We start from the raw sequence: 124,875 nt of genomic DNA, 5'->3' as shown, positions 1-124,875 counted from the left end.
TGGCAAACCTCATTAAGAAAATGCTCACCAATAGTAATAGTACACTTAACTTCAGATTCTGACATCTTTAATGAGAATATGACACTGCATATGCACTTAAACTGACTTCACTTCTATTCTGGCAGACTTACTCCCAGGCTAAAATTCAGGAATATAATAAGTACAATTTATCTGCAAAACAAACCTAGTGTTATAGCCTTACACTACATCTGCGAGCAGAAATATAATCTTGTAACCTGATGATCATGTGCTGCAGCTGTATGCCCTCAACTTATGCTAACAGCCTAACACAACCATAAAACCACCCTGTTTCTACTAATGAAAATTTCAGATAAACTTTTTTTAGAGTTCCGCGACCGCTTCGAAGGTACGTACCAAAAAGGGGTCCGCCAAGACAAAAAGATTGAGAACCAGGCTTGCCAGGTCGACTTATGGAAAAAATGCCAAACAACTGGTCAAAAAATGCCAAATGACCTAAAAAAATGCCAAATAGGCAAAACGCTGCAAAATTGAAGGTTTCTTTATTAATAAGTAATGGATTTGGTAAAAAATGGATGAAATTGCAACAAAGCTCTGCCTACACTTGCTGCAATTGCATAACCTAGCTATCTTTATTCTTGAGAGTATTCTTCAGAAAAAAGAATTTAAAAAAATACCAAACAGGATTTTTTCATGCCAAACAACATAAAAAATGCCAAATTTGTGAAATTTGGCGTTAAAAATGCCAACCTGGCATCCCTGATGCCAACAACAATAAAAACGCCAAAAATTTGCCAAACTATGACGTTATGCCAAACAGCATTTTTCAATGCCAAACCACTTTAAATAAGGCTAAATTTATGGAATTTGGCATAAAATATGCCAACCTGGCAACTCTGTTGAAAACCAATGCTTTAGAGAGATTAATTTCCTAAAAATGCCACATTGGCAACTCTGGATCATTCTTGTATTTGTCCGCCATTTTTAGTTTAATCAATTTTGCTTTAATCTGCATTCCGGATTTCCTTTTACGACAAATCAATATTTATTGGTGATGGAACAACCTTCTACTCTAATCAAACTCCGGCTATTTTGTTCAGTTCCGATTCTGGCCCGAAAATTGCATAACATAGAAGTTTATCTCACAAACTTGGTTTAATATTACCTACAGAAAAGCAAAAATGGCTCAAATAAAGTGTTATCGTACAATTTTGTTGCAGATTTCATGATTAATCGATAATCGTTATAATTTAGCTCCGTAGCCTATCACGATCGTATTTTGTCGTTTCTATCTTTTTCTAAACATCTACTGTACTATGTTTGGCATAGGCTATACTATTTTTTGTTGTGATGGTCAGAAACAAAAACCAATCAATCAATCAATCAATCAATGTTTTATTTGTCAGTAACAGGAACATAGGTACATGTTTGAAATATGCAATATACACAGTACAAAAGTTACACAAGTTCCCATACCGACAGGGAGACAACTGACAACGAGACGACCATACGGTCTACTAGTCAATTGCCACCCTACGGAAATTACGATTTTGCCATTTAAAATAAGTTTACAAGAGAAAAATAATAATTGAAACGTTCCCGCGCTTCAACAACAACATACGCATAAAAAAAAACATAGCCTATTGATGATAACGTAGGCCAAAACACAAAATTCCATGAAGCAAGCTTAAAACCAGGTGTAGGCTCAGGGGCGCCAGAAGCAGGGGGGCAGGGGGGACAAATGCCCCTGCCCTCAATTTTTCTGTGGATGGGGGGCAGAAGGGGCAATGGTGCTCTTTTAAGGTCACGTTAGCTCCTGCACAATTTGATTTATAACAACTTCTGCTATTCGCTTTTAGCCTAATTATAATCTTTTATTTTTACCTTAAAATAGTAGCCTATTCACCACACAAAATTCTGTAGCCTATTCAGGCCCGGATTTAGGGGGGGGAAGAGGGGCAGGTGCCCCGGGCCCCCCGACTTTTGAAGGCCCCCCCTACGTGGAAAAAATGTGATTTTGTGTTATTTTTTCTTCCTTTCAGCCTTTGAAGTTTCTGCAAAATGCTGTGCAGTGCTAGATTGATGCTACTGTAGACGCAGAGGTGGATTTTCGCGCCGTAGGCGCGAAAAAATTTTTTGCACTGGCCCCCCGATCTAAAAGTGCCCCGGGGCCCCCCATCAGCTAAATCCGGCCCTGAGCCTATTACAGTAGGTTGCATCATTGTAACATACGGCATGATGTCCTTCCGTACCATTGTTCTTTTTATATCTGATTATATCTGACACTTGTATCATTACTCGATAATGAGCTGATAGCCTGAGCATTATCGCTTTATTTTATGTTAAAACTTTAAAAAATTGGCCATTCAGCAACAAAAGTGTCTTATTTTATAATTTTGCCCCCCCCCCCCCCCAGAAGTCAAAACACCCATTCGTACCAGCCGCTCAACTTCTGATCAACGAAGCATGATGGACAAAACATCTCTGCGGCTAACTGGGTGGACCATAAATGGAACTCTCAATGGAAAACAAACACCACCAGACTTCATTCGTTCATTCCCGATACCGACACCCGTCCCGCCGGCCTGACACTATAAAGACAGGCATGGGTGCGTCTCAACCGTTTCCGTACGAGTGTCGGGCTTTTATGCTCAACCAGGCGCGAATCTAAGAGTTTTTTTCGGGGGGGGGGGGGGCCAGAAAATTTGAAAATCAATTAAAAAGAAAGAAAAGGCTAAACAGATATGAACAATAATACTACGACATATACGATATGCTAGAAAATAGACATTAAAACAACCATGTTCATCAATTGTGTTGCCGAGGGACTAATATCAGCTGTTTAGAAGCATATCAAACCATTTGATGAGGAAACATACAATTTTTCACAAAATTTCGGGGGGGCCCGGGCCCCCTGGGCCCCCCCCATAAATCCGCGCCTGTGCTCAACCATCCACCAATAGAGAATGGCTTCCTCTACGTGTGAATGTGGTGCTGAGGAACAGACCGCAGACCACATCATCAACGATTGCACCATTTTCAAGCCACCTAATCAGTGGAGTAGCCAAGGGGAACAAAGGGAGGTAATTTTCCCTGTGTAAAAATCCCCCTCTTTTTCTCCCCTGTAAAAATAAACTTCACTCTGCTAATCTCGGTAACCGGGCCTGTGTCAAAAGCCTAAGTATGCGAAACTACCAAGAATAACCTATCAAAGCTTTGTCAGTCCGAGGATAGGCTAAACATTCAAAACCAAACCAACCAAACCACCATGATCTTCGGAAAGATTTGATTTTTGCCATGTATGAGTGAGCTCGTGAGATTCCCTCTGGGAAAAGTATGAAAATCAGCTGCATCGTAGCTGCAGAGAGTAAGTTGCAATTTTGTTGTAGGAGTTGTTTTGCAAAATTATGCTCTTCCGGGCAATCGTTCTACCCATCCTTCTCTATATGCTTGTGAAACCTGGACATGAAACGTCTTGAAAATTTCCAGCAGAAGAAACTGAGGCAAATCCTAGGCACTCGTTTGGAAGATTATCTTACCAACGATGCAACCCTTGATCGTGCTAGGTTGCCCAGCTTAGAAGCCATATTGCAACACCACTTTCGCTGGACAGGACATGTAGGCCTAGTGCGAATGGACCCAACGAGGCTTTCTTGAATAATAGGGTGGAGTGAAAAAAAAAATTTTTTTTCAAATCAAAAAATCAGATTAACCAAAAGTGGCGTATGGACCTAAAACCAACTTCTGAGAAGGTTTTGGGTTTGTGCCACCTACACCCAGGTGGCCCATAATTTTTAAAGGTCATCCGAGGGTCAAATTTCATGAAAATCCCATAACTTGGAAACCGGTTAAGCTAGAATGTTGGTTTTTGGCTTAAAATTTCCAGAAGGTCCATGTTTCTATATGCTCTAATGCAACTTTTGTCTCTATTTCAACTACATAAGCTGATAATAATAAAAAAACGACATTTTAGTTTGAAAGCTATAGGCTATAACGTGAAGAAGTGAAAATGCTATATTTGAACTATTTGCACCCATACTTATGTGTTAAGGCATAATAGGCACAAACTGACTAAATACTGCTCAAAATACTTTCTAAGTAGTTAGTGCAAAGCATATGCAAGCAACTATCATGAATATGTGACAAAAAAAAAAAAAACTCAATGACAAAAATAATGTAGCAAAGATTCATATGCAATAATGTTACAATGTTATTTGACATTAAGTTTCAAAATTTACATCTTTGGTTTCCATGAAATTTATAAGAAACTACTTACAATCAGGGTCGCATTATAAAAATTATCATGTGGTGAAAAAATAGTGAAAACCTTCAACCTGAAAACATCAGGACCATCAAAGTAAGAAAAAATATATTTCGACTCTGATCCATTGCAAATTCGGGCAAGGCTGACTGGGCTTTGGTAAAGACCCTTGCCAACCTTAATCCACCACTGTTTGCAATGAGTGTGACAGAAACCATGACATCAACTCATTTATAATTACACGTATCCAATAGCAATACACAGCCAGGGACTCCGAGAGGGGGGGAGTCGGGCAACTTTTCCTCCTAGCATAACATTGTAAAGGAAAACCGAGTAGTTTTTCGTTTTTCACGTTTGAGGGGGGCCCATTTTTGCCACTAAAGTGATAGTGTACCAACTTAAAAAAAACAAATTTTTGAATGAAATAGGCAGTTCCAAGTATTTTTCCATCATAGTATATGTAACTTCAAATGTATCTCATCAAGAACGAATCATTCACTGAACGAGTGAATATTGTTTAGAATTGTAATCCACAAAATGCAGAGAAGCATGGATTTGAAACTGCTCAAGTAGGCTTCTTGAATGAGGTAGCTCTATTTTGAATTTCCTATCTGGCCTGGTTACACTTGAAAACGACACAAGGTAAAGTAGATCAATTACTCCAAAAATGATATGACCCCGAGAGTCAAACCAGCGCCGCGTGATGTTGAGCCGGGCGCATAACCAATGAGCTAACAGGGCGGAGTTACACCTGGCCAACGCAGTTTTTGAAGTCAAGGTTCCGTTGGTCAAGCAAAAATAGTAGGCTACACGCGTAGCCAAACACAGCAGCACTAGTTTTCAAGTTAAAACAATGGAAAATTGATGATGTAGAAATCAGTAGGCTTAACAGCATCAAATATTACATTTTGAAGCAGTTTATTGCCTACCTTAATACGAGAATGATTCGTTCTTGATGAGATGCATTTGAAGTTACATATACTGTGACTGAAAAATACTTGGAACTGCCTATTTCATTAAAAAAAAATTTTTTAAGTTGGTACACTATCATTTTAGTGGAAAAAATGAGCCCCCCTCAAACGTGAAAAAAGAAAAACTACTCGTTTTTCCTTTACAATGTTATGCTAGGGTTGAAAGTTGTCCGACTTCCCTCCCCCTCTCGGAGCCCCTGGCTGTGTATTGCTATTGGATACGTATAATTATAAATGAGTTGATGTCATGGTTTCTGTAACACTCATTGCAAACAGTGGTGGATTAAGGTTGGCAAGGATCTTTACCAAAGCCCAGTCAGCCTTTTCCGAATTTGCAATGGATCAGAAGCGAAATATATTTTTTCTGACTTTGATAGTCCTGATGTTTTCAGGTTGAAGGTTTTCAATATTTTTTCATCACATGATAATTTTTATAATGCGACCCTAATTGTAAGTAGTTTCTTATAAATTTCATGGAAACCAAAGATGTGAATTTTGAAACTTAATGTCAAATAACATTGTAACATTATTGCATATGAGTCTTTGCTACATTATTTTTGTCATTGAGTTTTTTTTTTTTTGTCACATATCCATGATAGTTGCTTGCATATGCTTTGTACTAACTACTTAGAAAGTATTTTAAGCAGTATTTAGTCAGTTTGTACCTATATATGCCTTAACACATAAGTATGGGTGCAAATAGTTCAAATATAGCATTTTCACTTCTTCACGTTATATAGCTTTCAAACTAAAATGTCATTTTTTATTATTATCAGCTTATGTAGTTAAAATAGAGACAAAAGTTGCAGTAGAGCATATAGAAACATGGACCTTCTAGAAATTTTAAGCCAAAAACCAATATTCTAGCTTAACCGGTTTCCAAGTTATGGGATATTCATGAAATTTGACCCTCGGATGACCTTTAAAAATTATGGGCCACCTGGGTGTAGGTGGCACAAACCCAACCCCTTCTCAGAAGTTGGTTTTAGGTCCATACGTCACTTTTGGTTAATCTGACTTTTTGATTTGAAAAAAAAAAAATTTTTCACTCCACCCTATTGAATAATGCTTTATGGTGAACTAGAGACAGGGAAAAGACCCCATGAAAGACCAAAAATAAGATACAAAGATCTGCAGAAAGTCTCCCCCAGCCATGCAAACATTGATCTAGACTATGGGAACAACTTGCTTATGACAGATCACTCTGGAGAAAAAGAACTAGAAAAGGCACAGAAATTTTTGAAAAAACACAAAAAGATAGCTTATATACTACAAAGCCCAAGAAAAAGGAAAAGCTAAAACTACCACGTTCCCTACCCTCCATTTAATGTGACTTTTGCCCACGTCTTTTCCACCATAGACTGGGTCTCCAAAGCCATATACGACATCACCATCCAAAGCCAAATTCGATTTTAAGACGAAACCGATGCTTGGACACAAGCTCGAGCCGACGATGTTTGCACCACGGTCACTTTGTATGGTGAATAGTTGAAATTTCAGTTAGTCAGTAGTTAGGCTACTACATTTACAGTAGGCCTACATTGTATCAGAATGGAGGGTTTTAGGCAAAAAGCAAACGAACTACAGCTAAATAGATAGAATCAAAAGTATGACTTATGTTATTATGACAGAAATAATCATATAGCCTACTGCCGTCCCAAGGTAAAGCGACGTAGGGTGTCCTAATTTTTGCTAATTAAGATAATTAGTGTAGTTACGTCGCTTTACCTTTGTAAACCTGATTGTGTTTCTGACCGTGCTGCAAAGGTAAACCGGCGTATCTGACGCAATATATTGAATTTACACACAAAATATGTAATATGGTTCAAATACAATGCAGTATTTTTAGTCAACATCAAGTAAGTCAAGTGAGTTGTCATTGGTGGGTAGCTGTTCCCAAAATTGTAGTCGATTTGCCGGCATAAGCGGGCATAGCTTGGTTAGTATGTCCATTGTCCAGTGTTGTACGCGTCAATGAAATAAATTGACGGCGTCAGCGTCAGCGCGAATTGCATAAAAACTTTACGGCGTAAAGTACTGCGTCAGCTCTTAAAGAAATTGACGGCGTCAGCGGTATTTTAGTCAGGGTCTCCCAAAACGGAACTATTGCAACCAAGTTTAGGCGAACAATGGCTATAAATAAAGAGCAGGTTTTATGTTTTGAGACTGTATTGTAGCCTAATTAGCTGCTTAGGCTAGCTTAGCTTATTAGTTAGTTTGTTTGTTTTTGTTTGTTTATCTTTATCCTGCATTGCGGGAAAGCGGACTTGAGTGCTATGCATCAGGTGTATGCTTTCCGACATACACCTGACCCACGCTGCAGCCGACTGCAATGTCTGTTTCCGGTTGTCTACTCTGCTTATGACTATTTGTACTACCCATTAGGCCTACTCGAAATCGATCACTGGGTAGAGGCAATTATCGTAAAGTTTCTTGCCCAGAGAAACAACAGCAAGTGCAGGTGGCTGGAGTCGAACATGCAGGCTCTCGACTGCGAGCCCAATGCGCTAACCACTCGGCCACTGCTGCCGGACTTGTAGAAACACAAGCATTTCAAAACGTTTGTCTGACAATCTGCTGCGTTTGGGACACATAGTGTCCTTTCAAAGTGAAAATATGCGTTCCACAGCAGTGCTGAATGGTATTGGTGTGTTGTATTTTAAAAACAAGTCTTGAAAACGTTTACTCGGAAAGGGATCACTGTTCCAACCGTGCTGTGATGGTTTAGCATAATATATAAATCTTTTAACGAGGTCCACTGCACCAACATTGCTGTTTTCAAGGGTAGCCTATAGAGCTCTTGAAATAATGTATCTTCAACTTCCGCGATGACATTCATTGATTTTCCTCTTTCTCTCTCGGATCCCTCGTTCTCGATACTGCTCACGATATGAGTGATCACTATTTTGCGAACTTCTTCCGCTTGTATTCCAGGTAGCCATTCCAACCAACGCGAAAGCGGGTAATGTGGATGAGTCGCGTTGGCCAGAATACATCGTGAAACTCTGATTGTGAAACGAAATTTTCCATGAAAACAAAAAATGACGCATAGCGCTTGACGCTTAAAATCAGCAAAATAGCTGACGGCGCTATCACTTCCGTAAACTAAAAAATAAACTGACGGCGTCAATTGACGGCGTCAACGTACAACACTGAGTATGTCTCCATGTAGTCTCTGTCATTAGCGTTATCGTCCTCAGAATCATTCATGAGCGTTTTCACAACTTCATGCAAGTCGATTTTTTGCCATTATTTGTGTTTATCTTGTAGCTGTGTTTAAGCTAACTGCTGATTCTATTCACTAAATGGATGCTACAAGACGCTTTATGAAGAGTGTTTGAGCACAGAAGCTGCAGAGTCAACACGCAACAAGTCATTAACCTCATTTTGTAAATAAAATGTTTTCACTTCAGAAGCTAATAAGAATTTTATCTACAAAATGAGGTTAATATTTTGTTGCGTGTTGACTCTGCAGCTTCTGTACTAGTCTTTTCACTTCAGAAGCTAATAAGAATTTTATCTACAGTACAAAATGAGGTTATTCTTTTGCTACGTAATTGTCTTTGCAACACGAGCGAAACAGCTGGCGTTGTTTGGCAGAAGCTGACATCCCATTGAGAATTTGAGATGGACTCTAAATTCTATTGTAAATCGACGTAACTGGGATTAGTTGCTCTGGATTCTATGGTAAAACGACGTAGGCTAACTGGCAGTTACGTCGTTTTGGCTTTGCATAGATGATCTTTATAATGATGTAGTTACGTCGTTTTGACCAACAAATATCTCGCAAACTACTGCAGTTACGCTGTGGGGTCTTTGCTGGAAGAAAAATATAGTCTTTGCGAAGCGTTGAACAATAAAAAGTGGGAAAATCCAAAATCTGTAGTTACGTCACTTTACCTTGGGAGATCAGTGATAGCCAATGATAGCCAATGATCAGTGATCAGCCAATGATAATCACGGAACTTTCCGATGGTCCAACGTTGGACCAACAACACGTTGTTGTGCAGGATTATGACAGAAATAATCATATGACAGACAAAAAAGGCTTAGTAATCTCGATGTCATTAACATCGAAAAGGAAAGGTCAACTGATTTCGATCTAAACGATTCGTTGATATATTTGCAAATAGCCATAACAAGAGGAAGATCGGTTTGGTGTAAGTGGTGCGGTTGTTTTTCTTTGCCAAAATACCACAAAAAGCTCAAAACTTAACTAACTTAAATGTTATCCGCAATCTCTTTATTGTAGTTTGTTCATACTGCAGTGAACCAAAGACATTTGCAAAACTTTCTTGCAACCGTTTTTTTAGCGATTATTATTGAAAGCAGCAAATTGTTTTCTGTCTCTTTCACAATTGATACTGTGAATTTTTTTATATGATCACGAAACAGTAGGCTACATCATCTTGATTCACCATGATCGTTATTTACAAACTGTCATTTGTGTCACTTTTCCTTCAATTATAACCGAACCAGAATCAGCAATGCTATACAAAACAACCTGTCCAAAACAGAAAGTTAATCTTTTATCGACAATTAGAATTTAACGTTAACATCAATTTTAAACAATTTATATTGCCTTCACTTATGATGTCACGAAAAATGTTGACCCACCTGGAAAATATCTTGTGCCTTTATTGCCCCTCTTGTAAAATGGATCTGGCTACGTCACTGCACCTAATGGAGTGGAAGGTCTGCGTGTCTTGGATGATGAAACCAAAAACTGATTGCTCTCTAGTAGCCTTCCAGCTTAGTCTGGAAACATTGTGAGTCTGGGGTAGTAAAAAGATAGACCCTCGGCCCCAGAGGCTCACACGAAAACGACGAGTGCAATCATAAGCTAATTTTCCCAAGGCGATAACACCTCGAAAGGATTTTAGGTTTTATAGCTTCGTGAAAATTATGAAAAGCACAGACAATGTTGCTTGTCATCTGCAGACGTACGGCAGGCCCATATCAAAATAACTTCTTTCTCAAAGTTATGCGTTTTGGGGATTATAAAATGTACGTTTCAAACAAAAAGTCACCATTTGTCCGGAAAATACACAAAAAAAAAACGACCAAAACAAGCCTAAAACTTATTGATATTCTGAGGACTTCTGACAAATTATATACATATTTTACCAAGAAAAAAAAGTGTTTGCTTGGTTTTTAGGGGTAGGCTATACTTGATCAAGAGCTTCGCCGTATAGTGATTACCACTGCCTGAAGAATTGATTTTTATTTCTACACTGACAGAATAACATCATGTGCTTCTCGGCAGTCGAGTGCAGCATAAAATCAGCGATGGACACTCGTTTCACCCATGAGGCTGGGCTGTTTTTCTTTTTTCCGCGCAACGCTCAGAGTTCAAAATGGATACCACTACATCTTACAGATTTACAATTTTCCGTATGAAATGGATTTGTTCCCTGTCTCATCATTAGTGCGTTCGCTCCGGGAGCCGTCCACACACCCAAACACTCAGCAGGCACACCATACTTTCATGAAAGATAGGCTACCTACCAGAGAGGCGAGGGACTTACTTCTACCGAAGGGACCCACCGCGGTAGATAGTAATCTGAGGATGTAAGAATTTGGTTATTGGCTGCATCAAGCTGATCTTCCTGTCTCGACTTTCCTCTTGTTGATATTGTAGCAAACTAGGAGATGGCGGGTCAAGCTCGAGAACTAGCGCGTTTTGGAAGGGAGTTGACTTTTGCCACATAGTTTTCACCACTGCTTTTGTCAGTCAATTGAATTCTTACCTTTGTAGAAAGAAAACAACTAAACTAATTGTCGCCAACAAGCAGTGTTGTACGTTTGACGGCGTCAATTTTTTGTTGACGCTGAGGCTAGCGCCGTCATTTTTTTTTTTTTTTTTAATTGACGGAAGTGATAGCGCCGTCAACTACTTTGCTGATTTTAAGCGTCAAGCGCTATGCGTCATTTTTTGTTATCTCGTTTCACAATGAGAGTTTCACAATGTATTTTGGCCATCGCAACTCAACAAAATTACCTGCTTTCGCGTTGGTTGGAATGGCTACGTGGAATACAAGCGGAAAAAGTGCGCCAAATGGTGATTATTCATATCGTGAGCACTGAGCAGTATCGAGAACGAGGGATCAGAGAGAGAAAGCGAAAAGTCAAGGAATGTCGGAGGTTGAAGAATGAAGATACTTTATTTCAAGAGCTCTATGCCCCTGAAAAGAGCGATTTTGTTGCATTGGACCTCGTTAAAAGATTTATATATGCTACACCATCACAGCACGCTTGGAACAGTGATACATTTCCGAGTGAACGTTTTCAAGGCTTGTTTTTGAAATACAACACACCAATACCATTCAGCGCTGCTGTGGAACACATGTTTTTGCTTGGAAAGGACATTATGCGTCCCAAACGCAGCAGATTGTCAGACAAACGTTTTGAAATGCTTGTGTTTCTACAAGGAAATAACTAATAGGCTAAGCAGTTAATTACAACATAGTCTCAAAACATAGCCTACTACCTGCTCTTTATTCATAGCTATTGTTAGGCTAAACTTGGTTGGAATACTTCCATTTTGTGAGACCCTGGCTAAAATAGCGCTAGAAATTAGCGCTGACGCTGACTGCTCTCCATTCAGCGGTATCTTATGGATGGAATAATTCCCCGGCAACAAGACTTCAACAATCGGAAACTTCACTCTGTCAATCTCGGTGACCGGGTCTGCGTCAGTGATTCAAAACCTCTCTACAAGTACGGTATGCGAAACTGCAAGGATTAAGCTTTTCAAGAAGCTTTCCCAGTCCGAGGATAAAGAGTCAACCAATCAATCAATATGCTTAGGCCAGTGGTTTTCAACTAAGGTTTCGAGTTCCGCCAGTAAGTCTAGGGGTTCCGCAAGTTTACATTCAAATCCGAGAGTATATTTTATTATTATATGCATATTTTTTAAATATAATCAAATATTGATTAGGTTTGCTACTATTAATAAATTTGCTACACTTTCACACCTTCGCTGCGATCCCGATTTTTCGTTGTTTTCTTGTGTATTTTTATTACGGTATATATAAATAAATCTGAACATGAGTATTTTAAATTAATAATATTAATCAAACGATGTTTTTTTGCATAAAGCAATTAAATTATTGAGCAGGGGTTTCTGGAGCTTTTGGAACGTTTCATTGGGTTCCGTTCCACCAAAAAGGTTGAAAACCACTGGCTTAGGCATACACACTTCACACGTTGGAGTGCGTTTTCTGTTAAACAGCGCTTTGTGTTAAATCGAATGAGCTTCACAATTAAACTGTGGCAACTTTTCAGGTAGAAGTCCTATAATTTTTGTGTTCAAATTATTTTTAATTAATAAATAAACACAAACAATAACAAATTGATTAAGTCAATTAAGAAAAAGTGTATCCCACATAATATAGCCTGCTGGGTTATTTGGAAAAAATGTAAGTTTAATTGGCCTGGGCCATGCAACTGTCACCCTCTTGTTTTCATTTCGTATATTAAATTTGTTATAATATAATTGCCCAACAATTATTGACTTTATTCATATTGGAGGGCACTAGATGAGCCCTTACTAGCATCTACGCACAAAGCACTTTGAATTAACTTTTGATTTAAAAAACAAAACAGAATTAAACTCAATTGGTATGCTATGTTATTTGAAGATTGATTGACTGTAAATTTGAATGAGTTTTTTAATGGTCATTTGATGAGAATTCTTCAGTTAGGACGTCAAATTTAAAAACAGTGAGATTTTGTTTTGCATTGCCAAGACTCAAAACTGCTCCTTCCGCAACGGGGCTTGAGCCAACCCACTCAGTTTCTTTGTTGCGATGTAGGCTACACACATTTTGCAATACAGAAACAATGCAACAATGAGGAAAGAGGTAACGCTTTGTATGGGTTGATCATTTTACTCAGGTCTGATGATATATCCAAAGATGAAACAATCTGGATTGTAGTTTGAAATTTTCCACGTCAGTTTTATGTTTCCGCATGATTAGTCTACGTAAAAATGTTTAAACAGAATCAGTCAGCATTTCTAACCTGACGAACATTTAAAACACTTCCTATACTGTCACGAGTTGGATGCACACCGCTTACAAATCATTGCAGATTAACCGGGGGCGCTGGTGTAACAACGCATTTAAAAGATAACTATAGACACAGGAAGTAATTGCGTAAGTTGCTGTTGCCAGCTTACAACTGTTTCAATACTTGGTAAGAAAATAAAGAAAGACTGCAGTTAGAGTAGGCCTTAATAGACAACAAGGCAGAGTTTGGCCACTATTCAAAGCCGTTCTGATCAAAAAAACAAAATTTAAATTCTAAGATTCTAATCCGTCGGGTAGGCCTATAGTTTGAAGAAATTGAGTTTTAGACTTTGAGTTGACCCATGAGTGCGAAATAGGACGGAAGGAGGAGTTATCATCATTAATTTATGTTGAAGAACGTTGGACTTGAAAAATACGATACCGGTATTAGAATAAAGGCATAAAATTTCATCAGTTTTGCAAATTTAGGCTATTGCACTAATTTTTGGTATTTGTTGTTTTTGAAATATACAAGACAATTACAGTCAGATCTAGTCATAATTAAAATATGTAGGCTGTAGGCTAACTAGCCAGCAAATCAATCTTTTTTGTATTTATTCAAAATCTACATAGGCTACCTTGAATCAATGTAAAAAGACTGATTGACTGTGTTCAGGGGAGTCTTAGAACAAAAATTTTGCTCACACCAAAAGTTGTTCAACTGTTTTATTCGCATCAACAACGCACGAGTACAAAAGATTGACACGGGAGAATAGCACAACAAACATAGCCAGGTCGAAGACTTTAAGAAGCCGGCCTGCCTTACCTCGGGCGGCGTGATTTAGGGGTGGCGATGCACCCTGAGAGTAGATCCACCAGCTTAGGTCGCGGGGGCCAGGCTGGTGAGTCGAGGTACTTGTGAAGGGAGAGTGTGGATCGAAAACACTACATAACCCGTATGCAAAAACTTACGTGATAAGATGCAACCAAACAAAGATATAGAAATTTGGAAAAATGTTTTTTCTTATCATGTTAGTTTCCATTATCCTGAAGCTATCCAGTATAAAAATATTTTAAAAACTTCTTCTAAGTGCTTCAACAAAAACTTTCTTCAACGCAATAACATTTAGATTCCGATTAAAGTTGTTTCCACCTCAAAGCAATCTCTTCATAGGCCTATAAGATGTTTTGGAACAAAGTTGAAACTCACAAGCAACCCAGAACCGGTAAAGCATCCTAAAATTCAAAGTAGGCTAGGCTAGTAGGCTATATAGTAAATCACATGACCTATAGCCTGCTCTTTGAGGTTGTTTTCAAAGTGAATTAGTTTTGTTGAGGAACAGACCGCAGACCACATCAACAATGACTGCTCCATATTCAAGCCACCCAAGGGAGTGGAAGGTCTGCGTGTCATGGATGATGAAACAAAAGACTGGCTGCTCTCTAATAGCCTTCCAGTGTAGTCCGGGAACATCGTGAATCTGGGGTGGTAAAAGGATAGACCCTCGGCCCCAGAGGCTCACACGACGACGACGACAATCGTAATATTTATTTTCTTTAGTTTTGTTGCAAATAAAGCGTTTGATTGAAGTTCATTTTTGGCAAGTAAATCTATTTCAACCTCTCCTCTCTAGCCTACAAGAACGGTTTATTTTTTATCAGCTTCAGAAAACCTCCGTTAGCTTATTCATCTGTGCCAAAGTTTCATATATTGTTCCGAAAATGTCGCTAACTATTAACTTCTGATGATAATAATGCCAAAGAAACTTTTTGATGGAATCAGAAAATAATTCAAACTCCTCCCATACGGAATCTCTGGTTGCATCCAGGTTGAAAAGTATTCAAAATTCATCTCTTATCAAGCTTCCTCCAAGTCCTGATTCAATTAAAAAAAGGAGATCGCCTATATTTAAATTTGAGAAAGTTTTGACTCCGAAAGCAAGGTTATCCGGATCTGAGACGTCAGTTTCGTCGGCTGTGTCAACCTTTTCTTTCCCGACGCCAAATCAAAGCGATGATGACTTTCCAGTTTACCCGGCCTCTTGCACACACACTGCTAGTTATCCCAGGACTATTGAAAACCCAGATATTGTCAAATCCATCTCAGTTCAAGATTTACCAAGCATTTCAAAATCAAGCGGGAAATACGGGACGTTAAAAAAACGCAGTTCGAACAAAAGTACACAAGGATCCCAAAAAAGATTTTGGACTTTGTGAGTTGTTAAAACTTGGCCATTTATTTAAAGTTCTCCAGTATTACTTCATCTGCACTTAGCCTACTTGCATTTAAACTAGGTTAACCGACGACTGGTTGTTGTACAAATTAAATTTGTTTAAATAGCCTATTTAAACTGTCATTTTCCAAGTCCATTCAGTGTTTGTTTTATTGTTTTCAGACATTGGCTGATTACAGCACAATATAAGGCTAAAGTAGGCCTATTTAAAAAAGCTAAAACTACGAATACTCATCTCATTGCGATGGTTAAACTCTTTAAAATAAACTTCTAATTGACTGCAACAGGGGTGGGCAATCTTTTGATAACCATAGGCCATTCAGGGCTTTCAAGCATTTAGTGTGTGGTCAGCGGCTGAGGTTGAGAAGCAGCTGAACTCAAAGATGTAGCCCTCGAAGCGTTTCACAGAATCTTGAGCCGAAGGGGCCATCGGGATGTGTGGATCACGTAGATGGTGCGGGACAGCGGGAGCGGTATTTTCCTCCTGCTGGGAGACCTGCGAGCATGTCATGTTTTGAAAAATAATTAATAGGCCAGTAACCATTACAATATCAACAAATTAAATTTCTTTGCAATATTAACATGTTAGCCTTCTAGTAATGGGTCATGCATGATTCGGTGGTCATGACAATGAAAGAGCCATCCGTTTTCACTAAAATAAAACTAACTCTCAGCTGCGATTTCTGACAATGATGATCGAAACACAACAATTATCACATCTTCAAAACAATAGCTTTTAATAGTTTGTTGTCCAACCTGATCAACACCAGCAGTTATTTGGGAAAACACTTCATCTGAAATGTCAATGATTTGTTTCTCTTGTTTTTTCAACAATGTACTGTAGGCCTGGGCAACCTGCAATTTCAAGAGAGCCCAAACAGCAGGATAAACAATCGACCCACGTCACCCACGCACAGTGACGTAGCTAGGGGGGTAGACCGCCCCGGGCGGCACGTTTGGGGGCGGCACTTTTAGACTACAATTTTTGATTTTAATCATAATCTGATAAAAAAACGCATTTTATTTTCACATGCTTTTTCTTGAAGGGGCGGCAAAATCTGAATCCACCCCGGGCGGCACATTCCGGCACATTCCCTAACTACGCCACTGCCCACGCAACTTCTTAGCCGTGACTGCAGACCTTGCAATCGTTTCATACATAGAGTAATCTTTGTTTACTTAAAAAATTGTCTTTCTAGTTAATACAAAACAGTGTTGCACAACACTAGCCTAATTTCTTTTATTAAATAATAACTAACTGTAGTTTAGCGTTAAACAATAAAAGCCCAGTTGTCCATGAACAAAGATTTTCATTGTTTTGTTGATTTTGCGTTGTATAAAATTCAAAAAGTGTGCCTAAACGAAATGTAATTGATAATACTTACCAACAAATTTATGAAACTTGTATTGTACATTTTTTTTATATATATATAGGAGACGAGTGCATTCAAGCAAACAAACTTCGGCCGATTGTTCCACCCCTGAGCTATGCGACACTCTTTCTATCGACAGCCACAGCATATCTGAATATGACGTAGCTAGCCTCACTGAGTCCGTGGAAAGTTATTACAAATCATATGAAGATATAGCAATTGGAGAATCGGCTGACAACGGCTTGAGTAACTCGTTCCAGCCCAATGATAGCTGCACTCACTCTTTATCTTCTTACGGCGATGACCTTTGGCAAGAGGTTGGAGATGCAGGTGGAGTTCTACAGCTTCATGGATGTGACATATCACTGCATATTTCCGCGCGCAGTAAACCCAGCATTGAAATCTGCGAGTCGTGCGCAACAATGAATAAACCAGAACAAGCAAGACAACGAAAATACAGCACTCCTGTTCTTCAAACACAACGCAGACTAGACGTCAGACAGCCGATGTCGAGAAAGAGGTTTGCCAGTTCTAAGCCACTAAATTCCAAAGCCCCTGCAATCAAATTAACAGATTATGATTGTCCAGCAGTGAGCACAGCTTTTATTGATGGACGACTAATTCTTGGGCTAGAAGATTCTCCTGATTCTATGTTGCTTAGTAACAACATGGAAAATTCCGAAGGTAATCCGCACAAACTTGCACAAACCTTTGTCATTGCTGGACCAACTGTTCGACTGGACCTGAAGGACTCACGTGTGATTGAAGCAAGAACTACTCTTCAAGTCAACATCAACGTTGCGTTGAAAGATGAAAGCAAGGTGATTAACGCTTTTATTGTTAGCCTACCAATAGCCTACATCTGTCGTTTAAGTACATTTAAAAAAAAATCACAAATATCTGATAAGTAAAAATATTTTCACTTGAACTGTCAGTTAAGATTTGTTACAGGCCTTGCGTGTTTATTGAACAAGAATATTTTTTTTTTTTAGTTTATTGTCAGTACTCGCCACATTTAATTCGGCCTCTAAGCCACAGTTTCTTTTCAGGAAAGTGATACAGAAATGAAACATGAAAATTCTTGTGTCTTTACTTGTTTACAAAGTACATCCCATTATGGACCTTACCGAGAGTTGAAATCCTGCCACCAGTTTGGAGATAGTTTACAGGTGGCTCTTGACAAATCGCAACTTAAAGATTCTACTACCCAAGGTTTGTTGCATGTAAAGGATAAGATACAGTCAGGGCTTCCCAAACTGGGGGTCGCGTAACGAACTTCAGGGGTCGCAGAAAGTATACCAATTTGCACAAGGTATTGCATATTAACACTTCTGTGTGAGATGCTGTGACGGTTATAAACTTTATTAAGAGTCACACACTCAATAGCCTGCCCGTATTTTTAAAAATTTATGAGGTGAAACGGAATCGGAGTTAAATACTCTTTTACTGCATTGTGAAGTGAGGTGGCTTTCAAAAATCAAAGCTTTAAAATGGCTAAAATTAACGTTGAAAACTGAAATCGTGATTTTTCCAACAGACTAAAATTCAATCTTGGTCCACTATTTTCGCATCTAACATTTGGATTAACATTAGGCTATGCCAAATGCCAGATTTGCTCCAAAAACTGAATGAATTTAATTTATCCCTACGAGGAGAAAACATCAATATTTTGCATTGAAATGTAAAATTGGTGCGTTCATCAAAAAATTGAACATCTGGAAACCAAAATTTCAAAATGATTTATCTGAAATGTTCTCACACTACGCCTACCGTTCCAACCTAAGCAACATTAAAACCGTCTTGAGACCAGCTTTAGCTAACATTGAGCCACGACTGGACTTGCTTTGTAGCAGATGGCAGTCACACCCATCACACTGAATAAATGTGTTTACTTTTTTGTTTTGTTTCCAGTAGGCTACCCATAGGCTTCGTAGGCTAATGATGGTCAGAAATAAAAAATAAAAAAAAACTGAACTGAGTGCCGGTAAATTGTTTTTTACATTAATTAGTCGACCTCTGTCAAGAGAAGAACAATAAAAAAATCGCGTTATTACGAAATGGCTCGAACTAAGCAGACCGCTCGCAAGTCAACTGGTGGCAAAGCGCCCCGAAAGCAGCTGGCAACGAAGGCCGCTCGCAAGAGCACCCCAGCCACCGAGGGCGTCAAGAAGCCTCATCGTTATCGACCGGGAACCGTCGCCTTGCGTAAAATCAGACGTTACCAGAAGTCAACTGAACTGCTCATTCGCAAGCTTCCCTTCCAGTGACTGGTTCGCGAGATCGCCCAAGACTTCAAGACCGACCTTCGTTTCCAGAGCAGCGCCGTCATGGCTCTGCAAGAAGCCAGCGAGGCGTACCTTGTCGGCCTGTTCTAAGACACCAACCTGTGCGCGATCCACGCCAAGCGGGTCACCATCATGCCCAAGGACATCCAGCTAGCCCATCGCATCCGCGGAGAACGCGCTTAAGCGTCGTTCTTGACTAATTAATGTAGTGCTAGTTTTATAACGTCTCTAGTAGCTAAAACAGTAGCCTAACTGCTAGTATCTAAATCACATTAGCAACATCACTACGGAACAGCAATTGCATTAAAACGCGAGAGGTCCAAGCTTGCTTTACCTCGATTTCGGCACATAGTCTCAACAATAATTGACTTTCAATTAACAAGATTATTTTATTTTGTTGACGTCTGGTTGCAGTTGGTACGATCATCCAGAGCACGTCTCTTCTGTGTATTTTTGCTTGTCACTGACTGACATTCCGAAATTGGATGGAAGTAGATTTGAAGACTATCGTATTCTTTGTTGGGTTGCATTTACTCTGCGTGTATGTAGCACTGTGTATGTTGTCACAACACAAGCAGAATAAAGTTATTATCACAGTAATAACTTTATGAATATTTGTCGTGTAAAAGTTCCAAAAAAAAAACTACCTCCACCGACTAAGTACGGTAGGCTAAAACTATCTGTCTGTTGATTTTTTTTTCAGAGACCGGTAATTCATGCCACGTCTATGTGGTACCTGTTCTTAAACAAAAAAATCATCGTTATTCTCTGACCTCCTTATGGGAATGTATTTCTCATAAATCCTTTCATATCGGAATATACGGACCAAGACGCACCTACGGCAGAAGCACTTGGTGCGTATCAATATCAAGCTCAGGGTTTAACCCGACCTTACTCAAGGTTCAAAATGACAAACTTACGTAAGTAAAGACATGTTATGTTTGCAATATCTTTTTAATACTTATAGGTTACCTACTTCTATACTATTACTGTTACCGTTATCTATACTATATTAGCCTATTGCTTAATATTTGCCAAAATTGTTTAAAAAAATTAAATTAATTCGTTCTCTTACCCTAAAACGCTTTGTTGAAAGAGATATATTAAGTTTTCTTATGCATTTTCAGACGATTGACATTGCGACTTCTCAGTTCCTTTCATTTTGTTGTGCACACCATTCAAGGTTACAAGTTATCTGTACGCCCGTCATCTTCGTCTTTGTTAGTCCTGGAAACAGATCTTACTAATGCCTTGTTTACGGAAGATGAGATGCGTACAGAATCACGAATAAACAGACTATTTGTCCTGAACCACGCTTTACCAACTTCAGCTTATGACCGAGGATCTCGAGGAGCAAGCAGTTCAAACCGAAAGTTTATTGTCGAGTTGAAGGGATTGTCAAATAATCGAACCTTTAAAATGAATTGCAAAACTCCCAAACTAAAAGTAGCTGACTATCCCTCCACTTTGCCTCAAGCAGTCGTTGAAAGATTGGCACAAAACGAAGAATCTTCAGTTGCAGCAGTTGTTGAATCGAAGCTGCATGACATTTCATTTCAGTGGTCCATGGCACTGCAGGATGCAAAGCTTAACTTCCATAAAACAACATCTTTTCCTGGATTAAACAGACTCATTTGTGGAAGTCGTCTTGCTCTAAGTTCAAAAGCAAACATCACCAAACACAGGTGATTGAGATAATTGTGTGAAGAAACAAAGCATTTTAGAGAGAAGTAATAGATTTAACAGCTTTGCCAAATTTTTAAGGTTTTTTAAGATAATATGATTTCCATCCGACAAACTAGCCTCAACTCAGACTTTTTGACAAAAAATTGAGCTTGATTGACTTTGTTAAACCACTATGAAATCTAGGCTAGTTACTTTTGTAAAAATATCCAATAATTTCTAGTTCTGTTTTATTGGTTTAACATAGGCGTAGCCTAATTGTCAATCAACTGTCGGCTATTTAAGATATTCTTTGTTGATTTGTATAGGCTACTCACCAATTCCGCATATCAAATTTAGTCCCAGCAGCTCAAAAAGTTTGCCCACCTCTGGTTTAGCCAGTGCTGTGTTAAGCCCTTTGTGCCCCAGGGCCAAAATAATTTGGGGCCCCCTACAGGCAAGGAAATCTATAATATAATGTGTATTTCACTGCTACGATATGGAAAGGTGATTCACTTTAATAACTTTCTGACCAGTTCGAAAAACAAAGCAAATGTAGGCTAGGCTAAGTGATAGCAAACACAGGTCTATAATGTCATAGCTACACGTCCTTTGTTCGGAATGAAAGTCAAAAGCATTAAACATTTTTAGTCATAAATACTTCATTCAATCCAGAACTTATATCACACAGTAGAAGCTAGCATGAAAATTTGGCATGCTCATTAAATTGACTGATTTTATTTTTAAATCGGACAAAAATTGACTAATTAACTCTACCAATACCAGGTGTGAAAAATACAGGGTATTTCCATCACATAAACAGTTGTATTTTTTATATTCAGGAACAATCGAGTTCAAGCTTCTTATATTTTGAAATATCAGCAAGAGGAATATATGCCTCTTTTGAGCAGGCACACAGTTTGGACAAGCGAAAGTGGAAAATCAAAACAAGAATGGTGGATTTGTTATTGTAGGCATCATGTGGGTCAGTTGTAGACTAGATTCACTATTTTAAATAGGCTAATGCAATGGCGGTACGCTCAGGGGCGCCGGAACGATTTTTGACTGGGGGGCAAGATTACGAAAAAAGGGCACTTTTGTTTACTAAAAGGCCAATTTTTTTTCAAGTTTTAAGATAAGACATAGCGATAATGCTAATCTATCAGCTCACTATGTATTGAGTAATGATAGCCTACAAGTGTCCGGTATACAAAGAAGGGCATCATGCTATTTTATAATGATGTAACCTACTGTCAAGCCTTAAAGCAGCCTGCGGCCATGGCCGCTAAGTAGTGCTTGAATGAACCGCCGGTGCTACCTCCTCAATCGGCCAAGTTTGGCCGCCGGTCTCTCCTAGCCAATTATTTAATTTCGCAATACAATGATCGTGGATTAACTGTCGAAAACATGCAGTATCAAAGAGTGACGCAAAGTTAGGTCAGCGCGTCATAATCGCCACTGTTGCATTGTGTGGGGAATATTTGTTATTGATGGAATATCCATCTGCGATCGCCAGCGCTGTAAGTCTTGTTTGTAATTCCCGACGTTTATTTTAACAAAGTCTTAATCCGAATTGCTAATTTACATCATCTGGCAATATTGTCGTTTTTATGTCGATTCGATGTTGTCGGACATTGAACCGTTGTTAAAAAGGAGAACAAAGTTAGTTCACATCAATGGGGAAAACATTTTTTGATCATATTTTGCAAAAATTATGCTTCTTTTAGTAATGTCTTTTAGTAATGTACATCATTGAAATAGCTAAAACCTCAATTGCTAAGGCAACAGGATCAGATGTCAGTAGATGTAACAGAAAAAATATTTCGCACTTGCTAGTGCATAGTCAGTTCTGATAAAGGGCAGTTAAAGCCTACAAGTAATGTTTTAATCATTGAAATACTTATTTTATTACCTTGTCGTCATCGTCAACACATGTCGAACGTTGTTTTTGGTTGCTAAAAAGAATTCTAGGGGAGTAGCGAACTTTTATAAAATCAGCCACATTGGAGACACTCGTGCGAGTGTCGTTTGAATAGTACGTACTGGATTACAATCCCGATAAAGCAGTTTGCGTGGTGCAGCGATTCTATTGTAGGACGTCGCCCAGGCCCAGACTTCAATAACGCCAAGTGATCATTTTAGCATTGTTGCAAGTTTAATTCTATTTACTTGTGCTATCGTTATTTTTATTTTGTATTTTGGCCTCCAAGCACGCAGATTTGGCCGCCGAGAAGGAGCTCCCGGTAGGCCACGATGGCTGTCGAAAAAAAAACGAGTTTTAAGGCCTGTACTGTGTTGCAAAATTTTGTGCCGTAAATATTATTTTGAGGCAAAAATGAAAGATTATAATTAGGCTAAAATCGAATAGCAGAAATTGTTATATTGCAAAATGTGCAGTAGCTTACATGACTTTAAAAGGGCACCATTGTCCCCCTGCCCCTCCATCTGCAGAAAATTTGAGGGCAGGGGGGGCATTCGCCCCCCCTGCCCCCCCGCTTCCGGCGCCCCTGGGTACGCTATTTATGTTATGTTCAATTGTGCAACGGTTCCAACGAACAAGTTAGACAAAGTTTTGTCTGCAATAAAATTAAAATCCAGCAGCCCATTTGCCAACTGCCCTATATTTTTTTTTCACAAGCTTTCCGCAGACAGCAAAAAAATCTGCAAGAAAGAGTACTCGGTCATGAAATCATAAGGAAAACAGTCACGCCTGCATTTGCGTGCTGTAGGCTGCAGGTTTATAGTTACACAGACTTTGTCACTGATGTTGTAACATTGGTAACAAATTTTCCACAACTAATAGCGTATCTAACGCAGTGCAAGGGAGAGAACATATGTTCTCAGGTGCTGCATCACTACCTGGTGTTAATTACCTGGATTTAATTGCAACAAAACTTTTAAATTTCCAAAAATGCATAAGTTTTTATGGCTAGCGCTGTCTCATCGAGTGAAGCAAATAGTGTCATTGTCCTCAGGCGCTGGAAATCTGAGTTAAGCTCCTGTCCAAAGTCCACAAGGTGGTAGGTCCAGTTAGATAACCATCTGACTTTATGAATAAATGAAGGGTAAAACCAAGCAACGCTGGTTAAAATCTCAGTGAGTGGGCAAGAACACATTTTAAAGACAGGTTTTTATTTAGCGGCATCCAGTAGATGAAATAGTTCATAGACAACAACACTTTCATCAAGAGGGTTTTGTTGTGTCGTTTCACGGTGATATTTGAGTGGTTTCATTGAGTTTTTGTTAAATTGTTTGGTTGCATTTTAGTTTCTGTATCTCTACTGTATAATCGTATGTATAGTCGTATTTTTGATACTGCTATTTTGCATTCATCAAATGCTGGCATTTGCACAACAATCTAACCTCTTAGTGTTATTTATTAAGTAAGAATCGATTTCGCTATAGTAATAGCATCTTCAGCTACACATTTTTAAAAGAAAATTTGAAAAATACGTAGCACGCAGCACCAACAAACCTGCAGGCTAATAAAGTTTTTTTGTATATTGACGTTAGATTTTTTGAAAATTGGTAGAAAGGGTTTCAATTAGGCTGCGTTTAGTTAGAAAAACTTAAGCTGCGGTACTTCCTTACTGGCTAATTTGCAATTGTATAATTTGAACAGGTCTTGTTCGAATGGATACTGTGCAAGTGATGGACTTCAAAGATCTCACTGACTGGAGCAAAACCCGAATTACTGTCAGTAAACTTGTAGAAGCTTTGCTGAAACCAAGTAAGTTAAGTGATTTTTCTTGAAAGCTAGTCTGCTTGAAGCGGAAGTTAGCAACTTGTTCTTAGCAAAATAGGAGTTTATCCTAAAGACCTATTTTTTTATATAATCCAGTCTGACTAGTAACAATATTGGTTGCTCACCTCAGATTAGAGTAAGGTTACAAATTGCTATTATTGCTTTTGTTTTCAGTTCAGCACCTCAAATCCGATGAGGAAGATATTTTTAAGAAATTGTGTGCAAAGGTGTGTGACTGGCCTCGTTTCGGTGCTGCTCTTGACTTTGCATCACCTTTTCTGTCTGGTTTGACGTCATCTAACGCTCTCAATCGGGGAGAAAAGATTTCTTTTTACATCAGAAACTACATCGTGAGTCTCTTCCATTTCTTAGCAAATAATGCAGAGGTGTTTAATTTTCTGCATATTCCACTCCATAAAACCAGTTGAATTTTTCACTGGAATATATTGTGATTCCGGCACATTAATGGTGGCTAAACTACGCTGGACAGCCAAGGCTACCTAAATTCTATCGTCTCTTCATATGGCGATGATTTTAAAAACTTCATTGTCTTTAAGTTAATTACTGCTATATAGTGTATAGGTATAGGCTATAGGCTATAGGTCTACGCATTCAGCAGGCAGTTGTGTGTTGCAATTGGACTAATTTGTTTTTATTTGGCAGTTTTGTTGGTTGCTGGCTACCGGTGTTTTACTAACAATGGTGACAGGGGTGTGCGGTGTGCACTGTCCCAGACAACAAAATACCTCAATTTTACATTAATTCAACGTCTGCACATATTGAATCAATGAAGGTCTACTTTGACAAAGCAGAGATTTGCGCTTCATAAAATTCAGCAAAACTAATGTACAACCAAGAACTAACACCGAGCCTCGGCAGACCACAAAATAGGCTCCTGTCGCGATTCTTTCTATCTCTTACTGGGAAAGAGACTTGAGAAAGATTAATGACGTAGTTTATTGGGATATCAATGTAAAGCAGTCAAATAAATGGTCGAAAAGTTCTACTAAATAGTGAGATGATAAATGAAAATTCTTGAAGGATTTTAACGAATGGCTCAGCACTTTTAACAAATAATCAAAGTTATCTGTGAATAGCAATAGATTCCAACACATGTAGGCCTAACTCTTACAATCGACTTTAACGTACTGCACTCACAGCTTCTCACACAACTGCAATCTCGATCACAACTTCTAATAGCACCAACTCTCATCTACTCGTATTCAGTGACTTCAACTTCAATTCAACTCATCTCAATAATAATTTTCATCTCTGTATCGATTATATTAATTACGCAAATTACACCATTATTTATAGCAGGTTTGTTTTGATCACTAACTTCCAGAAGGTACGACAATGTTACGTCATAATAACTCATTGTTCTGGTCAAGTTGTACCACTCGTAAACATCTTCGTAACGTCAACAACCTATACTACCTGACAAATTGTTCAATCAAGTTGGTGAACCTTCTAGTCTTGCACGTATGCAGAATCTTCTAGAAATACATTACATAACAAAGATGTCGCAGTCAAAGGTCACTTTTGGACAGTAACCGATAATAACATCTCTTAAGAATTATACAGTTAAAACAGTACGCCCAAAAAAAAAATTCTTCCTTCTCTCTCTCTATGCTTGGTCAAGACACGTAATATAGCTTGTGTGAGGCTTTGCGTATTGATTGTGACAGCTAAAAAAAGTCAAATCTTCATCCAATTTTACATATTTAACAGAAATACTGCTCTGCCAGTGCAGCTAACAAGCAATTTCATCGTGAGATCCTGAAAGCTCTTCTTTATTCTGAACACTACAATTTGGCGACGGAGTTGATTGCTGATTTTTGTATCTTAACTGTGTCTGCTGAAATTGCAACCCAATGGGAAGAACTAGCTGAGGTTCTGATTGGAAATGTGAAAAATTACACTCATGATGTGTCAGATTCAGACGATGAAGTAAGCAATTTTTCTCAGTAATTTTAACCAAAACCGAGTGAGGCCTGCTCAAAAAATTTCTCTAGTCTAATGATTCTGCTTTAAACAGAAATGTTTTAAGACTAACCAAAGCATTAGGTCTCTGAATTTTCACAAGATTAATATTAAAAAGGAAGCATCTAAAAACGTGAATTTATTGCCTGAGATGTTATAATGTTAGAAATAGTGCAATGGATGGAAAGTTAGTTTATTCATAGAATCATCGTTCGCCCGTTAGCTCAGTGGTTTTAAGCTCCCGACTTTGTTTTCAAAATAACCTCACGATCAAGCGACGCTGGTTCGACTCTCGGGGTGCGCTTGAGCAACGCATTTTGAGGACTGCTCTCCATTCAACGGCATCTAGTGGATGGAATAATTTACAGACTACAACACTTCAAGGCAAAGTATCCGTATATATATCGGACTGTTTGCTATATCAACTATATCTTAAAATCAGCCTACTATACACAATATTTCAGGTTTTTTGGAAGCCTGCTCACAATTTTTTGTGTTTCTGGAAAGAAAGGTTTGGAGATAACTACAAGGGAGTAATTTTTGGTCTACATCAAGCACTGCAGAGTCTATTGGATTCTTCTAATGTAACTTTACAACTTCTTATTGAATGTGTCGCTGTTGTCAGAAGTTTCGATGCTTTATGCCAATATGATACTAGATTATAGTTCTAAACTTTTTTGCTAGGCCTATAACTTGTTAAAAGTTTGTATTGATCGTGAAAGCATTTTTTTTTTTTCTTTAACTGAGTTACAAATGCAGCTTAGCCGATGAGCTGAAATCTAATAGAATATAGGCTAACTTAAGCTAGGCTTTCTACGCTTAAATTGTATACCGTATAGGCTAAGCCTAAATTGTATACCGTATTTATCATAGGCTATAGACTGCTTGTGTTATATTATTTGTGTTTGGTTGCACTTGTTTGCCACAACGTGGCAGATCCCTGTTGGTTGGCTCCACAACCACACTTCTGCAGCCTATTGCTTACGCAGTACGCGTCGCACAATCTAAAAAAGAACTGTTTTTAAAGCGCAGCTTACTAGATGTAGACTTCAGCCTGTTTTGGCGATTAGTGCACAAAAAACATAGCTAGCCCCAATGGGATACGCAGGATTTTAGTAACGGTGGTGGTGCATTCGATTCGATTTGACATTTTTTGACAAAGTTTAGCACTTTAATGTTTTATAGCCTTTTTTTTTAAAGTGTTGTTAGATTTCCCTGTGTGCGCCACTGGCAATTAACTTATTAGGCTATGCAACTTATTAGGCTATGTGCAAATAATGTATTTGTTTATTTGTTTGAGTGAACCATTCGTGCTATATCTAGGCTTCAAAGTGAATTTGTCAACCTATGTGCAAAAAATTCTTTTATACTGAGCTTATATCTTAACTTCTTGACTCTACAGTACAATAGAGTGAGGTCAAACCTGGTAGCCTAGGCCTACTCAGGGCCTCTGAGAAAAATTTTCACTAGGGGTACGAAGAGTCATTCCGGGCCCCCCTTTCACTCCGGGCCCCCTTTGTCTTGGGAAAAACGCGTGATGTTTGCTTAGGCGTATTGAACACCATACAAAATGGTGTGTTGAAGTCATTAATAAAGGAAGACCTGTTCCACATTTAAAACTCGTTTACATCAGACGACTGGATAAAAAAATAACTCGCAACTTTCAAAGAGATTGATATTCAGAAAAGGAGTGGCTGTGCTTTAAAAAATCGTCTATTCTGTTTTCCCCGTCTCTTGTTTTCAACACCCAGTGATAATGTTTGGACTAAAGAAGAGATTTCTACCACAAAGTCACAGATGTTTTTGTCCTAAACGGTAGGCGCATGGATTTTAGTTTTAAATAAATGTGAAAGCATGCTGCTAATTTTTTTTTGATTGGTACGGTACCGTTTTTGTTGTTGTTAAAGAAAAATTATTGTAAACGTGACTTTAAAAAATTGGTGCCTCACCATCAAGGAACCTCACTGCACGCCACTGGTGTTATAGGCTATGTATCTGAAACAACAAGTCAAGCTCTCTACCAAGGCCCAAACATAACATCTTGTTAAAACATAATCAAATTAATCATCTGACCAATAACCTTTCTTCATTAAGTTTTGCATTCACCAAATGTCCAGCAGAAGGGAACGAAGTAACTTTTTTTACTTCGGCTGCGCTCCTACTCCAAAAGTATTCACTCAGGCTTCTGCTCCGAAATTCATTTTAAAATAAAATGAGCGTGAAACTACCTTTTTCAAATAGTTTTTTTTATATAAAAAGCCCGGGTTTTTCTCAAACCTGCTTTTGCTACACTTTGCCCCCCCCCCCCATGGACAGAAAAATAACCAACTTTTATGATTTAATTTAGGATGCTTTTAACAAAACATTTTTGCACGTAAAGCATTAAATCACCACTTTGGGCCCCTAATTTGCGCGCAATGCATTCAATTACCTTTTCGGGCCCTTTTTCTACATTACGGGCCCTCTCCAGGACTAAATAATAACAACTTTTATGCTTGAATTTAGTCGTTTAGGAAGGTTTTAACCAAACATTTTTGTGCGTGAACTAAAAAATCACAATTTCGGACCCCCCCCCCAACATCCACAGTCCTGGGCCCTCAAGGATACGCCGTACCCTTCGCACCTCCCTCTCATAGGCCTTGGACCTACTTATTAGGTAGGAAAGGTATGCTAAACTTCTAAAAAAATCTATTTTTAATTTGATGATATTGGTGAAATACAAGGTGTGCATCTTGATAAACAAAAATCATTATTGGGCTTCAAAATACACAGAAAGCGGCTAAAACAACGTTAGATTAGTCAAAATAGGAGCCTACTTCTCAGACCTCATGCTCAACTAATTTCTTTTTCCGATCTTGACTTTTACATTGTCTATTTTATTTTAAAGTAGCCATTAAATCGCTATAAAAAAAAAACTAGACCGATAATTAGGCTAGATGTCAAATTTTTGTTTTTCCTATTGCCGGTCCTCAAGGCTACTGTATTTTCATTTTAAAACCGGTCCGTGAGAGAAAAAGGATCAGGAACCGCGGAAAATCTCTGATTTCTAACATCTAACTCATGTTTTGAAGTTCATTTTAACATCTTCTGTGGGTTTTCTAGGCAAAAGAGCTGGAAAGGTACCGAACTGTAAAAAAAATGATTTCTGCTCTAGTTCGGACTCTCTAGCGCATTGGCGGCTCGTGCGGAAGGGATGCAGGGCTGCAGCTCCCCCTGGGTTGTGAAAAAAAAGTTTTGTGTTGAACTTCTTTCTATTTCCAAATCCTAAATTCTAATTAAAAAAAAAACTTGTCCTAACTTTAAAAACATTTAAATTTTAGCTACTGTGTCGTAATAATTATAACCATCCTTACTTTCTTGTTGTTTTCTTGACTCCAGTTTCCTTTCTTGACTGATTTTCCTTATTGTTATTGAGTTTTCATTGGAAACTTTCTGTGGAGGGCTGCAGTACAACCATAGATGACTATCTATGGTACAACTCTGAATGTTACTGTTTTATGACGACGTAGGCTATCGGAAATCCCCAGCTACTGTATACTTCTATAGCTTTCTGTTAAACTCAGGGCCGTTGACAGGATTTCTCAGGCCCGGTCCCAATTTATTTTCGGGCCCCATTCATCGACAATGCTATGAATATAAAGGTAGTGTACAAATTTTTATTGATGTCGTTTGAGCATGGTCATTTAACAAATCCTGCGCAATCTTAAAATTTCTTAAACCACAAAACTTACTATCTCTATCTAGCCGTTGCTTTTTTGAACTTTTATTTGTCACATGGCGCTAGAGTATTACTTCTCGATTCCATTGATGTTTCCCTGGTCATTCTAGGCTCACCAGAAGAGAATTTGCAGCAAAGGTAGTGCAGACAGTCAGAAAGTTTTCAATTTGATTTGGGAAAGGTGTTTGGGCCTCAGTCAAACATTTGTTGATTGCTGCAATCTGAAAAGCGGTTTTGGTCTAATTTTTAGTGCAGAAATAGGGATAGCAATCTTCTTACCGGTGCCATTTCAGTTTTTGAGTTTGAACAAATATTAGCCTGTTTATTTTGAAATTCGGGTTTCAGGTAATATTAGTGGTTAGGGAAATCACTATACTAGACTAAACTAAGTTCTTATTTTACTGTTTGGTGGGCTGGTGGCTGAAGTGGCTATTTCATCACCAGAAAGCTGAAGTGGGCCCGGTATTTTACCATCTGACGGCTGAAATGGCTGTTTTAACTTCTGATGGCAATTTCTTTAGATTTGATCAATCAATCAATCATTTTATTTTTCGTCATTAACGCGTCCGGGACGAAAAAGATACCAACTACAAAAATCGATATAAACCTACCAGCACGTTAACGAACGGGAAAGGTGGCAAAACCTTAAAAGGTTTAAAACGTGCCTGAATGAAAAATTATGTAGTAGGCTATATATCAGTAGTTAGCACGGCCACAAAACCCAAAAAAACAAATAGCAAAAAATAAAACAAAAACAGAGAAGCACACATGTAGTAATGAATGACAGCCTAATGAAAAGTGTTGTGGATTGAATTTGCCAGTTCCAATATTGATGTGGATGAGCAGTCATAATAATAATAATAGGATGGAGAAAAAAAAACGGACATAAAAGAAACCCATCCTCAGGCAAAAGCCCATTTCATTGTGGCCCAGGAGAGCAGGTGTTGAGCTCTTTCTATGGTTAGACTGCACATCACACAGTAGCCTAAAACGATTGAGGTTTGATATCCAGTTTAAGGTATTGTTTCTTGTCCTGGTGGGTGATGGAATGGATGAGCTGGTAGATGATGATGTCCTGATGGTGTTGTTGATGAAGCTCTCATCCCCTTTTGCAACGTGTCGTGTTGATTATGGAGTATTGCGTTTGCTGTTAATATCTACAAACATAAAAGTACAACACAAGCAATCGATATTATTGTTAGGTAGGGGAAGGTGGGGTTAGTTGAGTCATGTTTCAGATTTTTCCTTATATTTTTTTACCTATTGTAGATACACCTATCAAAGTCTAAGTGAAACAAAGGTAATGAATTATGCTTGCTACTACCCATTTATTAAAATGCTATCTCACGTTTAATTGTCATTTTTATTACCTTGAACACAGAGCACCGTTTGACTCAACCAACCCCGCATGCAGGGTTAGTTGAGTCAGTGGGTGGGGTTAGTTGAGGCGCAATGGCATTCATGAGATGCATAATTTTTTGGGGCTATTGGGCACCGTCCCCATCTGGCAGACTGGCACCTCTGATCTATGCCATCAATGAACGTTTATTGTATCCAGAAGTGGGAAATAACCTATACTTTGTACTATGGGCCACAAGAAATATTAAAAATACCAGGCGGGCCACATGGCTCCTCCAAATTCGCCCGTTTCCACAAACTTTTCATAAAAAAAGAGTTTTCACAGCAACCAGTCACAAATTTTCTTCGAATTTGCCCGACTTCATGCCATTTCTCTAAAAAAAATTTAAAAAAAGGTCTTCACCGCAACCAGGCCCAAATTTCTCTCGATTTCGCCCGACTTTATGCCATTTCTCTAAAAAAAAGGTCTTCATATCGCCCAGACCCAAATTTCACACGTATTATCGAAAGTAACATGAAATCTAATACTTTTCATGCTCCCACAGGCCACATTATATTGCTTTGCGAACCACATTTGGCCCACCGGCATTAAGTTCCCTACCCCTAAATTAATCACAAGTGGACATGTAAAAACAGCACTGTTGTCGGTGCACGCCAAATGTGCCCAACTGTTGCATTGGAAACATGTAGAACTACTACTTCCACCATAGGACAGCACGAGTTGCATCAAGTGCAGCAATAACGAATCGAGCAATTCCAAGAGTATTGATGGTGCCGATCATAGTCACCAAATCTCCTCTATCCCTAAAAACAATAGACCCAACTTGTTTCCTGCCTTGTTTGTGGTTTGAGCATCCCATCTTTACTTTAGAAGCATCAGCTCCAGTTTCATTTATCTTCTTCAAACATCTACTAAACGTTTCTTTGTCCACACCAACTCTTTCTGCTGCCTTTCTTAACGACATACCATCTTGCACTAACTTCAAACCAGCTTCAAAAGTCTCCATAAGCCATTGTCCACGACCAGTTTTTTTTATAATTTTTAAGACTTAATTTGACAATATTTTAAAGCTAAACAGAAAAGTAATAATCAAATAATAGCTCATTTTGTCCAAGTAACTGAATTAATAATGCGCGTTTAGCAATAAAATTCAGAAGTAAGATTTCAGCAGCCTGCAACATGAGGTAGGGTTAGTTGATTCACTGCCTCAACTAGTCTTGCAGCTATTGACTCAACCAACCCCAATCCTTCCTCGTGACAATTATTGAAAGTATTATCTATACGTAAAGCTTTATCAGTTTTACACAAATGCACTGTGCATAAGATAGCTATAAACTATATGAAACTTCGACGCTATCTTCGCTTACGCCTATCATAGCTTCAGCATCCTAATCAACTTTGAGCTGAAAATATTTACTTTTTAGTCCAAAAAATGGCATTTTGCTGACTGTATAACCTGTATAACTTACACAGCTGCTAAAACAAGATGGACGCAGTTACCCATAATGCTTATTATTTCAAGCAATTAATCTTCACGAAGTCATGCTTGGTTAGTCAGAAAACAATGGTGACTCAACCAACCCACTGACTCAACTAACCCCACCTTCCCCTAAGCCTAATCTTTTGTAAATAATTTCGGTAATATTAAGATCTTGATAGGCTAATGTTTGAAGTCGCGGGGAATTTTTTAAATCTGGTGTTCCAGACAATTGTTCACCAAATCAAACGTCATATAAAAACCGTTCAGGTCTACTGAATCTTAGCGTATTACGTCATGGAATTTTTCCTAAAAAATGAGCGAATATTGCACCATCGTTCGTAAGACCTGATGAAACATTGCATCATCACCTTTGAACACCTGTTTGAATTGCTTGACAATGTTTCACTATTACGTCACAGTAACTGTTTACGTGAGTTTGAGATATTGAAATTTATTCTCTCATTCTTAAAATTGTTACTTGGAAGTTGGTCGCATATTTAACTGTTTTGCTTATTGCTTGAATAAACTGGACAAAATTTCCGTCTTTTATCTAAGTAGTTTGTATTGTAGTGACAAGTTTTTAGTGGCGTACTGTGTTGCGTCCCAATTTCGACAGCATTGAGGCTATTTTTACAAAAATACAATTCTTGAAAAGACGTTTCGGAAGAGTGTTTCTTTTCGGTCATTGCATACAGACGAACGGATCTGGGAATCTTATGTTACAATTTTCCCACAAAGAGATTATGGTTTACCGCTGCGACCATCTGAGTCCCTTAAATATTCTAGGCCCGGGCCCAAAATTACCACCTAGACCCCCTGTCAACGCCCCTGGTTAAACTTGCTAAGTCACTGGGCTTGCAGTCCATTTTGCTGTTTTACATCTTTGCTTGTCCAGGTTGTGACTGACTCAGAAAGTGACTCGGCTGAATTCGGATGTGTCATTATGCCGGTTTATTTTTAGGCTAACGAAAAATAGGTAGGCTAGCGATGTCTTGCTGAGCGTTAAAAAAAGAAAAACTGGATGGTTTTATAGTAAGATAAAGTTATGTGCTAGAGTGTATTTAACTTGTGTTAATTAAGAGGTGGTGTAGTTATACAGTGATTTGTAGACTTTTAATACAATGGGTGTATAGTGTTTACTTATAGAGCTACAGACAATAGGGTATTGTTATTGGTCTATCAACATCGCAGTCCCTCTACTACAAATTACCACGAGCTGCCACTGCTGTAGCCGTAGCGTATCTCGTTTCGTTTTTTAAAACGTGCCGTAAGCTAACGTCAGACGTTTACAGCATTTTCCGCTGCAAAACAAATTATTTTATTTATTTTTTCAACAAGTTTGCTCTTTTAATTTCATTGTCAATAAACTGATATTTTTTGCTTAATAAATCCATCTTCATCTTGGACTTTACTTTTGCCGCCGAAAATGAATTCTAGTGTCGGCTGTATAACCAAGTGGAGAGAGCATGGGTACGACACTCGAAAGGACAGTTCGACACTGCTCAAGAACATATGCGGTTGCGTCTTTGCCTTGAAGACATGCCATAGCCTAATCCAAACAAACAACAATTCGAATAAATAAAGTCGTGACAGTCATACAAAAAATGATTTTACTAGTGCATCTTATTCAAATAGAATACAAAATTATAATTAGCAAATGGTCAAGAAATATTTAACATAATAATCATACCGGTACTCAATTTATGATTAAGAAATGACTTTAAACAGCTCACTTTACTAATGCAGTTAATGTACTTTGATAAGCATATAAACGTTTTCTGCGCTGAACTATAACGCTGATGTAGCAAGCACAAAGAAATCGTGTTATTTAAAGAACATGGTCAAAAAATAACTTCAAATGGTATGCTTAAGTTGAAACATGCTAGCGCATAACATAACCATGCACTAACGTTGATATTGGATCTTTTAAGATGCCGCAAAAGCTTCGACAAGTTACTACGTGAAACAAGTAGCGTGTAATATACAATGGCAGACAGTCGAATGGTATTTAAACATTGTGTCACGTAGGAGTAGAAGATTCTTACATAATAAATATTTCGCAATCGGACATTTACTGATAAACAACCTTATGACGTCATGACAAACGACGCTCAGAAATCATGAAAAACAACAGAACATTCCAGAGTTGCATACTTACAGACGATTCTACAAATACGTTGCATAATACAGATTTCCCATACAAAGGTTACTTCAGGTCATAACCGATAATAACACACCGCACCAGAATTCCATAATGAAAACAGCACATTCTGTCAAGACGCAAAGCAGCCCGACGCGAGGCCTTGCACATTGATTGTGACACATTGAATCAACGTTCACAATGCATGTCTATGTTTAAAAAGACGATCTTCTTCGTTTGAACCTTCTTCGCCACTCTGGGGGTCAAGGGGCTTTGCCTTTAACTCTTGGTCGGTGGCGGCGAAGAGGTCTAGATGTTTGGGCAGGTGTCGAGCATAGGCGTAGCCAGGGGGGGGGGCGAACGGGTGGTGTAACTTAAGTGTAACTTTGCAAAAATGTTCCGGGGGAGCATGCCCCCGGACCCCCCTAGAATACGCGTGCCTTCGGTACGCTCTAACCCCCACCAGCTTTATTGCTTCCCTTGCTTAACCCACCAGGATGCGCCACTGCACATCAGGTGGCGATGTCTTAAATCAAACATTTTGTCGTTCTCTTCAATTTATCAAATATTTGCCCCCCCAAATTTTTTTTCTGGCTACGCCACTGGTGTCGAGCAGCCACAGAATTGATTCGTCGTCCAATAGGCTACACGCAGATCACGCACACCATTTGGCGCTTGGTAAATGGCGCAGTCACCGATGGTGTGGTCTGCGATTTGTTCCTCCTTGCCGCAGTTGCAGATCGCGGATGGAGCCATTCCCATTTGTGCATGTTGGAGCGGAATAGTCCGTCGTCAGTATGCAGGCGGTTAAGCCGCACACAGTAGAGATGCAGCGAACCCAAAATTTTTATCCGCACACCGCACCGCAACTGACTCATCTATCCGCGCACCGCACCGCACACCGCAATTTATCTGGAACTTTGACACTGCACCGCACTGCACACCGCAAATTACAAAATTAAAAAAAAATATTTTAACGAGTTATTGTTTAGAAAGTCAATTGTAGGAAAAAGCATCCATGGCATATAACTGGTAACCTAGTACCAATACAGTTGTGCACTAATTGGCCAGGCTAACCAGATCATATTCTCTTATCAGCAATGCATCTAAGTTCTAAGACATAATACAAACTAAGACAAATAGAATGTTCCTGGATCCAGTATCAGGACTTTTGAACACTTTTTGTAAGCAATAATGCAATTATAATGCCAGTGGCTATATGAACTACACACACAAGAGTAAAACTTATAGCCTGAACTCACTGGGCTAACTGATATAGTAAATAATGCGGTAGTTGCGCTAGGCCTATAGCCTGGTAACTGAGCTTATCAGCTAGGCTACTAACCAAAAACATTCGTACAGCTTCCCTGACAAGCAAGCCCTAAAACCCTGTCAACTGCAAGCCATTTGCAATTTGCATTTGCATAGCTTTCCATCTTAGGGTTTCCGAAGGGAAAAATAACTGATCCGTGTTTCCAATTTAAATTTGAAGTTTCATAGCTGATTCTTGAAAAGTTGAAAGTTTACGTTTACGAAAGTTTAATTTCTTGAAAGTTTACGTTTACGAAAAAGTAATTTCTTGAAAGTTTACGCGGCAAGCGGCGCGGCGCGGCTTTGTCATTTCAACCTTCCACGCGGCGCGGCGCGGCACGCGGCGAAAAAGTCAAAAGCGGCCGCGTACGCGGCGCGGCGCGGCGCGGCTTGCATCACTAGCACACAGGTCTTGCGAGGTAAATGCATTCCAGTCGGGTGGGGGCCGATATCGGAGATGAAACTTTGGAGTCTTTGGAAGTTCATCTTCAGCTCCATTGGTGGTCCGCCCAGGTAGCCTCACTGATAGATTGGTTTGTGTTGCTGTGCTAACAACAGCTATGTAAGGGCGAATTACTACTAACAGTACCGTTATAAAGTGTTGTAGTCAAAAATCAAAAAAATATTTCATCCACTAGCCTAAGTGCCGCTGATCCTGATATGCGGACTGACAATTTCGGGTCGTCATACAAAATACATACCGTAGTAAAAAGCTTGGTGTTTTGCAAAATAAAGCAGTCAATGCTGTTGCGAATAGTAACTTAAATAGGCTGACCATGTCGCACCATTTTATAAGCAACACCATATCCAAAAGTTAAATACAGCTTTGAAATTTCTTAACCGATGCACCAGTTTAGTTTTAATTTATTGTCCGGTCACTTTCCAAATGTAAGTTACTTTAAAAAATGCAACAAAATTCATAACCTGACTAGTACTTGAAACTTGACCAACCTACTATAGATTAGCCTACTATTATTGTCGATACAGAACCACTATGCCTAATGTCTGCAACACTCTATAAAATAGGCTACACTGGCTCAAAAATTTGGAATTTATAGGCCTACACCAATTGAAATTCACAAATCTTCTTTCACAACTTTTAAAAGAATGTAGGCCTACAAAAGAAAACTATTGACACATATACATTAGGCTATGCTAATAGGCTATATTAAGCAAATGCTAAATTCCTAATCAGATTTATAATTGTAATATAGGCTACGTAGGCCTACCTAAGTAGCCTACAGTACCGGTATTTAATTTGTTTACTCCAGAAACAGAAGTTTACAGTACTCCCTGTAGGCCCTACAGAAGTTTACTCCCAGAAAATTTTTCAGCATGTGCCACTGCAGGCTAGCCTAAATCAAAAATAATGTTACAAGTAAATTTCACAATCAAGATCTGCAGATATATCAGGACAATCAGAAATAAATAAAACAAACTCGGGGAACAAACTGAATCTACAAATAATAATCATGCTTTTATTGCGATAACATACAGTAGGCTACACCGCGATTACAGACGCGATACAACAGACGACAGGAAGCAGCGAAGTGACATATAGTCTTCGAGTCACCTGCTCTCTTATTTTGGCTTGCCTTTAAGTGTCTTTCGCCGAGACACAGCCGCGTGCTCTGGAGCGGTGTCGAACCCACGTCCTTTCGAACGTTGCGCAGACGTTTTTACCACTCGGCTACGCAGCCGACTTAGGCCTAGTTAGTCTGCCCCGATGGTTAAGCACCGGCGTCGGTTCAACTCTCGGGTGTGCGTTTGAGCAACGCAATTTTCAGGACAGCATTCAGTCCGAGGACGACAAATATTCCCACCATCAATCTAACCCGTAAAATCTCTTCAAAGTTGCCATAATTTTGTATACATTTCTAAAAAAACTTGGCAACTCTAAAGAAAGAAAAGCAAGTGGCAATTGGCAAAGCATTTGTCCATTGTCCTAAATAAATGCCCTGAAAGTAAAATACAAAACAAAGCTGTAGTTAGTGCCCATCCGATATTGATTGTCTTGAGAGGGTTGTTCAAGTTAAGACATAGTCCAGTGCCTTGCAAACTTTTTTCACTCGCTCTTGTAATATTTGGAAGTACAACTGGACTAAATATTTCATAGGCTACAAAAACGGAAAACTTTCCCAAGTATTTTCTGATTTATTTATTTATTTTCGTGATGTGGCTGGTGGCAGCTGGCTCGATGACCAACTGGTATTTTCGCTGTCTTCTCGTCATATGGTACATAACAGTTTATGACACATCTCTTATTGTTTTTATGTTTGTGTTAGCCTTGATATAACAAATAAACTGATTCTGATATGTTTGTAGGGTAGTTTTTTTAGAAACAATTTTTGTGTAATTTGCTTAACAACTTTTCAGGGATACCAAAACTAATAGGTATCCCTGACAACTTTTTTAGGTAGTTTAGGTATTCCTGACAACTTTTTAAAGTTTGGTATCAACTTCTTTTAAACGTGGTTATTGATTGCTTTTGGTCAAATACAAAAATGAAAAACTCTGTTTACACAAATAGGTCTAGGGTGCTCAGGTGAAGCAGAATTTGAATCACTGCTTTTAAAATTCGCATACTTTCTTTAACCCTATTCGGACTAACGGGTGAATGGGCTCCGTCCATACTTAAAACTTTCATCGATTACTTAAAAGTTACTGGCTCAAATTAGCTGAAGTTTTATGACTTTTCCTAAAAATTATTCATCTTTGTTTTAGTAATAAAATGACATTTTTATGTGGTATAGTTTTTTAGTTATCAGCAGTTTTTGACACCCCACTCCTAAAATTGCCAGGTCATCTGAAAAACTTTATCATCTTGTACAAGCAAGTTAGCAAACATTTGTATTGTTTTGTGCCTTCCAAGATTTACTGCGTGACCTACATGACTACTGACCATTTCGGATTACATGCATGACTGGACCGTGTGCCTTTTACGAAGATATTAACGATTTCAGGAGATTATGACGGAGACATCAGAAAAATTAAAAAAAATGACTACTTTTAGCAAAAAAGCAATTGCAAATAACTGGTAGAGTATGTGTGTCCACTTAAAATTTTAACCAGTTTGTCAATAATTTTGCTTTAACTTTGCGAAAAAAGCAACTTTGTAACGTTTTTATATCAAAAGTTATTAGCAAATGAAAGTGTGGATGGAATAAGTCCACACATCAGGCCATTACCTCACAAAAATAGCTTAGTCCGAATAGGGTTAACGCTTGCTCAAAATAATCAGGTAGGCTATAAGGTTTTTCTGCCTTGTCATTTTAGCATCATCAGTAATTGGATTTTGACCACCATAATATTGTTTAGCATTAAAGATGAAACCATTTTTTATACCATATGGTAGGCTTGCTTCACCTGGATAAATGCTGCAAATGAACGTACAGCATAGCCTACCGTACTTAAGCAAAAATGGTTCAAATTTTTGAGTTGTGCACTTGATCAATGTTTTTTAAAGCAGGTTTCCAAATTCCAAGTGGAAAACAAAAAAAAGAAGACACATTCATGAAGCACTTTAATTCATGGCAACGTTTGACAACATATCTATCACTGGCAGCACGCTATTTGATTGGCTCCGGTCTTTTAATCTACAGTAAAACACTATTTGACCGGCATGACGTAACGTATTTTTTCTTTCACCTCTTTCAAAGCAAAAGACGAGAAGAGAAAAAAGAAAAAAGTGCTTATATAGCTTCTGAATTCAACAATTTCATTCAACTGGATCAGTGGTGCGTGCGATATTTCGGTGCTGGTTTAGCATCGGCCGCCTTGGTCAGTGACGTCATTAAAATGTGTGACGTCATGCAAAAAAACGCAACTACTTTTAAAAAGGGTGCAAAAACGCGGAACAGAAGTAAAGGCGGAAAGGCTATTGATTTTTTAATATTTGTAGTGAATAGTGCCTCCTAGCTTTCTCATTTCTGCTCGGACTTTAACAATTTTCCTATCGTTGGAAAGCATAATGCCTCATCTACCCGAATGGATTAATTGTCAGTCTAAAGTAGGCATTACATTTATGTAGCGCTAACTTAAACTTTACTATTTTGTACCAATTCTCCGCAATTCATTTTTTACAATAAAAATACCAAACCAACACAAATTAAAAGATTATGTCTTGGTTTATTCATATGTTAACTTTCACATTTATATCTAATCCACAAAACGAGCAATCGTTGTTCAAACGTAACCGCTCGACGAAGCTTTTTTCCAATGCATTTTTCAAGGCGATTCGATCGTGGTTCAGTAGCCTATAATCTGCCCACTGTTTGCAGTGATCGATGAATACTGCCTCCACCAAATGTGTTGTAGCTTTCTCATTTCTGCTCGGACTTTAACAGTTTTACCATCGTTGGAAAGCACGATACTGCATCTATCCGATTAAATTGGTTGCAAGTTTAAAGTATGCATTACATTGACCTAGCGCTAACTTAAACTTTACTATTTTGTACCAATTCTTAGCAATTCATTTTTTACAATAAAAGTACCAAACCAACACAAATTAAAAGAGTATGTCTTGGTTTATTCTTATGTTAACTTTCACATTTATATCTAATCAACAAAACGAGCAATCGTTGTTCAAACGTAACCGCTCGACGAAGCTTTTTTCCAATGCATTTTTCAAATCGATTCGATCGTGGTTCAGTATGAGCCGCCCACAGTTTGCTGTGATCGATGAATACTGCCTCCACCAAATATGCTGTAGCTTTCTCATTTCTGCTCGGATTCTAACAATTTTACTATCGTTGGATGGTATTATGCTTCATCTACCCGAATGGATTAATTGCCAATCCAAAGTAGGCATTATATGTATGTAGCGTTAACTTAAACTTTACTATTTTGTACCAACTCTCCGCAATTCATTTTTTACAATAAAAATACCAAACCAACACAAATTAAAAGAGTATGTCTTGGTTTATTCATATGTTAACTTTCACATTTATATCTAATCCACAAAACGAGCAATCGTTGTTCAAACGTAACCGCTCGACGAAGCTTTTTTCCAATGCATTTTTCAAATCGATTCGATCGTGGTTCAGTATGAGCCGCCCACAGTTTGCTGTGATCGATGAATACTGCCTCCACCAAATATGCTGTAGCTTTCTTATTTCTGCTCGGATTCTAACAATTTTACTATCGTTGGATGGCATTATGCTTCATCTACCCGAATGGATTAATTGCCAATCTAAAGTAGGCATTACATTTATGTAGCGTTAACTTAAACTTTACTATTTTGTACCAATTCTTAGCAATTCATTTTTTACAATAAAAATACCAAACCAACACAAATTAAAAGAGTATGTCTTGGTTTATTCATATGTTAACTTTCACATTTATATCTAATCAACAAAACGAGCAATCGTTGTTCAAACGTAACCGCTCGACGAAGCTTTTTTCCAATTCATTTTTCAAGGCGATTCGATTGTGGTTCAATATAAGCCGCCCACAGTTTGCTGTGATCGATGAATACTGCCTCCACCAAATATGCTGTAGCTTTCTTATTTCTGCTCGGATTTTAATAATTTTACTATCGTTGGATGGCATTATGCTTCATCTACCCGAATGGATTAATTGCCAGTCTAAAGTAGGCATTACATTTATGTAGCGTTAACTTAAACTTTACTATTTTGTACCAATTCTTAGCAATTCATTTTTTACAATAAAAGTACCAAACCAACACAAATTAAAAGAGTATGTCTTGGTTTATTCATATGTTAACTTTCACATTTATACCTAATCCACAAAACGAGCAATCGTTTTTCAAACGTAACCGCTCGACGAAGCTTTTTTCCAATGCATTTTTCAAATCGATTCGATCGTGGTTCAGTATGAGCCGCCCACAGTTTGCTGTGATCGATGAATACTGCCTCCACCAAATATGCTGTAGCTTTCTCATTTCTGCTCGGATTCTAACAATTTTACTATCGTTGGATGGTATTATGCTTCATCTACCCGAATGGATTAATTGCCAATCCAAAGTAGGCATATATTTATGTAGCGTTAACTTAAAGTTTACTATTTTGTACCAACTCTCCGCAATTCATTTTTTACAATAAAAATACCAAACCAACACAAATTAAAAGAGTATGTCTTGGTTTATTCATATGTTAACTTTCACATTTATATCTAATCCACAAAACGAGCAATCGTTTTTCAAACGTAACCGCTCGACGAAGCTTTTTTCCAATGCATTTTTCAAATCGATTCGATCGTGGTTCAGTATGAGCCGCCCACGGTTTGCTGTGATCGATGAATACTGCCTCCACCAAATATGCTGTAGCTTTCTTATTTCTGCTCGGATTTTAACAATTTTACTATCGTTGGATGGCATTATGCTTCATCTACCCGAATGGATTAATTGCCAGTCTAAAGTAGGCATTACATTTATGTAGCGTTAACTTAAACTTTACTATTTTGTACCAATTCTTAGCAATTCATTTTTTACAATAAAAGTACCAAACCAACACAAATTAAAAGAGTATGTCTTGGTTTATTCATATGTTAACTTTCACATTTATATCTAATCAACAAAACGAGCAATCGTTGTTCAAACGTAACCGCTCGACGAAGCTTTTTTCCAATTCATTTTTCAAGGCGATTCGATTGTGGTTCAATATAAGCCGCCCACAGTTTGCTGTGATCGATGAATACTGCCTCCACCAAATATGCTGTAGCTTTCTTATTTCTGCTCGGATTTTAATAATTTTACTATCGTTGGATGGCATTATGCTTCATCTACCCGAATGGATTAATTGCCAGTCTAAAGTAGGCATTACATTTATGTAGCGTTAACTTAAACTTTACTATTTTGTACCAATTCTTAGCAATTCATTTTTTACAATAAAAGTACCAAACCAACACAAATTAAAAGAGTATGTCTTGGTTTATTCATATGTTAACTTTCACATTTATATCTAATCAACAAAACGAGCAATCGTTGTTCAAACGTAACCGCTCGACGAAGCTTTTTTCCAATGCATTTTTCAAGGCGATTCGATCGTGGTTCAGTATAAGCCGCCCACAGTTTGCTGTGATCGATGAATACTGCCTCCACCAAATATGCTGTAGCTTTCTCATTTCTGCTCGGATTCTAACAATTTTACTATCGTTGGATGGCATTATGCTTCATCTACCCGAATGGATTAATTGCCAATCTAAAGTAGGCATTATATTTATGTAGCATTAACTTAAACTTTACTATTTTGTACCAATTCTCCGTAATTTATTTTTTACAATAAAAATACCAAACCAACACAAATTAAAAGAGTATGTCTTGGTTTATTCATATGTTAACTTTCACATTTATATCTAATCAACAAAACGAGCAATCGTTGTTCAAACGTAACCGCTCGACGAAGCTTTTTTCCAATTCATTTTTCAAGGCGATTCGATTGTGGTTCAATATAAGCCGCCCACAGTTTGCTGTGATCGATGAATACTGCCTCCACCAAATATGCTGTAGCTTTCTTATTTCTGCTCGGATTTTAACAATTTTACTATCGTTGGATGGCATTATGCTTCATCTACCCGAATGGATTAATTGCCAGTCTAAAGTAGGCATTACATTTATGTAGCGTTAACTTAAACTTTACTATTTTGTACCAATTCTTAGCAATTCATTTTTTACAATAAAAGTACCAAACCAACACAAATTAAAAGAGTATGTCTTGGTTTATTCATATGTTAACTTTCACATTTATATCTAATCAACAAAACGAGCAATCGTTGTTCAAACGTAACCGCTCGACGAAGCTTTTTTCCAATGCATTTTTCAAGGCGATTCGATCGTGGTTCAGTATAAGCCGCCCACAGTTTGCTGTGATCGATGAATACTGCCTCCACCAAATATGCTGTAGCTTTCTCATTTCTGCTCGGATTCTAACAATTTTACTATCGTTGGATGGCATTATGCTTCATCTACCCGAATGGATTAATTGCCAATCTAAAGTAGGCATTATATTTATGTAGCATTAACTTAAACTTTACTATTTTGTACCAATTCTCCGTAATTTATTTTTTACAATAAAAATACCAAACCAACACAAATTAAAAGAGTATGTCTTGGTTTATTAACCTAACAACTTTCACGTTTATATTATATCTAAAAAACGAGAAATCGTTGTTCAAACGTAGCCGCTCGACGAAGCTTTTTTGACAATTTTACCATCGTTGAAAAGCACGATACTGCATCTACCCGAATCAATTGGTTGCATGTCCAAGGTATACAGTAGCCTACATTTATCTAACGCTAATTTAAACTTTACTATTAAAACATCAATTAGGCCTACTCCAAAAGTGATAGGCCTATGCAGGGCCGGATTTAGCTGATAGGGGGCCCGGGGCACTTTTAGATTGGGGAGCCCCCGTGCAAAAAATTTTTTCAAGCCTACGGCGCGAAAAACCATCTCTACGTCTACAGTAGCATCAGTCCGGTACTGCACAGCATTTTGCAGAAACTTTAAAGGCCAAAAGGAAAAAATAGCACAAAATCACATTTTTTCCACATAGGGGGGCCCTTCAAAAGTCGGGGGGCCCGGGGCAACTGCCCCCTCTGCCCCCCCTTAAATCCGGGCCTGGGCCTATGACATTTGGACAACACCATGAACTCCAAACAGACTTAAGCTATGATATCCATAAGCAGACAATAGGCAAAAAGTGTTTACTAATTCCCTTTAATTGAATCTTGCTTGAACATTTTTAATTATTCCAGACATGTTGGATGAATGTGCTTGGCCTACGCAGTTTTTGAAGTCAAGATTCAGTTGGTCAAGCAAAAATAGTAGGCTACACATTTAGCCAAACGCAGCAGCACCACTTTTCAAGATTGAACAATAGAAACCCTTTAATGATGCAGAAATCAGTAGTCTTAACAGCATCAAATTTTACGTCTTGAAGCAGTTTAACATCGCCTATCTTAATACGAGAAGTAGAATGGGGTGACTTTGGTCCAGTTATGAGACACCGCTTACTTTAATTTTACAATGGTTCTGGGAGAAAACTTTAGTTTACCCATATTGAGGGCTATCAAGAGCCCTTACATGTTACCAAGTTTGAAGTCATTTGGTCCATGCGTAGAGTTTAAAAAAAAAAAAAAACTATAAGTGGTTTTCACTCCAGTGTTTTAAAAAAACTATAAGCAGTAATCTTTTTTCAAGACATGCTCATTGCCAACCCCAAAAAGGGGTGTCACTGGCCTCTTTCAGAGTTTTTAAAATACTTTGGTTTGGTATTTTTATTGTAAAAAATGAATTGCGGAGAATTGGTACAAAATAGTAAAGTTTAAGTTAACGCTACATACATAAAATGCCTACTTTGGATTGGCAATTAATCCATTCGGGTAGATGAAGCATAATACCATCCAACGATAGTAAAATTGTTAGAATCCGAGCAGAAATAAGAAAGCTACAGCATATTTGGTGGAGGCAGTATTCATCGATCACATGAAACTGTGGGCGGCTTATACTGAACCTCGATCGAATCGCCTTGAAAAATGCATTGGAAAAAAGCTTCGTCGAGCGGTTACGTTTGAACAACGATTGCTCGTTTTGTGTATTAGATATAAATGTGAAAGTTAACATATAAATAAACCAAGACATACTCTTTTAATTTGTGTTGGTTTGGTATTTTTATTGTAAAAAATGAATTGCTGAGAATTGGTACAAAATAGTAAAGTTTAAGTTAGCGCTACATAAATGTAATGCCTACTTTAGATTGGCAATTAATCCATTCGAGTAGATGAAGCATAATGCCATCCAACGATAGTAAAATTGTTAGAATCCGAGCAGAAATGAGAAAGCTACAGCATATTTGGTGGAGGCAGTATTCATCGATCACAGCAAACTGTGGGCGGCTTATACTGAACCACGATCGAATCACCTTGAAAAATGCATTGGAAAAAAGCTTCGTCGAGCGGTTACGTTTGAACAACGATTTCTCGTTTTGTAGATAACATATAAACGTGAAAGTTGTTAGGTTAATAAAACAAGACATACTCTTTTAATTTGTGTTGGTTTGGTATTTTTATTGTAAAAATTGAATTGCTGAGAATTGGTACAAAATAGTAAAGTTTAAGTTAACGCTACATAATTATAGTGCCTACTTTAGATGGGCAATTAATCCATTCGGGTAGATGAAGCATAATGCCATGCAACGATAGTAAAATTGTTAAAATCCGAGCAGAAATGAGAAAGCTACAGGATATTTGGTGGAGGCACTATTCACCGATCGCGTCAAACTGTGGGCGGCTTGTAATGAACACTCGAAACTGATCGCTTTGTGTTTGCATTGTTTTGGTAAAAAGCTTCGTCGAGCGGTTACGTTTGAACAACGATTGCTCGTTTTGTGTATTAGATATAAATGTGAAAGTTAACATATGAATAAACCAAGACATACTCTTTTAATTTGTGTTGGTTTGGTATTTTTATTGTAAAAAATGAATTGCTGAGAATTGGTACAAAATAGTAAAGTTTAAGTTAGCGCTACATAAATGTAATGCCTACTTTAGACTGGCAATTAATCCATTCGAGTAGATGAATCATAATGCCATCCAACGATAGTAAAATTGTTAGAATCCAAGCAGAAATGAGAAAGCTACAGCATATTTGGTGGAGGCAGTATTCATCGATCACAGCAAACTGTGGGCGGCTTATACTGAACCACGATTGCTCGTTTTGTAGATAACATATAAACGTGAAAGTTGTTACGTTAATAAAGCAAGTATTTTTATTGTAAAAATTCAATTGCTGAGAATTGGTACAAAATAGTAACAGTTTAAGTTAGCGCTAGATCAATAATAATGCCTACAAATATTTAAAAATCAATAGGCTTTCCGCTTTTACTTCTATTCCGCGTTTTTGCACCCTTCCTACAAGTAGTTGCGTTTTTTTGCATGACGTCACAGATTTTTGTGACGTCACTAACCAAGGCGGCCGATCCTAAACCAGCACCGATATTTCTCCGACCGGTGTTCCCGAGGGAATGAGTTCGATACTACCCGGAAGCGTTCTTTTTTTTTTTTTTTATCAAAATTTTGACCCAAAGTGACTCAATCGTTAGGCTGTTGCATTTTGTGGTCAGTTTTTAATTTGAGTAGCCTACAGCCCAATTTTTTATATCTTTTTAAATGTGAGTTATTAAAGTTAGAGTATTTTTAATTTTCTGGAGTTTGAGAATTTCTCTGGGTAAGTTTCTGTTCGTCATAAGAGGATGTAACCCTGTTTGCCAAACAACGCATTACATTTTTGCTTTCAACAAGCTAGTTTGGTGGCTGTAAAAAGTTGCAATACTTCTTTGAAAAAAATGGTTTCATCAATGTCAAGCTTACTTTTAGGCAGTGTTTCTTAGCAGGCAATTTAGTATGAAATAAAATGCTTCTGGGTAGGATCAAACTCATACCCTTGGAGATACCAGCTCGAGAAACATCGTACGTGCCGCTGATTCAGCTGAATAAAACTATTGAATTTAGAAGTTATATAGGCACTTTTTCTTCTCTCGTCTTTTGCTGGGAAAGAGAAAAAGAAAATACATCATGATCGGTCAAATAGTGTTTCAGATTAAAAGATCGGCACCGGTCAAATAACCACTGCCTTTTTTTAATAGTTTGTAAACAGAGGTGGGCACTAACTAGTTTTAAAGTAGCGCGCTATCGCTACTTGGACCAAAATAGCGCGCGTTACCCACCCCCAATTTACAAAAGTAGCGCGCTAACCGCTACGCGGACCAAAGTAGCGCACGCTACCGCTACTTCTTCTGCTACTTTTGTCTAAAATGACACTAGCAAACACTCTTCAAGTCCTTAGCAGTGCTGTATTCGAGGGTATACGCAGTATACTATCTGCTTTTTCGACCAACTATAGTATACATACCCTCTGGATTTCCAAAAATAAACACTTTTGTACCTCTCGTCCAATTTTGATGTTGATAATTCATGTTATGGTAGAATAGAGATTAGTATTTTGCAAATTGTGTATTATATATCATTTTTGCAAATCTGACATTATATATACCCTGTGCTTTTTTTACGAATACAGCACTGGTCCTTAATGAAGCAAAAATGACCTTGAAAACGAATGTTATCATTTGTTAACAGTGTCATTTTAACGTCGTTATAGAAAATACATTCTAAGGGAATTTATTGTATGCATCTTTCAAAAACACTAGCATTTCAAAATGAGAGTTACTAAGTCCTGCCCGCTTTGGCTTAAGCACATCTTTTCCAACAGAGAAAAGTCTCTCCACCGCAGCACGGGAAGGAATGGGGGTGTTGTATTTAATGAACAGATGTTTTAACTCGGTATTAGAAAAGCTCAAGGACTTGCTCAGGACTGTCCGAAAAAACGGCGTCCACAATTGCTGTTTCCTTCTGCACCGACATTTCACGGGATGGCGCCAACGCACCAAAAATTCATCCTTGGAGTTGGGGCTGGTGTTGGTGTCACTCTTCTCGGTATCAACCTGGCTTGACGTTTCTCGCAACAGTCGAATTACATCTGTCTTGACTTTTTCTCGCAGTGCGTCAGCATCATCTGTGGAAACGTAGGCCTAGTGCAGAAATTGTAGCGACGACGTCTTAAAGGAAGGATGAAGACATGATGCCATAACGCATTTCATGTCGTTGAAGCACTTGTTGAATCGTTTCTTCACCCCTTCAAGGACTTCCAATCTCAACTTCTCACAGGTCACAAGATCACTGATCTCGGTCAACTTTTTTGCGCAAATTGTAGATTTCATACCTTGATCGCAGGATCGCAGCTCCACACCAGAAAACGAGATTTCTAAAAGAACGAAACTTTGCAACCAAACCGATTAAATAGGCGATATAATATAGCTGCTTGACCACGCCAGCGTTGCCAAAAAAATGAGTATTTTTTTACTTTAATTAAAAAGTAGCTGGTAGAGGGAGTGCGACTGAAAAAAGTAGCGCCTCTCCCACTACCGCTACTTTGGAAAAAATAGTGCCGCTACTGCATGACGATTTACCCACAAGTTCTGCCCAAAAAGTCTGTATATATATATATTATATATATGATCATATCTTAGAAGTTGACTTTATAGATACTGCTTTAACATAATGTATTTTGTGCACCTTAAACCATAGTTGGTCATACTTTTCCGTTTGTCTAAACAGCAAATTTTATTGATAGCATTTTGTACAGGTTATCTGTTAATTTTTTTAGCAACTACCGTAGTTTTTATGGCATGATACTCTAAGCTTTGTGTAGTAAAAATCATAATGTCTGCTAATGAAGAACAAAGTGAAGAAATAGAAGTTCTTCAATCAATTTTTGAAGATGATGAAGCATTCAAACAAATAAATGACACTTGTGTGCAATACAAGATTGGAGATGACAGTTCATTGCAATCGTTTTTAGTAGAATTTGTTTGGCCACCTGATTATCCACAGTGTTCACCAGACATTAACTTAGATGCATTTTATAACAATCGAATTTTGCCCAACGTTAAAGAACACATTGTTAGTTCTTTGAAACAACAAGCGGAAGGTATGGTTGGAGAAGCTATGACATATACTTTGATAGATTGGGCCAAAGAAAATTTTGCAGAATTGATGGCAGATCAACCTGAAAAAATGTGTAAGCCCATCTTTGAAGAAGATAATGTGCCCTCCAAAAAGAAAGAGAAAAAAGAACAACTTACAAAAGCCCAAAAGCGAAAAATTGCAGACAGGGTAGGCGCTGGTGGTGAACGACCTCGTGGATGGAACTGGGTCGACCCAATCAAACATTTATCACAAACTGGAAAAGCTAATGAACGAGAAGATTCTTGATATTTATAGTTAGTGCAGCACAGAGAGTTACATGAACTTTAGCTGCTTCTAATCTCGTATGGTACTGTAACAAATAAAATCTTCAACTGGTATACAATTACCAGTTGCAGTCACTAAACTAATAGATATAATTCACAAAGTCAAGCAGCGACTTGACATTTAGAACAATACAAAAAAATCTGTAAACATTATTTTATTACATGTTAAAACCATATTATCCTTGTTGGTGTAATTTGCTTACATAGACGGCAAATCAGTCATTTTTTTACATTGATTCAATGTCTGCAAATGTTGAATCAATGTAAAAAACGACTGATTTGCTGCATGGTTATGGTTCAACCAGAGATATCCCTGGGTGCAACAAACAAATCTCTCTACCAAAAGTTGCATATCGTCACCCTCATAACAAAACTGCCTAACTCATTTTTTTAGCTTTTCAGAAAAACACAAAAAACTTCCGCAAAGATAATGTTTTTATTAACGAATTTTTGCAAAAAAAGTAGCCTACAGTACTTTAGTGAGTGTGAAGCGTCTTGAGCTTTTTTTCAGGCATCACTAAAGTTAAAACCAGTGACTTGGGCTGAAAATCTCAAAATTGTCAAAAAGTGAGTTAGGCAGTTTTGTTATGAGGGTGACGATATAATAATGTCTTAAACTGCCACTTAGTTTGCAGTTAGTTTAAATTGTTTATCGGCTGCAAAAGAGGTTAAGATTTTTGTTTTGAAAATGCTATAATGGATTATCTGTTTATGCAAGACATTTTTTACCTTTTTTAAATCATTCTGGACCATAATTCTTCTTCTGGCATTATTCCCACTTCAAGTGGGATCACTTGTGCGATTGCAGTCCTCCACAGCATTCTGTCAGCAGCAGAGTGCTGTAGAGGACTGCAATCTGTACCAGACTATAACTTTTGCTGATGCAATCAATTTGAGCGTTTTTAAATGATGCTAAAAAGTCGACAATCAAAAAATAATAGTGCTGTTTTACATGTAGTGTCCTGTCTTATATAAAATAAGTATGAACTACTTATATAAAAGGTTTTATGAGAATAGTTTTGCATTATTGTTTTCACTTTACTGGTTTTATTTAGTTATAATAGTACAGTAAGGGAGCAAGTCTTTTAGGCGCAGACAGTTAGGCGCCGGCCAGATAGGCACACTCACTGTGGGGTCTAGATATTTAGGTGCGGAGCGTTGGGGCGCCCGTTCATTTAGGCTCTATTCCTAGTAAAGTCTGCGAATTGTATCAGCTTGGCAGGTAGGGCAATGCTTTTCACACAAAATGCTATATTGAACAGAAAAATATATTGTATTTTAATGCGCGTGTTCAGCATTTAATTGTTGTTAGTCCAGGTTTGCGTCGGCGGCCGATAGCTTTATCAATAAATTATTCAAGTTGCCGATCATGACTGAGTTCACTTTTAGTGAGTCAAATAATAACTACACTAAACATCAGTAAAAAATATACCGTAGCCTATATTCAAGCGGGTGGTAGGCTTGAGTGTAAGAGTAACTTAGTTTTCTGTTAAAACCCCGACTAGGTTTAATAACGAGCAAAGTCGCACCATTATGCTTGCAACCTAGCCAGGGTTCATATGCCCTATAGAAATGTATTCATGTAGTAGAGCGTTGTCTCATACAAACTTGCCACACGACCAATCCATCCCGAGTAGAAGTAATTGCGAAAGATAACAGTTTAAGTAAAGTTCCATCTGGCTGCAACCTGTGTTCAGGATGCATAGCAAATGCCTTGTGGAAAGGGTCTGCTACTATTCGGTGAGTTCCTAACCTCTAACTCTAAAACGGCAATGATAATTAGGTTACGGTACCCAATATTTAAAAAAAAAGTGAAAAAATCCCCCCTTAAGAGATCGGACTCACCGAATCGGGCCATTCCGTTGTGGAGATGTGCTAATATCAAGAGTAGTAGAACGTTGTCTCGCACCTCATATTCACACACGCATTAACAAAACAACATATTTTTCTGTTCAATATAACATTTTGTGTGAAAAGCATTGCCCTACCTGCCAAGCTGATACAATCTGCAGACTTTACTAGGAATAGCACCTAAATGAACAGGCGCCACAGTGCTCCGCACCTAAATATCCAGACGCCACAGTGTGCGCGCCTATCTGGCTGGCGCCTAACTGTCTGCGCCTAAAAGACATGGACCCTACAGTAAATATCAGTTTGACTTTGAAATGTGCCCTGTGTGGATCTCGATGACACAAACTTCATGAAATAGTGTGACAGTGCTGGTTGCAAACAACTAATGTTTTGATGTTTCACGAATAAAACAATATAAAAATACTACATACATGTGAGAGTTTATCAAGCTACTTGTAACATTTATAAGGCATCAATGTGTTTTCCTTAATTTCTGTCTAAGGTTTGTCAGAGTGCTGTTAATTGTGTTAGTCTTGTGATCAAAGTAAAGCTCACATATAAAGATTAAAGAAGCTTGTGTGTGTTGTGTACCTGCAGCATTATTTGTTTATCATTTCAGCGATCTTTCTGTCCAAGGAATAAACCTTTTCTTCGTCCATTTCAGTGTTAAAATGATTCTTCGGATGTTGTTACTGTGTGTGCTGAGTGGTGCTGTCCACCATTTAGTAGAAAGCAAAAGTGGTAAGGATTAATGCAGTAGCCTTGCTAAAAAAGGTCTTTTTGGAAGAATTGTTGCAGTAAATGTAATCTTCTATAGTCAACGTGTGATGGCCCATGACTAAAATTCACTTATACAGTTTTGCAATAGATTTGTATATAAAAATAATTATGAATTGAGTTGTTTGGATTTGATTATATTTTTACTCGCCAAAGTTTTACAGAAAATCTTGTTTAAAAAATTGTTTCTAAGTTGTTTTGTGAAGCAAAACTACAGTTTGAATTATAATTTGATGATTAGTATAGTGTTCACCTAAAACAAAGGATCACATATACAATATATATATAACTGTTATTCTTAACTTTTTTCCATGTGAAAATTTGTCAGGCTGGTATGACTTTCTTTTTTCCAACGATTATGGCTGAATATCTAATAAAGAGGGAAAGGGAAAAGACATGTCACACTTAATGGGGCCTATAAAAAAAAATAACTTTTTTAAACACATCTTGTTGCTTCTAGGGGATCGGTTTGAAAAATATTTGAAGAAAATTGAACGAGCATTGGAGGTCTATAAACCCTGTGGTGGAAACTGTACTTGTCATTCACATGTAATTGAAGATGATTTGAAAATTTGGATCAAGAGAAAAGGAATAACAAAGAAAGATATGGAAGATGGGCTAAGAAATTCCATTCATTATCAAATTATTAACCACAAGTTGTATAAAGAGGAAAAATGTGCGTTTCCTAGCAGGTCAGTTGATGGTGTGTCTTGCGTCTCGCGACCAGCAGTGAATTTGTTATGATCCGTGTCTTGCTTGTCATATTAAAACTTACTCAGGTCTTTAAATCGGTTGATTCTTATCATAATATCATATTACAATTTAATAGACTAGTTACAAACTCTTTTTGACTTGTTCAAGTCTTAATTGTTTCAGGTGCTCTGGAGTAGAACATTTTATCTTAGAAATTATAAACGATTTACCAGATATGGAGTTCGGTCTTAACGTTCATGATTGGCCGATGTCGATGAAGTACTCCGGATCTGTACCATTGCCTATTCTCTCATTCAGCAAAGCCGTGAGTTACCATAAGTACAATATTTATAACATGACTTCTTTTGTGACTTCGACGTCGTGAGAAAAAAATGATAAAATGGATCTGGCAACATTTAAACTTAAAACACCCTTTCGTTGGCAAGTAGTTGGACATGTCGTACTTCTAGAAATCCCTGCTTTCACGTCTAAAACAAAGAAACTTCATGTTTTAGTCAGAACTGAATATTTAGCTGTGGCCATTGTGCAGCATTTCTACCACGTGGGCAAAATTTATTTAATTTTAGTATGCAAGCCATTGGGACATCATGTATCCAGCATGGACGTTCTGGGAAGGGGGTCCGGCTGTGTGGCCGCTCTATCCCACTGGGCTTGGACGTTGGGATGTAATCAGCAAAGATCTGGAAAAGTATGTTACTGGCAGTTCACACTAAGCCCGGTGTTATACGTACAATAAATATGCTATTGTAAAATTTCTAGTCAAAATTTGTATAAGAATCTGTAAAAAGAAATGTGAGTTGTTTGAACAAGATATTTGTTTCCTTGTTTTGGCAGTGCCAACCATGGGCAGGCAACCAAGCACCAACATAAGTACAAAAAATGGATGCATGTTCCAAAAAAAATTGCATGGCCTATAAGACTTCACTTGCTTGTTAATGGTGCCATTCGCAGTTTACTCGTTGACAATTCTCCGCAGCAGCATTATCTGTTAACTGGATTATTGTGATTATCACTTGTATTGTTTGTTTTTTACATGTTTAGTAGTAAATAGTAGTAAAATATTTTGGCCACATGATTCGCAATAATTCTATTCAAACACAACTACTAGAAGGAAAAATGAACGGCAAACGAAATAGGGGCAGACCACCAAGAATTTGGACTAATGATATTGAAGACTGGTCAGGACTTAACTACAAAACTGCAAAAGAAAAAGCTCAAAACAGAGAAACTTGGCGTCTCATTGCCTCCAACCCTCGACGAGAGGAAGGAACTTAATGATGATGAGTAGTAAATATGGACCTATTGGCCGGATGCAAATAGATAATAATGTTAATGACTTAAAATCTCTACAAATTTATTTTCAATTAATAGTTATCACTCGTTATCATTTTTGTTATCAGAAAAGCAAAAGAATTTCCTTGGTCGAACAAGGAAAACGTCGCATTCTTTCGAGGATCTCGTACGAGCAATAAACGCGACCCCCTTGTGTTGCTTTCAAGGAAAAAGCCCGATTTGGTCGATGCTCAGTACACGAAGAACCAGGCTTGGAAATCGAAAAAGGTTCGGCGATTTCATTGAGTCAAGTTTCAAACCAGATTAAAAATTTTGAATAGATTGCGTAGCTTACTTACTTTATGATAGGTGCGACTGTTTGATTGTTGGTGTGAAGTAATACACTTGTAGTCCAGTCGTTGAAGGGTTTTACCTTGACTTAATTGGTGTAAAGCTGAAATTTTGTAGATTGGTTCTGTTCATTATGTACAATGACCAAAAAAAAATCCCCGTCAAAATTTTTTGGTGAAAAAAAGTTATCCGCTATTTTCGAAATTCCGCCATTTTTTTCAAAATGGCGGATATACAATTACTGAATTATTCAATTTTTATGAAATTATTGTTAGTGTTGGTGCTCATTTAAAAGTAAATTTCATACTGCAATTATTTCACACTGGCAAAGTTTTGGTCCACCGTGATTGCCGGAGGAAGTTTACGGATACACGGAAAAAGGGTTCAGAAAAAATGCCTGCAAAGAAATTACGGTCTGTGACAAGGAAATTCAAGCTTCTGAAGCCTCCAGTAGGCTATACTGCGTCAAAAGGGTGCTGATAGGATTAATGCTGCCAGTACTAATAGAGGGGACAATACTGTTGCGACAGCTGGTCGAAAAGTACACATAGACTGTCGTAAACGTTATACCAACCCAATCGATATACACTACAGCTTAAGACGAACAGAGAGGAAAGTGGGTCCTGCCTCACGGGGAAACGAAGTGTTCGAATTTTTGATGGCAATTTCCACAGTAAGACTCATTGTTTGTTTTGTGGGACTGGAGTTCTCACGGACAGACCTGGCATTAGTTTTGTTAAAACAGATGTTTTTGCAAGGACTATATTAGAGTGTTGTGAGAGACGTTCTGACAATTGGTCATGCGCCATGAAAGGTCGTATTGAATATTACGGTAGCGATTTGCATGCTGCAGACTGTTTATACCATCATTCTTGTAGTGTTAATTTTATATGTGGATTTAACATACCCTTGCAATGCGGCAGAGTACCTGAGGCAAAACGTCTAAAATCTGGGCGACCTAAGGATGAAGAACAGGACCAGGCATTTCTAAAGATGTGTTCCCATCTTGAACGCAATGATGAAGAACAGTTAACGATATCAGACTTCAGATCTAAAATGAAGGAGTTTTTAGCAAATGATGATTGCCTTCCTTAAGGATCAAAATATCTGAAGACCCAATTATAGAAACAGTGTGGTGAATCTATTTATATAGCTGAAGGTCAGGGCCTTCATTGCATTGTCACTATGAGAGAGAAGACATCCGAAATCCTCCGATCTCATTACCTAAAAACAAGACATGAGGATGATGAAGAGTCACAATAGTTAAAACTGCGGCAAGGCTCATCAATAATGGTGTTCCAACTGTTAATGATCACTATCCAAGCACAGACGCACTCCTAAATAATAATAATAATCGTGTTTCATTTGCGCCCAAGGCGATACATAACATACAATGACACTGCGATCACAGATGTGATAGCCTACAACAGACGACAGGAGGCAGCGAAGTGACATATAGGCTTAGTCTTCGAGTCAGCTTCTCTCCTTATTTTGGGTTGCCATTAAGTGTCTGTGTCTAGACACAGCCGCGTGCTCTGGAGCGGTGTCGAACCCACATCCTTTCGAACGTCGCGCAGACGTTCTCACCACTTCGCTACGCAACCGACACTCAATCTCGGTCCTGAAGACGCAGAAGACATCCTGAAGCGCAGAAGGCATCCTGAAGCGCAGAATACATCACTGGCTGGTTATGTACCTTTTTCTCAGAATCAATCCCTGAGGAATATTGTGAATGGTGTTGTGGCCGAGGATGACGTTAATGTAGGCATAAACAAACGAAAAATGATCGACTTGATCAGTAAAACACTTCGGGGTAGTCAAAAGGCTGCAAAGTGATCAATGTCCCAGGGGATGCTGATGTTCCGATTGTGAAGGCTACTGTTGTTAATGTAGTGTCATACTCGACAACGTTGATTGGAGAAGACACAGATCTGTTGGTCCTGCTTCTTCATTATGCGCAACAAGCAAACAAAGATCTATATTTCCGTTCCGACAAGGAAAATGCTGACAAAGTGTATCAAATAAACGAACTGAAAATGGTGATGGGTGAAGAATTATGTTCCCAATTACTTTTTCTACATGCCTACACTGGATGTGACACAGCATCAAGAATCTTTGGTGTTGGTAAGCAATTTGTCTTTCACAAGCTGGTAAAGGGTGCTGCTACTCTGAAAGACTGTGCCAATTACTTCCTTCTTCCAAAGCAGACAGCAGCATCCATTGTGAACAAAGATTGTCAAGCGATGGTTGTGATTTTTGGGGGCACGCGGACGGATTCCCTCTCGTCATTGCTACAGATTACTAATAAAAAAGTAGTCTCTTCCCAATCATTTGTGACGCCTACCAGAACGCCCAGAACGCCTACCACCTACTGAGTCATCGACAAAATTTCACTGTCTAAGGGTTTACTACCAAATAATGGTCTGGCTAGGACAGGAGGTGATATGGAAACTTACGGGTGGGGTTGGAAACTGGAAGGCAGTCAGTTTGTGACAACAGAGTCGGACATGGATGCTGACCCAGAATCTCTCTTATAGAACCCACAGCAACTGTACAACTGGCTGTAGCACTGCCAGGTGGAGCTGTAGGCAGAATAATCTACCCTGTACCGCATCATGTGGACAGTGCAACTTGATGCCTGTAACAATACGTACAATCAGTCATTACTGGATGAAGATGATGACCAGGACTAATTGATGGAGGTTTTTACGTAATTTAACGTGGAAAGTAACCGCTCACACATCATTGGCCAGTTGTTCAATTTTAAGTTATCTGTTATTTTTTCTTGCCTTCAACCGCACTACAGTATATAACCTTGTGAAGTTTTATTTTGTATGTTATTCGCTCTGAGGATGCGCATTCTCATGGTGCGCGAAACGTCAGTGAAGCAATAAACCATCCTGTTTGTTGTAGCTTTTACTTTCAATTTCATCAGATGAACGTTGCAACTAGTACTAGGAGCGATAATTGTCCTAATAAGCACCCAAACGTTTCAGTATCCAACTGAATGTAAATAACTTAATAAGTGGTCTGCCATTCCTGTACTGCCAATGTTTCACGTTATTGGTTTTGTTTCATATAAGTCTTTCCATTAAACTAATGAGTTAATTTCATTTTGAATTGTTTTAATGAATTCTTTACCACCTTAAACTTAGGGATAGACGCCAGAATTAAAGCTCTAGCATGAATATACTATTAAGTGAATTATTGTCATTACACTGTTTTGTCGGCCATCTTGAAAATGACAACTTTCCGGTGCTCTGATTCTCCTAGATTTTTAATATATTATTCTTGATGATAAATAGGCCTACTAGAAAAAACCTTTTGTAGAAATTTTTTTTTGTTTTTAAATTTTTGTTTGAAAAGTTTGTTTATCCGCCAATTTGAGAAAAAAATTGGCGGATTTTCAAAAAAAGCGGATAACTTTTTTTCACCAAAAGATTTTCACGGGGATTTTTTTTTTGGTCAATGTACATAATCAACAGAAGCAATGTGCAAAGTTTCAGCTTTACACCAATTAAGTCAAGGTTCGACCCTTTTTTTCGCTTCAACGACTGGACTATTGATGGATAACGTTTTACAAATTATACACAACGGCAATTACTGTATTATTGAAACATCCACATCACCCTTGAAAAAAAAAACTTCTCATGTTGAATTACGATAATATTTTAATTTAATTCATACTGCGCGGTAAGATATCTTCCTTTCAACATAGCCTACATCAATACATTTGAGGCTGTGGAAATCTGTGCTGTGGAAACTTGAGATGTGATGTATTCTTTGCAGGATACACTCGGAGCAGAACCGGCGGAGGTTATTCATTTGATAGACCATTGCAAGTACAAGTAAGTGAAACAACTAATGCTCCATTGTGAAGGGGCGTTCTTTCCGGCTATCAGCGGTGGTCGAATAAATTTGTGGCTAGAATACGGTGCGATACTGATGAGCCCAGCCTCATGGGCGAAACACGTGTCTATCGCTGTCAATTTTTGCTACAAATCGGCTGCCGAGAAACATAATGCTCCATTCTTGCAAAAATGATCGCATTGCAGAATGTAAGATGGAAAAATGCAAAACGAGCGATTACATCTCCAGCTGCTGCGTCACTTGGGATGTACCAAAGCTCTGGAAAATTAACACCTATGAGCATTTCTAATTCAAAACATACTACATTTCAGATACTTGTTTAATTTTCGAGGCGTGGCGGCGAGCTTTCGGTTCAAGCACCTCTTCCTCTGTGGCTCCTTGGTCTTCCACGTAGACGATGATTGGCTTGAATTCTTCTATCCCGCAATGAAACCGTGGGTCCACTACATCCCTGTTGACGCCAATCTCAAGGATGCGGAGGATTTACTTCTTTTTGCAAAAGAAAATGATGCCGTTGTGGAGGATATAGCAAAACGGTAATTATTTTAAATTCCGAGTTATTGTCTTGGAAACACCTTAGATTGATTCGTATGTCAATGAACATTTGATTGTTCAATTGTGTACCTAAATGCTTAAGCCTATTGAGCACCTGACAACGTTTTAGTGATGGAATAAAACTAATTGCATAAGACTCGGTGCAAATTTGTTTGGCCACCTTACAGGGGGATGAAGTTCATTCAAGACCACCTCAAACTGGACGATGTTTCGTGTTACTGGAAGAAACTACTTCACCAGTACTCGTCCTTGCTGACTTATAAAGTGGAAAGAAATAAACAATATAAGGAAGTTGCTGGAAAGAATAAAAGGAATGCGAGAACTGAACTGTGAAGTTCAACATAGATCATAGTTTAAATATTTAGAAGTTTTTTGATATTGGAAGCGTTTTCGGTTTAAATTATATGAATTAGGCAAACCTGCTTCTATTTGTTGTAACAATTAGGCTACCTTCTATTTATGAACAGGCCCAATGTTTATCATGTTATTCAGATCGAATGAAGCCGCTATGATGTTGGCATGTTTTCAGTTGTCCCAGAAAACAGTGAATTAGTGAACATATCGTTGATTAGTTCATTAAGCTTCTTTTATTTCTGTTCAATTGGGCAAGTTGTTTTTGAAAAATGACAGTGAACGTGTTTCGATTGGTTGTCGCTCGTTTTCTTCTTCATAGCAACATTCCATATTGTGACTGGCAAGGGTTATTAATACCCGTTCTGACCGCGCTTTGCTTTCATACTGTATTTGCAATATTTTGTTTTTGGGAATGTTTTGTTTGTGAAAGGTTCTTTCTAGATGACCTTAGTGGTCTCACTCTGTTCGAAATAGTTTTATTTTGATGCACTTCCAGGACCAATCCCTGCAATACACAGTTACACACACTAGTTTGCTGACTGGCTTTTAAAGGCTGACTAGTGACTAGCCACTAGTTTGTTGAGTGGCTTTCAAAGGCATATTTCGAGTCTTCACTTGTCAATTCAGTGTTGTCTGACTTAACAGATCTTAATTGCGCAAAAATTGTGCAAATGACATGAATCTTCGTCTCTCAATCGAGAACGTTGCGATCAGTGCAAGAGTTAACACTAAACTGTAACATGCGCACGACGTTTGATGACAATGACATATTTAAAGATATCTGTAATGACGCATTAAAACGATGTACCGCATACAGTCCATCTCAATTTCCACATTTTGTTGCTTCCAGTCAGCACAATCCGTCCTTTCACATTGATTGAACGTCTGCAGACGAATCGATGTCAGAAGAACTGATTTTGCCAATTGGGTAGGATCATGGTGACAACAAGATGAATTGAAATACATTGAAGATTCACGAAATCACGGGATACTGAGAAAAGTCGACCCTGAGAAATTTAGTCGATATAATCTTTAGCAATGTCAAAACAGCACAAATTAAGCGTTTAAAATGGCTAAAAGTTGTTCGACGAAGGTAAATATGACAATAAGTTTAAATGAAAACATACAGCACAATGGATTCAGGCTGCGTACAAAGCGGGAGTGATTTCAAGTGAAACGATGTACAACTGCTTGTAAAGACGCGCATTTCATGATTAAAAACAATTCTAGACATGTTTTTCGTGAAAGAAAAAACATTTTTCTTGCGTCAATCAAGGAGGTCACATGGGAGTGAAATAACGTCATAGACATAAATGACTGCTTAAAATTAGGTGCAGACAAGCGGAACATTCCTGTAGCGAGTTGCTTTTGTTTCTAATACATTATACAGCGGCCACATGTTGACATTTTCATTTAACACAATGTGTTGAATGACATTGTGTTGAATGAAAAGCATAATAATGATGCAAGAAATTATGCAACTGACGAAAGCATAATTTCTTGTGAGTTATCAGGTCTTTGATGATAAGATGCGATATTACTCATTCGAAAAAATATTCTATTTTCAAAATTACACAATGATTTTCATAAAATTATGCAAGAAAGGTTTCTTGGAAATCATAATCAGGTTAAATTTTGCATCACAACTCTTCAGGTGAAAAGAGTCCAGACGTTGCAAAAAAAAAATGCCTGGTCTGCTTCAGCATTACTGCAATTTACATTCATGAAACTTGAATTTCATAGGCTACATAATGATGTAAATAAATGAACGAACAAACGTAACCACGACATATAGTAACGTATAAATTGCATTCAAAATAAACAATAATATGAAAGACAGTGAAAATACTCTACTAATATATTTTGCACCCGATAAAGCAAAATTCGGTTTAACGATTTCAGACAAAAAACAACTTCCGTCTGCCACTGTGATTTCAAGGGAATTTTAGAAAGTCTAGGTACGATTATTTGCACAATATCTCAGCTAAGTTGTTCTTGCAGAAAGTGTGGTTAAATTTATCAACCCCTTTGGAATCTAAATCAGCAAAGCATTAGTTCGACTATGAAATTATTTCCCTGCGAAGTTTAAAACACAGTGAGCTTGTTCAAAGTTACTCCATATCATGAAAGGTAAAAACAACGCAATAAAGACGGAAAACTGCATGCATACTACATAGCAGAAAACAAAACAATTTTATTATACTACATCTATTCAAGTCTAAAAACTTTACTAATAATGATTAGGGAACTCGTGGCGGTCGGTTGCAATATTACATTGCAGAGTCACAGAAGCAAGTCTATCGACATGTGCGGCGACAAACCCGATTGAAGGATGCCGTCAGAAAGAACTGTTTGCTTGCATCAGCTTGTTTCATCGTCCTTGTCTTTATTTTTCAACTTGTCCAAATACGTCATGACCAGCTGAAACAAAAAGCGCGTTAATTGTTGACTGCGTTTTTATGAGTTGCCATGCTTCATGTGTTGCTTCACGGGTGAAAGTACAGAAGAAATATGTTTGGATTTTCAATGAAAAATGTTCATTCCATGGTATAACCATCGTATCACTGAGTAGACAAGCAAAACGTACACCTCAAGGAAAATGAGCACAGTGGTCTGATGCAGAAAATGGGAATTGTGCTAAACGCAACCGGCCAGTAGAGAAAGGAACTTTTATACTCACCCTGCGGTCGAAAGATTGTGCCATTTCCAATGCAGTTTTGCCGTGCTGAAATAAATGACGGCAAATGATTAATCAATCACTTCAACGCGTCGCTTGGCAGCCTCCAAAAAGGCCACTACGTACAGCCTGTAAACTCATCCAACGTTGAAGAACGTATTATTCTCGATGTTGAATGCGGTGCGAAAAATTATCAAATCACATTACGGTGTTTGCTACGGAAACAGTACAGTATGGCAAAGTCACCCTGGTCGTGGGACCTATTAAAAAAAGAACTATTAAACACACCCATGATCAAATAATTAACAATGTTAATCAATTCTATTTGGATCAGTACTGGCAAACCAAGATAACATGAAGTCGAATCGACAGTTTCGTGTGAGCTTTCAAATGTTATACAGTGGTCCTAGTTGTGACTTCCTTTGTGATAGGAATGACAAAGCCTGTTACACAATTTCCTTCAATAAACGAGTTAGTTGTATGGTAAGTTCGTACCTTGCTTTTTAGTTCTGTGTTGGCTCCATGTTCAATTAATTTCTCCACCAACGGTAAATATCCGTTTAGAGCAGCGATCATCAAAGATGTTTTACCATCCCTACAATGCAGACTTGAAAAGCTTAAAAAATTCTGTTCAGATTACCAGAAGAAATGCACTTGGCTTGCGGAAGCAATTTCTCTTCCTTTCTTGACGAAATCACGTTCGAAATTGCACGATACATACACCATCAAGAACACCTATACTAAGCTAAAACGAAAATTGTTTTTAACATTGTTCAGTCCATTTGTGTAAAATATGGTTTTGTACGCTGAAAAAATTGTTCAGAAGTCAGGGCTTCCCAAACTATGGGTCGCGACCCAAAACCGGGTCACAAATCGTAATTTTAGGGGTGCCAAACAAATTAAAAGTGGTCCTACTGTGAGCAGTTTTCACTGTAAACTGCCCATCAATGGTCGTTTGAAGAACTATTTTCTAAATGGGGTAGTACAATAAAAAACTTTGAGAAGCCCTGTCTGTCAAATCTAAAAAATCACGTACGTGTCAACGGCGTCTACGTCAGCTCCCGCCTGTAGCAAGAGCCCGGCAGCGTTGGCGTCTCCTGTGATGGCGGCGCACCTTAACAACGGAGTCCAGCCACAAGTTCGGTCTTTGATATCAATCTGCAACAAGACACTGACCGTCACAAGTTTCGAAAGAGTTACTACCCAACCGTACGTCGAATCAATGCAGAAAGGATCGACTGCTGTGTTGAATCGTGGATACTTTCATTTCTCAATCATTGGATTTGCTTCAAAAGTGGGAAAAATTTCAATCTTCAAAATATCAAAGGGCTTCATAAACTAAATTCCCAAAACAAGTCTAAGGCAAGCAGACATCTACGACTTGAAGAAAATTGAAAAAAAACTTTGCAGTTCAAGAAAGCCTGATGGGAAAAAAGTCATAAGTCTTAACTCTCTCTTACAGGAATCCCATCCCCGATCATCCATTGAATTAAAGTCAAGTTATTTCCGTCGATCGCCCAGTGGATGGCCGTGTTTCCACTTTTGTCTGCACAAATCCATTCAGCTCCTGCTTCCATCAAACGCCGAGCGACCATCTCATGACCAGCGTGACAAGCGAGCATCAAACTGAAAAAAAATAAATTCATTTTGTATCCCAGAGAAAATCAAGATGGTTTCCAGCACCAAGGCGGAGAGATACCAGTACATATGACATTGTAGTGTAGAAAAGATCCGTAAAAGTGCTTTATGTGTCGACATGGGCGTAAAATATAGGTATGCAGCGGACGGGTGATTTCAAGACTTTTTGAAAAATAAAGTTGAAGTTTTGATCAAATCATTAGTCGGTTGTAACTTAATTGCTGTATTAGTGAAATTACCGCTTTAGTACATCGTCTTCTGTTCTTTAGCCTCTGTAAGAGGATTTTGAAGTCATAATTTTGTAATGTCACGGATTTAGCATGCTTGAAAAAGTTGCAAATTTGGCGCATACGTGTGTGAAGGCCCGGCAACAATGGTCTTTGTTAACACACATAGAAAGTTCTGAACCATGTTTCCGCAAGAGGTTGCAGCATCTGCAATGCTTCACCAGTTGTTTGAAGGGATACTAAAGGAAAAACCTGACTTGGCGATTTTCCACGTTCTTTGTGTTTAACATGCTACCATAAAACAATTTTCAATAAAATTTTGCCCCATTGCGGTCTGACCATCATTGCGCGCGTGCTTTTGTCAGAGCTTTCAAAACCAGAATGGGCCTGAGCAGCGAAGCGTGCGACTGTACAGTCTACGTAACAAAAGATGAGCAATCAGCTGATCACGCAACAGTTGTTACTGCCGGCGATTTAACTGTAGGCTATGTATGTATGTACATCAAAACATCAGATTTCAACTTCAAAACATCAAACAGTTTGCTCAAAACCTCAGATCTGATGTTAAAACATCAGATGTTGTAACGTGGCTTTTGTTATTGCTGGCTTTTGTGACGTATTCTCGAGCTGTGTTTGCACTTTTTGGTCATTTTGAAAAAAAAATGAAACATTGGACTTTGGGCCTTGCCAGCGCCATTAAAAACAATTTTTTTTCGGTAATTTTTTTAAAAATGTATTCTTAAATGTTCAGTTTACGCATTTTAACGCTTAATTCCCGTTTGAAAATTTCATTTAATATGCCTTTAAGTAAAACGGACGCTACTCTTCTCCCCGATATTTTTAATACTGAAAGCTTATGCTAATCAAAACTCAACTAGTGCAGTATGGTCTCATGCTATCCGTCACAGCATTAAGTTTACAATTGCATTTTGCTGAGAATATTTTTTTTGCAAAAGTTTATTGATTCACAGCAAAAACAACTGCAATTGCTTCACAATTCTTATCATAATAAATTAAACGATAGGAAAAGTGACAAGGCTTGCTTACGCAATATTCACAGCTTTTGGCCAAAGCAGAGAACACAAAATCAAAAAGAGCACAAACACTTAATTAAAAACCTGTTTTTTCCGCTTGAATTCGCGGCATTAACATCGGCATTGGCAGCGAGCAGGGCGTCCACGATACTGCAAATGCAAGACTATAATTCTGAATTATGCAGAAACATTGTGTGATTAAAACTTAGGCGAGATTCACACCGAACATACAAAACTGTCTTCACCATACATTAACGTCGCAACGTCGCGTGTTTGTTTCCTTTCACCACTCACACCAAAAATACAATGCCTGATGTGAATGGTAAAAGGAAACAAAAATGCGCCACTTTTTGTGCGACGTTGTGAATCTCGCCTAACGACCAAATTTTTCACAATCGAGATATTTTGTTGTATTTTTACATTTGCCTAGCCTGCGTAACAGTCACTTTTTTCTTCCAATGGTATTCGTTATCGTCTACAAAATCAATGACATTGTTTGTTGAAAGGATTGATTGGACAAATCAATGTCAAAAGGATTGATTGGACAACGAGGTATGGTCTAGTTGCGGCTTAACTTGGGCTCAGAAACGTCATTGACGAATGAAGATAATGCATTGAACTGACCTCAAGTAACCTTTCTGTGAAGCGTTCATTAGCGGAGTATTTCCAAGCTTATCATTGATATTTAGGTTTACATCTCTGAAAAACAAAATTAACCGACATGTTTGACACAAAAGATTTCAAGAAGACAACAGACAAACGTAAAAATATTCAAAAGAGTAAGAAAGTGTTAAAATTTATAAGTTAATGCGTTGAATAACAAATTCTTTTTTCATAGGATTGATTAATTAATCAGTAATTTGTTGCGGACACTTTTCCATGATCACAACTACGAACGATAGTAAATAAATTGTAACTACCCAGTTGAGATGATCTTCTTCATGGCTTCGAAGTCTCCTTTAAACGCTGCACGATGAAGATGTTCGCTGTTGTAAGGCTCGTCTAAAAATATTAGCATGGTGGCACAGTTGCATTTTCGTTGCCAGCGATTAAAATGAATCCATGATATTAAAACTGCAATCTCTTCACAAAGGTTTGTTTTCATCAACATGCTAAGGAGATCCATTTCAAAAATTGACACTTAACATGCAAACCAAAAGCGAGATCATTGAAAAACGAACGTAAAAATTATGATTGCGAAAAATGCTTTACCCGTCGTGCAAACGGTAATTGTCGGACTGACCAAAACGTCTCCCTCTTTGGACATGATTTTCAGTCGATACTTGTAAGAATGAAGAGGGTCCAGCCCTTGAACCTTGTAGTAGTCAGAATATCCACTGCAAATATGTTTTTTTTTGCATATTTGGAACACCAAGTTTTCAATGTCAGTATCGTAATGTTAGAACAGGAGTGGTCAATTTTTTTTTTTTTAACCACATGCCGCTTTTCGCAAGTCTTGGTGGCCGCATTACAATCTTCACTCGTTTTTTTTTCTTCTTGGAATACAAACTAAGCATTAAGATTGCATAATCTAAAGACCAGACGGGGGCCGCAGATACCAGATACTGTTTTCGCCGGAATGGCCCGTTTCGGTGAGTCCGATTCCTATTTCGTGATTTTTTCAATTTTTTTTTAAATTATCGGGTACCGTAGCCTAATTATCATTGCCGTTTTAGGGTTAGGGGTTAGAGGTTAGGAACTCACCGAATAGTAGCAGACCCGTTTTCGCAGGCCGCACTTTGAGCACAGCTAAGTCTAAGATTACGGTATCTCACACTGAAGACTGGCATTGAACACTTATTAGAAAAATCTTAGAATTTAGCATGGCAGTGGTTTTAAACTAGCTGATGCATAACAGTAAAAAAGTAGGTTATGTTTTACGACTCTATAAATCCAACAAAAAATCTAAAACATTTCACAATGAAACTAAACAAATATGGCATGGAGCATACATGTATACAGTCGAAAACCCATGTGTCTTCTGCTCTTCTTCCAACGCATACTTCAGTCTGAAACAAATTTCATAAATCTTAAGAATGGTTGCTACTAAATAAATGAAGATGGCCAGTGGCCACTCTAAACTAACTGAAGTACAGGTTTCATTCTAGAATCTAGGATCATAAGAATCTTATTTCTCGTTTTTTCATGACAGCAACTTTCACAAAGCATCTTTAGTTCCTACATTGACAATGTGCATAAAATATTTTCTTCAAAAATACCAAAAAGTGAAATAATTTTGCTTTCAACATATAGCGGACATTGTTCATATGCACTGTTCATGAGCACTTGAGCAGCTGACAAATAAACACAAATTGTGGAACATATACTAATGCAAGGTGGAAATTTCGGTACACGACCCTATGCTGTGGTCCCAATGTAATGATCCTTACATCACAAGACACAAATAACCGAGACTTGGTTGTTGAAGCTGCATTGGTCAGAGGTATCGCTTGCAGTGCTAAGGCAGCGAAATTAAATTTCTAAATAACGCAAGTTATTTCACTAGTCGGTGTCTGTCATGATTATGTTGGCAATTTTTCTATCTTCATTGTTAGAGCACATACACAATTACAAATTCCCTACAACAATCTCAATTTACGATTAACCTTTTTTGAGCCAACTGGTAAAGGCATCAATCGGATAATAATAATCAAAATGCTGGCAACTTGGGCAAACAAAGTATAGCGATAGATAGTATGGGATATGTGTAAATAGAGATATTTTATCTCTAGAACAAAATTTTAACAAAAAGGTTAGTTAGTTCTGTCGAAAAGAAGATTGAGAGACTGTGTGGCAGAAGGTATGGAAGATGTTGTTGAAAGAGTGATGTGGAAGACTACAATCTGCACCGGCGATTGCAGTGAGAATAAAGCCAGAAGAAGGAGATAACACCAGGGCTGTAATATTAGAAAACATTTGGCATGTTGAGAATCAGAGATTAACAAATCTTACAGTGTAAAAATATATTTTTGGTTCAGCTCAGCAGCCTGATTGACATATCACAGAAACAACATATTTGTGGCCTAAAAACCTCTTGTCTCCTTTTGCAGCATCTGGTCGTTTCTCCCAAAAAATCTCAATACTGCGATGATCTACCTTTCCAATAGCAGGAGCTTTTGGCTGCTCTGATAATGAACTGGACATATCTGAAAATAGGTGTGTTCTTTTGATTGTAAAGATTTTGAATAAATAACTTGTGCTGGTAGGTTTTGTGGTCATGGTATCACTTTAAGTCAAAACATATCCATGCACCTTTTCCTGTTCATTTAAGTGTTGGAAAATTATATGTCGGAGCTGGCGTTAACTTTTTCATCCCAGACACATTAATGATGGAAAATAAAATATCATATAAAGCAAAAAATAAAGTGTAGCATCAAATTCAAAACATTCTTATTCAAATAGAAATTTAGCAGCAAAAATGTCGGAACGCCTGGTTAATGCCAAACATAAATTTAGTACCGGTATCTACATTTTGGGATCTTTGTTTTTTGATTAAATAGAAATTTCTTATGAGAACTTCAATGAAGATAAAACAGGCTGTTAAGGTTTTCAGGAGATTAGCAACTACGTTTGCAATAATTCACTCTGTTTAGATTTTTTGCTTGATATTAAGTACGTTTTTTCTTGTATTGAAAGTATTTATTGTAAGATATAAAATTTATTAAAATTTCTTAAGAAAATTTTTATTGTATTTACAGATATACCATAATTGCACAAGTGGTTGGATAAAATCAAAAATTTAACTGTTTGACAAAAAAAGCTTTAAAGTTAAGAATACAAGTAGCCAGCCTTCAATTATTTGGAAGCTAGGAGATAATATAAACTACATCACAAAACTCACCATGATGCCGTGCTGTTGATGCATTGTTATCAGCATGAGAACGATGAGCACCTTTTGATAATCTTTGAATCATTGTTAAACACAAGTAAAATCTCAACCATAACAAATGATAGTCTAGATTTTAAACAACTCTGTGACAATATGGCGTACAAATATTCAAGTTGATACGAGAACTCCGATTTGAGGACTGTCAATTAATAATAAGTTAGGTTGACAAAAAGGGCATTATCAACCTTTTTCTGGCATCATTTGCAACATAGCTGCTTCTAGAGATGTAAAAAAACGTTTTTTTTTGTTTTTAAAAAAAACGAGCTCGTTTTTTTTGTTTTTTATCGTTTTTTTTGTTTTTTATTCGTTTTTTTTTGTTTTTTTTACCTATTTTTTTATTAAATGTGACAATATGCAGCAATTAGGGTAAACTCATTGCAATAGCGCCTCTTTCAACAAAAAAATAGTCTCATAACTCGTATAACATCTTTCAAATGAGACAATATGTCTCTCAAGTCTCAACACACGAGCCATAAACGTTTCTCATCGTCTCAAATAGTAACACAGTGTCCTATGGTTGGCACATCTCAAGTATTGTCTGTAATTTGGTTCAGCCAGTTGTTAAATGCAGTACCACACTCGTGTACAGTTTCGAAGCCACCTGGGATTTTGGTTAATGGGCATGTTACGTTAGGACCAGGTGGTCAGGGTCCTGTTTCTCTACTTCACAAAGGCACTTTTCACCAGCACACCACACCATTACCAGTACAACGTCAAGAGATTGTTCCAGTTGATGTGCATTTGGTGCAAACGTGATGAAAATCACACAAGCGGTTCTCGAGTTATAAGTGAAATAACCTTAGCCACTAAGTGGCTTTATAGATAAGGAGCAATAGAAAAACGGCCATATCTCAAGAACCGCTCAACATATTTACATAAGTTTTAGCTCTACCCCCATGTTTTATGGGGTGGGCTATCTGTTTATGAATATTAAAACAAGTTTTGGCTACTACTTTTTGAGCTAAAAAGAAATTAACCTCTTGTCGTTACGCACCAATAAAACCATGGTGCGTAAATTAAAAAAAAAATAATTGGGTAGAAGAAAGATTGATGACAAGTTTGGCAAAACCAGTGTAGTGCTAAAGTCCCAACTTTTAGCCCAAATCACATTTAAATGTAGTGAAAGATGGAAACGTTTTGATGTTTTTTTATTTTCCCTGAAGAGATTCAATAATCCTTTGTGACGTCATAGTCATGTTTGTTTTCCCTTAATCACACCATTGTGCTGTCATAGACATGTTTAAAAGAAGTATGGTTATTGGTTGCACTTAATCCATCCAATTTGAACTAGTTTGCAGAACTTTGAGACTTTAGCACTTTTTTTGTTTTTGCCTAACTTTTCGTCAATCTTTCCTCTGCCCAATAAAAAAAATTAAAGTTTGCATCATGGTTTTATTGGTGCGTAACGACAAGAGGTCAATTTCTTTTTATCTCAAAAAACAGTAGGCCTAGTTCTCAAATAAAATAAGTTTTCATCTTTGATGTTTGTTTTGTATCTTTATCCTGCATTGTGGGAATATGGGTAAAACTTTATTCTTGTCAGGAAAAGCATTATAAAGCATTTATTCACTATGTGAACACTGAGCACTGAGCAGTGCTGAAAAACTCCACTTTAAAGGAAAAATTTCTTCATTCAAGGTTGGTAGAATGGTAGTTACTAGCAATAGTCAACATGGGTGGTGGGCATTTGAAAGGAACATTAACCTAAACCTTTTCTGACAAATGCACTAACTTTTGACAGCTAAACATATCAGTGATAAGGTCTCTTGCATTATATGTCCCAAATAATCTGCAAGAAGCATCAATGACGAAGTGTCCAATCCAAGATCTTACAACACACGAAAAGAATACTTCTGTTTCAACATTTATAAAGCATATACATCGTTGGCAAGCTATCAGTTACAAAACATGTTTAAACAAGCTATTGGCAATAGCTTGCATTAGTAAATTACCACGTCCACAAACAAGGTAAATGTGTGTACTGAATACTGCCACCTTGTTTTGTCAAAATTTCGTCAACCCATTGAGTGTGTACAAGAATAACCAGTACCACAGTATACTAACATCATAGGCTAACTACCATAAAAGGAAAAAGAAATTCACTCATCTACATTATGTCATGTATCAAATTTCATTAATTCAATGTTTGTCAGGTCTACTGCCACAAACATGCCAGAGAATGAAGAAGAAAGCGAAACAACATAGGTCCTCATAGGACTATGCAAGAACATATGCTGCCAAACACAAACACTTAGGAATTTCAGCACACCAATAAAACTATTTTTAGTAATTTAATGGTTTTCAAGAGCACTATAATGAAACTAAGCTGTAAATTGCAAAAAAAAATGCAACTTTTTCAGAAAAATATGAAAAAAAACAAAAAAAACCAAAAAACGAGTGTTTTTTTTGGCTCAAGTTTTTTTTGAAAAAAAAACACGTTTTTTTTTAAAAAAAACGGTTCGTTTTTTTTGAATTTACATCTCTAGCTGCTTCAGTTTCTGGGCAGCCGATTATCAAACTTATCGTTTATTGGAGGTCTGAATGGCTAGCATGGAAGCTACACCGTTATGGTTAGCGAATCGCAACTGCTGCTCGCTGTACTAGTGAGTGCTCAGCCTTGTGCTGACGGCCGGGAAGAACGCTTCTTCTTCACATAGCTGCTTCATTTAGCTTTTTCTGTAAATTAGAATATTTAGGTGCAGAGCACTGTGGTACCAGGTGATTTAGGTGCTATTTCCAGTAAAGTCTATTTTATTAGGTGCTTGGTGGTAATACAGTACTGCAAACAGTGGCGTATGCAGGCTTTTCTCAAGGTGGGGGGCATTCAATATGCCATTTGAATCAAAACAAAAACAGATTTAAAAAATGCCTATTTTCTAATTATAACCAGCAAATTAATACCATACTCAACTTGCATCGACAACAGTTTGTTAGGTTGCAACAGCTACAGCAAAATGACTTCAGACCTTAGACCTTTCTAAATTTCTAAGAAAAATAATTATTTTGTATATATACAATAAAACCTTTTATTAAAAACAACCAGCTTTTCTTAATATTTTGTCATGTTGCCCTTATTTTTAATGACCAATTGCAGGCGATTTGGCATGGAATCACTTGGATTTTTTAAATATTTGCGAATCATCTCCTGGCACCAAACTTTTCTGAGCTCCATCTTGAGTGTGTCCAGACTTGGTGTCTTCTTTTCTGCAATTTTCTTTTTAGTATCTGCTAGCAATTTTCGATTAGGTACAAATCTGGACTGTTACCAAGTCATTCAAGTACATCAATACAATGTTATTCAAGAAACTTCTTAATCTTTTTGGCTCTGTGGCATGGTGAACCATCATGCGTGAAAGTCTGAAAGAGCACTTGTTTCATTTATTTATATTATTATAAAGTTAGTACATACATTTTTATTTTAGTAGCAAAATAGGTCCCCGTCAAAAGTGAATACAGGGTCATTTCGTTATAATAGGAACATTGGTTGGCATCACCTAATTTTTATTGGCTTAAAACATGCTTCTCGCTTTTCTAAGAAGAATGGTGCAAATTTGACGAAAATCAGATAAGCGGTTCTCGAGTTATAAATGAAATAACCCTTGGCCACTAGGTGGCTTCATAGATAAAAAGCAATAGAAAAACGGCAATACCTCAAAAACCGCTCAACATATTTGGATAATTTTTAGCTCTACCCCCATGTTTTCTGGGGTGGGCTACCTGTTTATGAACACTAAAACAAGTTTTGGCTACTACTTTTTGAAATAAAAAGAAATTGACCTCTTGTCGTTACGCACCAATAAAACCATGATGCGTAACTTTAAAAAAAAAATTTTTTAATTAGTTAGAGGAAAGATTGATGAAAAGTTTGGCAAAAACAGTGTAGTGCTAAAGTCCCAACTTTTTGCCCAAATCACATTTATAAGTTGTGAAAGAAGGATTAAGTGCAATCATATTTCTTTTAAATGGTGTAATTTTTGAGAAAACAAACATGACTATGACATCACAATTCACAAAGGAGTATTGAACCTCTTCAGGGAAAATAAAAAAGCATCACAACGTTTCCATCTCTCACTACTTATAAATATGATTTGGGCAAAAAGTTGGACTTTAGCACTACACTGTTTTTGCCAAACTTTTCATCAATCTTTCCTCTTTTCCTCTACCAAATTAAAAAAAAAATTTCTTTTAAAGTTATGCATCATGGTTTTATTGGTGCATAACCACAAGAGGTCAAGTTTTGTTTCATCTCAAAAAGTATTAGCCAAAACTTGTTTTAGTGTTCATAAACAGATAGCAGCCCACCCTAGAAAACATGGGGGTAGACCTAAAAGTTATCTAAATATGTTGAGTGGTTCTTGCGATAGTGCCGTTAATCTAGTGCTCCTTATATATGAAGCCACCTAGCTGGGTTATTTTTTGGCTGAAACTTTTCGGTCATTTGTCCGAAATGACTTGAAAAAATTCAGTCATTTTTTATTCATTTCGGTCATTTTTTCTGATGAAAATATTTCCTTTCAATTAGCTGATACAAACCAAAATATGCACTTCCTGACTAGTCTAGTTACAACATTATTTTTTTCAAACATTTTGACCGAATTGACTATATATTTTTTCAGACATTTTGACCAAATTTACTATATTTTTTTCTGACATTTTGCTAAAAAATCGGTCAATGACCGATAAATGACTGAAAAAAAACAGCCACCTAGTGGCTGAGGTTATTTCACTTATAACTCGAGAACCGCTTGTCTGATTTTCATCAAATTTGCATCATTCTTCTCAGAAAAGTGAGAAGCATGTTTTATGTCAATAAAAAAATAGGTGGTGCCAAAATTTGAAAATTTTGTTTGTATGATAATGAAATGACTTTACACACAAAACTACTCGTTTGCCCCTCTTGGAGCCCCTGCCTGCACTCCTTGATTTATTATAAATCTAGGTGTGGAGGCGAAGATGTAACACAGCAAGCATGATGTCAAGTAGAACGGAATCCAGAAACTAAGAACATTGAACAGAAAACACTAGAACTAAAGACTGACAGCCCGAAACCTTAAATTAAAAATTCCAATCACACTATACGGTACAGTACTAAGACGAGAGTTACATATCACGGTTGCAGCTACTTCAGTATTGCGGTTGCGGAACCTCAGTTTTGATCGGAAATGTACTGCTGGAAGCATTGCAATCACTAGGCTATACACAAATGCACAATGTAACAAAACCGCAAAATTACATATGTGTGAGGTAATTTCCAGGATGCGACTAGGCATGCTGGGAAATCCAGTGCTTTGAATTCCATTGCAAAACACAAGAGAGAGTGTGCTGTAAGCCTACAGATTACATAGATTTTACAATTTTGAAGCAGAGCAAGAGTGAGTGATGTCTGAGAAAGCTCGTAAGAGCTATACAATGGTCTTAATCTGGTGGTAAGTGCAAAGGGATTTTTCCAGTTGTTTCGCCTACCAATCATCAAGCTCATCAGGCTATTCATTCAACAGCATCAACATTTGTCATGGCTAGAAAAAACAAATCAACAAATATTCGATAACAAAGGCAGACAAGAAAACGTATAGGCTAAATTGAATAAAATTTATAACACAGGTATGATACATATTGAAAAAAAAATGATGTAGAATTCAACTTTTTGTGTAACATACCATATAATTTTTAGGAAGTGGCTATTTTTCCACACTTAATGCCATGGTTACAATCAGGTGTTGCCAGAGTTAAGATTAAAGTTAGGAAGGGTAAAGGTAAGGTTTAGAGTTAGGAATAAGATTGGGTTTTGATCTTTGCCCAAGACTAAAAAAAAATCTCCAAAATACAATTACAAGTTTTTGTTTTCAACAGCTTTAAACTTTTCTCAAATTAGGGCAGAATGCCTTATCTGGCAGCACTATTGAGGCTATTATTACACTATATAGTGTAAATATAGTCACAGTCATCGTTTTAATACCTTGACAGTGGACACAAACGAAATGTCTCCGTTTAGTTGGTGTGGAAGTTGACTTGGTAACCTCAAGAGGTCTTAGAGTTTCTTCTTTTGTAGCATAGTATGTAAAATTCCAATGTGTAGACATAAAGTTTTTAGAAAAAGTAAATGACTCATTTTATTTGATTCTGCTCAAAGTTGTCGCACTTTACATCTTTGGGTTATCAACTTATGAATATGATCATCATCACTCAGTAGAAGAGCTGCCAGGTGTGGCAGTTTGGTCGCAATTTGAAAAAATCTTTTTGATAAATACTCGGATGATCGTTTTGACAAAAATAAAGTTAAGGAAATTTTGGAGTTTTGGAAAGAATAAGCGAAGGAAGAAATCTGCGCTGTAAGCCTATCAAAACCTCTCTTTAGGAAGTTAAAATAAAATTATCTCAATTACAACGAACATATTTTGATAGGCTGTTAATCTGTTATTTATTACTAAATATGTAGGCTACTTCTCTTTGTTCTTATTTTATTTTTTTTGGGATTTTGTGGCCGTGCTAATTACACACATATACTCGTTCCGTACTTAGCTATGTCTTATTCTCTCTGTACATGGTATCAATAGATTCTACATATTCGCGCTTGCAATGAAATAATAAATTGAATTAACTTGAAAAATTTGAAAGGAAAAACGGAGGTGAAACAACAATGGGATTGGGAAATTCATGAATAATATGTAAAATGTCTTCCCCGATAGCTCAGTTGCTTAGTGCGTGACTTCGTAAACGAAAAAGCTTCAACATCAAGCGGCACTGGTTCGACTCTCGGGGTGTGCGCTTGAGCAACGCATTCTATGGACTGTTCTACACTCAACGGCACTTGATGGATGGAATAATTCCCCGGCACCTAATGGATGAAACACTTTAACAGTCGAAAAATTTCACTACGTCAATCTCGGTAACCGGTCCTGCGTCAAAAGCCTCTACAAGTCTACAAGTATGCGAAGGTACAAGGAATAACTCATCAAGGCTTTGTCAATCCGAGGATAAAGAATCAAAACCTACCGAAAACAAACATTACCCTGAATCTGAAAAAATATCTGGCAACGTTTATAGCAAAAAAAAGAGGAAGAAACCGAAAACATAAAAAAGAGCCCCGAGCAGTGTTGTCAGATTGGGCGATTTATCTGCAATTGGGCTACTTTTAGTTGGGCTTGGCGCCAAAAAATGTTGGTTTGCGACTTGCGCTTTTTTGGGCTACTTTCAGTCTCTGATTTGGCGCGAGACGGCGCTTAAATTTGGCAGAATTTTAAGTTGTTTGACAGTGAATTTTGAGTTGGCAGAACTGAATAATTGGTAGAATCCGAACAGCCTTTGAAAATGTTGGTAAAGTTTCGGTTTATTACGGAAAAAATGACGTTATTTTTTTGATTCGGCATGAGGAATTGAGGATTGATTTTACTGCTGACCATTAGCAGCATTGACTGTTGTTACAGCAATGCTGTATTCATTTTCATCCGGGAGAATGAAAGGACTGACTGGCAAGTGGCGAAAGCGAAATTGCACTTGTATCGAAGATCGGAAATTATAGGGTAGTTATGATCTTGGTTTAGTACCGTACCATAATTTTTGAAGCTTTTATTGGTGTCTAAGTTATAAATTAAAGTGGGAAAAATTGAATGTCAGTGGAAAAACTTACTGAATGTAAACTGGTCTTCCTTATATGATTAAAAAACAATGATAGATTCTTGTATTTTTTGTACCAAGGTGTACGAGTTTAGAAATGCTGCAGGGGAGTATAAATTTAGAGAAGTTGCTCAATTGGCACTAACAATGTAGCCTATACCAATCAGCAATGCATTACGGTAGTTGAGCGAGCCTTTTCGAGAGTTTCTGCAATCAAAACCAAACTGCGAAATCGTATCGGTCTTCAACTTTTGTCAGCGATTGTGAGGATCAGAACTTTGCTGCAACAATTGGAAAAATGCTGTTTGATCCCCGGTCATCAATGCGGAAGCATGACAGCTCTATATATGAAAATGAAGCTTCAGCAGTTGATGATAGAATTTTGTTGGGTGTTGGTTCTTAGTAGCCTAGTAACCCTAGTTCATCTGAGTTGACGGGCTTATGCTATGCATTAGCATCTACTATGGAACCATTTGTATCTTGAATTTGAAAATAGGAATTTGTATGAAGTCTGTATAGCATTGGCTCGTCTAAGTTTTTTTCTATTGAACAAAGCTTGATTCAATATTGAACATTGTACTTATTGTATGTTGTATAATGTATGTATTTTGTATCTACACAATCAGCATGATGGACAAAGATGTTGCTTTGTCCATGACTCTTGGGGGCATGTCCAAAAACCCCCCTAGAAAGCCTGCGCCTTCGTTGCTCAACCGTCGACGTCGCGACGGCAAATTGGGCTACTTTTAAGTTGCTTTGGCTCATTTTTGGGCTCTTTTTTTTTTTTAAATCTGGCAACACTGGCCCCGAGTCTGACTCCTGATCTAATTTGTTGGACATGGGAAGCGTACAGCTGTTGGTACGAAAAATATCACACTGCGAAATACAACGCGTGGAAAGACATGTCCGGTTGTCCACAAAAACAGTGAAGGTGTTGTTGCAAAAGAATAGTCGCCTTTTTGTGTTTTGAGGAAATTGTTGACAGATGTGAAACTCACAATCTTTGATAAGCCCACAGCTTATTCATTTGCTTTTCATGCCAAGGACTCAAATGTCAACTTCTAAAGTGTTTTCGTCAAATAAAAATTGTAAGCTATTTGAAGGTTTAGTTCAGCAGGCCATAGCCCTAAGAAGGGCTGTAGGCATCTGTCTTTAAAGCAGTGTACGGTACTGTTCATAATCATGAAAGAAATCAAGGGCTTTAGTCGAAAGGGCGCTATTGCACAATTGATGGCATATATACCATGGCAAAGCAGACTGAAAATACGGTACATACCTTACCATACTAAATTGGTTCATGTTGTTTGTAGACACAGTGCTAGTCACATGGTTTCAAGCAACATTAATTTATTGAGCGAATGAGCGTCATGTGGATGGTCTCACCACTCATATGAAGAAAGTGTTTTTAGGCAAGTTTAAGACTGCATAAAAGTATATATTATGTATGGTGATTATTGCAAGTGGATTAGGTTATTAAATTGTATTTGATTTACTAAAGTACAGGGACAAAATATAGTATCCTATTTGGCTTGTCTTGTGTTACTAACTTGTTTCGTACGATGTTGCTGGCTGCGTAGTGGTGAGAACGTCTGTGCGACGTTTAAAAGGACATGGGTTCGACACGGCTCCAGAGGACCGAAGTGTACTGTATGTTGTCGCAATGGACGCAAAATAAAATTCATGATTTATTAGGCCTACTCAATTGTGCAGTGCAGTACAAGCTTAATTTGTTATCGAACCTCATTGATCGGTCAAATTTTCTTTTGTTTGTTATAAAGGGACTTTTACAAATTTAATCAGCTTAGAAAAAATATAGGCATATCTAGAAAAATACGGCGATATTGCATTAATTATTTTACTTTTGCATTGCTCTAGCGGTGCAATTAACAAAATGTTGAAGTTGTCAGTGATTGTATTATTTTTGGGAGCTGTTCATTCGCAATCAGATTGTTCATGCCCTGACACTTGTCCTGAGGTTAGTTTGACTTTTATACTGCATTCCATTGTTTGCCACTGTCGATATCATGTTCATTGTTTAGTCATTTCTAAGCTTTTCTGGTTAAATTTGCTAGTAATGCTTTCCAACTTTGACGCTCGTGAATAAATAGCATCAAATGCATTTTTTATTAATCTTCTACCTGAACCTTTTTGTGCTTCTGTTTATTTTTAGTAATTGAACAATTGTTTGACAACCGAATCGACCACTGAAAAATATTAACAGCAATATTTGGCCATGTGTGGGTTTGAGTAACTATACTTGTATAATTATAATTCAATTTCAAATAAAACCATTTTTGTTTTTACATCTTTTTTATGATGCATGCCATATTTATTATTACATGCATCTGACATCAGTTAACTTATTTGAGTGTTATGTTAGTCATGGCATTGGACTAAGGAAATGTTCTAGGCTAGTCTATTTGCTGAAATATTTTTTACATCAGCCAATAATCTCTGGCCAGGAAGCTTATTACATATTTCTTACCTAAAAAAAACACACAAGAACATTTAGAAACATATGTAGTTTTGGGAGAGAGTTTGCTTTTTTGTACCACAGGCAAGGCACAACAACACAACAGGGCAGAGCATTATAACAATACAAGGTCCTGCAGCTAAATTGGAACTTTTGTACTTTTTTTCGTAATATCCCAATTTCAAGGATGAAATAAGCAAAAATTTTATTTTGATTTTATAGAAAAGAATGAAGCATATAGAGTTTAGACAACATAAGTTGCCCAGTTTTTCAAACTATAAACAATCTGGAGTCTTACTTGTCTCAAACGTCTAAAGTAGCCCCCCCCCATAGGTTGAGTGGCTGAGCGCAAAGCCCAAGTATAGTGTTTCACGTCCTAATGCAGCGTTTCTTAACCGGGGGTGCTAGCACCCCTGAGGGTGCTGGAATAGACTGTAGGGGGTGCTAAATGCATGCAGTATAATATCAAAAAATGCCATTTTACTTTTCTGCAGTTTTTTTTCGTTTTTCTGACAATATCAGCAGTTGTCGTATCAATGATTGCTATTTCGAAACTGTAGCCTACATGATTTGCTGTCATTGTAGTCATCTCCCAGTCAAGTACGCAAATTGATCCTGAGTAGATTGTGCGAACTTACCTGGTGGGTGCTTTGTTATAATATTGTTGCTCACCTCTCGCTTCTAGAAACCACCATGGGAAAATACGTTTCCACAAATCACTCATATCCAGAGTGGATACAGCAGCCCTTCTTGGCAGACATAAATGATGATAGGAGGAGGAGCGGATTGACATGCAAGTGAATCAGAGTTGTCGGACAAAATTTCGTCTTTCAGCTTGCTGGTTTCTGATGTGATCAGTTGACAGTGCTCATATCCTGCATTGGCACGAGCAGCATTGGAATTGATCGTTACATTTCCGACTGCCTACCTGTGTGAAAAGGCGTTCTCCGCCATGCTCCAAATCAAAACAATTGTCCGGAACCGCCTTCAACATGGGTTGCTCCACGATATGAGAGTGGCTTTGATCAACACAAAGCCTCGAATAGAGAAATTGGTCACACATAAGCAACAACAGAAATCACATTGATACATGTGTAACTAGTTACCCAGCTGGGTAACTTAAGTATGCTTAAGTTTGTATTCTTCACTATTTTCGGGTTTTCCTATTTTATCACCAATGACGACAGTAGTTTTGAAGAATAAACAAAATGATCAATTTGATGAAAGTCTAATACCAAATCTTGAATCAACTTCGTTAAAACAACTGCACAGTTTGTTAAACAACAAGAAACTTCATTACAAAATATATCGCCAGTGATCTGAAGGCATGTCAAAATTTCGGCCTCTACTAAACTTTTGGTCGGCACTGTAGTAGTCGTATGTCAACGATAGTTAGGAGGTTCTAGACTGTTCAGGCCTGTTTACAGGGGTGCTATAGTCAGAAAAGGTTAAGAAACGCTGTACTAATGTATTGAGAAATTACAATTTCTTTTTGACTTGTATTTGATGTATATATATATTACTTTTCTCAGGTGTCGTGCAAATACAAGGAGTTACAAGTTCGAGATCATTGTGACTGCTGTGATGTTTGTCTAGGATTAGAGGACTCATTATGTGGTGGGAGACTTGACATACAATGTGCTCTTTCTGAGCATAAATATGGTTTTGGCTGTGTTCTTGGTAAGACGCTATTTCATGTTAGAATTTTAAGCATATAGCGATTGTGACTTCTGTCTATAAGTAAAACCAGATCTTGAATTTAGACATTTCTAAATGCCTATTATAGTTTAATAGGCTGATTAAAATACAGCCATAGGCGTCGATTACGCGGAAGCGTGAGGGCGGCGCCCCCTCAGGTCTGAGACATAGGGGGGCGAGATATGTCTGGCCCCCTCAGTTTTTTGTTAATATTAACAACTTTGTAAGAAAACTGCCGGTTTGACGCTGTTCACAAAGTCGGCTTCGCCAAATGTCTCGTAACAAAGGTTGCGAGTCTGATCGTGCTATGGCAATTTTAGCTCGTCTATTTAACGTTGAGTAACGAGCTTGTCTGGAAATTTTGTTACGACTTTTGGCAATATGTAGCCTAACAGGCTAGCAAGAAAAGTTACATAAGTATTTTTAAATTGAGAAATAAAGAAATAAAACATAGTAACTTTAGCGGGTTTAGCATACTTTATTCCACACAAAATATAACATAATTAAAATATAACGCTTTATTTATTTTTAAATTGTGCTACGATTTTGGCACGAAAATTCAAGAAGCAAATGTTGAGAACGTCAAAGCCGCAATATTTATATTTGCGACGCAAATTCATTCAACATGTTTTCGTTTATAATTTTTCGATCGAATTCTCACACACGTTGCTTCAAAAACGTCATGGGGAGTCTTCATCACGCACTCACTGACCGAGTTTTCTCTGAACTCAATTGTTTTTTTTTTTTCAAGACTGCACTTCTCCATCTGTTTTTAATAACATCGACTTTCACATGGCGATTTACAATTTTTCTTTCCACTACTGGACTCGTTTTTCACCTCAGATAACCAATTGTTGGCGGACATCAGCCCTTATTTACATTAATTCAACGTTTACAGGCGTTGACTCAATATAAATAGAGTTGATTTGCAAACTGGGTTGCCGACGCAATTCATATTTTGTGCGATTTAGCATTTACCTATTAAACTTGGCAATTGCCGGCGCCAAATTAGAAGGCTGTGTGTCTTTCAGGGCGTTTGGTCAAATTAAATAATGCGCAGACTTTTGCAGGACAATCGCGACAGATATGCGGGTAAACAAATAGTGCATTATAATCGTTATGCTGAAAATAGGCAAGTTTTAGAAATTGCTTTCAGAATTAGTTGAAAATTCTCACCTCCCTGGAATTGGCTTACTTCAGTAAAAGATCGACGCCAATGAATACAGCTGTTACTTAATTTTTTTTATATAGGGTATCTATATTTGGTTCTTTCATTTGCATGAATTTAACTGCATGCATGAAGAATATTAGTAAAAGAGTAAGCATAAAAGGTTAAAAAAAAACTTTGATGTGGGTTGTTGAACATCAGATCGAAGCAATCCTGATGGTGAAGGGAAGTGTCGCTGCAAACACTCGAAAAAAGGACCTTTTTGTGGTCAGGATGGGGTCACCTATGAGACAAAGTGCGACTTGCACATTGCCTCGTGGATTCGTATGAAGAGAAACGCATCACGTTCCAGAATAGATCCGGCTTATCATGGAGAATGTGAAGAAAGTAAGTTTCAATTTTATTAAGTTTTGCTATTGATTTTAAGATTTGTTTAACTTAATCTGTTACATTTTTTTGAGTAAAATTCTGGAATATTCTTTGATTTTTTGAATATTATATTATATTTTCCTTAAGTGCTCTGTTACTTGACAGATTCATCTGCGAGGCTTAAATTCATGATTTGTACGTTTTTTTCGTTCAAAAGATACCAATTTGCAAACCAATGTAAGATACAGTTGTTGCTTCACACCAAAGTAACTATGCAATTATAATATAAGTAGAAATCCCTAAACTTGATATTTTCTGCTTTATTCTGAAATTTGAAACTTTTAAGTTGGTCATATCAAATCCAATATAACTATTTTCATCTAACCGAGCGCAAGCAATATCTGCTCAAGCCGGTTTAATGTTTCACTAGATCCCATTGTATGTTGGTTTTGTCTGAAACATATGTTGATTCTGCGTTGCGTACAAGACGCTCTCTATAATAAAAAAGCATGGTTAAACCAACGACATGGTTGGATTATCAATAAAATTGCTTCCAAACAAACTTGTTCTCCTTCAAACAATTGTCCATGGAAACCGTAGCTTGTTCTTAGTAACGTGAACGATTTTGCCCATTTTGAATGAGCGGCTACTCGAACAGTCTGTTTGCTGTAGATCAAAGGTACACTGTGAAATATGTTCTACAGTAGTAAAGCAAGCAAAGAAAGGTTCTAAGTTTTAACAGCAAAGTGGAAAATGTACGCATGCAGTGATTAGTATATAGGCATAGATTAAGGGCGACTTGAACTGAAATAGACCTTTTAACACTACAGCAATACGATCAATTACAATTTACAGATTTGATATGATCCAGAGCAAGTTGCTTTCTGTGAACGAACTAGCTCAAAGAACAGATGTTAGTTAGCCTGTTCACGCTTCATTTATTCAACTAAGATTAAAACGAAGATAAAATACCACACTTTGTGAAGTTTTTCGATTGAGTCAGTGCGAGAGATGTTGATCGCTGTTTAAAACCCAGACGTCTGTCTGAAATATAAATTGCGTTTGAAACGCGTTTAAATTGCTTCCATTAGGTTAGGCCATACAGTTAGCTGTTCACGTAAACAATGCATGGCGTTCTGCAATGCATCATGTTCATTTTCATGTTCATGTTCAACAATACAATAAAGACAAATAAAACCTAACAACCTGAAAATCATTAATTGAAATAACAGATCTGATCTACAATTTTTGTAAAATCAATTAATTCCACATTCTAATCCGTTATGGTGTCATCTCACCTGACGGTTTCAAATAGAACTTTGTTTAGAATTTTGCAACTGTATCAGCCACACGTTTACCCCTCCACTCCAGCACATTTGTCCCGTGAGCAACCTCCTTTACCTTACAATTTTTTTTCTTTGTTTTTCTTTTTTTCCACTGTACTTGAATGTTGTTCCCTCTCTAATAAGTTACTAGCGAAGGATTATATGATCATTTCAACCTTATTCCGTGTATTCATCAAATCAAAGTTATTTGTATTATATAATTTGGCGTATAAAAAGCATTTAATGAATTAATAAACATGATAAACAAACGGCATTTGCATCATCGCTGATGAATATTGGTCTTCATCACAATGAAGGTGTGTTGTACCAGACAGCAAAATCCGTCATTTTTACATTGTCATTTACATTTTGGGATTTTACAGTACATTTTTACATTCAACGCCTGCAGACGTTGGATCAATGTAAAAATGACGGATTTAGCTGTCCGGGGCCAGAATCTCAGTATCACATATAATTTTCTCTGATTAATGCGCAAGCATGCAGAAACTTAATTTTCCTCTAGAAGCAGATTTACGGTTAATTGCTTCGACAATGCAGATGTAACGGCATTAACGTATTCAAACTGCGTAACGTTAATAATTTGATAATTTTCATTGAATATTACTCACACAATTTACCGTCTCCAATCTACACACGATTTATAATTGGTTATTAATTTCGAAATGCCATCGCTAACGCTGCATTGTGTGATTAACCCATAGCGGGATTAACCTTAAAATTATCCAATAGGCTGTGTTCAGATAAAGATGTGGCTTGTTACAAAAGACAACGGTTTCCTTGTTGTTAGAACAACCAGTAAAAATGACGGTGTCATGCTTTCACGTTAATATGACATCTGTGGACATCAGAGTTGCTGAATTTCTTGCTGCTTTTGCTTGACTGGTTCTTCAGTATTTGTTTTCATTGTTGCTCGTTGGCGAAGAAAGCACTCAGGTCTCAGCGTGGGCGAGAGATCGGCTGATTTTCTTTTTTCAGACACTTTGTGCAAATAGATCGCCTGAAGGTTTTATATTAGACGCGGTGATGTCATTTGCAACATATTACACTTTTCCTCAAGTTAACGTCAGACAAACGTAAAACGGCCAAGAAACATTGCCTGTTTCGTCTAACTTCCGCGGCGTCCACTCCCCAGTCAGCAAAAGTTAGCGACGTCTAGACCAAACGTCCCAGTTTAGCGACGTTGAAACAATATAAAACTGGCAACTTTTACTGGCTGAAAACTACGTTCGTTTTGCAAAGTTCTACGCCAACAGTGTGAGATTGTGCCCTGCCTCGGGTTGTTGGATGACGTCATGCAGAAACTATCACCCCTGCTGGGAGAGCCGCAAGTGATCTGATGAGTCCTTCCGTGTGACTCGAATCAACGCCACCTGCCTCAAATGAGTTTGTTCACAAAATTGTTGGTAACGCATTTCAAAAATATTTATGGCAGCGTTGAAAAATTAAAACTAAGTTGTGTTTCGTGAAGCGTTGTGGTAACCCAACGCAGTCGTTGCTGGAAATTTGAATGAATTCAAAATTCGCTTGAAAACGTTCACTAAACATTTGACTGAAAGTACCGTATTATTTATCACCATGTACAGCGCCCAGGACCATAGTTTAAACTGTGGATATGGCACTATATAAATGTTGTCGTTATTTTTATTATAGCTCGGCTTATAACACTCTTTTCAGAGTGTTTCTTTCAAAAACAACATACTTGTTACATGAGAATGATTAATAAACTGAGCGGATTTTCTGCTCAGTCTGTCACTGCAACTACAGCTGTTATTCTCAAGCTCATTATTTTCATGATTTTGACTCAGTCATGTAATCGTGTACAATCTTGGTATTTATTGCTGTTATTTTTGACGATAATTCAGCACCAATTGTGAAATGTTAAACTAACTTGATTTGCATTTGGCACACCGCCACGTAAAGATCTTGAAAACCTAGCCAGCATGTTAGACTTTTTTGCATTAATTTTTAGCATTTAAGACGTTAAATTAAGTGTGAAAAGGGACGAGTTTGGCTGTACGGTATGGTGAAAGATTGTAGTATTAAAATTGAAATGCAAATTTTCGCAATAGAAAGTCATACGTCTTTAAGGTTGCCAAAGCTTCTTGGCACCACTCCAGACAGCAAAAGTCGTCTTTCTTACATCATTATCACGTCTAAACGTGATAATGCAACGATCCCAGCGAGCAAAATTTGGCCATTTTTTCGTTTCAAGTTTCAACATATGGCAACGTTGCAAAAACCTCAACTTGAACTTGCCAAAAATCATGTAAGACATCTTAACATATATTCGTACGAATTCAGTTTCATCTTAAAATGAAACTCTCTCGTCCGTGTCTCGTAAACTGCTATTGTGTGCTGGGCAATGCCGATAGCACTTATGGAGGTTCAATTTCACTTTACAGAGCTGATTCTATTGTAATTTGCAAAACTGTAATAAAAAATAATTAATGTAGCGAAGCTTTGTCAGAGTATAACGTGTCTGTCAACACTTTTTCGTTCAGTGCCAATGCTTACAAGAACCCCGGGAAAAGTGAACAACAGAACAGGTGGAAACGCTTATCTGGCTTGTGAAGCTTACGGCATTCCCACGCCTCACATCACATTCCGTAAAGTAAGTCCGCTTTTAATGTAATAAAAAACCTGACGCGTTTATATAAATTCAGCATTAGAAAACGTTACATTTTGTTAAAAAGTTGACTCGTTTGTGTTTGCTTTACTGACATTGTGGTTAAACTACTGCAGCATGCCGACATTGCCCTGTCATGCATGTAAACAACATAATGCAATAAAGTGCAAATCGAAAATGTTGCTTATAAAATTCAACTGTGTTTTAACATGTAGTTCATAAGGGTGTAGAAGATACGAGGTATGCGGGGAATGAGGAGATTTGCGGGAGATAACAGGGTAGACAGTTATGAAAGGAAAATTACAGTTAACAAAGAAACACAAGAATTCTTGTTAATTTTGAAGAAAAAAGATATTTCTTATTCATTAGTTGTACAGTTGTTTTGTAGCTCCCGGCTTTCTTTTTTCCCACCGATTTAGCTGCAGATGTTGAATCAATGTAAAAAAGGATCGATTTGTTGGCTTTGTTCTACATCTACAACAGCACAAGCTTTTGTCTGCAACGTTTTCTTGTTTTGCGACGTGTTAGAAGAGCCTTAAACTGAATGTTGCTGCCTGGATAATCCATTTATTGGCAGCTAATTATAAACAATTTGACACTGATCTTGATTGATAGAACAGGATCTATTATATTTGCAACTCTAATCAGTGCCACACACGCTGTACAGGTCATCCAACAAGACGGTAGCATCGAGAAGTATGAAGAAATGCCGTCGGATAGACTAAACATGGCCGTCCAGATCCGAGGCGGTCCGGATAAGCATAAGATATCTGCCTGGGTCTTGGTAAGATGATGATTTGCTTTTCCGTCATTTTATCCGTTTTTATCACATCCTTACCGTGTGTCTTAAATAGTGACGTTACGATACCCGAAGCTCCGCTTTTTCGTTCACATGAGAAGGGTCCAATTCTCAATTCAACAATTTTTGTATGCATCACCACAAACTTGTTTTCAACAAAAAAACTTACATTACTTTAAAACTTAACTCCTTTCTTTATAACCTATAAAAAGTACAATATTTTGTGAATAAAAAAAAAAGCGTAACCCTTCTAGTGCGGCGGTTAAGCCAAAAGCAAAGGTAGGTTCGCATCTCCTTGATCTAAAATACCTAGCCTTAAAGTGATTATGCAGTGCTTGACTATTTCATTATGAATGTTGACTCGAAAACTATTTGGTTTGTTCGATCGAAAACGGGATGTAACTTTGCATTCCTTGATCAACAATCCCTATTTCTTATTCAAATAGAGTAAACACCACGTTCACCTGTAAGGCGCCAGTGTGTTGTTGCGAGTTTGTCGCGAAATCCTTTTGTTGTGAAACTTTCTTCCACTTTCAGGTCGATCCACTCACCGCAGATGACGCCGGATGGTATGAGTGCTTGGCCTCGAACACGCAGGGCTCTGTTTCCGAGAAGGGACACCTGGAAGTTATCAATTAATCTTTTTCCTTCTTGTTTGACAATGAAAATCCTCAGCTGGCAATCTATATACTCAACGTTGATCCATTGTAGATACAACGTTGAAAAAATAATTGAATTGCTATCAGATGTGTCTTTTTTTGAATTCATCTTCCTGAAGTATGTTGGTTAGTTTTCTAACAAAGCAACGTTTTTCTTACGTGTTTTACTTGATCGGTGCGCTTTGCATTCGCTAAATCCATAAAGGTGTTTTTCTGGAACATCCCATCAAGTAAAATGCTCTTGTTTCTTTAGATAGGGCTCAATTTCGCTCGTTTTTTTTTTTATTTTTTTTATCACGGTGCTTCAGTACTTGTTGGTGCTTCATCACAGATATAATGAAGTGAAGCTACGGAGTTTAGCATTTTTGCATAGAAATGTAAACCCAACGTCTCCACGTGCTACAAACCCTCGTTGCGGAATCAGTATGCAACACAAAAGTATTTTTTATTTAACTCGTCTGTTGTTGGTAACTGTCGACGTCTTAATTCAATGAATGATCCGAAATCGCTGTAGCAAAAACCGATAAACAGTGACCGAAGCTGAAACACGGACGCACTTTCTTACAAGAGAAAATGACTTTTTCTGTTGAGGCAACGTATAATTAATGATACTTGTTTTGATTTTTTACTTGAGTATATACCTAGCCAGCAAATCAGTCTTTTTACTTCGATTTTGCAAATGCTCAGTGTAAAAAACGACTGATTTGCTGTCTAGGTCCCATTGACCACATCATGATCGAGTTGTCAACAAAAACATTTTCAGCATATTATAAAACCACGATGCAGCTTTTCTGTATATAGTATTCGTATGAGCTTTCATATAAATTTTCATACTTTCATGCGTTTTGTTTTTACATTTATAAATTGAGACCTTGTAGTGACGACATAATCAACGTTAACGACATTTTATATCTCTCTAAAAGATAAGCAATTGATTTTTGCAACAAAACAAAAAAGATTTAAACTTAATTCCTTGGAGTGGCTCTACAAGTTAACATCCGTTGAAGAACTGTTCTCCCACAGACCTATAGAATAGATTGTTATCATCTTTTCAAATTCATCCGTTATATGAAGGTCACGTCAAAAGCGTTACGGCAAAGAAATAACTCGACGATTTACAAAACGTTTCAGAGCAATCAAAATCCAATGTAAAAAAGGCGTATCTTACTATTTAGGAATCAACCCGTCGACCAGATAACAATACAAATTGTCTTTTATTTTGCCGAAAAAGTTATTTATTGAAATTCAAAGAAGCCACTAAAACAATTTCAAAGCTTTTATGGCAACCGTCTCGTTGGCAACCTCAATTATATACGACGCCTCCAACCTTCACAGCAAACAAGTCATTTTTACTTTGATTCAACGTCTGCAGACGTTGAATCAATGTAAAAATGACTAGTTTGCTCACCATAAAGACCGATCAGCGAATCGACTAAAATCATTCCAAATCAAACAATCAGTTGGTATTTGACGGATGACTCAGTTAGCTTTGAAACGTAATAAGTTTTGCAAGTTATGTTTTGTTGCAAAAAAAAATGATTGGGTGTGCAATGAACAAGTTGGTTTGTTTTGTTGAAAGGTTTTTGTGTAGAAAGACTTACTGATGACTCTATGGAAGTTGCATGAAATGAATGTGGATGTATTTTTTATTTGCATGTTGTGCTTCACAATGAACCAGTCAAAAGCTTTGTTTAAATTTTGTTGATTCAACGTCGTCAATCGTGATTTCAACCAAGCTTTTGATTTGGTAAACTTTGTAAATATCTTTATGTTATGTTTGCATGAAGGACCTGTCTAATATTTTAAACGTAGCCAGAAAATCAGCCATTTTTACATTGATGTAACGTCTGTTAACGCAAGTTGGTTCGTTCCGTGTGTTGTTCTTCATCGATTGTACCGTACGTAAGACAAAACTAAATCTATGTACAGGGCGCTAACACGTTTGACTTCGTCACCAGTGCACCGCCACAGTATTATGCCATGTAGCATTTTATTCGATACTTCTGTATATTACGTTGGAAAAACGGAAAGTTGTATAAAATAGACGGCTTTTGACGCTGTTGTGCTCATTTTTGTACATATCCATCTTTATGAAATCCCGCCCGCACCAAAATGTTCCAGTGTGGTTTTGCTGTACAAACGCTCTGCGTGCCTGCCGCTTGTGTACGATCCCATGCAGCGAAATCTGTCATTTTTACATTGATTCAACGTCTACAGATGTGAGATCAGATCAGATCAATGTAAAATGACAGATTTTGCTGTTTGGAATGTAAGGTTTATAACTTGCATGTCAATTTCATAGAGAACTTTGCAGCTTTTCGTTAGTGGTAGATAAATGGTAAAAATCGTCTTCGATTGATTTCCGTTTTACCGATACTGGGAAAAGCGTTGTGAAATTTTCGAGAAAAAAAAACGCTTTGTTGCGTTTAAAGATCAACTTAACCCGTTTTTTACCAAGTTCATATACACGGTGCTAACATTTTTCTATATATCTGCACCGGGAGCAGTAGTTTTTGATTCAAAATTTTGTAGCGAACAATATTGTAGCCAAACAGAAAAAGTTGCTCTTTGCACATACTTTCAACGTTTGATCACGTTGTGACAATACAAAAAGGCAACTTTTGCTGGCTGGGTAGTTGAGGACTGTTCGTGAAAGTTGGTGGTTCTATTGTATATCTACCGAGCATAGAATCAAGTTAACAAGAGCTGTAGATAAATTTTATTGCTTTTTACTGCAATCTGATGAAGGAATTATAATTTGCCCATCCGATAAGTTTTTTTTAAATAAAGTGCCATTTTTTTGAATAAGCTTAAACCATTGATGAAATTGGTATGATACCGATTCTAACTTTTGGCTCAATTTGATAAGACAGCCTTGAGTCGTTTCAAAACCTGTAGTATTTTATGGTTACCACACTCGTTACGATTATGGCAAAGTTCAACGGATGCCTGAAGGAATGATTGACCATTGACCAACCTTACGAGCAGTCCCATAAATATCTTACAATTATACTAACTTTTGCTTAACATGTTTGTTGCGATTTTTGTCGCTTACGGTTGTGGCAACGTTAAATTATGAACAATTTAATACAAGCATAATTATCCCCTTGGTCATAAAATTGTCATTATTTTGTCTTCAATGTTTCAAAAGCTTTTGAATTTGTAAATTTTCTGACCAAACAAAAGGTGTGATTTTTGCAATAATTCCAAGTCTGACAGTTGATGTGCATTTTAAGGACACAAAATAGCAATATGTACATATACATACGAATATACAAGCATGCATTGACAGGGAAGACACACTATCGCATAGGTTTTTTCGCTACTCTAAAATTCTGCGTGAAAACGTTTCGTCTACATCATTTTGAGATTTTGAAGACCTAAATAGGCATCAAAAGTGACCACAGATACTAACTTGGGAGAATGCTACGACGTCAAAAAAAAAAATGTACCGGTATTGGATGTCATAAGTGCAAAAGAACTTTAATGGGAACCAGCAAATGTTCTTTTTACTTGGATTATCGTATGAAGACGTGGAATCAATGTAAATGGGACATTTACTGGTTCGCTACCTGAACAGCCTTGCTGTAGCCGACGTTTGCTCACAACCGAGTGTAAATAGCTCTCTACTTTTTATCTGGGCTCGCAAATTCTGCCACTTTCTCGTTTCATAATATTTGTCCATTTACCAGCTAACGATAATTTTCACGTTTTTTTCGCGTTGTTTCGACGGTCAAGAAAACGTCACTTTTGCGTGATCCGCCTTGTGTATTGTAAGTAGAATTTTTGACCCTTTTCATCATACACCTCCACACTTGCTACGAGTTTTCAACAAAAATTGTGATTTTTATTTTGATTGAACGTTACAAAAACCATGAACCAATTTCTTACAAATTGTGCTGGTTGGGTTTCCACTCATGTGAAAACTTCCTTTTTTTTTCTGTAGTTGAAAGATGTTATTTTTTTCTTATGAAGGGCCCATATAAGACCCGTGCAAGGTAGGTGCATTGTACATACATCAGCCCTATATGTAGCTGGGCTTGATAATCATCTGTATAAATGTGATTTAACATTGTACTCAACAGATATTAATCATCCTATCCCAAGCATTAAAAGTTTTATTTTTACATCGTTTCAACGTCGTTTGATGTAAAAATTGCAGCTTTTTCTACCTGGGATGTACTCACGTAATCATCATTATAACTTCCAGTATCTCCGTCTCGCAGTATAAGTTCCGCAATTGCAGTAATTTTCCGTTGTTTTCCTGACTGTTGCACTTCTGTAATCCTATCCAAAACTACCACTTTGATACCATTCTAACGCCACGGATCGTTGATCGGACGTGAAATGGAAGCGGTACCAATTCCGTCCTCTTTGCTTCCATCCAATTGCAATACTTTTGTTTTGGTATTGCTTTCCAATAGCTTGTAAATATTTTCATGTTTAGAAGTGCAACAGCCTTGCGAATTCTTCGGGAAGTCAAATTTTGCCGATTAGTAGCACTATACCCCCACGCGCTATATACCCAGCTATGTAAATCGCTCGCTATCGTGCACTGTACAGTACTTGCATGCTTACGTTCTATCAATTGTGTGAAGCTGTGTTGAGGATCGTTTGTACTCAGACGTTGCAAAGTGACAGTGCAAAGGGTCCTTCATGCTAGTCTTGCAAAGGTAATGTAAGTGATTTTGTAACCAAAGTGGTGTTTTTCAACAGACATGGTGCAATTCGCTATTACGACCACGGTACAAGTTTTGTGTTATGAAGCTTTACTTGCATGCCCAAGTTTTCTTGGCGTTGTTGAATGTTAACTTTGAGTTGATGTTACATAGCCTAACGTTTCTTTCAGAGCAGTGACATATGCTTTGTTAATTCTGTCCTTGTACAAAATGCACAAATAAAATCATGTATTAACACACACTGCTTTGCTGTTTAACATAACCGTTCGTTCAAAATCGCGTCGAGATATTTCGAGGTAGAATCTAGCGCTTCGAAATATTAAGCTATGTTTCAGAAGCATCCCAGGTAAAAAATAAAGAGAAGCGACCAATTCATTAAAATAGGGTTCACGTTTTCCTCTAAAAGCTTCTTGTATCAATAGCACCAAAATTTAAAGTTTCTGTTACCGAGATTGGCAGAGTAAATTTTTCCGATTGGTGAAGTGTTATTACCGGGAAATTATTCCAGTCACTGAGACATGGATATTGAGAGAGGGTGAACTGGCAATCCTGAGAAGAACGGAAAGGTCAATGGTGAGAGCAATGTGTGGGGTGAAAACGAGAAGGGAAAAAAGGACTGAAGAATTGTTGGATATGCTAGAGATGAGAGAGACCATAGACCAACTGGCAAGGGCAAATGGAGTAAGATGGTATGGACATGTGATAAGGAGGGAGAAAGGAAGTTTTCTTAGAAAGGCACTAGATCTAAAGGTGGATGGAAAGAGGAAACGCGGTCGTCCAAGAAGAACGTGGAAACAACAAGTGAAGGATGAATTTAAAAAAGTCGGACTGAAGGAGGAAGATGCAAGGGACAGAGTGAAATGGAGAAAAGGGATTAAAACAATTGCTGCGCGGAAACAATCGGCCACCCCCACTAGTGGGGAACAAACCGACGATGGATTATGATGATGATGATGAATTTTGTGCTCGTCGACAATTTTAGGTAGACTGTACATCAGTGACGATCGGTGAGGGAAAGCAGTGCTTACCTGAGCGAAAACTATGCAAAATATAATGACTGAATTCTAGGTTTAACTTCTTATTATTTTTATCACGTCTATTTTAATTTGAAAATTACTGTGTTTGTGACTAGAATTATTCGTAACGCTTGTGAGTAGTCTAAGTCATCACCAAACCGCATGTCTTGCCTGTAAATGCCAATTAACGCAAACGCTCCTGTCAGAAACAACCACTGAGGCTTCAGGGAAATCAACTTGCAAAGTTGCTTTCCCCACGTCAAAAAACGCCTTCCTTTTATCCAATCCTCACTCGTTTTGCAAAACGTCACCAGCTGCTCAGCCAATCAGATGTCTTATGGTTAGAGTTGCTTTCCCAGTGACGTCAATGCGTTCAATCGCAAGACAAACTGGTCATACGCACAGAATGGTCTCTCGTCACGGTACACAGCACAGCATCATAAAAGCGAAAAGATTGTTGCTGTTTTTTGATATCTCCTCGCCATGTAGGCTACTTTAGCCTACTAGCTTTCATAGTCATGCCTTTGCCCTTTTTACAGCGTTGATATAACGTTACTTCGCCAATGAACGTTCAGGTGCGGATGCAATATTTAGTTCGTTAAGCTTCTATACGCAGGAGGCAAACTTATCCAGCTTTTTGTACAAATTGCTTGCGGTTGTAATGTTTAGGCCTAAGTGTTAGTTTTTGTAGTGTAGGCCTAACTGAATATCTGAGAATGAACATTCATGACGAATTAAATATTTAGACAACTATTATTCCATGTCTAACACTGGATTTTGGTCCTGCAACGTTAAAATTAAGATTGTTTATGACTTCTAAACATTAAATGGATGTATGATCACGACATAGGCGAAGCACAATTTGACAGATTTTTATTTTTTATTTGTTTTGGAAATGCTCTCAGAGCGCACCGAATTGGAAGTGTTTTTCAAAAATTTCTGGGGAAGGCTCCCCAGACCCCCTGCTGGAAGTGTTGCCTTTGGCAACACGCCTTTGGGCTTCGCCCGAAGGTTACGCCCTTCGTGCCTACTACCTTGCTGCAGAATATTTCCAAGTTGCTTTCCCAACGGCTTAAGCCACCGAACGTCACTGTTGTACATCTTGTTGATATGCAGCTTGTGTTAGTTCTACATAGTGTTGTTGAAATGTTTTAGTGAAGAACCTCTATGTATCCATTGAATTTCGTGACAGCACTCTCAAAATCTATCGCAAATGCTAACTTCCAAAAAAAGTTGTTTTGCTCATATGCTTGTCGGCTACCACTGAGAGAGGCTTTCCGTGGGCCACATTTTTTTGGATAGTTTGTCGCTTGAGGCTACGCGTAAAGTTTTCGCAGTTCTTTAGCGTATAGCGTCAACGCATACTTTTTAATGTCTTTTTTTTGCTGCAACACGCCAATACCTTCCAGCGCTGCAGTTGAAAGAATGTTTTCAATGGGCAAAGACATATTGAAACCAAAATGTCAGATGAACACTTTCAGATGCTTGTGTTTCTTTGTGGAAATTCAAAATAAAACTTGTTTGTTTCGAGTGGTTTTATACCTTGTGAATGTTTGGCACCTAGCAAACAAAATTAGTTTACACTAGTCTAGTGTATGCACTGACGCTGACGCCGTCAACTTTTTTACAAGTTACGTTGACGCATACGGCGTATGGTTTTTCAAACGTTTGCGTTTACGCTGACGGCGTCAATGTTTTTTGTATGCGCGTACATCACTGGTTATAAAATCCAATGCAACAAATAAAAATAATGAAAAAAAGTTGTTTACTGGTGTTTTCTATGCAATTCTGCTTAATAATTTAAACATTTGACAAAGGAAGTGGCAACTCTACTTTCTCTGTGGAACATGTCAGATTTCAGAATCAGATCGATGTTAATGTTGGTGGGAAACTTCAAACTTTTGTTTTGGTTGATATTTGACTAAAAAAAAAGTTGAGCGCTAGGTTTGTCTGACAAAAAGTTCAGTCAACTGTGTAGGCTATCTCTCTGGTCTGTTGTATTACAAGTTATGGAGACCAATTTTCGTTTGGACTTCTTTTCTTCGCCAATCCAAGAGTAGAAGGGTTCTGCCTTTTAACATCCTTAAAGCAGTGGTAGCAACTTGGGTTATATATTTGGGCATGTGTCAAGCAACCATTATATTGATTTGTTACACCAGCTCAGTGGCCGAGTGGTTTCGCCTTCGGCTCTGGTGCTGGTAGATCTGAGATCGATTCCAGGTCAGGTCAAACCGAAGACTTTAAAAACGGTACCGATTGTGTTCTATCCTGCATAACGCAGTGAGAATGAGTCGGGTAATAATGTGATAACATCGTAAACCTGATACAAATTAAAAATGAGCCCTGTCGCTAAAAGACCTTAGCTGTTGTAGAGCGACAATAAATAAAACCATAACATTATTATTATGGCAGTGGCTATTTGACCGGCGCCGGTCTTTGAATCTGAAACACTATTTGACCGGTCATGACGTCACTCTATAGGCACTTCTTTCTTTTTCTCTTTCAAAGCAAAAGACGAGAAGAGTGCGTATATAACTTGTAAACTTGACGATTATCTTCAACTGATTAGATGGCGCGTGGGTTACGTCTCTGGTTGGTGTTTCAGAGGGAATGAGTTCGATACTTCGCGGAAGCGTTTTTTTTTAATTTTTAACTAAATTTTGACCCGAAGTGACTCAATCGTTAGGCTGCTGCATTTTTGTAGTCAATTTTTATTTTCGGAAGCCTACAGCCCAATTTTTTATGTCTTTTGAGAATTTCTCTGGATAATTTTCCGTTCGTCATAAGAGGATGTGACCGTGTTTGCCGAACGACGCAAAAATGTAATGCGTCGTTCGGAAAAACGATGTTTTCCGAACACGATGTTTTCCGTGATCGGAAAACACGGTCACATCCTCTTATGACGATCGGAAAATTATCCAGAGAAATTCTCAAATTCAAGAAAATTAAAAAACTCTGACTTTATTACTCATAGTTGAAAAGACATAAAAAATTGGGCTGTAGGCTTCCGAAAATAAAAATTGACCACAAAAATGCAGCAGCCTAACGATTGAGTCACTTCGGGTCAAAATTTAGTTAAAAATTAAAAAAAGACGCTTCCGCGAAGTATCGAACTCATTCCCTCTGAAACACCAACCAGAGACGTAACCCACGCGCCATCCAATCAGTTGAAGATAATCGTCAAGTTTACAAGTTATATACGCACTCTTCTCGTCTTTTGCTTTGAAAGAGAAAAAGAAAGAAGTGCCTATAGAGTGACGTCATGACCGGTCAAATAGTGTTTCAGATTCAAAGACCGGCGCCGGTCAAATAGCCACTGCCTATTATTATTGATTTGTTATGCAGTTGGTACAGACCATGCACTCTGTTTGGCATATGATAAATGGTATAGTCTGTGGTTTATTCTTCTTTGCCGCACTATATTATAGATTATGGATGGTGCCACCCTTCGTTTGTGCATATTAAAGCAGAGTAATCTGATGCCGATTTGCAAGAGGTTAAACCTAAACTAGACCTTTCTTGGCAGAAGCATTCCGGCAGATTAGGATGGATGCAACCTAGTTCATACTCTGAACAGTTCGTACCCTGAAAAGATCGAGAGAAAAAAAAAAGCGGAAGTTGCTGATTGCAGTTTTCGCAAACATTTTGAAATTTTCCCCCTGAAAAGATCGAGAGAAAGATAGCATAAAGTCGAAGTCGCTGATTGCAGTTTCCGTTAACCCTCACTGATCGCAGTTTCCGCAAACATTTTTCTGCACTTTCCGCCCGGCTTTCCGCTAACCCTAACTAACCATAGACTAATCTATGCTCTAGCCCTAACCCTCGCTGATCGCAGTTTTCGCAAACATTTTTCCGTAGTTTCCGCTAACCCTTACCCTAACCTTTTTAGAGTAATCTATGCTCTAACCCAGTAGTTCTCAAACTGTGCGTCGCGACGCCCTGGTGCGTCGTTGCAATTTTCCAAGGGCGTCGCAGAAGAGTTTCGTTTCGTAGCTGAATTCAGTTTATCTTATAAAGATGAGGTTAATCCTTTGATTAGCAGTTTCAGTTGTCATCAAAGTTGTTAATTTCATTAAAACACGCCCACTGAAGTCAAGAGTTTTCAAAAAACTTTGTGGAGAAATGAATGCAGCGCATCGGAGTTTGCTCTTTTAATTTTCATCCAGGTGGCTTTCGCTTAGAAAATTCTTTGAACGCCTATACGAATTGGTGGATAAACTTCAGGCTTTTTTGCAGCAAGAAAATAATCCACTTGCAGATTGTTTAGCTCAGAACAATTTTTTATTGAAATTGGCTTACTTTACTTGTGTGATATCTTCGCCAAACTGAACATTTCTATGCAAGGGCCGAATAAAAATGACATTTCAGATAAAATTGCAGCATTCGTTAAAAAGCTGCTATTGTGGAAGGAAGATATAGCAAACCTGTATGGAAGCTCTCGATACTTCACTTTCTTGTCCAATTTGCTTGAAAAGAAAAGTATGACGCTGCCTTCAAATTTGTGAAGCATATTTGGGCAACATTTGTCCAAGCTCGAGTCAAAATTTGCAAAATACTTTCCGAAAAATTTATCAAACTACGAATGGATTTGTGATCCTTTCGTCCAACCTACTCCACTGTCTTTTACTGCACAAGAAAAAGAAGCCTACATTGACCTTTCTTGTGACAATTCCCTGAAAAGGATGTTTAATTCAGGAAATCCGGCAAATTTCTGGATTTCAATGAATGGCGATTATCCAGCTTTGGTGAAAAAAGCACTACGAATTATTATCCCATATGTCACGTCATATTTATGTGAAGCAGGATTTTCTGCCTTGGCGGTGATAAAAAGCAAATTTCGATCACCAATAAACACTGAAAGAAAAATGCGGATGGCAATTTCAAAAATTCTCCCAAGATTTAATTAACTTTGTAAAAACAAACAAGCCCACACGTCACATTAAATAATATGCATCGCTTTTTGTTGTTGTATCACCAAACAAAACTTTAATAATAAGTTTCCTCATTAACTTTTATTTGCTGGTGCGTCGCAAGTCCAGAAAACTTTTCCAGAGGCGTCGCAACAAAAAAAAGTTTGAGAACCACTGCTCTAACCCTAACCCTCGCTGATCGCAGTTTCCACAAACATTTTTCCGCAGTTTCCGCTAACCCTTACCCTAACCATAGAGTAATCTATGCTCTAACCCTCGCTGATCGCAGTTTCCGCAAACATTTTCCTGCAGTTTCCGCTTACCCTAACTCTAACCATCGAGTAATCTATGCTCTCTAACTCTCGCTGATCGCAGTTTTTGCAAATATTTTTCCGCAGTTTCCGCTAACCGCAGTTTTCGCCAGGGTTGAGAAAAACCCGGATTTTTTTAAAAAAGCCCAACCCGCCCGGGTTTTTTTAAAAAAACCCGTTTTTTTTGGGTTTTATTGTTTTTTTTTAAAAAAGATGCAAAAAAAGGTAGATGCATGCTTATTTCACCTCAAAACTACTTTTTACGAGTGAAGTGCCTTTCACTCACAGTAGCCTACATGCTTGCATAACTCAATAAAATAATGCACTAGGGCTGTTGTTGCTTGAATGTTGCATCATCCATTAGTTTCAAGATCAAGTTGGATGTTGCATCATCCACTGATTTCTATACCAAGTTGATGCTACTGTGGTAGAAATCACATTGTTGCATCATTTGTTTAGATTTGAAGGCAAGGAGCATTTATGCCATCATGTTTAAATATTTTTTATCATTTATATATATATTATATATAGTAATGGATGAGCAATTGAGCGATTGCGTGGCCAATTAGGCAAATGCTCTGAAACAGCCATGCGTTAGAATCCAGAATCTGTATTATAATTGGTAAATAGCCTCCCATTTCACATCATATATACAGACTACAGTAGAGTAGTACTTTCACCAATTTAACTATAAGGCCTTCTTGCATAAATGAGTTTTAGTGTAGTTGTAGTATAGGCTACACAAAGTGACATTACTTGATTTTTGTGTACTGTGCAACATCCACTGCGTTTTCAATTTATTCTTGGAAATTACTTCACTATCACATCCTTAAGTCCTAATTTAAAGTTTGTTGTAAGTGCCTTGTAGTGTTTTTGTAAATTTTTTTAATTTTCCAATAAAAACTGGACAAATATGATGCTCTGGGTTTTTTTGTGGGTTTTTTTGGGTTTTTTTAAGTGGGTTTTATTAAAAAAACCCACCTGGGTTTTTTTTGGTCGGGTAAAATACCGACAACCCTGGTTTTCGCTAACCCTAACCCTCAAGTTGTTTGCGGAAACTCCGATCTGCGACTTCGGCTTTGTACTATTAAACTGCGATCAGCGACTTCGGCTTTTTTAGTTTTTTTCACGGTCTTTTCAGGGTACGAACTGAGGGTACGAACTGAGGGTACGAACTAGGTTGCACTTATTAGGATCCACTGTTGGGCATAAACCTTTGGAGTCTTGTGCAGTTTTTTCTGTCTAAGCTCCATTGGTGGTCCGTTCAGGTAGTTGCACTAATGAATGATTTCGGGTGACAAAGTGTTCAGGGGACGAAATATGTTGAGTCCTTATTAAGGATTAGATTTAGAAATAGAAACATTTATAACCCTAAGCTAACTCGAGTGTAGATGAAATTAGGTTTTACCGGGGTTAGAAATAGAAGGTTAGAAATAGAAAATTTCTAACCTAACCCTCAATAAGGATTCAACCTATTTCGTTCCCTGAAAAGATTGAGAGAAAATTTGAAATGTTTGCGGCAGCTCCCATCAGCGACTTCGGCTCTGTTACATTTTTCTCTTGATCTTTTTAGGGGACGAAATTGGGGGACAAAGTGTTCAGGGGACAAAATAGGTTTTACCCCATGAGAAATACCATTATTAAAGACAGGCAAGACACAACAATAACACAGGGTTGAGCATTACGACAGTATATATATTACATATTTACAAATATTTCAACATTCAAACTTCTCTACTGACTCATTTAAAATTTTACGCAAAGGCAAATCCCAATTTGACACAAAAATTCAAGAAGCGCTGTTAATCAAACGCTACAACCCAAATTTAAACAAACAATTATTTGCGGGAGGCGCCTCCATTCTTCTCAACATTTACTAGCCTAGTGTATCACGTACCCCGTGGTGCAAATTCATTTGTAACCTAGTCTCGCAGTTGCCTTTTCTTAATGTAATTTGCTTTTCGTCTGTCTGTATGTTTTCCACTCTATTGTTTTTAATCGTTGCGTGTTTCTTGATGCTTTTAGTTAGTTGTTTAGTTAGTTAGTTACGGTAGTTACTGTCAAGAAGTGAAATTTATTGTAGTTTATAAATATTTGCAGATTCCTGATGAGGGCTTAAGTTAAGCCAAAAACGTTTGAATGTTGAACTATTTGTAAATATGTAATATACTGTTGTAATGCTCAACCCTGTGTTATTGTTGTGTCTTGCCTGTCTTTGGTATAAAAAAGCAAACTCTCTCCCGAAACTATATTACCATTATTAAGGTGTCAAAATCTGCTTAGTTTGTCGCTTTCGTTGGTAAAGATAAAATGTCTGTTGTAAATAAGCTGATTATGTAGATTACTGTATGTGTTTATGTGAGGGAAAGTGAAGCAGTTTGCAGCTGGGTTTTTTTTTTCGCTGAGACTTTACGGTCATTTGTCCAAAATGACTTGAAAAAATTCAGTCATTTTTTACTTATTTTGGTCATTTTTTCTTATGAAAATATTTCCTATCAAGTAGCCGATACAAACCAAAATTTGCACTTCCTGACTAGACTATGAGGACATTTTGACCGAATTGACTATATTTTTTTCGGACATTTTGATCGAACTGACTATATTTTTTTCGGACATTTTGCTAAAAAATCGGTCAATGACCGATAAATGACCGAAAAAAACCCCTAGGTTTGCAGGTGAAGTCTTGTTGACATATGGCACGTTGTGAGGTGAGGTCAAAGATCAGAGCATCAGCCTTTCTTTTGGCCTCAAAGCAGTCTTCGATGTCTTGGTTCCTAAGAGTGACTTGATCTACTGTAAATCTTCCACGCCAAAAATCAGCTTGCTTCTGGGGCAAGAGTGGATTTGCCATTGGTTCAACTCGAGTGTAGATGAAGCGTGCAAAGGGATGCAGAGGACAAATATTGTTGATAGCTCTTTAGGTCCTCTTGTGGCCTATAAAACTTAGGGATTGCAGATACTTTAGCTTGTCTCCAGATTTTGTGAATTTTGATCAATCATTCAATTTTTAGAGAGTGATTTACTTTATGAAGCTTTGACAACAACATTTAACTGATTTCTCTTGTAGGCTGGAACCTCATCAAATTATATAAGGCAACAATTCGTTATGCCAGTTAGGTTATAATTAAATATAGTTTGATATCTGTTAGAATATCATGACATTTTCAGTCATGTGCACAAGAAGCCTTCGTTCTCTTGGATGTATGACTCGTATTTCTAGTTTTAAATCGCTAGCAGCTAGGACACTTTCAACAAGAGGGTTTTTGGCTTCCAATCGCTCACTTCAAGATGATTCGAACATTGTTGCATTGGCTCAAAAAGTGACGTCATTAATAGATACGAGCCGCAAGAAAAGTAAACTTTTAGCAAAGTTGAATTTGACTGAACATGTTGTAAAAGCTTTTGAGACAATCTCTAATGATCATGTTGATTCTTTGTTATATGATGAAGCCTTATCCAATTTGAAAAAGTTTTTCAATGATGAAAACCTTGGAATATTAGAGGAGGTTTGTTAGAACCAGTTTGTGCTTTTTTTTTAATAATAGGCCTTCCATTATTTTTGATGTTGTATGGTAATCTGGTTTAGGTTTTAAAATACAAATCTGTTGTTGAGTTTTATTTTCTCTATAACTAAAAGCAAATAATTGAAACAGTCTGAAAGTGTTACACAATTGTTTGTTTGACATGTTTGATAAAACTTAGTAACTTAAAACTTACCATATTCCACACAAATCTGTTATATATATACCACTTTTTGTTTGATGGTTCAAAATTACAGTAGACCTCAGTATATATGATTGTGCCTGCATGAGAAGCAAGTATTTCATTTGGTTGTGATTCTTGATTACACAAAGTCAATTAGGCCATAAAAGTTTTTCTGCAAAAACAAGAACATCATGGTGTACGATTTCTGCATTAGATTCAAAATATTTATCAATGCTTAAAAATTTCTGTCTAATGTCCGCAAATTTATCTTGGCAAGTCACTTAATAGCATGCAAAATGGGCATAGAAATTAATTTCTTCCTTTTTCATGTACTTATTTCAAACATTTAACCACCGAACAAGAGCCTGGGCCCTGGATACAACAGAAAATTGTTTGCATAGGCTAAACATAAAAATATGGTTTATTTCAGGCGATGTCTGGAACAGTTGATGACGACTCCTTAATGACAACAATGATGAAGTGTTGTGGTTGTGGTGCAAGACTTCAATGTTCGAACAGAGAGCAGCCGGGTTTCATATCGAAAGAACAACTTAAACTTCCAAAGAACATTTTGCAACACACCAAGTATATATATAACGATACATATAAGAAGTTATAACAGCCATCTATCTTTAACAGCTGTGGATAAAGTTTTTTTTTTGCTTTAAGTTTTCAATGGAATAAATTCAAATGGCATCAGCTGGGTTTTTAAATTCTAATTTATACATACATTACAATACTGCTGTTGCTTGGTAGGCCAAACAAAATGTCACATTTTTTACTGTAAATATTGTGCATGAAGAAGCATTTAAAACAATTCATTCAAAATATTTTTCTTTTCAATTTCAAAATGAAAATCTGACACTTTCAAAGTTTCATGTTTGTGCATTACCCACAATGCAACAATAATAACCACTTAATAATAAATAACAATACAGTAATGAGAATTTGTATTTTCATGTTTGTATGTATTTTCAAAGTATTTTGATTGCTATGTTTTTGGTGGCACATTGAAACCTTGTTCTGAATCAAAACATGTACGGTATTCTTAAATACGTTTTACATCATTTTAACAAAGTTTTTGTAGAATACAAAAACTGCATTATATCATTTTTTTTTCAATTGATATTTTTCAGGTGCAAAAGATGCAGTGTAATTCACGCTTATGACGTTGCATTGACAACAACTGTGAAACCGCATACTTTTAAAAAAGTTGTCGCAAAATCTATTAAATTAAATAAAAAATCTTCAGTGCTGCTTATGATCGACCTTACTGATTATTCAGAAAAAGTGTCCTTTGAGCTATTCAAAGGCATCATGCATGAAAAAACAGACATCATATTGATTGGAAACAAGTTCGACCTTATACCACCAGTAAGCAATATGTACAAAGTTGTATAAACTGTGAAAAGTTAAAAAAATAACGATTAGGCTAGGTAATATAGAAGGTTATGTTTTGATTCAAGCTTTGCTATTAATAGAGTAACATTAGTTTGAACCCATTTTATGATTTTATTTCTTCGCTTCAAAAACATATCAAACCATTGCTGCGCATCGCATACTAGCAAGAAAAATACATGATAAATTAAACGATTCATGTTCCTTTTTTGTTTATGGTATTGGTGTGTTCATGATCTCAATTTTTAAACTGATTGCTTGTTACCAAATGTTACTAGACCAGTCATTGTACACTTTTATGCTATGACAATGTATGGTTAACAAAGTAAGAAAAAAATATAAGCTGTGACTTTCTTAATCGTGTTCATTTCTGTTATTTGTTTTCCAATTTAGGATGACGTTGGCTATGAGGAACGAATTAAGAAAGTTTTAAAGCAGTCGTGCTTTAGTTTGAAAAGGGAAATAAGAGGTGTCCATCTTGTTAGCGCGAAAACCGGTGAGCTTGGCATGATGCAAAGCTGAACATTATAGTTTTATGGAAAGATAATTATGTTCAAAATTTGAGTGCAATTGTTATAACATCACTAACATTGTTTAATGTTTACTATGAACAACAAACTGACCCTGCTGTCTATAAACTTTCGTTTTGGCTTCTCGATGTCAAGAGAAGTGTAGATTATAAATTTTACTAGGATCCATGTACTTCAGGATGCTACCAAATGAATGAAATCAGTGATCAATAAATATCGTAAAATATAGTAATAAAATCAGTGATAAATATAACATTAAATAATAATAATCAGTAATAAAAATAGTATTGTAATCATAAATAATAAAATCGGTTATAATATTGATTTTATACATTTTTTGTGTTTTGCAACTACAGGTTATGGAATAGAAGATTTAGTTTCATCTGTTCAAAAAATTTGGGAATCAAAACGCGATATTTATTTGGTTGGTGCTGCGAATGCTGGGAAGTCGACATTATTTAATTCACTGATAGATTCAGACCTTTGTTCCACATGGGCGGCTGAACTACATCAAGTATGGGTGTTAATTTAATTGTGTTTGGACGATAGTAGCAAGCAAAAAGAGATACATGCTTTTGTATGTTATTGTTGGTGCGGCAACTGCGGCATTTGGTTTGCATACGAAATGCGGTGACACCGCCAATTATGTAAACTTATAAATGGGATTGCGTGGAACTGTTGCTTTTGAAATGGTGCATTTTAATATCATGGCTGTGAAAGTGGGATTACTGTAGTTGGAGTAACACTGCTTTGTTTTTCAAAACTTTCATATCCGGCATCTTTTGTGACAAATTTTTAGTTTGAGCCGCGTGTAAACAAGATGATATGCTAATTGCTAACTATGAACGTCTGCCGACGTTGAATCAATGTATAGGATGACTGGTTTGCTGTCTGGGTACTTCCACCGTTACAGTTAAAGGTTTTATATAAGCCCTTTCTATTCCACCAGAAAGCGACCGTTTCGAAATGGCCCGGCACAACCCTGCACACCCTCAAGTTTCCGCTTGAACATATCAGCCCAGCAAGGCAAGGGTCGAGGTGATTCTTGTTTCCACAATCCACATTTTTGTGACTTTAGTGATTCATCAAAATTTCTGTAAACTTTAAGCCTAAGTGTCGTCGTCGGTCATAAAAGACTATCCTGGCCTTATCTTTGGCTCTACAGTCTACAACGGCTTGTGCAGTTTGTGTTTAATTAGAAGAAAAACGATATTTCTCACAAATCAGTCAACTTTCACGAAGAGGACAACATAATATGTTGTCCGTTATATTATAACGGTTGTTGCATTTGATATCAATCAGCTTCACAAAACCTCAAGCTTTACCACAGCTTCTATTTTCAGATCCTGTCGGTTGTTTAATGAGAGAACTGCACCACGGAATGACATTGTGGTTGTAAAATCTGATGGATACGTCTCTGGTATGTTCACAGACTCCAGCAAAATATACATTCTAAATCAACCCTGTACCCCGAGCGCAATAAAACCTATTTCACTGCCAAGATCTTTGATCAAGATATTTTGATCAAGATCTCATCTTCACTGACGAATCTGAATAAAATTTACCCGCAATGATATTCCATCTTGGTGTTTGTCGCTTTAATCTAAATTTGTGTCAAACCGCTGACTAAACATAGTTTCTGTCGCAACATACAACACAAGCTTAATTTGGCCAGAAGACCTGCTCCTCAATGCCAGTTGATTGTTATTAACCATGAGTTACTGACTGTATTTTGAATCTAACTGCCATGGCCTTGAAAAAAATTCCTAAGAAACGCTCTTATGGTTGAATGGAAGAGAGAAGGAGAGAGAAATAACACTATTTGCCAATAGGATTCTATAACTGTACACAATAAGCTCAAATCACAATAACATACAATTCACAAACATAGAGAAACGTATAAGTGCGCTCAGTGTTGAACAATCAGCTGGGTAGTTTGTTACAGAGCGTTAGCACAGATAGGGTCAGTTTTATCTCAAATCCCAATATCAAGTCTTTTGAACCATTAATGCAGTATCTTCGTCGTGGGTTAACTGAAAACCATTACTATCGTTTACCGGCAGGTCACGTGAACAGGAGTTTTGTCTTCGGGATGTCTGAACTGCGTGAGGGCTCCCACTACCGGAGCCCTTTCGAGGTCGACTTTGTCATTCCCGATATCCAGTCAACCAGTGACTCGTGGTTTTACGACACTCCTGGAATAACAAACCAGAACAGCGTAAGCATCAATCTCTGCATCTCCACCAGCGCCCACACATTGTGCATATAGTACGTCATCCCGCAGTGCGATTTCTGTGAAAACGTCACTTCATAGTTTCTCGTTATTTTCTGCCACTTTAAGGCAACCTACCATAAAGCCGTGAAAATTTTCAAACTCTTCGTGTGGTTAGAACAATGATGCATTTGACTAACCTGGGTTCGATAACCTGTCTGGTCATGCCAAAGATCTTTTAAAATGGCACTGACTTTCGTGTTTAGCATTGAGGGAATAGATTTAGAGTAATACGTATAATGTGCTACGAGTCATACGTTTTAAAAACTGTTTTTGCATTGAAAGTGCTGAAAACTAACGCATGTACCCTATAACACAACGCTGCTTTGGTTTGTGCAGATGCTACCGGCTTTAAACAAGAAAGAGCTATCCGACGTGATGCCAACCCAAGCCTACAGACCAAGAATATTTTCTTTGAACCCGAACGACTGTTTGACGTTGGGAGGAATCGGAAGAATCGAATATTTAGAGGCAAGTTTTCATGATCTAGTACACGAAATCTATCGACTGTTTTTGGCCTTCATCAAACCCGAGTCCGCTCCGATAGCTTAGTTAGTCAAGCGCCGATTTTAGAAACAAAGAAACGGCAAGATCCAACGGTATTGGTTCGACTCTCGAGGTGTGCGCTTGAGAAACGCATTTTAAGGACAGTTCACTATTCAGCGGCATCTAGTCGATGAAATATGTTACAGACAACAAGCAGAAACTTTACTCTGACCATCTCGGTAACCAGGCCTGCGTCAGTGGTTCTAAGAGGAAGTGCCAAGATTAAGCCCTCAAAGAAGCTTTATCAGCCCAAGGATAGATATTAAAGATTCTCTTCAGTTGTGCTTGATTTGCATTAATACAAATCTCCACGCTTGCATTGCCTGTTGGTTTTACATGTTTACGGATCGCAAAGCAAACTCTCCGCCACTTTTCATCTATTTTTTCAGGGTTTCGGCGAAATCTTTCTGTACGTTTTCTCTTCGCATGTTCTTCCTGTTGTCATAGCAACCATAGAAGAAACCAACAAGTATTTCCCAAGTTGGATCGACTCTGGAAAGCTGCAGGTGATGCGACATTCAACGAAATGTTTCTACTTTTAATCTTATCCTCCTCAATTGACGCCTTAATTTATGTAAAGGTAGCTGTAAATATTATCAGAACGCAAGTCATTTTATTTATAAATATTATTTATTTCTTTGTAACAAGTTAATGCTACGCTTCCCACAATTTCTTTATCCATTTGGGAATAATAATTTTCTCTGACGGACCGAGTGTTGTGTGCAACCTCTGTCCAGTGCTTCCCCATAGAAAAGTTTTATTTTCCAATTGTCGTGACATTTAACGTTTCCTTTCCTGCATCGCGCCATGCAAAATTACCAATTAATCCGCATCTTTTGCTGAGGAATATGCTTGCCAAGCCCAAGTTTAAATAATGAATCGATTGACACCAAGACTCACCGGTGTGAGGTGATTTTTGAACCCTCTGTTACTGACTGACTTCATACAAGCTTGTGTGAGATCATAGACAGCAAAATCCGACATCTTTACAGTGAAAATGACGGATTTTGCTGTCTGGGATAGGGCTCATTCTTACTTACTTACTCAAAATCAAACTTACTCAAAATCAAATTCCATTGAGGAGATGACAATGTTTTCAGTCTCATGCTATTGGCAAAACTTCTAAGGACACGACTTTAAGCGATGGATTTCTCGTAAGCATCATTAGTTCTCACAGTTGTTAAAGAACTTCGGAGGTTAAACTGCTGATTTTTCAGGTTCCAGAAAGCATACAGCGACACAAAGAATTGGGTTCTTACCATCACATTGACATACCTTTGAAGTCACAAGAAGAGTTCAGCGCTGTTTCTGACGTTGTTTTTGCGTCAGCAGGTAAATGATGTTGGCAAATTCATAGTTATGTCAATCGTCATGAACTAATTTCTAACACAAATCAGTCACTGGAATTCTTCGACACACTTTGCAAGCTTTGAAAGTCCATATGTACTTTGGAAAGTTTATTTGTGCGGTACGCCATGAGTACGCTAGGCGTAAGTAAATAATATCAAACGATAGCTCGCAATAAAGACATCTTCGATCCAATCTGGTAATTGCTCACTGGATCTTAAATCGAATATATGATACAGGTTGGATATCTGTTATTATGAAAGACTGTTGGTCCAATGGAAGTATCCGAGCGAGTTGTTTGAGTGTTCCTCCCTATGAAAGAGAGCCATTGCTTCCTCACATCAACAGATTGAAGGGCAAGCGGCATGGCAAATCACCGGAATATCTTTTACGTAAAGACTTTGACAAGATATTTACCATCGGAAAGAAGATGTTCAAGCTGCCTAAACGCAGTCGATCTCGTAAACATTCTGTTTCCAAAGCTACTGACGTCAGTGACACTGTTGACGGAGAGTTTCACGAATTAATATCCAACAGCTAAATAGAATTGTGAAGTTCAACATCTTTACTTTTATTGGAAATTTTGTTCATAATATAGTTTTAACGGCGTAAATTTGATGCAATGCATTTTATAAATATTCATAATGACTCTGAAATAGCTGAGGAAGTTTGACTTGTATCACAACTGGCCCTGTAGCCAAGCGCTCATTTTACATTGGCTCAGTAGAATTCGCCTATAACGGCACTTCAAGGGGATTTGCAAAAACTGACGTTATAGCCGAATTGACGTTATAGACGAACTATCGCAAACTATTCCAAAACTGTCTTTTGATTAAAGAAAGAGGTGTATAATCCAGTCAGGTTAACTGTGTACAACCAAACTGACAAAAGTCATGCAGAAAATACAGTAAACAAAGAAATTGTTTAAAAAACAATAACCTACAGCAAAAAGTACAGGAAATTTGCGCAATACAGCTCGTTACATACAGTAGTAGAGAAGTTCATTGTTTATTAGCAAAAAAGGCATTGATCTTCAGCTGTTTCGGTTTTGACACGGATTTGACACAGCTGTAGAGCTGCTTTTTAGACGTGATAGTTTTTCACGCGGGAAAAAAGTTAATTCAGTTAATTAGTTTATACAGTACTGCACGTACAACTGTTGCTTTGAGTTGTTTAAAGGTCAGCTGTAGAGCTGCTTTTCACACGTGATAGTTTTTTACGTAGGAAAAAAGTTAATTCAGTTAAAGTCGCCGCTGCGAACGACGTAGCAAAATAAAGGGAAGACATTTTGCAAGCAGCAGCGCTAACTGGATTAAAAGACTGACCGTTCGTGGTGAAGGTGATGGCTTAAAGTGACGTTATAAACGAACAAAAGACGTCTGGGGACCAATCATAGCCGTACGAGCCAGGGGGGGCAGCCGCCCCCCCTGTTGTTTCAAAACGTCGCGAATTCGGGCAAAATCTTGCAATTATTCGGGCAAAAATTGCTATATGAAAAGCTACAAAATCGCATGAATTAAGAAAAACTATAAATTAATGTCTTTTATCTATCAAACTAAGTACAGCTTCTTATTTGCATAAGAAATGTGCCGCAAAATTTTCATTTGGCACACCCGTATTGATGTATTGTACATATAATTGCATGGTGATCAAACTGTAGTACGGTACGAAATGCATTTAACCAACTGCATCATGCCAATTTGGGCAGCCACCAAAATATGTCTCTAATACTTTTGTGAAACTGCCCAAATCAAAACGCAAAATTTGCTATAATAGTATTAATTTTCACAAATGCATCGTGTTGATTTGGGCAGCTGAAAACATGAAATTATCTGATGAAACTGATTATAGTCTGTTTATGCAACTGCCCAAATTAGCATGAGGCAGTTTCCCCAAAATGAACAAATTCATTAATTTTCCCCATTTTATAACTGTAGGTATTGTTTAGATTTGGGCAACAAAAAATATGAAATTATCTGATCATAGTCTATTTATAAAACTGCCCAAATTGGCATGATGCAGTTGCCTCGGCATCAAAATTTACAAAGTCTTTAATTTTTTTTCATAATATCCATAAATGCATCATCTTGATTTGGGCAACTACAAAATATGAATTTATATAAATCTGGTGAATACTTTTATAAAACAATTCGGGTGGAGAGGTTACAGTACTTTTTCAACCATAAACGGACATAGCTAAGCAACACCAGAACATTTAACAAAAAAATGTTATACCTGTTAAATGTAATGTTAATGTTGTGGTGTTGCTTAGCTTTGTTTGGTTACTTTTATAAAACTACCCAAATTAAAATGATGCAGTTGCGCCCCAAAATAACAAAAAATATTTAGTTTATTATGCAACTGTGTCATGTTAATTTCACCAACATTTAAAATGCTACTGCTGAAATATATAATCTCAAACCAATCATAATATATTCATTTATTTCAAAGCTTTCGAAACTCAAAACCTGCCATGCAAGCTTGCAAAATATTTGCTTTGTAAGATCTTGTGTGAAACATGGCAGCTCCACTTTTTTTCATTAACACCTTGACTTCTGTTCTGTGGAGACAGATCCAGTTGTTTGCATTAACTTGACCTGCTTTTTCTGGTTGCAAAAAAATGTTGGCAAGCTGCATGCATAGAAAGTGTTTCTTGTGATATGTAGAAAGCATATTTTTATAGTCTTTAGCTCAAACATTCAACAGTTACTGCTGCACGATGGCATGCATTGGTTATGTGTACCATACTATAGTTTACTGCAGATGTATAGCCCTTGGTTCTGATGTCAGCAGTTATGTTATATCAGCAGTTATCAAGCGCTTGCAATACTGCAGAAATTTGACTATGACAGCAACATACATAAAACATTATACATGGATGTGTACTGTATGCCTATCTTAATTTTGATATTACCTCATTGGCATAGATGTTATACAATGGAGAATTAATTAAAGCTCTTGAATACTCAATGAGGTGTTTTAACACAGATAAGTTATTTTTAAGATAGGATAAACAATGGATTCTAGAAAAAGATCGTACAGATATAAGGTAGAATGTACAGTGTGCAAAAAAAGGATTTACTCGGATTACAAAAAAAAACACCTGAAGAGGATACACAGTGAGGATAGTAACGTTAAATTTATAAAAGTCAATGAAGATCCAAAGCAACGGCAGTTAACGTTCAGTATCGGTACAACAAGAGCTCAGAATGTTTCCAGCAGTGACACAAGCTTTAGAGCAGATGAAGAGTCAACAATTGCCGAGGTTGCTAATGAAGCAAACACTGATAAGGATGTGGAAAATACTGAGGCCACTCATGTATCAATTGTAAATTTGACATCTGCCAGAAATGTAGAAATAGTAGATCATGATTTGCACGAGAAAGAATTATCTGCCGAGATTATAAACAAAGAACCAATAGTTATGCATTTAAGCCAGGAAGAAGAAAGTAATAATTCTATTGAAAATTGTGTGTCAAATGATCAGGAAGAAATTACAACTATAACAAATGCTACAGTATCAGAAGGTCCTCACCAGCCGATTTTAAGTTTGTATGACAAAAAGCAATGCCAAGGGGAAACTGCAAAACGAGATTTTAATCCTGAACTGTTCAAAAAGTATCAGTGGACAAGTTTTAATGTTAAAGGGATAGAATGCTATCCATGTAAAAAAATTTCTGGAATTTTGTTTGTGTACAGTAACTGGAAAAAACCTGAAAAACTCGAAAAACATGGAGAAAGTCGCTCACATCAAATGGTAATGGCTAAATTATAACATCAGCAAATCACGGAATACTTCAGTCATGGTACAGCTTAGCAATGCACACATAGAAAAAGTCAAAAGAAATAGGGAATACCTACAAGTCATCATTGAAACTTTAATGTATACTGCACAGCAAAATATTAGTCAAAGGGGTGTTGAAGAAAGCAGAATCGACATTCAAAATCCTTCTGATGTAAATCGTGGAAAGTTTTTAGAGCTTCTACAATCTACATCTACGTTGTCATGACATCCCTTGGCTGGCTGACAGATTGTCAAAACAGCTTGAACATCATGTGCAATGGCTATCTCCACGTATTTAAAATGAAATTCTTCATATAGTAGCTACACTTGTCTCTAAGAAAATTGCCAGTAGCGTACAGAAAGCTGTAAACTATAGCATCATTGTTGATGAAACAGCAGATATTGGCAATAAAGAGCAAGTCTCCATTTGTTTACGGTATTTGCACAATGGTGATACAACTGAAAGTTTTATTGGATTTTACGAAGCAGCAACAACAGAAGGTGAAGTCATTTTTTAAATAATTCAGAAAGCTCTTGATGATCTTGGTCTTCCTATGCATGGCATTGTTGGCCAGTGCTTTGATGGAGCTGCCAACATGTCTGGGTCAAAGAAAGGTGTTGCTGCCAAAGTTAAAGAAGTAGCTCCCCGTGCGATATATGTTCATTGTTATGGTCATTTACTTAACTTGGCACTACAGGACACTCTGGAAAACATAAAAGTTTTGAGATATGCACTGGGGTTGGTGCAATCACTGCACAATTTCTTTCATACTCCAAAAACAGAACATGTTTTGAAGAATGTCAATGGCGAGGAGTTTCTGAAATTAAAATCACTCAGTGAAACTCGCTGGACATGTCGTTGGGAAGCTGTTAAGTGTGTAGTGCAGCAAACTGTGCGCATAGCAAGAGCTTTGACAACACTCAGCCATGATAAAGATGCAAAGACATCTGTAGATGCTCGGGGTCTTCTAATCGCTGTTTGTAATTTTGAATTTCTCCTGGGCTTGCAAGTATTGAAAGTCATTTTTTCTAACACTAATGCCTTAGTTTGCTATCTCCAAGGCAAGACCATGGATGTTGCCACTGCCAAGCGCACTGGAGAAGCAACTATAAGCACTCTGTTAAGCTGTCGAAATGAAGAGGCTTTTTCACTCATTTGGCAGATGACCTGTCAAATGAGTGATAATTTGAAACAAAACGTTTCAGAAGCAAGTCAAATAATGTCTTCCCTTTCACCTCGTCGATCAACACCATCACGAAGGGTACAGGCTTTAAGTGGCGAAGAACAAGGTGGTGAATTGATTACAACAGAAGAAGAAAGAGCAAGAATTGAAATTTTTTATGATGCTTTAGATAGGGTTGTTTATGAAATGAAGAGGAGATTCAGCAGCAGAGATTCACATGTTCTTACTGCACTTGCAGATGTAATTTTCAAGCAAAGCACAGCAGAAGAAAGTTTTAAGATACTGTCCAATTTCTATGGTTTCGATCGCACCATCTTAAAAGCTGAAAAATGTATTTATCAAAATCTTGACTGTTGTTGTCAGCTGGATACCGCATCTGAATTGGCTTCATATGTCATTTCGAATTCTTTGGATGAAACTTTGCCATGTTTTTCAAAAGCAATAAAAACACTTGCCACAATTCCTGCCACTTCATGCTCAGCTGAAAGATCATTTTCTTGCTTAAGAAGATTGAAAACGTATATTCGCTCTTCCATGAAACAGGAACGCTTGTCAGATTTAGCCATAATTAACATTGAAAGGTCTTTGGCAAACAAAATTAATATCAGCTCTGTGATAGAGATTTTTGGAAAACGACATGGTAGAGAAAAATACTTTTTTTAATTCGAAGGAATTATTTGATTGCAGCAGAAAGTAGGACTTCTAATCTTATGAATGTCTCAGTACTACATGAACTATGAAGGGCAAGGTCAAGGTATTGTTTGTCTCTATGTTCCTATTATCAGTTACTTTTATTGTAAAGTTAATTGTACATCATGGTATGAAACTCATCATCATCATAATCTGTCCAGTCGATTTCGGCTCGGTCACTGTATGAATCTCTCTCTCCACATTTCTCGATTCTTCACAACCTCCTTCAGCTCTTTCATGCCCATCCTGCAGTCATTCATCACCATATTGTGTCTTTTCGTTTTGGGATGGCCCTTTTCTCTTCCTCCGCTAATCAAGCCGAGCATGATGTTGTTTTGTAGTGATTTATATGTGGCCAAAATATGATAGTTTCTAGCTTCTAGGTCTAGGGATTTGTCCGGTTTAATCTGGTCCAAAATCTGTTTATTTGTTACTTTTGCAATCCAAGGAATTTGCAACTATTCTTACTCCATGGTGAATTGTTAGAGTCCCAGCTTATTTTTGATCCTAAAAATATAAAGTCCTTCACTCTTTCAATGTTTTTGTTGTAGATCTTAATATTTGTGTTATTCGCCTTTTCAATTATAATTTTTGTCTTTTTGGTGTTGACTTTAAACAACAGAGCTATATGCATGTAAAAGCTCATATTTAATAGTTGCTCTGGTAGTTAGCAAAGCTCATTCATAAGTATGTATATATGCAGGTAAAATTGGCAGTGAAAAGTGCTTAGATAAACTATTGTGCAGTACAGATGTAGCCACAGCATATACTCCAAGTGTGTACTAGGTATATGAACTCTACTCCTGCTGTTAGCCTTTGATATCTGATTGGTGTAATCCTACTGTTTAGCTAGTAGACCACATTTTGAGTTTTTTTTTTGGTGCAAGGTTTAAACTCTACATACATTTGAAGTGTGCAGTGTGCACCTGGTATCAATGTGATATTGTTTATGCAATGTTTTTATGTAGTCGTACCACTCAGCATGCGACAACTCAGCAATTACATTTCAGCAACTGTTCAAGTCAGCAAATAAGATTTTCACCTAGCAGCAGATTTGCTTGGTCATTGCTTGCGAAACTGAATTTGCTGACTTATGACATGACAAGTTTTGGCTTGCTCAATTGTTACTTGCACAGCTTCTTCATTAGCCAACTTCAGCCTCTTGCTGAAATGTTGTTAGCTGAGTTGTCGCTTGCTCAGTTGTCACTTGCTCAGTTTACAACTGCTGACTTGTAGGAGACTCATGTTGGTATTGCCAGGCGGCTGAGGTTAAGCATTACTTGATGATCCACTGTATTTTGAAGTGTTTATGCTACTTTCAGTTTTTTTTTACATTATCAATACAAAGATAATTACATATAATTTTAAACCAACGATGTAGTTCTTAAAACCGAGCTGGTGATTTGCATTATTATTCTGTACAGTACAGTGGTAAACTTCAGTGCATATTTCTTTTGATCAATGTTTATTAATTTCATGGCTACGCCTTATGTTTTTGCATTGCTGTCTGAGGTCCACCACACCAGTTGGAGGATTATTTATGTGTGTAGCCTACTGTGTAGCGATCTACCGGTATAAAATATATTCAAAAATTGTACATTTAATCATCAGCAAGATAGCCTAATCAGTCTCTTTGTGTGTCTCAAGGTCGTTGCCTTAAGCATCACGCAAGGGGTTGCTCTGTTGTTGAACCTGGCCAAGTCTCAAGCCGAGCACTCTGCTTTCAGACCGTGGTTTCATTAAAAAAGATGCTTAATTAGGGTGAGACATCCTAGAACCTAAAGTAAAATGTGCAAATTTGGGTTTTATTATATTATCATGAGTGTATTTATATTGTCCAATTACAAATATATATACCGGTACTCAATTTCAAAATTTCCTTTCAGAGAATGCTGGGTGTAATATTAGAAAATTAGGTGGGTATATTTTCTTGCCTGTAATTCTCATAAAAGGATTCTTGTATGTATTCCTGCAGTAATACAAACAACAATACAGTACATTTTGGTAAGTACTAATATATTTCCTGTTGCTGATTTTCCTGATATGATTTGTGCAATCATATAACTGCAGACAGGCTCCATTGTTTCAACTTCAAGGTCTATTAATCAGTGCACTTGTTCTATATAGGTCTAATTTTAACCAGTAGCCTACCTTATACTTTTTATACAGAATATTTAAGTGGGGTTGTTTTTTATTTGTGGTGTGTAAAACAATATTTGTTACTCCTACCTACCATGCCAAAGTGCAGAAGCATCGAGCAATGCACAAGCAAGGTATCTTCAAAGATGAATTCAGTTGTCCTATTTTGATTACTTTGGTAAGAAATTCTAGCTAGTTGGTGATCTTGTTATGTTAGTCTTTCACTGTTATCATGCACCGCATACATTATATTTGGGCAATTTCTATAAAAGCGTGCAGATTTGGGCAAATTTACGTTCTGCCCCCCCAAAATGGTTTGGTCTCGTACGGCTATGGGACCAATAAAGGGTGCTGCTACATGCGAATTGACGTTATAGGCGATGCTGTTGTAGCCGAACTACAATGTACGTAAAAGATAGGAATTCTGCCGGGACCGAGCGAAATGTGACGTAATAGGCGAATTGACGTTATAAACGAAGCCGTTATAGGCGAATTCTACTGTATTTGGCTTGTATGTTCTTTCGCCTTCTGAGGTTTTTTTAACTTTTATTCTCAGTTCTTCATCTTGCGTTATGATTTTCTAACAGTCGTGAAATACAAAACAAAACTTTTACTGTTAAGTTACATGGCTTAATAGGAGGCCTACGGAGTGATTAGATTTTAAAACATAGCCTACAATGCTATTTTCTGCACTTCCCTTTTTGTTGTATCCATGCTTAGCCTATTGCTTATACCTGGTGGTGGAAGCCAATCTTTCTCTCCTTCTCCAGGCTTTTTATTAAATGCCTTGCTAAAAATCAGGGATATCTATATCTACGGGATTGGAAACTCTATCCAGTGCTATACATCAGTAGGGTCATCACATAGCCTACTACGATTACAGAGAGATTAACAAAACAAAATACCGACTAAAAGATACACAAAATTCGATTTTACAATAATAATACAAAATGTACACTCACAGTAAAACTTAATTGATTATAAAAGTAGCCTACATTTACGCTGCTAGAAAAAAAACGATGAATCCAAAAAATGAATGAATACAACGAGTCCAAAAACCGCCTACTCTTGTTCTTTAGCATTTTGCGTACTGCAAATCGGATCAGAAGTAAACGAGGAGTGTTCAGCAATCAGTGAAATATGCTGTTGTATCATCAACTTGTTCACAGACCAATCTAGTACGAAACTAATCCGTTTACGATGTCATCAGAACTAAAACCAATAGTCATTCTGGAAATTTTTTAAGCAGCAAACAAAATACAACATGACTGCACTAATGGAATACAAACAAATAAACAAACCAGGCAAGCGTAGACCTTACAATTTACAGCAGGTGAATTGATTGTTACACTTTTGGTTGTTCGTTTAGCCTAATACTTGCTGCCCTTTGAGGTCAATTTATGTGATTACTTATCACAGTAGCGCACAAAGAAAAGTGACCCTACTGGTGTATAAAATGGTTTTCAGTTCCACAGAGTTTCCAATCCCGTAGTTATAGATATCCCTGCTAAAAATACAACGCGTTTTCGGTAGGAATCGAACCTATATCCTTCCGAGCGTTGTGCAAGCTGTCTAAGCATGCGACTCCACAACAGATGTCTCTTGAATGACGCAACCCATATCGCGCTATGGTATTATGTTACCGTGGCTTAACACAAACGTTCCAACACGTTAGTATGCATTTCCTAAAAAATAGTTTTAGGCTACCTGTAGAACTGTAAAAACTATAAAAATAGTTTTACCTAGTGAGCTGCAGCCCTGACCTAGAGAACGTTTTGACCATTAGTTTTCTTGTCTATGTTATTGACCAAGATACAAGTGCTCTTCCCGCAAAGATTTACAGTAGTTTAAAGACCTCAATTCGATACCATAAACAGATGACTGACTATAACTTGACTAACAGGATTGGAATAGCATTGATTCAATTTTTTTTTTAAATCATGCGTATATTGATTTTAAAAACTATCAAAACTAGGTTTTTAGATAAAGGACCTGCTATACGCTATCGGAAGACGCCTTGTATGAAAAAGACATGCAACTTTACTTCGGTAAGTGTTTTATTGGTACCTACTGACGACAGTGTCATTTGTTCGTTGAAGATACTGATCTAGATATGAAACACTGATACAAGGGTGAAACTGTGACGTCATCGTGCAAGTAACAACAGGTAATACAACTAATGTAAACAGCAAGTTATTCCACGTTAATAAATCTACAGTCATATACTCAATGGTTAAATCACACAGCACACAAAAATAGCAGTGATTGAGTGTAGTCTGTCACATTTTTTCTCGAGGTTGATATAGCAAAAAACCATATTGTGCGTTTCATGACAGACAAACTGCACATAGACGGTTATGTGGGATAAACTGCAGTTGTTTATTTACTGCATCACAAAGGTAAGATGATTTTTCAATATTACTACTGTATATACTCTAGGGTGTTTCATTTTTTCACCATTTTTGAAATTCAAAATGCCTGGGGTCCCATCTGGTGGTATTTGGAGAAAAAAGTTTACACCCCAAATTTTTTTCAATTATGACGTCATATTGAGGTGGTCCACGAGGTTTGAAATTTTTGGGCCTCAAAATCTCGAAATTTGGCCGTATCTCCGGAACCGCTCATCATAGATCGACAAAATTAGTATCAAAATGCGCAGAAGGGTCGGTTTCCTATACCTGATGTAGAGAATATTAAGGTCTATCTGCTTCAGAAAAAAAGTTATTACAAAAAATCTGATTTTCGGTGTATTTTCTCCTGATGAACAGAGATCAGGTGATCAAGATAAAAGTTTTTCTGTATTTTTGCACTCTGAGAAGCTGTTATTGCGGAATAATAGTTGGTGTTAAGGTTTCAGTACTGGGCTTGCCTAGTCTTGCTATCTGGTTAAGCAAAGCCCCATGTTGCATTGCTCCGGGACTCTTCTTGGCACCGTCCACAAAAGAAATGACATGGGAAAGATATATTTCGTTTATGTAGAACATGCATTAAAGGGTATGAATATCATGACCAACTTCATTATTAAAATAATTGACCAGTCGAGTATTGACTCCGGACTTTTTTCCGTGTTGAGAGCAGTCGTATCAGCCATGACTGAATATACTTGGGATAGGTGAACTCTGCAAGCGTTCTGGATGATGGTGCCAAAAATCAGTTCTGCAGTGACCAACACACTTTTGGGAAAAGATTTAACAGCAAGCACACTTTCGTGCTTCATGCCATTATCATCAACAAGTTGGCCCAAGAAAACGTATCGATCTATTTTATCGACAACGCGCCCATCATAACATAACTGCATGGCAGAAGTTGAGTTGAGAAGGTTCTCACTTTCCATCAGAGATTTTTCTCTCGTTTTTTGTCGCTGGCGGTATACTGTCGAAGGTGATGCAGCATTGCAGCTACTTGATCTTTTCCAAGAACCGACCTCATAAGGTCTGACTGCTGGGGTACCGAAGTCATCCTACGATCAGCAAGTACACAACTTCTATCATTTATGGAAAAATAATATACTTTCTTGTACACTTTTCCCCAAACAGCTGGTTTCAGAGGCTCGTATTCCTTATCATCTTCCCAATTCATATCCCCATCAGATTCGCTTTCGCTACTGTGTAGACATCTAGCTACTTCATTTCTTTTTCTCTGTTTCAAACATAGTAGTGCCGATGCTTTGGCAGATTGTATGCTAGAAGTGCTAGGTTTCTCTGTTTGCTAAGCACTGGAAGACCAGCTTTGTTCCATATGCCAACTACATCTTTCAGCAGTTCATCTTTTAAATTTTGGAAATGGGGTATTTTCTTAAAAAACTCAGGATTAGTTTCGGCTACTTTCTTCCTCAAGTAAAAATAGTGACTGACTATGTCTGAATTCAGGGGAAGCACATTTCTCTCCAATTCCATGAAGTTTTGCATCAACTTACTAATACCTGACCTTAATGCCATAATGACACTTAATCTAAAGCAGGTGAGCAGCATACCTCTTCCTCAATAGTTACATTAATATTATGATAGTAATACCTTCAAATTACCATTTCATCTCTTGCAAAACGAACAACGATTATTATTACGCAACAGCAGCTTCTAAGATGGAAAAATACAGAAAAACTTCTTATCTTGATCACCTGATCTCTGTTCATCAGGAGAAAATACACCGAAAATAAGATTTTTTGTAATAACTTTTTTTCTGAAGCAGATAGACCTTAATATTCTCTACATCAGGTATAGGAAACCGACCCTTCTACGCATTTTGATACTAATTTTGTCGATCTATGATGAGCGGTTCCGGAGATACGGCCAAATTTCGAGATTTTGAGGCCCAAAAATTTCAAACCTCGTGGACCACCTCAATATGACGTCATAATTGAAAAAAATTTGGGGTGTAAACTTTTTACCCCAAATACCACCAGATGGGACCCCAGGCATTTTGAATTTCAAAAATGGTGAAAAAATGAAACACCCTAATATACTCATTGGCTCAAAGAGTTAATACATGAAAACTTGTATTTGTCTTTTTCCAAATAAACAGTTCATATCGCAAGCAAAAGTATGGTACGGTAAGTACGATCAAATATTGTTAATTGATAAAACTGTTTGACGTGAATAATTGATATGTGCACTGCCCGTTGGTCAATCAACGTCAAATAGATGCAATTATTGCAGAAAAAAATCATTAACGGAATATTATGTAATTCTCACATTCAGTGTCTCAAAGCAAATCTCCGACAGTGATAAAAATAGGTAAGAGCAAAGAAATTGAAATAACTAAAAGATACGGTGACTCAGTGAAGTGTTTTAAAGGTAGATGTGCTAAAATAAGGTGCGGTATATATCAACTTCAGACTGTCATGTAAAATAAACTGAAAGCGTATTCCCTTATCGTGGTCACAAATCTAAATCGATTTCAAAGCAAACACTTTGACATAATTAACTAAATGTAGAGAGATGACGAATATTTGATGTGGATGTCGTTCATGCTCACCATTCACGTTGGATTTGAGGCAAACTGGCTAACCCAGTCGTTCAAGCATAGACTCAACTCGTGAAACGGAAAGATCATCCCTACCCTTATTCTTTATATACGAAGTGAATTTGGGAAGAGATAGTCCGCCCCGATAGCTCAGTGAGTTAGCGCATGACTTCGTGAACGAAAAGGCTTCAAGATCAAGTGGCGCTGGTTCGACTATCGGGGTATGTACTATTGTACTTAGAGCAACGCATTCTAAAGACTGCTATTCATTCAGCAGCGCCTAATGGATGAAATAATACTCCGGTAACAATCGGAAACTTCACTCTGCCATTCTCAGTAACCGGCCCTGCGCCAAGCCTGTACAAGTACGGTATGCAAAACTGCCAGAATAACCAATCAAGGCTTTGTCAGTCCGAGGATAAACATTCCAAAACAAACCAACTAACCAGATAGCACTGGTTGAAGCAATCATCGCATGTCAATGGAGGAAGATCTCGCATTAAGTTGATGCTAAAACGTTAAAACAACGTAAAAAAGTAAAAGCTTTTAGGGAACGTTCAAATATTACGTAACGCCTTCGAGGGGGAGGGGGGGGGGTTTATGCAAAGCGTTACGTTAGCGTCACATCGGGGGGGAGGGGGTTCAAGCGAAACGTTACGTAACGCTTTCGAGTACAGAATGGTAGTTTTTTGTGCTGAATTCGTAGTGAAAAAGCGTTACATGGGGGAGGGGGGGATTGAAAAAAGCGTTACGTTGGCGTTACATGGGGGAGGGGGGGGGTCAAAAATTCGGAAAAAAAGCGTTACGTAATATTTGAACGTTCCCTTATAAAAACCAAAAGTTCAGGATCAATGTTTCCTGCGGTACTGAAAATGAGATTGCGGAGCACTTTAGCAATGACAGCAACTTATGGAAACACGATTTCTCTGTCTTGACGAAATAGAATACAGCAGTACAGTATATAGAAAAAATGGTAACATTCACAGAAATACATCGCACACAGATGGGTTTAATAGATATCTACTAATCAGACATACCAACAACAGGGCGGGGCCATCGTCCTGTTGTCAATTCCTCAGTTTCACAGTAGTTTGACGTCGACAGACGTTGAATCGATGTGAAAATGGTAGAATTGCAACAAACAACAAATCTAAGACCCCTCTGAACTATTCACCGCCAAATTTCCGTCATGTGACGTGGGTCTTACGTCATCACAAGCGGCAGTAAAAGATAAATACACGGGTTTGTGGTCTCCCATGCATGCGGTACCTCCGACAGTGCTGTAAACGATCTTTGAAGCATTTTTCTAAAACAAAATAGTCCATTGATTAAATTAGAGTTGATACTTCACGGGAAAACATTCTTGAACAACACCATAACCAGCATCTTTAAAAATAATCGTCTTGTCTCAACGCTGGATCCATATGGTTGTCACAGTACACTACAGTCCAAAGTTCAGTACTTTATCAGCTCATACCATCACCTACGAGCTTACAAAAAGTTTTGTTCTTATTAAGTAACCGGTAATTAAATAATATAGACTTTGGATAGCGCGGGAAATATTTCCCCAGCAAGCTTCACCAGATAGCAAGATTTGAGAAAAATTGCTATTTGGAAAAATCCCCGTCAGAACGTTAGCAACAATCCGCAAAATGCGACAGATCAGATGTTCGCATAAGAGTGGATGTACCAAACCTTGAACGTAACCGTTACGTAACACATCGTGGACGTAAACCTCACCTGGAACTTGAGCCACTCCCAGGACTCATCCATGAGGAGGATCCTGTCGCACCAGGAGGGACATCTTGTTGCCATGTAGGAGTCCGCATTGGCCGTGTCCTCCGACAGAGGATAGCTGGAGCAAATAGTTCAATGATCAAATAATGAATGCCAATAACTTAACAGGTGTCTACCAATGACGATGGTATGGAAAGCCAAACTAAAAATGCGTTGCAGAAAATACCTGCAGGTCTAAGTTTAGGTGTGTGCCGATACAAAACATGTCATTTCGTTAAAAACAAGCTCGTATGAAGATAATACCAGCTAGGACCATGTTACGCCAGCAAGGTATGAACGATAAATGGATGGAAAAGTGTAGTAAGATTAAAAACGTGCATGAACATTGAACAGTTTTGTGGTCGAAATTGTTTAGTAAAGTGCCTGTCTGCAGTAAACACGTGCATGGAATCGAAAAGGAATTCCTGATCACATCATTTAAACAACGCGACAAGAGACAATTACTTTACGGAAAGCAACTTAACAACAGTTTTGATTCTAAAGCGGTGTCACGAAGTGTCACAAATAAACTTTATTTTTTCCAATGTTGCAATGAAAAAATACCAAGCAAGCCTAAAGCGTTTTTAAAGAAACGATATTTTAACAAAATGAAGTTCAGTACGTACTTGTAAGTTAAGACGCTTTTATTAAACCGAGATTTTTAAGCAAACTGCAAACTGCGTCAAAAATGTCACAGAAAAGTTATCGCAGTTGCTTTATAAAGAAACAAAAGTTGCCGCTGATACAAACTTACGTTGGTCCAAAGGGAATATCAAACTCTTTGAGGCCATTGCTTGACGCAGCAAGCTCCCTGTCATACGAACGCAACTGTGACGTAATGTTCAACCGTTACGATGGTGTCATCAAATGTGCAAAAATATGCCAGTGGAAACTAAGTTATGCTCTACTCTAGTGAAACAGGTTCGGTAGAGAGTTTGTCTTGTTGAACCATAGGCATACGAAGCCGAGCAACGTTATCAAGTTTAACATATTAAAGATTATTACATATATTTACAAAAAACACAAAACTACGCAACAATTAAATATTGAACGTTTTCGACAGCACAAGATGTCCTCTTCAGGAATAACATACATACAACTTAACTACATCTGAATAAAATACAATGGTTAACTAAATCTTTAAACAGTGAAACTCATAATACGTGGTGTGCCAACGTAGATAAGATGAAGCTAAGAATTTAAACTTTGATCAAGTTAGGGGATTTAAACAACATGATATTAGCCTGTAATATAGGATGGGAATTGGGAATCTAATTGTGTCAAATATATTCTGTTTTTTTTTCTGTTTTAAACTTTGATGTTG

At 37.5% G+C, this 124,875-nt stretch overlaps 7 protein-coding genes across 8 annotated transcripts in view; 5 read left to right on the top strand and 2 right to left on the bottom strand.

Moving 5' to 3' along the window:
• Positions 1–17,021: 17,021 nt before the first annotated feature.
• LOC145779052 (SH3 domain-binding protein 4-like) lies at positions 17,022–27,842 on the top strand (the record flags this gene model as incomplete). Its single annotated transcript, XM_082590630.1, has 9 exons — positions 17,022–17,651; positions 17,880–18,042; positions 19,819–20,035; positions 20,243–20,800; positions 21,620–21,762; positions 24,400–24,507; positions 24,697–24,872; positions 26,254–26,472; positions 26,970–27,842. Coding segments are annotated over 9 exons (2,415 nt in total), but the record flags the coding sequence as incomplete, so codon positions are not given.
• A 21,836-nt stretch (positions 27,843–49,678) lies between these two features.
• On the top strand, positions 49,679–52,856 carry LOC145778124 (RWD domain-containing protein 4-like). The gene has a single exon (XM_082589537.1). It carries the CDS (start codon positions 49,752–49,754, stop codon positions 50,301–50,303), a length of 552 nt encoding a protein of 183 aa, XP_082445663.1. The 5' UTR covers positions 49,679–49,751; the 3' UTR covers positions 50,304–52,856.
• A 7-nt stretch (positions 52,857–52,863) lies between these two features.
• LOC145778123 (protein O-glucosyltransferase 1-like) lies at positions 52,864–60,609 on the top strand. The gene is made up of 8 exons (XM_082589536.1): positions 52,864–52,933; positions 53,430–53,661; positions 53,846–53,987; positions 54,250–54,371; positions 55,084–55,243; positions 59,096–59,154; positions 59,488–59,712; positions 59,899–60,609. The coding sequence occupies exons 1-8, from the start codon at positions 52,864–52,866 to the stop codon at positions 60,062–60,064; spliced, it is 1,176 nt and encodes a 391-aa protein (XP_082445662.1). The 3' UTR covers positions 60,065–60,609.
• Positions 60,610–60,860: 251 nt separating this feature from the next.
• Positions 60,861–71,254, bottom strand: LOC145778161 (fibronectin type 3 and ankyrin repeat domains 1 protein-like). Of its 2 annotated transcripts, none has more exons than XM_082589593.1 (12): positions 69,499–71,254; positions 68,693–68,797; positions 67,614–67,670; positions 66,874–66,998; positions 66,582–66,663; positions 66,286–66,360; positions 65,746–65,811; positions 64,223–64,388; positions 63,799–63,920; positions 63,258–63,357; positions 62,766–62,810; positions 60,861–62,506 (listed from the first exon to the last, which is right to left on the bottom strand). In XM_082589593.1, exons 1-12 carry the CDS (start codon positions 69,573–69,575, stop codon positions 62,447–62,449), a joined length of 1,080 nt encoding a protein of 359 aa, XP_082445719.1. In that variant the 5' UTR covers positions 69,576–71,254; the 3' UTR covers positions 60,861–62,446. The 2 variants fall into 2 exon arrangements, with proteins under 2 accessions (XP_082445719.1, XP_082445718.1); XM_082589592.1 differs by having other exon boundaries at positions 68,693–68,807; positions 69,503–71,254.
• Positions 71,255–78,620: 7,366 nt separating this feature from the next.
• LOC145778216 (insulin-like growth factor-binding protein-like 1) lies at positions 78,621–93,220 on the top strand. Its single transcript, XM_082589672.1, has 6 exons — positions 78,621–79,139; positions 81,170–81,317; positions 82,705–82,890; positions 86,720–86,829; positions 87,512–87,628; positions 88,181–93,220. The coding sequence occupies exons 1-6, from the start codon at positions 79,056–79,058 to the stop codon at positions 88,280–88,282; spliced, it is 747 nt and encodes a 248-aa protein (XP_082445798.1). The 5' UTR covers positions 78,621–79,055; the 3' UTR covers positions 88,283–93,220.
• A 9,094-nt stretch (positions 93,221–102,314) lies between these two features.
• On the top strand, positions 102,315–109,992 carry LOC145778817 (nitric oxide-associated protein 1-like). The gene is made up of 12 exons (XM_082590401.1): positions 102,315–102,724; positions 103,354–103,508; positions 104,060–104,297; positions 104,715–104,817; positions 105,208–105,365; positions 105,801–105,889; positions 106,195–106,271; positions 106,915–107,069; positions 107,463–107,594; positions 108,059–108,175; positions 108,887–109,001; positions 109,256–109,992. The coding sequence occupies exons 1-12, from the start codon at positions 102,374–102,376 to the stop codon at positions 109,555–109,557; spliced, it is 1,992 nt and encodes a 663-aa protein (XP_082446527.1). The 5' UTR covers positions 102,315–102,373; the 3' UTR covers positions 109,558–109,992.
• Positions 109,993–118,863: 8,871 nt separating this feature from the next.
• Positions 118,864–124,875, bottom strand: part of LOC145779051 (inositol polyphosphate-5-phosphatase A-like) — a 15,824-nt gene continuing 9,812 nt past the window's right edge. The window contains exons 11-14 of the mRNA XM_082590629.1: positions 124,306–124,379; positions 123,516–123,630; positions 121,266–123,081; positions 118,864–119,237 (exon numbers count right to left, since the gene is read on the bottom strand). Coding sequence (XP_082446755.1) covers positions 122,926–123,081; positions 123,516–123,630; positions 124,306–124,379 — 345 coding nt within the window. The 3' untranslated portion in view covers positions 118,864–119,237; positions 121,266–122,925. The remainder of the gene's footprint in view (positions 119,238–121,265; positions 123,082–123,515; positions 123,631–124,305; positions 124,380–124,875) is intronic.

Source organism: Aplidium turbinatum, chromosome 10 (genome assembly GCF_918807975.1).
Source record: "Aplidium turbinatum chromosome 10, kaAplTurb1.1, whole genome shotgun sequence".
In the NCBI taxonomy this organism is placed as follows: domain Eukaryota; kingdom Metazoa; phylum Chordata; class Ascidiacea; order Aplousobranchia; family Polyclinidae; genus Aplidium; species Aplidium turbinatum.
This window is presented reverse-complemented; position numbering and strand designations above follow the sequence as displayed.

Excerpts from the sequence above, each read along its gene's own strand:
- LOC145778124 (XM_082589537.1), top strand. The coding sequence starts at position 49,752 with ATGTCTGCTAATGAAGAACAAAGTGAAGAAATAGAAGTTCTTCAATCA.
- LOC145778123 (XM_082589536.1), top strand. The coding sequence starts at position 52,864 with ATGATTCTTCGGATGTTGTTACTGTGTGTGCTGAGTGGTGCTGTCCAC. Across the intron at positions 53,988-54,249 it reads TTCTCTCATTCAGCAAAGCC|TATGCAAGCCATTGGGACAT; the intron begins GTGAGTTACCAT and ends ATTTAATTTTAG. Across the intron at positions 59,713-59,898 it reads GTGGAGGATATAGCAAAACG|GGGGATGAAGTTCATTCAAG; the intron begins GTAATTATTTTA and ends GCCACCTTACAG.
- LOC145778161 (XM_082589592.1), bottom strand. The coding sequence starts at position 69,575 with ATGATTCAAAGATTATCAAAAGGTGCTCATCGTTCTCATGCTGATAAC. Across the intron at positions 66,999-67,613 it reads GGGTTTTCGACTGTATACAT|TGGATATTCTGACTACTACA; the intron begins GTATGCTCCATG and ends ACATATTTGCAG. Across the intron at positions 62,507-62,765 it reads CACAATCTTTCGACCGCAGG|CTGGTCATGACGTATTTGGA; the intron begins GTGAGTATAAAA and ends TTTTTGTTTCAG.
- LOC145778216 (XM_082589672.1), top strand. The coding sequence starts at position 79,056 with ATGTTGAAGTTGTCAGTGATTGTATTATTTTTGGGAGCTGTTCATTCG. Across the intron at positions 81,318-82,704 it reads TGGTTTTGGCTGTGTTCTTG|ATCGAAGCAATCCTGATGGT; the intron begins GTAAGACGCTAT and ends GTTGAACATCAG. Across the intron at positions 82,891-86,719 it reads TCATGGAGAATGTGAAGAAA|TGCCAATGCTTACAAGAACC; the intron begins GTAAGTTTCAAT and ends TTTTTCGTTCAG.
- LOC145778817 (XM_082590401.1), top strand. The coding sequence starts at position 102,374 with ATGACATTTTCAGTCATGTGCACAAGAAGCCTTCGTTCTCTTGGATGT. Across the intron at positions 102,725-103,353 it reads ACCTTGGAATATTAGAGGAG|GCGATGTCTGGAACAGTTGA; the intron begins GTTTGTTAGAAC and ends GGTTTATTTCAG. Across the intron at positions 106,272-106,914 it reads ATCTGATGGATACGTCTCTG|GTCACGTGAACAGGAGTTTT; the intron begins GTATGTTCACAG and ends GTTTACCGGCAG.